Source organism: Struthio camelus, chromosome 1 (assembly GCF_040807025.1).
Source record: "Struthio camelus isolate bStrCam1 chromosome 1, bStrCam1.hap1, whole genome shotgun sequence".
Lineage (NCBI taxonomy): Eukaryota > Metazoa > Chordata > Aves > Struthioniformes > Struthionidae > Struthio > Struthio camelus.
Window position 1 is genome coordinate 200,682,614 of NC_090942.1, and position 129,969 is coordinate 200,812,582.

The following is a 129,969-nucleotide window of genomic DNA, read 5'->3' on the forward strand; positions in this document are numbered from 1 at the left end:
AAGGCAGGAGCATCATGAAATGCTGCCTAGTTTATCTCTCTGACTTAGGGCAGGACCTATGAATCCTAATGACCAGATTTTGCCCTGAGGTGAATTCACACTGATCTCGGAAAGTCTCATATGCCACCTAGAGAAAGAATTTTCTCATCCCATCTGGATGTGATCCTGGGCAACATGCTGTAGAGGACCCTGCTTGAGCAGGGAGGTTGGACCAGATGATCTCCAGAGGTCCCTTCCAACCTAAACGATTCTGTGATTCTGTGACTGTGATTCTGTGATTAAAGAAATGATGTCTGCCTTTTGTATTCCGGTGACCTCTGTGCTCTTCCGAAAGATCCACTTCACCTTTTCATCTCTCCCTCCTCCTGTCACAAACCTGCAAGCCCATTAGGCTAGGCATCATTTAAAAAAGCAGCATCACCATGGTGTCATGTTTGACTTTACAGTCAAATCTTCATATGTTTCCCGACTTCCACTACAAGGAATTATTATTTTTTTCTTTTTTTGTCAGTACTATTGCAGGTAAAAAACACTATGGGGTTGGCATTCTTTTATGGTATCCATTGTCTACACAGAGTGAAACCAGCCCTATTGCAATACAAGCTTCACCTACAATAAATCATCGTACAATACAATAATGTAACATTCGGATGCTAAGTTGAGTGCCATTACAGTATTGCCAAAGTCTTATAATGACACTGGTACAATACTATGAATAGTCTTCAGAAAGTAAAAACATTAAGGATTGAACTTTGTTGAACTTTAAGGATAAAAGAAACTACAAAACAGCTTCACTTCTAATTTTCACCAGAATGAATTTGCAATAACTCTGATGCACAGATGCTGATGCACAGATGCAAGCAGGAAATTCTTCCAAAGTGCCACACTTTTGAAATAACTATTATTTTTTAATAGTCAGTCAAATAGAGTGGTGCATGAAAGTCCACTGTTGTAGAAGACTTTATTTTCATGCCGTGTCACACCATGCTTACATATGTTAATTGAAAAAGAATTTCACAATTTTTTTCTATATGGGTGTTAATTTGTAAGTTGTACAGGCCCAAGAGATTCAATTTTTTTCTGAAAGGAGCTGTTTTTTATCACAGTCACGCCTACAAACATGGTTCAGGTTTGTTGAGGCTGTCCTCTTTCCAGTGAACACGTGGTGATTCACTGGCCAGAAACAGGTGCTGAGCCCAGGCCTTGCCCTTCATACAGTCAATGAATTCGGGTGGTAGGAGCATACAGTTGCCTTCAGAAACAAGTTATAAATATTACAATCCAGAGAGTGGTGACCTTTGAAATAGTGATGCAATATGTCATATATATATATATATATATATATATATCCCCAAATCTACTACGGAGGAATATACTCTCCCTCCAGAAAAGTTCTAGATATCTAGAAAAAATATCTTTAAATTGTGCACAGAGTGCTGAATCCTCTTCTAAGGAGGATGCTGAAGCAGATCAGGTCTTGCCCTCAAGGTGCGTATGGCTAAAGCAGCAGGGGAATTTCCAGTCTTTTTCACAGTAGTGGTCCTATGAAGATTAACAGTGACTCCTAAAATATACAGACGTTACAGGGAAAATCCACTCTGTTAACCTCACAATTCATGAGACAAAACAGCAGTCTAAGCTGCTTCTGCCACTTTATCTTTTACAGACAGAAGGCTGCAAAGGGACTGAACCTCAATAAAGGCTTCACTGCATTGTTACATTGCCAGGTACTTTACGTGATATAAGCACAACGAAAGCAAAATAAAACATGTAGCCAACTCATCCTCGACAAGGGACACTATGCACAGCTTCATTGCCCCTGCTTAAGCAAGCCGCTCAGACAAGACAGCTAAAAGCATAAGAGAGAGGAGAAAATTGCTTGTGCTACCCATGGCATTTCTCTAGCTGTCTCTGGCCCAGGAAGGGTTAAATGCTTTGTGGTGAGGTGGGACAAACTTCACTTAAACTCAATTCTGTGGTGTGAGCGTGATTGTTTTGACACCTGCACTATGTGAGGGATGGCATGGTCTCCTTTGTTGCTTATAATGGCACATCTTCATTATTGTTCTAATACTCTTAAAAAAAAAAAAATCCCTAATCTTTCTGTGGTGCCAATGACTGTAACAATGCTGGGACGTTTTATTTTTCCCCTTGCTCTCTCTTTCCCTTAACCCTCTATTGTTGCCATAGCCACGATGGTGCAGTACTGCTGGTTCAGGGTAGTTTCTGTACTGTACCGCCCTGAGCTTATTGTTTAAATCTTTATTATTCAACTGTTCTGAAGATTTACATTTTTAATGGCTCATTTATGTAATCCCATAAATAAAGTAGCAGAAAAGCATCCCACACAAATGAGTGAATTGGGGTTTGAAAAAAGCTGCTGAAGCAGGTCACTCAGGGTCTCAGCTGCGGGGCCTTGATTGGTATCAGCGATATAGCCACTGTGGCAATGGACTTAAGACCACCCAGTCAGCCCCAAAATGGTGCATTACCAAGGAATAGTGGAATGGTGCTATAGTTCAATCTCCCCTATTTATCAGGGAGCAGAGTTCTGCTGCAAAAACCATTTCAGTCTCAGACTCATTTACCTTATTGCTTTGACAGCTGCACCTCTCCCGCAGTAAAGTTTAGATGATTAGCTTTTCCCTACTAGCAGCTGATGTTGATAGTTTTTTTTCTTAACCAGCATATTCCTGGGGCTGATAAATTCCCTCTAAAGAGGCGGTGAATTCAAGCACCTGCCTGAAGAATTTGTTTTATAAACCGAACACTGAGATGGAGATATGTTCTAACAATTCGCTTTTAAGCTTCTCACCAGTATTCCCCTCGCCTGCTCCCTCCCCACGTACAAATCCTCCGCAAACTGTAAATCCTTTGAGAAGGGTGAAAGCATTTGTGGTAAGAGTCCTGCTAATGAAGCACAGAGAAGATATTTTGTTTCCAGTAAGTCCTCGCCTTTCAAAGTAGATTTTTAGTTAACATCTCCAAGAGCAGAGGCACAGGCACTGTGTGTCCTGAGGAGTCTTTGTCTTAGGGCATTTATTTCCCCTCCAGAAGCATGCTGCTGTAGGAGACGGGTATCAGCAGAGGGCTGAATGCTCCACACCTTCGACACTTAGAGTAGTCGATGGAGAAGTCCATTGGGAGATTCCTAATGACAGAAACCTACCGAGCTCGATCTCATCTGCTCAGCACCATCTTCAGCTGAGGCCGCAGCCCTCCTCACCAGTAAGGTTAGAATAATTAAATAAATAAACACTACCCCACTGGTGTTTGTATTACTTGTCTTAGAAAAGCATTTATGGAGGTCAGCCAAGACTGGACCCATGTTATTTTGAGTGCAGAAATAAAGAGATTGCTTCTGGTCCTGAAGAACTTGTGCTGCGCCCAGTCCAGACCACCCAACAACAGCACAACTACACTGTTGCTTTTGCAGTCCTTTCCCCAAGAAGGACAGAAGCACAGGCAGGCAAAGAACCTCCCTTCAGATCACCCTGGCCCTGTCTGCGTTAGTCAGCCAAATGGGGCCGGGGCCTGGGTGCTCTCACTGTTGAATTTTTAGCACAGCCCCTGGCACAGTTTTGGCCTCAGCCAGGTAATACCCTCCCAGTCGGTGCCCAGGCCCAGCATACCCCAGGGACCGCTCCCGCTTGGCCCCTTGGATGTGGCTGCTCTGCTTGCGGACAGCTGAGGGATTCGGGTTCAGGCACGCAGACGTGAGCCGCAGCATATCAGGCAGCCCTGGGCTGGGGAACCGGTCCTGCCCCATTTTATTTATTAGCGCAGACATAACTGCAATGCTGGCTCTCAGCATGAATCCACATTGCCTGGGCAGCTGAGGGGCTCCATGTGCGCAGGCAGGTCATGGCAAGCTGGGATAAGTGAGGACACAGCAAGATAAGCTGGCGCTGCAGGGTAGGCAGGGATGGCTACCATGGGGTACCCCACAGCTGTTTTGCAGCAGGAGGGCTTTGCCCTTCTCCTCCCAGGGAGCTCATCTGGGGGCTCCAATTGGTGCGGGGCACTGGGGGAGCCGTTTGCTGTCCTCCAAACTGGGAGGCGGATGCCTCCACAGGCTGCACGCTGGCAGGTGAGCGGACAGCAACGTCCCTCCATGGAGCTCACGGACCTACCAAATGCCTAGGGCCCAGCCTCGTCTTTGACAGCGCCTGTTTCCCAAACAATGCTTCCTGAGAGTAATGAGCACCAGCCTGCCCTTGACACAGGAGGGATGGATCAGGTCCTCACACTGCTTATTCCAACGCATCTGCATCTGCTCTGGTGGCCTCCTGAAGCACAAGCATCCACCGGTGGCAGCACTACCCATCCACCCCCCAGCTCTTGCAAGACTGCCAGTAAGTGCCAGCCAAGGCAGCAGTTATTGCATAGAAAACAACCAATCATTAGGGGCTGAACTGATGCAACCAGCACATGGCACACAAGTTGTTATCTAGCCACCACATGGTCTGCCATTACTGAGACATGTTACTGCTGCCTAATCCACACACACGGAAAAAAAGATATTTTAATTGCAAAGAAACAACATTAAAAAGAAAACTAGCTCTTTACAGAGGCACGACCACAAGAAGCTCAATGAGGCAGTTAAAATCGCGGCGGTCTGCATGCAAAGAACAGGGGAACAACGGCCATTCCTCAGTTTACCTGCTGGATCTCGTTCTGCCTGGCTGCGCAGGGCCGAGTCAAAGGAAGCGGCATGGAGGAAGCAAACAGGAAACGAGACAAAGGCGGCGAGAATGCCGGCCCTCCCAAAGGAACAGTGGGGAGGCTATTAATTGGGCCATGTGCTGTTTGGCTTTAGCCAGGCTAGCAGGTTTATTTTTCCCAGGCTGGAGCCTTCATCTGAAAGAGACACAAAATTATTAAAGACCTGAAAGTGTAAAAAGGAGGGTAAGTTGGCAGCAGCGGCTGGAGGTGAATCTCCAGTAATGAGAGCACTGTGGGGGCTGTCTGTCTTGTCTGTCCTGAGAGCGGAGGTGTCAGAGAAATTATTTGTGCCAGGCAAAGAGAAATGAAATTTAGGTAAGATTCATCCCTGTTGACTTTTATTTAAGTTTAGCTCATTTCTCAGATTGTGGGGTTGCTACTGTATAGGAAGCAATGCCTGTTTTGGAAAGGTTGAGCTACACCTCTCTGGTTCTTTTCTTGTTGCAAGGAGAAGATTCTTGCACAAATCCAAATCCAGCCAGGCCCAGAGCCATCCTCGGGAAAGGATTCCCCACGGGGTGGGGGGTGAGGCTCAGGCCTTTCTCCAGGCAGATATCGCAAGGAGTTGCATGTCAGCATATTTTATGCAGGCCTACATTGCCTTTTGCGGGAAGGCTAGAGCGAGCTCTGTATGAGCTCTGGGCAGGCCAAAAGGTGTGTTGGAGCAAACCAAGCCTGAGCTTGGTACAAACCAAGCCTGAGCTGGTTTACCCTGCTCTGGCTTAACATCATGCTACCCCAGTCAAACAGCTTCTCGTTAGGCCAGCGAAGGGCTGAGCTTCCTTGGACATATTTGCAAAACACTATATAAACCTTTCAAGACCTCTCTAAACCAACCACCTCAAATACAAGCTTAGTGACATGGTGGGAAAATACAAGCTCTAACTGATCAAACTAGCTTGCAGGAGGGCACATCTGCAGTTCCTTCCCTTCTGGTTCAGGGAGTATCATCTGCCTTGAATATCTCTACTGAGGTATGATGAAACAAGGGAGCGTTTAAGGTTCCCAGGACTCAAATAGTTAAAAGCTTTCTATTATCATTCCCCCTCAAGTTGTTGTAAGCCAATGCAGAAAGGTGCTCAGCCACCAGGTGGGAAAGTGAATGGACACCTACCGCCAGCTCCTGCCTGCCTCATTTTACGATTCCTTGAACATTGGTGCCTCCTCTCTCACAGTGAGGGTAGTAGGGGTGAAGCGAGATCATCATCTGCAAGGAAAGGTGATGCACATCCCATCAGGCAAAATCCCATTGCTGGAGGGGCAGTTGAGAGAGCTGGGGGAAGCATATATGCAAATTGTGGTCCTGAGGGAAAAAATGGGAGAGGAAGGGGCTGCCAGTAGTTACAGGTGACAGATTCCCAGGCAGCTCTTTTGGCTTCTGACCCTCTGATCCACTCCTCAGCAGTGAGATGGCTACAGAAGTAGGTTCTCCACTGGTGCAAATCCAAACATCATTTATACCAGATGAGGCGTTAGATATGGTACCACCCATTTCTCCCAGGCCTTCTTAACAGTCCCATCAATTTACTTAACCAGAATGATCTAAGGTGTTTGACCTGACAGGGGTCCTTCTGGTAGCCAGGCTCCCACACAATGCTCTCACAAAATCCTCAGGAAAGGAGCAAGGCCAGAACAGGAGGAACTCCACTTGCCTGTCCTGGAGGCATCCTCAGGCTTAGTAAGCCGGTATCAGGAGAGAAAGAAGAAAATAACATTCAGAAACAACTGTTTTTCTAGACAAAGGACTCCAAGGACTTTGCAAGATCTTTCTTGTGTATGAAGGGATTCAGATAGGCACTAAGCAGCCAAACACTACCTGGAGGAGTGTTTGAAACTGAACCAGTAAAGCCATGAAATCCCAGAAACACAACTTCTCTGATGTTTTGGCAACATGCTTGCTTAGGATGAAGACGGACAACTTAATTCAGGGGTCTACCATGTACAGAGTAGTTACATTTTAGGCATCCAGACTGACCATTCCAACTGTTGTCCTTATCTTTTGTTTGGCCTTTGCTATTACTACATGTCTGTTAAAATGGTAGGGGAAGAAAACTGAATTTGAATGTTATATTCAGAATTATGACAAAGCAATAGCTACTACAGAGCCTTATTTTTCTTCACGTCTTATACTCCTTTCTTAGTATTCTTATTATGGCACGTTAACAATAGTTCCTTACTATGAACTGTCCTTTGTTGCTGTTCCTTACGAATTAGCTGCTTGCTGGCATTTTTCTCTTCCTGAGGCTTTTTGAATGACAAGTGTTGGGCAAATTTTCATCCCTTTGGGAAATGTTTTGACAGACACAGGCAGTTCCCCTCCAGAAAAAAGCTGGAGAATTAAGTAGATACAGAATACTGAGCAGAATGGCAACCCACATTACCCAAAACAGATTTTCACTGTGTTTATACAACTAATGTTAAGCTGCACGTAGCATCTCTGCTGCAGTACTTTCCGTAGCCGTTCACTATGTCCTTCCACGTGCCCCGGGAAAGCACAGAGGGCCTGGCTGGGCCTTTCAGGCAACAACACCCGAAACATGCATGGCTGGAGGTGCATGGGTGGGCTCCTAACATGGAGGAGAGAGAAGTGAGACCAGCCTGAGACTACCCTGGCTGCCAATCACCCAAGCAAACAGGCCACATCCCTGCATTGTCCCTTTCATACTGTGGTCTTCTCTTTCAAATGCTCCATGACAAAATTTAACTCTTACAAGCTGGAGTCCTGCTGTGGGCTGACTTGCCTGAGCTGCGACTACACAGGCACAAACCAAGGAAGGATCTCCAGAAAGTGAACTTTACTGAAACTGGCTAAACATGTAATTTAAAAGTAACAATGACTGAATAACTGCTGTATATATTAGCTTTTCTTATTCTAATTACCATCCGCTGGTGACAAGCATCAGAGTCAACTCTGAGGAGTTCCAGGGCTTGTGCCTTTAGCCTTAAGACTTACAAACATGAAGATCTTTTGTCATCTCAGCAAAAAGTCTACCTGAGGAGCTGCACTGTCCACAGAAGTGCAGATACTCACCTCAAATGCATGTATAGCTTGGAGATCTGAGACTAATCAGGATTGATCAGAAACGGGGGAAAACCATTTCCCCTGCCACTGTGTTGAACCTGGCACCCAAGACAACATGGCCTGGGTGGGATGTAGTAACCAAGGATCCTCCCATATAAAGCTGAATTGGCATGGGTAGGTGGGAAGGAGGGAGGCAGCAACAGGATCACCTTCCTGCTCTCTAGCAAGTCTGTGTGCCCTTTGGGTTTGTACTTTCAGCCTTAGAGTCCCACTAAATCCTCAGTTACATGTTACACCAGTTTTCTACTGTAGTCTGGATAGTCTTTTCCTCATTCCTCATTCTTTTCCTCATTCCTACCATTAAAGATATTATTACCATCACTTTCTGACACAGCTTTGATTTTAATGATTTGTGCCTTTGTCACTGATGTGTTATGTCAGTGTAACATGCTCTTTCTGTATTTATGTCCCAGCCCATGATAACACTGAAATGGCAGCGCACAAGAGTCTGTTGCCATACTCCAGCCTGCAGGAACACCTCTGCAATGGTGCTTCCTGAGTGACGCAGAATGCCTGATGGTTTTGAAAAGAAGTTTAGGGTTAGTGATCTTCTCAAAGCATCCTTAAGTATCGATCTTGCATAGTCATACAGCCACATGCTCACATCCCTACTCAGTGAGGAGGCCCCCGTGCTACTCTCTGCCAAACCCCCAGTGGCCCGGGCGCGCCCACATCCATAGTCAGACTCACAGCCAAGATGCGCCATGGGTCTGCAGAACACAGGGCTGCACAAGCCTCTAATATCATCACACACCAAACATTGTCATATCGGTGATCTGATGGCTACCTGCAAAGCAGCCAGGAGGACAAAAGGTGGATGAGAAACAGTATACAGAGCTTACGGCACTGCTGAACCTATTCCTGAGGTACACATCCAGAGAAACAAAAAAAATCTACCTAAGATCATACAAGCTGTAGATGAGAGAACTGAACTTATATCTCCAGAGGTCTATGCCAACATTACAGGGGACTGTATTCTCCTTTCCACAGCACTATGACACTTCCCACACCACGGTTTTGCAGTTAGCTCTATGCACTGGTTCTGCAGCTATCTTAATACAAAGCAGAGGGTGCTCTCAGGAGACGTACAAAGAACTCGCACTGTTCCTTAGTCAAAAGTACTTGGCTTGCCATTCTAGTCATAATGCAAGACTCATCTTTTGGGGCAGGAGCAACTATGGCATGAACAGTAATTTTCTGCAAAGAATAGCATGTTCTTCATGCTTTCCTTTATTAAAGAAAGAGTGAGTTTAGTTGCATCTAGGAGAAGCTTCTAGATGCAGTCTTCCAGGAACATTTTATAAGGTGCAGATTTAGCGCCTGAGAGTTACTAAATACATTTTTGATAAATGTAGAGTCTAAGCAATACGGAATTGGTATATGAACAAATAAGAAAGATACATCAGTAGTGTTCATTTGAAAGACAGAGAGGCTGGTAAATATTCTGGCATAAAAGTAGTTGAATTATTTTTCTCTCTTCTGTTGTATCTGTAAGTCTAAAAATGAGTGTGTGTGTATATTTTTTGCAACATTTTTAAGGCAATTTTTTTTTGATTGGAGCTCTGCCCTCTTTGACTGTCAATAGGAAATAGTCAATAGTAAATACAAGAAAGACTGTGCATATTAATGCAGAAAAGATAGTTTCATTCATAGGATGTGAGCTACAACAGGATTATTTGCAAGTGCAAAGATCACTCACATGAATAAAGATTTGGTGGATCAGTCACTCTACCGATAAAATGAATAAAATCCTCCAAATGCAATCCAAATGTTTTCTTGCTACTTACTCAAAGTAAGTCTGCTTTTGTGTTGTTCCAGTTTAATTATCTAAAAACATATAACTATTAATGAGAGCTCTGATAGGGCAGAAGAAACATGCTTCTCAGTGACCAACTTGCAGACAAAACACAAAAACCAGTTCTGTTTGTGGAGAAAAAGCCACCCCCTCCTGCTACATTATTCCATTGATCTAAAAACATTTACATCTCCTTTGTTAAGTAGTTTTCAGTAGATATTTCATAATCACTAAGGAACGCTATTACAACTGCACCTCAAAAAACTTCTGTGAAATAAACTTGGATCAATCTAAAAAACAGGGTGTTTTTTTGCCTTTAAGTCTTGTTACACACCAAATCTGTTAGGCTTTTCTTGGAGGCTCATGGCTTTTATGATTCATTGTAAATAACTCAAATTGGATTTACAAAAGAGAAGAGGCTATACAATGAATGTAAGAACTGCACATTATAATATCCCTGAATTGGATTGTAAATTCTTCCTCGAACAAGTATGTAGTCAAAACTAACAAAAATATTGTGCAAAATCTAATTATAAATTACTTTCTCCTCCTTTTTTACATTGTTTTGTGATCTACATTCAATATTAGCTTGATGAAAACAGACATTCGTAGGATTTCTGTCCTAAATAACAACAGAAAAAACTAATGAAAAAGTTCTTGCAGCTGCAGCAAGAGCAATATCAACTTTAAAAAGCTCACAGTTCAACAAGAAACACCTTTGAAGTATTACTGAAGTAATATTAACATAAGGTGCATTCCCCTCCCATCTGAGGAGGCTGAAATGCACTACTACAGGAAGCTGAGACCAAGAATACATAATTTCTTTTTAAAGGACTGGGCATTTCTATGAATATCAAGCACTTAGAGTTACAGAAGTTCATAATGTATTCTGAAAGACACGCTCAAAATCCAAGTTTCAGGGATTAAACCCTTCCTATCTTTAAGATACTTTATAATTGTGATGCTAGTGCTGTGCAACAGCATCAGTCGACAGTTTTTAATACAAACCTGGCTTTATGCAGCATTTTTGATCATTAAAAATGGGTAGAGATTTGCCTTGATTTAAGAATAGTTACTGAACAGCATAGCTAATTTTCATTACATGCACTTATGAAAGACCTTAGGAAATATGGTATCAACTAGCAAAAGTCTAATAATACAGATATGTTCTCCAAGTCAGGAAAAAAAAAAAAAAAGAAAGAAAGAGGAATTATATCTGAAGCTACCACTGCGGATAGACTTTCTCCAGTTATCCATTTTTGGTTATTCCAGGTTCTCCAGTTCAGCATTGCTAGTATGGAAGCACATCCATCAATGAACCAGACTAATTCTGAAAGCATACTCTAGTCACTTTTCCTGTCTGAAAGCCTGCCTTAAATTAAGGAAGAATAAATGGCAGCAGCTATCCTAAAGGTGTGCCCTCAGAAAACCATATTACCACTACAGGTCGCACTGGTAAGAATTCGTGAGCACCTGGCCTATGGAACATCTCCAGCCTCAATTCTGAGCAACAGCGAGGGGAATTCTCTGCTGCAAAGCCACATATCCAGCATTGCCACTGTAGTAGAGGCTGGCTGGTACAGCATCATAGATGGTGTCCTTCAAAGCGAACTATTAAGGAGGAAACAAGCAGTGTCCAGCAAAATAAGGACCGGAAACAAAGTCTGATCCTGTGAAACCAAAGACAGATGTCTGGATGTGTATCTGAAAATCTCACTAGCCCTAGATTCTCCATAGATACTACTTTTCCTTTGCTCCCACTTACACCAATGGAAGTTTTCTGAAAGGCTGGGATGACTTCTACTATAGTGTTATGGTCCCTGCAGGTAAACAGAGAAACTAGCTACAAATCCTCTGTGGAAATTTAAAAGTATCCCACTTTGATGGGTACAACAACCCTAGCAGTCACTGGTGGCCTCTACACCAGTTTAACTGCCTTGGCAGTATTGAGGAGAGCAATTCCTGCTACTAGATCAAAACTCCGTCACAGCAGATCTCCGCTTTGGCCTCCCCTTCACCTAGTTAACGTGATCTTTCCAAGACAGACAAGCAGAAGAACAAGACAAGGTGTAGATTAACCTATAGGTGGCACTCTTTGCTCTAACACAACACTGAAGGACCTTGAAACACTGACCCTCTTGTCAGATGACATAGGCCCATTTCAGTTTAATAAGAAATTCATTAAAAGTACAAATTCCACAAAGCATTTTAACACATCAGATTTTATTGTCAACACACAAACTCAAAAACTGAAATCTACGTTCAAAACAATTATTTTTGAGGATACTGAAATACAAAATATTTCACATAGAAGTCACTGTAACACAAACAGAAAAAAGAAAAAGAATATGCTGATGCATAATTATACTTTCTCAAAGTCACAAGTTGAAGAACTGCACCCCTACAAAATTGTCACATAGGCTTGGAAAGTGAGCATTTGACAACTGTTTTTAAATATCTTCTCTGTACATTCTAGTACTACATATCTACTTGAAAACTTCATAGCTGTGGAGAGAGATACGATAATTTTGTCTTCAAGGTTTGTTTTGAAAGCACCATGACAATAAACTGTTCAAACCACTTCCTTACAGCGGGAAGTCTAAAGAGAGACAATTATTGCAGTTATGGCTTTTTAGGGGTAATGTTTGTCATTAGCCATGACAGGTTTGTGACTAACACAATAACAAGTAGAATCAGCTTTTCCTGGGAATTCCTCCAGGGAGCTAAAGCCAGTGTTGCCCATTTTAAATCTGTTCTTTTTACACTGTGTAAAGAAATCAAATTCCTATATACTATACAAAATGTATGTGCGTGGCCAGGTATTGACCAATTCTCCCTTCTTTTAGATTCCGTAAAACTCAACTAACCCAAACAAGCAAAACTTTTCTATTGATTTAGCAGCAAAGTTCTGCCAGCTTTATACAATAAATAGGCTTCTGCTTAATTTAAATTTATTTCTCAAAGGGTGAAGTGACTAAAGAACCTGTCTCAGTGTCACATGGAACAAGCCCCATTACCAAGGCCCTATCCTTAATCAGAAGGGAAGGGAGGAAAGGAGTGAAAGGAAGGGAATGTCTGTTCTAAAACATTGAAAGATTTATGCTGCATTTTACTTTTCTCTTAAAGGTCCTGAAGAAAAGTCTTATAAAACTACCTCAAGGTTACTTCTCACAGAAGCAACTCTCTGTTCAAACATCAATTTTGAACAGCATCTCTGCCTGAAAAACTGAAACATCACTGCAGTCCAACATTTAATGACATTCTTGGCTTGCAACAACACGTACTCATCACTTTCCTCATCGTTTGCTTGATCGCTTTTCATACTTATCCTTTGTGTGCTGGTTCCTGTTTCGGTGCCTAGGAGGAGAGTAGCTGACTCTCCTTCTAGACTGAAAGCTGGGTGTGTATGGATGAATTCTGCATTTCTTTGGTTTTTCTTCCTTCCTGCTTTTGTTTGGCTCAGGCTCCTTACTGACTTCCTTAGGCTCACGTTCTTGGTCTTGCTCTTTTTGAGAGGGTAACGTGTTTTTGATGGTATTAATAAGAAATCTTTTATTTGCACCAGCAAGAGGACATTTCAACCTGTAAAGACATTTAAAAGTAATGAGAAGATAGGATGAAAATATCTGAAGCAAGTCTGAAAGTTTAACTTTAATAATTTTAAGACAAGTTTGTGCTTTTGGCTTTCCTTGCATGCCACCTAGTGTAAACTCTCAGTACAGAAAGATATGCTCAAGGTTGTCCCCATTCTCCTATTAATTTTTTATCATACCGAGTAAGATATTTTCCTTTAATAGAGTGAAAATCCACAAGATTTTTACAAGGCAGTGTGTGCAGGGGAAAGCACATGAGGCAAAGCTAACGTTTAATGTACCCTTGTGAGATGACAAACACATTTTAAGTTTGTCAATGCTTAACTTAGCTATTCAGGAATCAGACATTTAATAACATGTTTTAAGTCAGGTAGGAATGGTTTACAAGATCATAATCTACTGTCGTCGGCATTGTTTAATGAACTGAGATGTTTAGAAAATAAAAGATACTCTCGCACAAAGAACCTAAGTAGTTATAGTAATAAAACAGATATACGAGGCATATCAAATTTAACTTACATTTGGCAACTGTCTACCAAGGAAAACGTTTAGTTTCATTTTCTTAAGTAGACAGGATACTTGTTCAGCCCCTTCCCTCATTCAGCTTCTCTTCCATTGTTTCCGATTTCTCCTCTGTCCGCTTAACACTTTTGCATATAATTTATCAGCTAGTTTTAGTAAACAAGTATTTTTATATTTCATTTATCTTGTTAGTAACTGTACACTCCTTATTCCCAATTTGTTCTCTCTTAAAGAATGCAGTGAACAAAACCAAGTTGGCTCTTTTTCCTTCAGTAAGTAAAAAACATTCTGAAAACTTTGTTTATGGTGGGTAGTACTGTGGCGTTTGTATTCACAAATAATTTTAGTTTGCATGCTAGTGGAGACCTTAAGGGATTACTCTAAAAAAGCAGAAATGTTGGAGATCACAGCGCCACTTACTGAATCAGTTGTGGAGTCAATGAATTCTAACACTGCAATGTTAGGATTATCTATGCTACCACAAAATTTCATATAAATGTAGAAACTACATTGTGATGATTTAAAAGCCTTTGTTACCTCTGAATAATCAGAGGTATCAAACTGTAGAACAACAGAAAAATTGGAACTAAGATCATGTCTAATTATTTAGCATAATTCACAACTTTCAAGTGGACACGGTGCTTACTTCCACTGTCATTGTTAAGCATTGTCAATAATTTCTTTGAGGATTTATTACAAGAACAACTACGCGAGTTATTTCAGAAGAATACATTGAACAGTCATGCTGTTTTATTTCCGCTACGTATTTCTTGACAGGTTTTCACAGGATATCTAGCTTTAGAGTTTTGTAAACTTTTATTTTATACCTTTCTGCATGCGAATTTACACTGTTATGCTCAAGTCTCAGCTTAAAAAAAAAAAACACAAAAAACCTAGATCTCTATATATACACAAGTATAGCTGTTCTGTAAACTAGCATAACAATATTTATGCATTAATCTTATTACTGATGAAAATATGTGGTTACCAGGTATTCAGTAGAATAAGGTTTCCATTTCCAGACTCATCAGCTATGAACACGGTGATAAACATGCCATGGCACAGGTAACTTTCAAAAGCATAACACAGAAGAGCCCTGTGTCTTAGGCCCACATTAAACTGTTGTATCTCACACATCCTACCAATATGAGGGCAGTTTTTTCTTGATGGCATCCAGATGAGAACTTCAATTGTTTCATATTTGTCTGTTTCTTGCTTCTTTTTAAGCTAATGTATCAATTAAGCACTAATAAATATATCACCAGAATGAGACAATCTGCCCAAAATAAATCCATCTTGCTGAAAAATTTATTTCTTTTTGGCACTATGAATGCTGTCTGAGCAACACTGAGAAGGGAAAAAATTGATGAGGAACGCAGGGCTTCAGAGTCAGCTAAAAGATGCCATCAATTCACTATCATTCAGTGGTAAAACGAGCCACTGTGTTTTCATGGAGCAGTTACGGCACTGAAGAGAAGCATCAGTCCTTAGTTTTACTGACCTCAGATTTCAATGAAGCAACTTGTGCCTTTAAATCTTGAAGCAATATGACTATATATATATGCTACAATGTGTACAAGTACATAATGTTTACATTATATACATGGTATACATATCTAACTGTGAAGATTAAAAGTGAACTGTATTAACTCATTGATACCTCTGCCAGCATTTCCACTGGTGAGAAAACTGTAGGATACTTCTGCAGTTCATCTCCCCTAAGGCAAGTCTGTGGCTTGCTGTAGCTCTGATCCTGCAGGGCTCAACTCACCGCCAGCTTTGCCTTCAGAATAAGATCTGAAGGACTGGGAGGCAAGTTCAGCCTCTGCAAGGTGGAATACAACTGCTGACTAGCAAACGGTTCCACAAAATAGATAAACAAAAAAGAAAGAACTTTATTAAAGAACTGTAAAGCTTCAAACTCAAGTGCGCTTGAAGCAGAGACTGCAGAGTTGACCAAAGAACGTGTGCAACCCTGCAATTCTAGAGCAGTCTAGTTTACAAAACTGACTCCAGTTTTGTAGCAATGTATTCCACCAAGGGCACACTTGGTTTTTTTATTTGCGTGTTCCGATAAGCTAAGACAAGGTGTTTTTACACATAAAACATCACATACCCTCAAAACAAGCCAACCTGGCCCCCTAAAAGGGGAAGTGACAACTTCAAGTTATGAGCAAGAAAAAAAAAAATCTTGTAAGCATAAATCAAATCTTAATCCCACTTCTGACATTTCCATCTTACTTTCCAGCCAATACCTGGCAACAAGTGCAAAAGCATAGCACTGCAGTTCAGCACAGAAGCGTATCATGCAATTGCGTATCAGTAAAACAGACAGACACTGATTAAGATGCTAGAGTACAGGCCCACGAACCACAGTCTTCCCTGTGCTGTGTAGCAGTACATACCAAACATCCTTGGCACCATCAGCCTTGGCATATAGAGTAAATCAGCTGTTTCCAGCAAATAATAGGTTTTGTTATGCATGAACTTACAAGTACATTTCTGACGCTCCTAAATTGCCATGGAAAAAGGGTATTTTACAGGAAGCAAGAGCAACTGAAAAGAAAATACAGCAGCTGGAGGTTGTTTTGCCAGAGCTTGTTTTGCCACAGCAGCTAATCTAGGTTACAGTCCTTTCATAAGGGATCTCACAAAAGAGGATGCCTGGAAGGACCCTGCAAGCTCCTACATATTGTCTTGGGAGCTACATACAGCTGGCAGGACTTTGCACGGGCATCTATGCTCTGATCGTAAGATTTTAACTTATCTGTTTTGCAACCTCTGTCTGTACCCTGCTCCTCCTCCTCCTCTCTACGTTCAAGTGAAAAGATTTAGTGGAATCACATTCGAGTGTTTCTGCATAGTCATGCAACATCAATTTAATCACAGACAAGATGCAATGAAGTGAAGGAGTTCCAGTGCTCAGTGCTCTCAAAGCTTTTAGTGTCTCACAGCCTTTTTTGCCTATATTTAGTATTCTGCAATACGTCTGATTAACAGATTTGGTATTGAACAGAATCTATTTATAGACATGAAAGCAATTCTAGCAGTGCTTTATAAGAAATAGGATTAAAAATAATTTGTTTCCAATGTTCATCATCTTTCTGCAACTTCATCTACTCTTACAATGCAAAGCTGAACAAATCATCCAAAAATATCCCGTTTTCCGTATCTTATTTTAGGTAAGCTTTCAGAGCAAGTGAAAAAGATTAAGTTCAGCCTTAGCTCACTTGCTAGCAGGATCCTCAAAGACTAAACCTATACACTGGAGAAAAAAATTATAGCCTCTAGAACTTGCCTATGTAGTAGCTTTGAGGGCATTTTAACTGCCTTTCTCAATCAAAGCAGAACAACCCCTTAAAATGACATAGCTCTACTGCTGCAAGGAAGCCTGTGAATTACACCCACAGGACTGACAAAACCACTGTAGGAAATCTCAGCTTGTAGCTTGATTCTACCTAAAGGCACACGGTACAAGTCCCCACATATCCTGTAACTTTTTACTCCATCTGCGTTGAACGCTCCCTGCTGAATCAAGGACAAATTTATATAACAGTTTCACATGCTCTAACTCTTTTTGCCACAACTTCTCATCTTGGATACAGCTGTACAGTCCTTCAAGTGGTAACTTCTAGGCAGCTGCTCCAGAATCACAATAGCATAGATCAAACTTACATTACAGACAAATTCTGTTCTCTTTTCCTCAATGTTTCAGGGATTAAGACAGCTTCAAAGATGATCCTTCCTTTTCCTTCTCTTACACATTTTCTTACTCATGATTAACTCCATGAATCAGAAAATCTTGAATCAGATACCACAGAGGACGGATCTACACCATGTGGCATCATAAGGAGGTAGGAATCCCCAGACAAGAAACACCGAGGTCATACAGTGTGTAAGGATGGATCACTACAGGAACTAGAAATACTGCAGTGCTGAGAACAAGGATCGTGAGAACAGCCAAGGAACAAATCAACACACAAGAGCCAGTAATGCGAGGTCTGAAAATACCAATATTCAGTATTTCTTGGATTAATTTGCCATAGACCTAGATACCACCAATTTAAGTAGTCCTGAGAGCATGGAGGCCAGTGAACCACGACTCTTAACCAGGCAAGAACTCACGTGGCCCACTGGCAACATTGAGAGATGCTCAGTGTCCAGAGAAACCCAGGCAACCTCCCTTCCTGCATAAGCTCTTGCTTGATATCACCACCAATCTCCCCGCTCAAAATAAGCCTTTCTTCTACTGCCATCTGATCTCTAGAGGTTGCAGCACCTATTCATGCCAATCACAGCAAGCTTGTAAGACAAGGTAACATTGGCAAAGTATTTCCAGACTGGAAGAGATACTAGCAACAGTGTCCCGTATTTCAAGGCTGAGTCTTTGCATCAGAAACTGTGGGTTGAAAGATGACTATTTGGTACATTTTTTTCCATGACAAAATTGGCTACGCCAGCTTTGATGCTTGCAACTCAAGTTCAGACAGCAGTTTACTACCCATCTCCTATGAGAAGGCAGAAAAAGGTTAGGAAGGGGCACTTGGGGAACTTCTTCAGCTAGTGCACTCGAGCTGTGCAGAAAATCACTGTGGACAGTGGAGCAGTGGCATGAACCATAAGGTAGTCCCAGAACAGCGTGCAGAAGCTTGCTACGGTGTTGCTGCCATCAGTGTTCACCAGGAACCTCCAAGCTTGGAGGTTTGCATCCTTTGTAACGGCATGCAAAAACACTTCCCTGGGAATGTCTCCTCCCTACACATCTCCCTTTAACTCATTCCTGTAAAACCCCACTAACTCCAGAAGTGAATTTCCCAGTATGTGACGGCTGCTGGAGGGCAACTTAAACTGGAATCAGTAAAACAGGAGTGGTAGCAGTCTCTGCTTCTTCTTACCCAAAATGAGACAGCAGAATAATCTTTTCTTCGTAAGCTGAGTCGCTTCAACTATACAGCACCAATGCAGGATTGATAGCCTTGCACTGGATGTCTCCAGGGTTTGTGCATCTCTTCTCCAGGATCGTATGTGCCCTATGACAAAGGGCTGAGGGAACCCCAAGAGAGCTTATGAAACACACCTGTAAACATTTTGAGTTTGGCAAGGAAGGCAGGCTTTGCTCTGCACCTGTTAAGATTGTGCTTTGGTCACATTGGTGATGTCCTTGCCTGTTTGCTTCTACCCACTTATGATTTCCCGGATTTGGTCTCCTAGCATACGTTTTGATAAACAAACTTTTCTGCGTATTTCATTTGGTATCCATGAAGTTCAAAACAACTGCTACCTTTCTCTCAGCAATTTACAGTTGCAAGGTTACATGTCACCCCTGAATCCAACCTCTGAAGCCCTTCAGGATTTACTGTAACACTACTTACATCTGATGTTATTTTGCTGGAGGCTGATACTCCATGGAGCACAGTAAGTTCTCTTCCAACCACTTTACTGGGTATTTCATCTTCCATATATATACGCAACATTTAATTGCTAGGCCAGTTCAGAGGGATCAGAACACCACCATCAGGCACCAAATATATGTAATACATGTCTGTAAATGGTTGAAAGCAGTGGCAGCTTCCTACTGGTGATCTGTCTCTGAGCTTGGGGAACTAGACACTAAAGACTTACTGGGAAACTGCCTGTGGTAGGCTTTATACCTTCCCTACAGCCACACACACCAGCTGCATACTAGCCTCTGCCAAACTCTACAGCAGATTTGTGACAGATGGGATTACAACTATTAATCTCTCTATGGACAAACTCAGAGAAGAAAAATCCCCGGAAGGACATCAAATGCAAAAATATCATCTCTGGTGCCGCATATCCTGAGGTTCAGACTGTCAGAAGCTTGGATATTATCTTGAAGAAGTACTGCTGCGTACTTTTACCGTTCTAACTCCATTTCTTAAGCATTGGCTATTTGCCACTGATAAAGACAGACAGGGCACTGCAGGGGTGGATCTTTCATTTGACTCTGTACAGCTATTCTCACGTTCCTCCACAGTTAAAAGGATGCTTACTTCCTTACTTCTCAGGATATCTCCATGCCAATCCCCACGTCAATAGCCTTCCTCAGCTTGAAGTCTTCCTGACAGTCCTCTTCTCCTCCTACATCTTTAACACAGCCTCAGGCCTAACAAGCCACTATGTCACTGTAACAGAATCTGAAGCTGTTCTAAAAATAAGTCATCCTTTGCTATCTCCTCTTCTGGCAGGTCATGGGCACCAGGTGACAGCAAATAGCATGTTATCCTGAGCTGGCAATCACAATCACTTAAGTGTGACCACTACACTCACACAGACAAGGAATAAGAAACAGCCGGGGACAGAAGCCTGTATACACTACTACAAATACGGGTAGGTATTCCAGATTGCACAAGTGGAAGCAACGTTGCACAGGATAGCGGGGTGCTTTGCTGGGATTAACGTGCAAATTCACAGTAACTGGATGCATACTGCACCTCATGGTGCTAATTGATCTGTATTGGCTTACCTCACCATTTGATAAGGCTCACAGGGTAAAAGCATGCTATGTCAGTATAGCTGTAAACGCATTAGGGGATTAAACTAATTCAACTATTTTAGCATAAATGGTATAAACCACATGCCTAGCAGAAATACCGGGTAAAAAACACAAAAACACCAAATATGTTCAGAAAACAAAGGATTAACCTTCTGGAGTAAGATACTATTTTAATCTCTTTGGAGCTACTTTAAAACAAATATAGCTGAGAAATCAGTTGAGAACTTCATTAACAGTACAGGCTTACCTTTTAATAGTATCAGCGGAGGAAGCCAAACCTTATCTACAAATGGGTTTAATGCAGTCAACTGGCGTGCTATGCTTGTGTGAACATCCCTAGATCAGATAGCTTCTTATCAGTCATCTACATCAGATTAAGGCACATGAATCCTCTCAGCCTGTTGCTTTTTCTCTAGTTACAATAATATGCATTATATTCTATGATAATCTAGCTGTAAAATCTGAAATATTGCATTAAAATTAACACTATATTTCACATAAAATCTTAATATTAACTTTTTTCTCCACTTGCTAAACAAGTTAGCCCCTTGTTTATAGGCAGTTTTTTGTCTTATAAAATACCTTCTTCCAAAATTAGATTATACTTTCAGTTCATTTTTTGGCTGCAGTTTACACATGAATACACTGCTAAAGGAAATTTGTTATTATTATATTATTGTTTTACAGGATTTCTTTGGTGTTATGCTATCAATTTTTTTAATCTAAACAGAATCAAAGCCAGTAATATGTGGCCAGCATGTAAGTAAGTATATGCATATTGAAGCTACCTAATATTGCTAAAGTTTTGTAAAGCTGTAGTCTAAAGTTTGCTATTCCACCTACTATAAGGAAATACTGTAACAAAAGTTACTCCCAGTTCGCCAATTGCTTTGCTCTTCTATATATATAGTCAAGCAATTTTATGCAGGCAAAATTTTCTTCAACTTCTTTCTTATATATCTAGAATCACATTTTTGCCCAAATATCTGGATGAAGAAAAGTTATATAAATATGATGTAAATTAAAAGGCAGAGACTTTTGTCTTACATTACATGTAACATTTATTTCTGTGTGGGTCTTAGTATTCATTTCCTCTTGACACTCATATTAAGAAAATATAGCAAGTTCTGTGTTCATGTACATGTTGACTTACCATCCCATAGCTCCCATTGTTTCAGCTCGGGTTCGGCCACGTTTTGCCTCTTTAAGCAACTCTTCTACAGCTTTCCTACATATAAGGAGAGGAAAAAAAGAAAACGAGAACTTGTCACTTTACGCAGTTATGTAAACAAAATGGGAAATTTATTGCTTAATTCTTTTCAGGGAAGAAAGAGGCTACCAAAATCAACTTGACTTTCATATTAACATAATTCATACTCTTACATACCAAGATTATAAAAAATGTTCATATAAAAAGCAATGAAAGATGTTGCAAATAAACAATCATAATACTAATTTCAACTGAAGAGTAGAGAGAGTGTGCAAAACTACTACACTGCACTGGAAAGCACAGTCCTTGTCACTTCATCTTGGGATTGCTCTTCCCTGGTATTACTTCACTTACGTTCTTCTATTTTGAGCCCAATTAAACACCACTAGTAAAATAGCAAGCATATATTTGACAATATAATTTCTATTACTACAACTACCAATGTTAAACTGCACTAGTTTTGGTGTAATAGTGGAAGAAAAGAGCTCACCTCTGTGACTATGATCCACTGTCACCCAGCAGGACTTTGTGACTTTTAATTTAATACTATCTTCTAAAACAAACTGTCTAGGCTGATACTAAAGCAATTAAATAACTATGCTCACATAAAGAGTCATCCGAGAGCGTAAATTTTGCAAATTATAGATAATCCCTGCATTGTCAGTCTTTCAGTTCTTTTTACTAATTAATTTCAATCACCAGTAAAACTTGAGTAACTGTTTTTTCAGTACATGCTTGAAGTTAATAGGAAGATCAATAAATGCATAATGCAAGTCATTTATTATATAAATTGAATGCATAAGCAGCCAATTTGGTTAGTGAACTGTTAACAAGTATATATACCAGCCAGTGAGAACTACAAGACGGAAAAGGAAAGCTACGCACTTGACTGTAAGACGCAGCATATGAAGCTAACCATTAAGAACAGTGACACGGATAACAGGCAGGCTTGACTAATTGAAGGTAGGAGCCAATAAAAGAGGAAAGGTATTGCTGAGCTCTCCTAGCTATGATACGGCAGAATGACAATCAGCGTGCAGAGTACACAGCAAGACAATCATCGTCTTGACAGTACAGTGTGTTTGTAGGCTGTGCAAAAAAGGCAATGGCCAAAAGATTTCAACTCAAGCTGTGAGGAAGCCATGTCCCATCGCATTGCTGTGGGATTATTAGCATACTAGGACTTTGCTGCTTTGCTGTAACAGATTTTTTTAAAAAAAAAGCTGGAATACTAATTCTGGTGTCAAGCCAAGTTTGAGACTAGAGAAACCAAGAGTCATTATCTAGTAACAGAAGCAGGTCTGAGAAGAAAAAACAGCAGTTTAACTTGCTAGATCTTCACAAAAAACTGCCATGCTGGGCTCTAAACATCCAACACAGCAGTTTATTACCATTTAGATTACTAAAGTCTGCAAGCAAAACACAAGGAATTTTCGCTTTAAATGCATACACTGCTCGTGCATAATAGGCAACAAAGATAAGCAGCTCAGACATTCTTTCAGTAGCTAATGAGAGAACTTTATGCAGTTATACAGCAGCTTATATCTGTCAGTTAAGACCTTCTTGAGTTTGTTATGGTTTTAACATAAACCTTTACTGGCTCCCTTAACGCTAGTGATCAAGGATACTTCCATTTGTTAGGATCAGCTGGTGACAGAGTTTTTCCTCTGTCTGCACGACCTTTGGGCACTTCTTGGTTTTCCTTGGTAATGGAAAACAAATTGGTGCTAAATGGGTCCAACTGTAATACACAACAAGATATAGCTACTCTTTTTACAGTTACTTTTCAGTTTTGCATGAACACAGTTTTCAAATTTTATACTGACAGACATGTATCATGGAACTACCTCATCACTTTATAATTATTTCCAGCAAGCAACGTTTTAGTGGAAGAATCACAGAATGGTTGAGGTTGGAAGGGACCCCTCGAGATCATCCAGTCCAAACCCTGCTCAAGCAGAGTCACCTAGGGCTCATTGTCCAGGATTGTGTCCAGCCGGCTTTTGAATATCTCCAGGGAAGGAGACTCCACTAGCTCTCTGGGCAACCTGCTCCAGCACTCAGTTACTCTCACAGTAAAGAAGTTTTTCCTCATGTTCAGATAGTTCAGTTTGTGCCTGTTGCCTCTCGTCCTGTTATTGGGCACCATGGACAAGGGTCTGGCCCCATCCTCTCGACACCCTCCCTTCAGATACTTCTGCACACTGATCAGATCCTCTCTTCTCCAGCTCCCTCAGCCTTTCCTCATATGAGGGATGCTCTAGTCCCTTCATCATCTTAGTAGCCCTCCGCTGGACTCGCTCCAGTAGCTCCATGTCTGTCTTGTATTGGGGAGCCCAGAACTGGACACAGGACTCCAGGTGCGGCCTCAGCAGGGCTGAGAAGAGGGGAAAGATCACCTCCCTCCACCTGCTGGCAACATTCTTCCTAATGCACCCCAGGAGACCATTGGCCTTCTTGGCCCCAAGGGCACATTGCTGGCTCAAGGTCAACTTGTCCACCAGTACTCCCAGGTCCTTCTCTGCAGAGCTACTTTCCAACAGGTCATCTCCCCAGCCTGTCCTGGTGCACGGAGTCAGGCCTCCCCAGGTGCAGGACCCTGCACTTGCTTCTGCTGAACTTTATGAGGTTCCTCTCTGCCCAACTCTCCAGCCTGTCCAGGTCCCTCTGAATGGCAGCACAGCCCTCTGGTGCATCAGCCACTCCTCCCAGTTTTATATCATCGGCAAACTTGCTGAGTAGGCACTCTGTCCCTTCCTCCAGGTCACTGACGAATAACTTGCACAAGACTGGACCCAGTACTGACCCCTGGGGGACACTGCTAGCTACAGGCCTCCAACTAGACTGTGCCACCGATCACAACCCTCAGAGCTCTGCCACACAGCCAGTTTTCCTTCTAGAAAAAGTTGAGATCTGTGCCAGAGAGGTATGCAAATATTCTCAAATTATAACTTCTCTGGTTGATAGTGTGCATTTGAAGGGCTTTGCAGAAGGTGTTTATAACTTCCACACTAGAGGCCAACACTAGAGGAAAGCACTAAAGAAAAATTATAGTATCACTTTTCTATTCACTAATTTTTAATGGTAGTTTGGTTAAAAGTTTCGTCACAAAGAGTCTCTCTCTTACGTGAGGTTATCAGTATGATCTTAGCAACAGCTGGGCTCTAGATATTGGGAATTTTTTTTTTTTAAGTCTATATACAATCACCAGGACATTTTGCATAACCAGTACAGCCATTCATGAAAACTGAACCGCCGTTATTTTTTTTTTTAAATTAAAGCCCAAAGCATTCAAGCTACAAAGCACTTCTAATATATATATTTTAAAGAGCTGCAGTACAGTTTCAGTGGAGCATCACAATATGTTAATATGGTGACACAAATTCTATTAACTTATACAAAAATTATAAGCCATAAAATATGAGAGACGTACTTATTTTGGATTGATTATATCACAGATCAGACTGACTTGGCACCCATCGTTACAGCCTTACGAGTTGAGATCTTCCCTTTTTATCCAACGTTAATTTTCCTAACATTTATCTTTTAACATTATTTTTAGTTACTTCATCTTCTATAAAGCCCTTCTGACTTGCACAGAAAGTCAACTGAGCAGCATAAAGATGAGAGAAGAATTCTCAAGATCATCTTTGAAGTAATGAATGTCCACTCGCCGAACTTATATTCTCTATACAAGTAAGTCAAAAGCTTTACAGCTTTTCAAACCAGGTTTTTACATTCGCTTTTAAAGGACTCTTAGGACTCAGCATTCCTAGCTGTCTTCATTTTTACAGCGTGGTTACTACACAAACATTCCCGTAGCTGCCAGATTCAACACCCATAGCAGCAATATAAGCAAAGGGAACACAGCACACAATTTTCACATGAGACACTATACACAGAGGGATCTGCAGGTAACATCAATTGCAGTAATTAATTGACTACTTCCCAAGGGGGCCTGAGGGGGAAGGAAGGGATGTATTTCTGAACACTGTCATCACTCCAGCATCATTTATGACAAGAACAGCAAGTAGCACTCAAAAACTTGCTGTGGCAATACTCTTTGAACAATCAAACTTCCCTAAAGAACTACAATAATATTAAGGTATAAATACGGGTGTTTTTATCTTTACAAGAAAGTATGGTCCAAAGTCTATTCATATTCCTTAGGGATCAGACTTCTGTTCTATATTCTAAGGTTATGAGCAAAACACCCCTTGCATAAACTCTAACAACTGGTACCACAAATGCACGTGCCTGAACAATGGGAGAATGTTAAAGGCCGCAAAGTCAAGTAAAATCATTCATGTTTTCTCTCGGTCGTTCAGAAAAAGGGTTAACCTTTTTGCTGAAAAAGATCAAAAATATAGATTAAAAAATGAACACAATTAATAACAGATACAGATAAACAGATACACATAAAATTACAGGCAATGAGAACAGGATATGACTACAGAGAAGACTGGATGCTTTTAATTATAGACAGCACTGCCATACCTACCCATGCCATCATCTCATCAACGATCCCCAAGAGAACTGTACCGGCAACGTATTTACTGGAATTACTTCACAGCACACAATCAATTACTGATATGCACAGATCTGGGAGCAGGAGGGCAATAATCAGATACAATTTTGTACAACATCTCCCAGAGTAAGAGAACATTTTATCAAATAGATCTTCTCCAAAGACCTTTGTAGCATTAATAATCAACTGCAGTCTATACCAGTAACGTTCAACTTGAAAAGCTAGGTTATTGAGCTATGGTGATCTCTGAAATCACTGAATGCTTAAATCTACTTTCTGAAGTACTCTAGGTCCTGAGAGCTAGCTACAGGCCCAGAATGAACAGCCAGTTTCTACATCAATTTTATCAAAGTACTTCTACGCTGACTATGTACGCTATTTTTGAGTGCGTGCAGGATCCAAAGTAAAGGGGCCATTGGTACTCAGATTATCTCTGAAAAATTAGATATCAAGACTTTCCATGAAGCCAAGGACTGAAGCTATTGCCTGCTACAGTAGAAGAATGACACGAAAGGCCAATGTTTGTATAATTGACTCCTACGAGTTAATTTGTCCTATTTGACCACATTTATTACAAACACTGACAAAAAGGGATATCAAAAAGAAAGCCTAAGCCACAACTAAGAACAAGAATAAAAAAAGGCACTAATATGCCACAGACTTTCTACCGTGTGTTCAAAGGCAAAGATATTCCACATCAGGCATGCTCATGCTCTAACTCTCCCCAGGCCAGGATTATTTCTTACCTAGCTAAGTCTATTTTCAGCACATTTCCGTGCTGATACTCTCAACGGCTTTGAGGAGTGAGGATACCACAAAATTTCAAACAACGACTTTAGCTTGCAAATCACCTTTTTGGCCACAAATATGGGAAAGAATTACATACTGAACTAAGTAACATGACAGTTAGATTTTTAACTTAAAAATAACAGAAAGAATAGTGAGAACTGTCGAATAATTTCTCCAAGGCACAAAACTTACTTGCTGGAAACTATAATCGGGACAGCAAAAGTACTAGACTACTGATTGTCCACAATGCAGCTCTTGTGTACAGAACGTTATCTCCTTAAGAGATGCTTATTTCCAAGTACATGATACTCCAAGCAAGCTTGACAGGCAATTCTAAGAGGCTATGATACTAAAGGTTGTGAAATATCCAGAGCTGTTGAGAGACGAAATTGATTATGGAAGAATCTGGACACACAGCACAGCAAAGCCACTTCCTTTATATTGCCAGATTAACCACGTATTTTCTGTGCTTTGAACACACAGACCCATGAAGACAGCTGGTGGGAATTGTTTGGATAAGGAAGAAAATAGTGACCTCTATCATACCCCAAAGGACATTTAGTAGGAATTAAGTAGGAAAAGTAAGTACACCTGCTTATAGGGAAAATATAAGATAAACAATTCTCAGTAGCTGATTTGTAACCTTTTTTCCTACTTCCTCTAGGATCATATACATTTTACTCTGAATTATATATTAATAGAACGTGGCTTAACATTTTACACACTTGAAGTATTTACAGCTTTTAGGGTTTTAAATCCCAGGGTACGCAACAGTCACATGGTAACACAACTTAGCATCAGCTTTGGTAGTGACTACCACTTTCTATCAAAGCGAGAAAAACATCAAACACAAGATCAAGCGAGAGCCAGACACTGTAAAATGGAAAAATAGAAGCAACACCGAACAAGCAGAACAGAGAGACTTCTCTTTAGATGGTCACAAAAAACTGGGACAACTGACTCCTCTCAATAAATCGCTGTTTGGAAACCTGACAAAATGCACTTTAGGCCTGAAAGAACCTGCATTAAAGTAGTTACAAACTTTTTTTTATGCTACATTAACTAAAACCACACATACAAAAAGTCTTACACTGTTATTGAAGACTCGTGCACTGAGATAAGACTAAACTGAGATAAATACGATGAAAAATATTCCAAATAAAAACGTTTTTGAAACATCAAAAATCTACCTAAAATATTTATGCTGTGGCTGCAGAAGAAAAATGCCATTATTCGTAGGCCAAAGCAATATTTTAAAGGGCCAAAAATTACGAAAGCTAACTGCCATAGCTGTACATCTGACATAACGTGAGTATGATCACCAGGTAGCTGGATATGAGACTAACGAGTCATGTCTGTAAGCCAAAGGATAAAGAGAGGTCAACACTAGACTCTTGGGGACTGTATGGAGAAGTGTGATGGGAAATGCTCAAATACGACATTTAAATGCACACAGTGTGAACTGAATTAAGGGTGCTACTAACAAAAAGAGCTTTTTTGAATACTGAGAGCATGAAAAAGTAATTAGCTAATGAAGAAGTGTAAGACAGATCCAAGATAGAAAACAGTAACCAATAAGTTCACTATACTGTATATATAATATGCAAGGAGCTGATTAAACATGTAGCATGGATTCAAGGTGCAGGACAGTTAAACCCTTCTGTGCCTCCTCTGGCAAATAATACACAGTTTCCTCCTCACTATCTACCTTACTGCCATGAAACAGGAATAGTATATTCAGCATCAGCTTGAAATAAGAGGCAAATTTGGCTGGTGGAAAGGAGAGCGTCAGAAAGAGACTCTGGAGCAATCTCTCGCAGCTACGCCCCAAACTGCCTGGAGAACCACAAGTCCCCGGCACGTCAGCAGCGGCCAGAAGAGAGACAGAACGTGGAAGGAGCTGTGACAAAGTTTAGATTTGATATGATTAAAAAGGGGGGCATAAATTTGGAACAGCAGTCATAAAAATAACATTCCTGCATATTTAGAAAGAAACTTGAATTTCTGTACTGATGATGTGAAAGGGGAGGTAGCGTACAAGAATTAAAGGCCTCTTAAAAAGCTTTGTGCTCTCTATGCCTTCCACCACGCCAACACTATTACATTTGTCCTATTTAAAATACTTGCTAAATATAAACAGCGAGAGAAACAAGTTATTTTCTACCGACTCTTAAAGTCAAGGAGAAGAATCACGAGAAGAACGGTTCAGAAAGCCTCTAGTCATCGCTGTCCCCTAAGTTTTCTGCCTGTTAGAAAAGTGGAGCGAAGCTCAAGGAACCATGTCAAAAACCCACCACGTTAATCATTTCTTCTAGACAAACCTGCAAGAAATAGCATGATTATCAAAAGAAAAGATCTACCTGTGCTGTAAATACTTAGAGTAAAGCAGGAGTAAGGCACGCCTGCGAGGACTGAATATTCGGAGAGAGAAACGTGCGTTTCAGTCCGCAATGTTTGCTTGGGAACACCACAGCTCAACCACAGCTCAGCACGCGCAGCAAAACACATCGGCTCATCCACGCCAAACCGCAAGGCACGGAGCACGTTCCTTTTTTGACAAAACGACCGCAAACATTTTGCCATAATACAAGAAACGGGTCATTTTAACAGCTGGTCAGCTGGCAAATCTCTAACGCTGAGAACCAAAACCGACTAGAGTACAAGTTTAACTGTGTGTTTTTTTTATTTTTTTTTGATTTTAGCAAGTGAGGCTAATTGCTGACTTCCAATTAATGAGAGACGAGCCAGCTAATGCTTTTAAATCTTCTTCCTGAACAGTACCAGCAGCATTGCGAGGAGATTTGACTTTTTTCTTTTCAAGCAATGATACACGTATATATTTTCACATTACGCCGGAAAAAAATTCATTTAAAATTCATTTATTTCGCACAGCAGCGCCCGAGGGGAGGGTTCAAAGCTCCGTCCCGAAGAGGCCGAGGGAGGAAGCCGGCCGCCGCGCACCGCCCACCCCGCGCGGCCTCCCCGGCCCCCCGCGGCTCACAGGCCGCCGGGTCGCGGCCGGCACCACCTCCTCCTCCTCCTCCTCCTCCTCCTCCTCCTCCTCCTCCCGCCGCCGCCGCCGCGGCCCAGCGAGGCCCGGTGGCGCAGCCCGCCGCCCCCCGCTCACCTCTCCAGCTCCGGGTCCTCCTCCATGGCGCGGCCCGCGGCCGCCGCTCAGGCGCAGGCCGCCGCCATGTCCCGCTGGCGGCCGGCGGGGGCGGGGCGGGGCGGCCGAGGACCCCGCGGGGGAGGAGCCGGGGCGGTGCCGGCCGGCGGCCGCCTCCCCCCTCCCCCCTCCGCACCTGCCGCCCGCCCGCCCGCCGCGCCCCGGCCCGGCCCCGGCCCCGGCGCCGCTGCCCCTCCCCGCCGGCTGCCGCGGGCGCCTGCCCCCGCCCGAGAGGGGCCGTTTCCTTCAGCGCCCCCCGCCCAGTTGCTGCGGGCGGGCGGGCTCGGGAAGCAACTCTGGCGCCAGTCCTGGCGGGACGGGGCGACCGGGGCTGTCCGCGCTCGCTTTCCGCTAAGGCGAGCGGGGGCCGGGGACGGGCTAAGAGCGGGCTTGGGGGCTCCTCGCCCAGCGCCGGCAGCGGCGGCTGGGGCAGCGGCGGCGGGGGTGCGCCGGGGCACGACACCGCCCCCCGCGCCGCGGCGCTGCTGCCCGCGGGGGCCCCTCACCCTCCGCCCGCGCCGCCGCCGCCGATCAGGCGAGCGGCGGGGCCACCCCGGGGCTGCGGCGCGGCCCGCCCCGCCCGCTCCCATAGGCTGCGGCGCCCCCGCGCCCGGGGCTGCCGCCGGCGAGGCGCGGCGCGGCGCGGCGGGGCGGGGGCACCGGCACCGGCGCGGCGGGGACGCGGCTGGGCCAGGCGGGGCGGGGCGGGCTGGGCCGGCCCCGGCCCCGAGGGCTCTGCGCGCCCGGCATGGAGGCGAGCGCGGCGCCGCTCTGAGGGGCGGCGGCGGCGGCGGGAGCCGGCGGCGGTGAGTAACTTCCCTGCCCGGCTGGGCGGCCGCTGAGGGGCGGTGGCCGGAGGCGGCAGCGGGGCCGGGCCTGCTCGGGCCGGGCCTGCCTCGTGGCGCAACAAGTCTGGGGCGGGCGGGCCGGGGCCGGTGTTCGTTCAGGTCGCGTCTGTCGCGTTGAAAAAACCGTCGCGGCTGGCGAAGCAGGTGGCAGCGCTGAGGCGGCGGCGAGGTGGGGGAGCGGCGGCGGCGGGACGGGGACGGGGACGGGGACGGCAGCCCCCTGCGGCTCCGCCTGCCGCGTTTCTGATGCACAGCCCGTCTGGTTGTGCACTGCGCCAGAAATCCGCGGTTAAGTACTGCTGGGCCCCATCTAATTCCTTTTTTAATTACACGATGTTGTGGGTTTTCTTTCGCGCTCGCGTACAAAGTAGGAGTTTCTGTTACGCGCTGGCTTTGGGGTGTCGTTGATCCCCCTCTGGAAATAAATCATAGAAGCGTTTGAGCTTCTTTGTTCAAAAGAGAAGCTGCTCTGAGCTAGGCTCTTATTAAATAAACAGCTGGACCGACCGATTTCTACTCCGCTACCCAATTCCTTGTGGCCTCGTGATGTTTTATTCTAAGCTGCGATCCAGCAGCAGATCAAGGAGGCTTAGGAAGAAACATCAGATGGTTTCAGTTAGTGTCCCTGCCCGCTCGGAAAATAACCACCTTAGTACTGCCATATGCCGCCGTGACTTTTATTAAAACAGATTTCCTCAGGGTGGAAACAAGGTATTTAAGCATACTGTCTGGGACCGTAAGGCTTAATAGGGCCCTTCTAGCATTTACTTTTTGAAGCTCACTGAGTGAGGAGTCTTCTCTTCCTTAAACGCAGCGCTGCAGAACGATAAACCCCGAGTTCGGGAAACTGCAAAGAACGCCCTTTTGTCCAGTGGGAATCTTTTTACATAAAAGTTTATGACATTTCTGATTTTTAAGCTTCTGTGTTATTAAAATTCTAAAATCTCAGTAAACACAAAAAAACCTCCTACACATTGATTTTTAGATCCGAGTTTTCTATAACAAATTCCTACCCTACTGACTTCAGCGACAGATAGCCCAGGGCCTTGGACTCGGGTCTGAGGCTTGCACAAACAACATGATTTCCTAACCCAGGTCTTTAACCTTTTTTTAAAATTTGTTCAAACATGAAGCTGCAATTTAGGAATGAAACTTTGCAAGAGGAGTGCAAGCTGGTGACTAGGTGGAAAAGTTTTGTTCTCTTGAACAGTTAGGTTAATTTAAAAAATAAGCCTACTGAAGCCTATCATATATAATTAGAAAAATATTGGCTTTGACATTGCAAGCTTTTGCGTGTGTGTGGAGCCGACTCACATAAAAGCCTTGATGACCTTAGTGAAACTTTGTTTTGTCATAAGGCTTTGCCTGAACTGAACAGCCTGTGAGTCTCACTATACGTTTCTGGACCAGCATCACTAAAAAACAGCAGAAGTTTGTTAGCTTCCAGTTAAAACTGTCTACTTGAAAATACTTCAGAATATTCCCCTGCTAGACTTTTTTTTCAATCCTATCCTTCTCTTAATAAATGCTTTAAATACAGCCACTTAAAGCCACCGTGAAGCAGAAGTGAGGCTTACAATATCACTCTAAAAAAGAAATGTGTAAGGATATGATGTAGTTTAGACACTGGAATAGTATACATTAATTTCATAAATCAGCAAGATGCTGCTTGTTTAAAAAGCTATTAGATATTAAGAGCTGTAATAAGAAAACAACCTTTATTCAGAATGAAAATGCTTCCTGGTGTATGGAGGCACCAGAGGACACTGGAAATCTGTTTGGTCTAGTCAGTGGTTTGTCTTTGATATTTGAAAATTCTTTGTTGATTTAGTTTGGAAAAGCAATTTAATGTGACACCGTTGAATTGCATGCTTCTAAATTGCTTTATTAGGTCAATGGAGTTTTTTTGTTTAGAAATCATAGTGCCTTTTAAGGATGAAAACCCTTTTACGTGTCATTATTTAATTATGTAATTGTTAGGTCACGGTGTCTAGAGAGCAATAAAAGACAATAACATTGTAGTCTCTGCTTTTTATGGCCTCAATTCTGTAGGCATTCATGCGTATGTTTAATTCTGAAAGTTCAAGTTTTTCTTGTGGAATATGGTGGGTCTATTCTTGGGCTTGATGTTCAGCCTGTGCGTGAATGTCTTGAGGATTTATGTTTGCAAAGTTTGGGGGATAAACCTGTCCCATTTTCGTCCTGACTGTTTTCATCTTTTGCATGACTTCGTATAGGTAGATGACTTCTGGCTTGGCAGTGAGGGCTGGCTAACCAATGGACATGTAACGAGAAACTCCCAACCGTGCCATGGGTCTCCTTCCCTTACAGATGGTAGGAGTACTGTAGAGGAGCTGACTTCATACTTGTGCATTGTAGTGGTACAGACATCTCTCTCATTTTTGGAAGTGTTTTTGATCATCTGAATTTGATTAGGTGACAACCCTTTGCATTCTCTTAGATGTTTATTTGAATGAATGTTAGTTTCACAAATAGCTTAGGACAGTTTCTGTTTTGGAATTTGGGCTGGGAAGAGAGGGGAGGTTTCTAATCTGAGCCTCTCTGATAGTGAGCTAGTGCATTATATGGTAAAAACAAAAGGCTGTGTAAGGATGCAGTTGTTTGCTGTAAAATCGGGTAACTTTTGAAGTTTTAAGATTTTAGGCAAGATTTTAAGTTCCGTTTTATGATTCTGAAATTTTTCCATCTAATCAGTAGAAAGTATTTTAATTAAAAAAAAAATTGCGCTAAGATACTGCAAGATACAATGTTTTCAGCCTCGTTTTTAAGTAAGCAAATTGTATTGTTGCTCTGTATTTGTGGTAGTTTAAGACTGTCTAGAATTTTCTTGCTGTTATCCCAGCAAAACAGACCAAATCAGGTAATAACGGAATTGTGAGGTTATGAATGTGCTAGATTAATATTATTTATAAGTTAATTTTCACCTGACAGTCTGCAGGAAGGTAGAGTTGATTTGCTTTGGGCCATAGAGAAGAATGTGTTATTACATCTCATTGCAGAGAACTGCTAATGCTTAAGTATTAGTTAATGGAGTATACATAATTTATACGTAGAACCTTTGGCTGTAGAGCAAAATTCAGTTTCACTGAGGAATATATCCAATATATGAACAGATACTGTTTTAAAATATTGTAAAAGGTAGTTATAAACAGTTCCATAGCATTGAAGGAAGAGGTAATATGAATTATTTGCCTTGTTCCTACCAAAATGCTTCTAGGAGTGAATCATGAGTGTAAGTGGTGTGCGTTAAAGGAGGACAAAGCTGTAGTTGGGAAAGAGGAGAAAAACAGTAGTTGTGTAAAGGCAAAGCAGGGCTTTTGGAGTAGGTTTCCTGGGACAGTGTGGCGGTGTCAAAAACTCTTCAGCACGCTGGGGAAAAAATGAGTCGCGAGCTACCTACTTTTGCACTGATAAATTCTTTACAGTAGGAGTAATTTTCAAGTGTATTATAGGCTTTTCCTTCGCGAGATAACCTCACAATTTCGTGTTCTCACAGTTGTCGCCTGAGAGCTTGCACAAGCCCAGTGGAATCTGTCAGCACATCACTGTTATGGTTAGAAAATAATCAGGATAAGCACAGTTGCTTATTACTGACTGCAGTAACGTTCAGGTCAATATTCTTATCCATGGGAACCTTTACGAACTCTTTTAGTTGTACTCCGGTCACATAGATTTCTTTTTCTTTGCATACAATTTTTGTTTGAATCCGGGTTACTCACCTCCACAGACAGCCCTCTCTTAATGCGATATTATTTTCAAAATTTTGGCTCTGAAAGGCCAAAAAATATTAGTGTCAGAGGATTCTAAACTCTTATCTTTTTATGGGTTTCTTTGCTTTTCAGACTAGGTGTTCATCCTAGCTCTGAGTTGACATATAGGAGAAAGAATGATGGGGCAGCAGGGTTTTTTTTTGCTCGGAGAAACATAGGCAACTTCCAGCAAAGCCAGCAGATCCAGGTAACATAGCTAACTTGTAGAGTGAAATCAGTTCATGGAAATAGTTTCCAGTGGATGTTGTATTGTACTTGGATAAGCTATCATGTTCCGCCACAGGAATTCTGTGTTTGCTTTGAAAGGACTAGTGCATGGTGGGTTTTTCTTTTTTTTCCCTGATATATAAGTGACGTTTCATAATCTAGACGTTTTGTGGGGTTTTTTTCTTTTCTTTTCTTTTTTCTGGCAATCCAGTTTTGGTTGGCATCCCTGAACAAGGTCTTAATCTAAAAAAAGGTTGGCCGGTATCAGTAAACCTGCTTTTTTGATGCATTTTGTTTTAACGTAACGTGAGTGGGCTTTTGTCTCTGTACATGGTATTAGTCCGCAAATGAAATAAGCTTTACCAGCAAATCTTCTCTTATGGCAGTATAATAGAACCTCTGCTGGGCTTTTCTGGTGGTAAAGCAACGTCATCCAAATCATTCTCCTAATTGACATTGCTACGTGCTACACCAGCAAAAAGAAAAAAAAATACCTGCAACCCTCCACGGTCCTCTTAAGAGAACCATGCTTTCGTTTCAAGACTGTTTGTTCTTCCATCACCTTCAATAACGATCTTTGTGCAGAACAATACATTCAGAATCCATCCTATGCCTGCTTTTCCCCACTGTATGAGGCACAATGACTTTGCTATCCAGAGAACAGATTCTGAAGAGTCACTGTGCGGTTGTGATGCATGAGTCAGCCTACACCTACCCAAGTAGAGTAAGTGACATTTCAAGGAGGACATTGGAGATGTTAATGTCCATACACGCCTCATGGGTGGTGCGCTGAATGTCTGCCGCAAATTAGATACTTATCTAGGTATCGTAATGGGCTGCTTCTGCAAAACTGGGGATTAAAAATTAGAGAAGAAATCAAAGTAAAAGCCTTTGCCACTTCATGCAGAGGGATGTCTTATCATTACTTGCATGGTAATGGATTATGTCTTTTTTATAGATCTGCTCCCCCCAACCCATACCAATGATTTTTCTCCAGTTGAAATTTCTTTTCATGAAGTTGTTTAAAATGTAGTCAGACTGAAATAACTGTAAGGAAAAGTTGATTGATATGTCGTAAAACCACATAGACAGATACTAAGGTGATGTGTAAACTTTTTGGTCATGTTTAAAGAGTTTGGTATAAACCATAGTCCATTGTGATCCTGTAGCTTTAACTATGCCTTTAATACAGCATGTGTACACAGAAGCTGTTACCCAAGCTCCCTCCGCTCCTTGAGCTGCCTGCATTGTTGCTTAAATTAACTTTTTAAAGCTAACAAGTCAAGCTGCTTCTCGAGCAGTTTGATTAAGATTTCCTTCTGTCCAGCCTTTTTCCTGTCTTTTTTTTTTTTTTTTTTTAATTACTTGGCTCTAGGTGGGTTTTCTCAGCCCTTTACTGTTACAGACGGAACCTAATGAGGCCCACCAAGTCTGGATATCTTGATGAGCTAGGAAAATAGTTCTGTATCCCTGTGCTAGATCTTGCCTTTTTCTTGACTTCATGCTAATCAAAAATTAGCATAAATCAGTTCCAGGACCGTTTCTACAAGTAGTCCATAACTAAGCTGTCATTGCTGCTTCTAATTAAGGTTGAAGCTTTAAAAAATCTCAGGGTTTCCTGCCATATATTAAGGCCGTATAAAATTATATATGTTTGATATTGAAAGCTTTCAGAATTTAGATTTGCTTCTTAATTATTTTAATGCCTTTTAAGTGCTGAAAGTAAGGTAATCTCATCTAGGTTATAGTAAGCTAAAAAGTACAGATAGTCTTATGTACTTGTGAGTCTGTACGTTTTATCTGAATGTCTCATGAAGTTGTGTATGTTAGCTCTGTTTGTACGTCAAAGCTTCATAAAAATCGAGTGACAAACAACCAAATGTGTTTCATTTTAGAATCACCGGTTAAAAAAAAAAAAAAAAAAGATATCATTTTACTTAATCTGGCAAAATAACCACTGTTCAGTAGCTGTTATCTGCTGAATGGCTCAGCATGTCTGCTCAATGCTGTTATTTTAATATCCCGTAGCTTCAAATATGTGTCTATCTATAGATGCAAGTGACATGAGCTGAATTAGTCTTCACTGTGTGTACAGCAGCAAGCTGCCTTGGTATATTTTTACAGTGTGGGCATGATCCTGCATAAATAATACTGGCATTTTTGGTTGTGGGGAGTTTTTTTCTGCTCTGAAATGTATTCTGACTGATAGCTGCTGACTTATCTATTGACTGTGGCTCTCGTGCGTTCTATAGGGAAAATAACTTTCCAGTGAAGCAAACGCGAAGGTGATTCAGTAGCTGTGAAAAGGAGAATCAGCAGCACAGCTTGTCTGTGCGTTTGACCTGAGCTGTCTTGTCTTGTAAGTAGAAAAAGAGAATCTATGGGAAAATTAGCACTAAAGTGAGTAGTAATGCACAACTCTGGATTACTGGAGTGTGAAATGAAACTGTTACAGTTCTTTATTCTTTGTTAAGAGATGTATGCCGTGCTAGTGGAGAAATGCCGTAAAAGGGTAACAACGCGTTCCTAAATAATATTTTGAAAAGTTTGAAATGTTCGTAACTAAATGTTGTGCCGTTATGAAGTGGATGATATTTGGCGAGGAACTTTTGGATGCAACTTCCTAAAAATGTTGCTTGCCAAAAATTAGTGGGACAGTGCAGATTTCACACCGAGTATCATGCATCTTTAAATAACAGCCCCAAGTTTACTGAAGGTAGGCTATTTCACAGAACTCCATTAGTGTTAGGACGCACTAATATCAACATTAGTCTGCGATTGTGTTTTGTTTTGTTTTATTTTTTTGCCTCAAAGGGTCAAAGAGGAAAGATTTCTGTTTCAGCTGTGACATTGGCTTTGGCAAGGCTAAAAAGAGGTGGTGTGTTTTAAAGCCTTGTTTGTAGGTGAGGCAATGTATACTTTAAAACTTGCTATTCAGGTAAAGTTGAAACGCAGGCGCTAATGCGTATGAGAAATAGCTGCTGTTCTATATATGCTCTTTTTAGATGATGTATCACATGTTGAATCCTGCTTAGTCATCCCTACAGCTTGATTATATGATGTAATCTGTACCTGTGACTTTATAGGGTTCTGTGTAGGCATGAGAGCCCTTCTGCCTCACTCTGCTTACAGGAGCATAACCAAATTCAGTACAGTTATCATATGATTATAGCAAAGCACCAATTATGGGATTTCTTTGCTAGAGCTGACTTGCTTCTGGTTAAAGTCTTGTTAGCATTCTGCTTGTCTTGTAGCTTGCTTTATATATTTTTATATATATATATATATATAAATAAACCATAAATGTGTTTTATATATGTATAAATAGCGTATGTAATATGTACTCTGGCTGTGTTTGTACATATACATAGATATATAAAAAAACAATATTAGTTTAAAAAGGAAAAAAGCAAACCCTGTGCTTATTCTTTTCTTTCACTAGTTTTTCACTCTTTCTTTTCAGTGATCTGACATGTGATTCATCATGGCTTAGAAGTTCTTCCAAGCTTATTTCTAATATTAAGAGTTTTTATGGACGAGTGGAGTTGAGATATGTATGTAAATATGTATGTAGTATGTAAATACGAGTATGTAACGACAGGTTGTAGACATCTGATCCAAAATGTTTTTTTCCGTCTTAACTGCTATTCATTCTGTAGCTTTTGATTTTACTTGTTAATTGTAGAGTAACTTTATTCTTATGGTGCTCTTAACAGTTGTGGTAGTGAGGAGTTTGAGTAATGTGTTGTTTAAATTGAAGTTCTGTGTAAATATTCATTGACTATCGTCACTGATTATAGAAAATGTCAAGAAAAATTTGTCGGTTTTGTTGGGGATGGTTATAAACCACTGCAAGAAAAATGTGGAAAACAGTAAATGGGTGATGGAGAATTAATAACCATTGTAAGATAATGCATGAGTAATTCTCTTAACTTTCCAGCTGATGAATAGATGCATCTAAAAAGATGGACATCAGAGTACTTTTGTTAAAATCATGTGGTGCGTTGTTTGGTAATTCAGAGGTTAAGTTGTGCTTTTTTAGTTTTCTGACTTGGTTAGCCTGCTTCAAAATTGCAATAAAATGGAAGCAACCAAAAAAAGTGGAATAACAAATTATTTAATCAGCTATTAAAACTATATTTTAGGTCTGTTTAAATATTTAAAATTATATTTAAATATATTGATAAAACTCTCGAATGGAAAAAATGCTCTGCTTTAATACGAATTGAAGAGGGTTAGTATTTAATATACATGAATTACGGTTTCTGTTTGAAGGAAAAATATTTTTCCCCAAGGTTTTGACTTTAAAACTATCATCTTTCTTCCCAGACGTTTTAGAATAGGTGATGTATTGTTTTAAAACAACTATAATCTTTAATATGATTATCTGTATGTACTTTTCTTTCCGGAGGGATCATCACGTCTTTTTATATGCAAATCTTACCTTTCTTGGTGCATGCTTTCAGTCTCCACGGCGTTCTCTGGGCAGTGCCACAAATGAAGCTGGCTAACATAAGTTAACGAGGATTATTTTTCATGGGAAAGCTATTAAGTATTGTCTTCACATTGGGAAGTGAACTCAAGTGTGCTGTCTCAATCAAGGGTCCGCTTCCAGCATACTGCAGTGAAAGCAGGTACACACTAAGCATCTGAGTTGATTTGCAGTTTGAACAAAGGACACATTATGTACGGCTCTATGGAATTCAGAACAGAAAATATTTGGAGCTGAAGTTGTCATTTGCTTTTTATGAGTTTGGTTGGTAGGTTTTTTCAAACCTGGGCACCAAAATGAGAGGAACTAATTTCTAAGGCTCATGCTCACCGTGGCACTTCTGTAACATGGTGCTCCATTTTACTGGGGCTTTGGTTAGTGCTTAACAAGGCGGAAGAGTCCTTCTTTGCGCCATCCCAGGTAGAGGTGATCTGATCTGATTTGCTGTGACTCCATCAAACTTCAGAAGCTAAACTTATACTCCGTGTATCTCATGCACCAATAACTTTCCTTCAATGGATTTTTTTTTTAAGGTGTGAAATCAAGCACCTACAATTGGAAATACCTTGCTTCAGTATCTTGTGCAACCTTCATGCTGCTCCCTATTGTTTCTGTCCTTTGTGTGGTATTGGACTGCTAGAGAAAATAGTTTCTGAATAGCTGGTGAACAGTGGTATTTTGACACAGGTTCAAAAGGGTGGGCAATCAGTGGGTAGTCTGAAAAATGACTATTTTTTTTTTTTAAGTAGCTTGCGATGTGAATCATGTTTTTTCAGCATTTGAGATGGGTTTTTAAGCACTGTTTTGACATCTTCTTAAATGTCTGTTACAAGAGTTGCAACAGCTACATCCTTGTTAAACCTTCTTGGTTATTAATTGCAAAAAGAGCAATATTGCTTGAGCTACAAGATGACTTAGAAGCAGGAGAAAACTTTATCTATCCTATAAAGGAAAAATAGCCTACTTTTTTCCAAAGGACAGGGTGAGTGGTGAAGAGTTGCCCCAAAGAGATTTTTTTCCATTACTGGTTCTTTCCGAGATTGCCAACCTCTCGTGGATCCGCTGCGCTGGCAGCTGCATGGGTTTAAGTGTAAAACGTTCATTCTTGGTTATTGTTTTGGCAAGCTGTCTTGAAGCTTTTTGAAGTGCCACAGACAAAAGACTGGAAATTTAATTTTTCAAAGCTTTGTACAGAATTTCTTGGGACGGTGCAAGCTGTGCAGGCACATGAGGGTTTTTTATAGTTGAAGTTGTTAGACACTGTGATAGGGAATGACGTCAGCCGTGCCCTCGCTGGGGAGGGGAGCACAGGGGCAGGTGACGAGAAAGCTCCTCTCCCCCCTGCCCCAAGCCCTTTTCCCTGCCTTCCCGTTCAGGTGATGGATCAGGAAGGGCCCTGGCAAGAAGAGGGCAGGGATGGAAAGAAGTGGTCAAGTCTCTATTGGAGATACACTGTCAAATGATGCAGGACAGGTCTAGCTCTGAACACTGAGAGACAGTGATATTCTTAATTTTCCCGGCGGTTGCTATCGCATTGTCAGCTGTCCCTAGACGTCCTCACCATTTTACGTTTCCTCTCTAATGGCACGAGCCAGGATGTCATAATATCCAAAATCAAATGTACCAGAAAATATAATAAATTAGAGTCGGGCTAGTAGAGTAATTGAAAAATAAACTGAATTTTAAACAACACAAGATTGTGATACGAACTGATTTGCTATGCATGAAGTGCGCCAGAGGAGAGTGCCTTCGTGTAGATTTACTGGTGATGGCAGCAATTTTTAGATTGCTACTGGTAATAAAGAAATGAAAATGGTTCAAACTTCTGAGTTAGCACCACAATGTAATATTACAGCAAAGGAGAACTACCATTCTAGTTACACTGCAAAGTAATTCTGGAAGAAAAATTTTCTGGGTACTTTATTTATTTAAGAGGTTTACCTGTGTGCAACAATTTTGAAGTGTACAAAGCCACAAAGTGAATGCAGGCTTTGCCCTGGAAAGACTTAAATATGTCTTCCACTCCTATTGTAATTCTTCTATAGGAATGAATTATTTTATAATTCTTTTTAAGTTATGAAATGTACTACTACAGTGGATTCTTCTCGGTTGATAAGAATGAGCTTAAGGATGTTTGATGTGATTTTTAAGGTCACGTGCCAGGTCAGTTGCAGAGAGTCTGCATATTTTATGTGAATAACTTTCTTATTTTTATTTCATTATAAAAAAACAGATAACGTGCATGCATAGGACATTTTAAAAATAGCCCTCTAGCCATGATGTAGGTGAGGAGTGCCTGGAGAAAGTTGCAGTTTAAGTGGTATAACAAGTTCCAGTGTTGTGGGCTAGAAGTTACTTCAGTGGAGACCTCGTGACTGACCTGTATGTTGTCTTGGTCTGAAATGTGAAATGAGATGTTATTTTAAGCCACCCTGAAGTTTGTTCCTATAGCTGGAAGTTAACAGGAGAGCCTGTGAAATGCAAATAGTCAGTAGGAGGTATTTGCTAAAAGATAACTAATGTTGTTTGAATTGCTGGGTTGACTGGACCGTGTGCAACTTGATTCAACGCGGAGGAATTGGATTTGAGTTACTGAACCTGCTGATGTGCGGGGAAAGCTTGAAAAACATTACTTCACGCTTCATTTTTGAGTCACCCTACTTTTTGAATATGTAAAGCAAATTTTATAGGGACAAGATTTTTGCCAGCAATAGTTCAACCCCAAGTCAAGACTCTTCCACTTCAAAAATGATGTTCTGCAGTGAAGTACAGTTAGTGGAGGAGCTATTCAGTGGCAGAAATCAAACATAAGCCTTCTTTGGTGACAGGGAGGGAGGGAAGGAGAAAAGGCAATGTTATTGCACCGAAAGAATATCATTTTGTTGTGAGAAACAGTGTGGTTTGGATTTAAGTGAAAACTTAAGTTTGAAGGTTTAAGTTTTGTCTAAAAATTGTATTGTATTGTTCATTATCATTACTCCTGTAAAATTTAAATAAGGTTCTCTGCCAGGAATGGTAGTAAAATACATTTGGTTTTTAAACTGATTTTACTAGTGAAAAATGGTAGCTCTTGTGAGTTAAACACTTCAATATAGAGGAAGCTTAACTTTATTAAACTCATTTAAAGTGTTGTAAATCCCTTGATTTAAAGCACTTCATTGTGCCGTGATCTAATGGAAGCAGAAATTAGTCTGGAAGATACAATTAGCAAACTACTCATTTCCCCTGTGTAAAATGTAAAATGAATTATTTTTCCTGTATGTGTTTTGATAACTTTATAACTTATCTTTTTCCATCCATCCTCTGCTCCCATGGAAGTGGGTTCAGAGATCAGGAGAGGGCAAAAGTGAGGACTGTCATTTGCTGACCTCCCATCCACACTGTCTGTTGAGATAGTTGGTGGCAGTTTCATGAACAAGCATCAGATCATAACAGCTCTGGGTCTTGCGTTGTACGCAAATACTTGAGAGAATGTTGTTATAAAGGAGTACTAAATATGCCTGTTGGCGGGGGAAAAATAGGCAGCATTTAACCTGTTTAAAAATAAACAAGCTTCAGCAGTACAAGAATTCTTAGCGGCAGATTTTAAGGAAAGTCAACTTCAGGATCAGTAATTATATTTCTGGTCTCTTCACTGGCAAATTTTGATATTCTGAGAAAAATTCAGAGCGCTCATGCTATTGAGGACTCTCTTTTCCTGTCCCCTGTGCTACGTCGCCCGTGAATTTTGATGGAAGTTACATACAGAAATTGCATTTCTCTTTGGAAATCTTCCCAAGTTGAATGTGGCTGATATAACAAATATTTGTATGATTAAGACTTTCTCTAGCTGTGGATAGTGTTTCTGTCTAAGGCTGTTACCTAGTTAGCCTAGCATAGTGCAATCTGCCTGCTATGCACATGCTGTTAGTACAGGTACTTATTTAGTTTAAGAGATCACTCAGAAAACTCAAAATGTAGTTGTTAGTGAGGAATAGAATGGGTACATGAGTTTTTGGAGTTCTTTTATTGTCTTTCGAAATATATTAATGGCATGCAAAAAAGCAAGCATTTCCGATAAAGCTTATTGCAGAGCTAAATGTTGGAGATGGGTCAGGGATATCAAACAATCCAGATCATTTTGTAAGCAGGAGGCAGTTAAATGATGTATTACAATTTAAGCAATGTATTCTATCTTAACATGTGAAAGCAGAAAACCAAAACCTTTTTTACAGGGTGAGAACATCCTGAAAACATGCAGCAGTCATTGTAAGTAACCACTGGAAAACAGCTCCTCGCTCAGTTCTGCAGCAAGGTGCCTAACAGAGTCCTTTGAGGAATCATAGGGAAGGGAGTATTAAAAAGGGACATAAAGGTGCTGTCGCTGCTTGGGTGTAGAGCATAGATGCTACTTGTGAGATTCAGTGTCTTTCTCAAGCAAGCGTTGTAGTTCAGCCTCTATTTTTTGAGCTTAGCAGCACTCATGCAGGTAGTAGGGAAAAATCATTTCCTTCAGTAGAGTAATTAGGTAAAATTCTGTGAACTGTTGCACAGGTCGCTGTAAATACTGACCTTGCGAAGTCCTGAGATCCAAGACTCTGTGCAGGCTTTGCTCTGTTTTCTTGATAACATTGTGAGAATTAGTAAATAAGCTGTAGTGCGTGTAAGTAATGGGAGGTTTCATAATTTTAGAAAGATGTTTACATATCTGGTTGCACTAGGAAGTTGGTGATATGCAGCTAGTACAGTTGGGTAGGCCTCGTTGCTGCTTGCTATGGAGTGAGTTTATATAAAATGCAAGTATCGTTAAGACAGAGGAATAGGTAACCCTCAAGAACAGAAAATATGAATAGCTAATACCAGCAAGTAAAGAAATTTCTGCAATTCTGTACATAAAAATGAAATTTCTTTATAACGTATACAAGCAAACAAATTGCTTCAACCGGACGTATCGTAGAACGATACTACTGGGATCAGCATTTACTGGTATTTACATTAGGGAATGCTTTTCCTATAATGGGCAGAGAGCCAGTGCTGTGCTATCCTGCTGACAGAGGAGGGCAGGTGGGACCCGGGGTCTCGAGACGCCGATTCGCAAGGCAGCTGCCCACCTCCTGGCGTGCCAGTGCTGCTGCAGCATCAAATCACCAAGGTTCATTTTATGGCTGTGTTGTCGTGTCCTGTAAGCAAAGTCTTTTAGCCTAGTGAACAACTTTTCATTGCAGACTGCTGTGCTTGAAGAATCTGTTCAGTCTGTTTTTTAAAATTATTTATGTCCCAAAGCGGGTATAAATGAATGCTTTGCGCACATCCATTAGACGGGGAGATGGACAGCTTATAAATTTAGGTGTTTCATGCTCAGCCAAATAGACTTTGATGGCTGTAATGTAGCAGCACAAAGTCATTTTGAGTTTTGTAGCTGCAAGAAGGAACACTAATTCAGTTTGGTTTGATCCCTGAAATGTCCAGAGATGAAAAATGAGGTAAAGCCTTTCACATACTTTGTTATATTATTTTCCTAGCTTGATAAAAGCTGTTTCTCTTCAGTTTTAATAAAGAATGCAGTAGCTGAGAGGAAGCTTTTCCTACATGAAGGAAAAGGCTGAGAAATTGCAAAATGAGTTTACAGTATCTTGAACTGAAATATTTCATGGGGCTTACTGAGGATCACGTTGTATCAAAGTGGGTAGAACTATATATATAAAGTAAATCCCCTACACTAGGCAATATTTTGTTTGAAGTGGCATACCAATTAAATTGGTTTTTTTTCTCTCTGCCTTTTTGATGTTCTCGAGGAGAGCATGGGCTAATGGTTTTAGACCAGGGATGGTTCTGTTCTGGCATCTACTACTCTCCAGGGTAAGACACGTAACATGAGCCGAGTGACTTTGGGCAAGGTCTTTACTTCCATATGTAAACTAAGGAAAAATAGCTTGACAAAAGAGTGCAGACATGTTAAGGCCTTAATAGTTGTCAGTGGCTTTGAGGTTCTTGGGCAAAAGGCATTAAATAAGTATAAATTATTGCAAGCATATCGTGCTCGTTGCAATCTTCTGTCACACCTTACAAAGTTGAAAATGCAGTGAATTTAAAACACTTTTCCTCATATTTATGCACAAAATGGACCAGCGCAATTGCTCAGCTAAATAAACAGGACCTTTTCAATTATAAGATGCCGTTATCTTTATGTGTTCATGTCATTTGTGAAATCAGCGGGTGGTTAGTTAAATTGTTCCTTTGGACTCTTCTGAATCTTCTAATACTCTCTATATTAATTATTTTAGTGATGGTGTGCACATTTCTCAACTTTTTAATGAGGGTAAAAGTTGTTTACCTCTTTCTTAGGAAATACTTTTTTTTTCTTGAGGTTAGTATAACGCGGTTTTTTGTAGTCATGATGGGCTTTTTTCTTTTTAATAAAATCTCATCAGACAACTACTCGTTTGGGATACTAAACTCTGTGGTCATGTGGCATGGTGGCTTGAAATCAAATCTTAAAGTCTTAATTTTCCAGACTGCACAGCATTACTGAAACTGTAGTTTCATTAAACTCTGTGATGATGAAAGGAATAGGTCCATCAATCAGAGCGATAGCGTATTCTTTAAATCATTTGGCTCTTTTGAAGATATGGCTCCTGAGAGCAGTTTTGGGGCTCAAAAGCAGAATTTCAATTTAGTCTGATGGCATCTGTGCGTTATAAACTTTTGGATGAAGTCGTGCATTAGTTTGTCTCATCCCACGTTTTACCAAAGAGAAATTAACTGTGGCAACTCACTCATGAGACAGGTCCACTTTGTTAGTAGGCCTCAAAAATGATGTGAAAAAACCAGGTGTGTAGACTGGATGAAGGAAGCCTCCTAATCAGCTCTTGCCTTCTCTGTATTACTGTGCACTGTTCAGGGATGAGGTCTCTTTTATTTTTGAGTGATTGGCTTAAAAAGGGGCTAAGTATCCTATGGAAGTTTACTACAATACAAATCTAGTAGATTATAAATTTGCCTCCATAACTCTCCTCATTTAAGAGAAGGCAAATCCTGGCTCTCTTCCTCCACCTTTGCCTGTAGTTAAAGGAGCTTCCCTATTTAAGTTGGGAATTTTGAGGAACCTTAGCACAATCCTGGGCAGACCGAGGGAGCAGCTATATGTGCAATACAGGGAGGGCTCTGATTTTGCCCATGTTGTTTGCTGTAAAAACAAAGTTCTCTGCACCCTTTTACACTACAGATAAGATCCCCTGCTCTCCGTGCTAAAAGATCTTGGTATCTTAGCAAATGCCGGTTATAAGCAATTTTTTTTTTAAATGATGCTTTTATATTAAGGTAAGCCCCATGCAGGTATACTTTGGGCGGACATAGGAATGCTTTTGCCAGGATTAGTTTATTGATTCCTCAGATGAAATACTGTGTTAGTGGCAAATATTTAAAAACAAAAAAAGACATTAATATTTCTAGAGCTCTGTCTAGGTCTCTGAAATACCTTTGCAAGTTTTACCTGACCGGAGTGAATTGGGCCATGCTTTCAATCTGACGATTTATTTTACCACTTACTGGAGGCTTACCTAGGCCATGGAGCTCTTTTCTGTCAACCAAAAAGACATCAGTCCTCACTGTTAGGCTTTTCGTCTGCTCTCATTTGTTTAAAGCCATGTCAAGCCAAACGGAGCCAAGAAAAAAGATTCGGGTACTTCTTCAGATGCAGAACTTACTTTGCAGTCATGTTTTCTCAAAGGGTTGCCGTAAAGACCGTCCTGAAGTCTTCTGAAGCGTCCTTTGAGACACCAGATTGAACGTTTCTCAACTGGAAAGTGTTTTCCTACTACTGTTTTATGTATTCTTCTTCATGGGGTTTGGGGTTTTTTTCACTAGATGGAATTAAATAAGTGAAGGGAGAGGAGAGTTTCCTGAGGGCTATGGCAATTATCCTGTTTAGTAGACTGTGCTGCGTGTCATTTGTATTTAGTATTATTTGTATCATACATACATAAGTATTCAGTTTGAAAATGGGGTTATTGAAATCCAAGAGACTGGATATTATAAAAGTGGTGGCTAATACAGTGCAACATAGTGGTTTGTAGTTTGTGGCTCTGGTAATATTTAGTATATTTAGTATTAGAAAAGATAAAAAGTGATCTGCTTTGCAAGAAAAAAGAATACTTTGATAAAAGAATAATTTCAAGATGTAAAACTAACTTATGCACCGAATTCCCCTCTAGAATTGAGATATTATTGAGGAGTTTATAAAACTGTATAGAAATTATTTGAGAGGGTTTTTTTTTTTTTTTGAGAAAGTATGCAGAATTTCGAGGACAATTCTAAACATTTTTTAAAAATACTTTTTTTAAAAAATAGCAGCAGAATTTTCTTAAATAGAGGAGGGGAAGGAAAATAAAATAATGATATATACTCCAACTCTTTGTTTTCTATGCAGTCATTCTGTTGCTGGTCTAGGCTTTACATAATATTCTTAGCACATAGGCTTGGAAATGTCCTGTATGTGTTGTAAAGCTAGTATATCCATGGTGTTACTGTAACTATTCTTGCTGTGTGTGATGAGCACATGTGCTCTCTGAGTGCACTTAAAAAGTGTAACGCGCTAGATATAGTAGCACTATTTCATTATGCATTCATGAGAAATTGTTGGCGATGTTTTAGCCTGCAGTTAATTTGAATGCTAGATTTAGTACTTGAAAAGGACATAGTATACGAGAACGCCTGCAGATCTTTTATACTGGCTTCTGTGATGGTTAGTGTTTACTGAGCTGTAGTCATTGAGGCTTGACTGGGATTCATATGAGGGGAGGTGATCAGATGAATTTATTGCTTTAAGTAAATCAAATCCTGAGAGGTGCTCCAGTGATTGTAGAAGGGGTTGATCCTATTTTAGTTACCCAGTGGGGAATTCATTGTACGAACCAGCGTGCCGACAACCTTATTCCTTGAAGTTCTCTGGTGTCATGTGATCTCCTCCTCCTCCATGGGAACGACAGGATATTCTTCTTTTCCTTTCTACTGTGCAGGTATGTGGTACTCCTTCCTCTCCTCCTGCAAATTCTGGGATGAAACGGTAAGAAATATTTCACTAAAAAAGGAGATTAAGGGAAGGGGCTGTCATGTTCTACGTGGCGGGTTTTGTAATCGCTCCAAGTGCTGCCTGCCTGCCTGCCTGCCTGCCTGCCTGCTGAGGGTTTGTGAGCAGTGCTACCTGGATGTGTCCAGGGGTCTGTTCTGCATTTTTAAAGAAGCTAGTCTTCAGAGGCTGGACTCGGGGTATTTAATTGCAGGTTAGAACCTGTGACAAGAATTGCAAACAAGAAACAAAGGAAATATTTTAAATTGAGCTTGTTTCAAGGGTGCAGACCGTTTTAAGCCCAAGTGGAAAGTGAGTCTCTCTCATATTAACTGTTTTATGCCTTTTGTTTCCTTTTTTTGCATTTATCATTCTGAAGGTATTTCCTAAATTCTGTGGTTCTCTATTATGCTATATTTAACATGCTGATGTTTTGCGAAATGTTGTGGTCAGGAGTCTAAATTTCACATGTACGAGCACAAGGGCTCTTTTGGGTGATTTGCATGTATGAATGTGATTTATCTTTTAAAGATAAAAATGAACAAAGCTAAAATTTTTATAAAATTAAAGTTTTAAAACACATTTCATGAATTATGAGCGATTTCTAACGTCTTTTTAGTCAGAAGACGAGAAGGAAGTTGAAGTGAAATAATGAAATGTTTCTACTGGTCAATAGGCAAAGGTCAGTATAAATTCTGGCTGAAATTAAAACAGCTTTCTCCTTTCTCGAGGCTACTTGTTTTATTTATAAATTCATGAGACTTGTATTGAGAGCATAGCTGGAAAATAAGCCCTTAACTGTGAAAGCTCTTTCGTCTCCTAGGATACATACGTAGTGATAGTTGTGCAGTTATCCATAAGGTTTTCCAAGGCGTAGAAGCACGGTTAAACTTCCACGTAGCCAATAGAGCTACCTTACAAAGAGGGCATCTTTGTATAGTGCCTGCAAACTTTGATTAACAGGACTCCTCTGGTTAAGACTTCCTTAAAACAGAAAGTTATGATATCCTTTTGAAAAAATAAAATGAAATAAAAGATCATTCATGCTTTTGTCCTTTCTTTTTACTAATTCTGTTTGCTTTTAGGACTTTTTGGCAGAAAAATAAAAATAAGAGCTACTGCGTGTACTTATTTTGAAGTAACTGTACTTAATGTTTTCAAGTAGAAATGTTTGTCCCAGAAGAGTAATTAGTATCTCACAGTTTTTCCAAGGTTTGGGGAGAGGGAGGAGGGAAAGAGAAATGAGAGAGCAAATGAACTGTCAAGTTTGGCTGCTTAGGAGGCTTTTTAGTTGAAGATCCGAGACGGTTGGTGAGGTTCAGAGATTTTGTTTGCATATTTTTTTAAATTAAGCATGCCGTATAGCAGTAATAATTTGGCACGAGGATTTATAGTTTGTTTATTGCACCCATTGCATGCTTTGACCCCCAGTTTGAAGCTAAATAAAAATCTCCTTGGGGCAAAGCGCTCATGCTCTCCTCAGCTCCGTTCAGATGTCTAAACGGAGTCAGCAGGGCAGTGAAGAACATGGGTACCCAGCTAGTCGGAGTTCCAGCAATTGCACCGTTTTCCAAATTCAGCATAGTAAAAATAATCCTTCTCCTATTTCATATGAGAACGTTGCAGTGATTTATCTTCATTTATTTAGTGAAAAATACAAGATTCTTTGTAAACGCTTAAGTTTAAATTTACTTCCATTTATCGTTAGCAGTAGGGATTGACTGAAACTAAAGCAACAGAGCATCCTCTGAAAGCGAAGTACCAATTCAGAAGTTAAACTTACTTGAGATTTGTGTAGTCAGTTAAACTGGTCTGTTTGGACAAGCATATTTTCAATTCTGAGATTCATAAAGGAAAATATATGCAAAATACTCCTTTTAGCCAAAGTATGCTATACTGTGCAGTAGCTTTCTGGAGTTACTTCTAGGAGTTTTACTTTTTTCATCTAAAAAAATGCTCAACTAGCATGGCTTTTTCAGGACTTGCATCTTTTTTCTATATGTTTTCTTTATAGCAGCATTCATTCAGTATATGGAGGCAGGGTAGTTGCCAGGGATTTTATTTATTGTTTCTCTCTCCTCATCCCATATGATCAACAGCGTGAGACAGTGTTGTTAGTAGTTGAGTTTACTGCTTTTAAAGTAGGATTTCTCCTTTGAGTGAAAATCACGTCATGTTCTTGACTGTGCTTCGCCAGGTTTTTAGATTGCACACAAAAAGGACAGAATGAAAGCTTATGATTACTCCTATTTGCCCACCTTTTTCTTTGTTATTTTTAAGTTGGAACGATTAGCTTTTAACTCTCGAGGCCAGTGAAAATCAAGGCTATTTTTATTGTAATATTGAACAATTGTTTACAGAAATGTGAAATGTCATTCTTCTGACCCATTAGTACAGGTCTCTTTGGAAACTAATAGCTATAGACCAGACTAATTGTTTGTGTGGATTCCCTCGTACTTCCCTGTGTTGCAAACTTGATCCAGAAGGGACCTTTCTTGGGATAAAGTATTCACTCACTTTCTAGCTATTCCTTAGCTTCTTGGCAACTCTGCCACTTGAAGATGAGTTGTGGTGTGGTCTGTTTGGTCCACTGGACTCTCTTCATATGAGCCACTGGAAAGCTCTTGATAGCAGGTTTGAGTCATTTCTGACTAGATCTGGATTTTATGAACCAGTGCTTTGCAGGTGACCTAGTTCCTTGAATTTATAATCCCCTGTTGTTCATAGGAGCATAGAACCTGCAAAGTATGTTATTTCCAAGCATTGCCACTACATGCTTATGCTATTGTGTTAAGTTAACCTAGCATTATTAACACAGCCACTACTGCTGTGTTTTCCTCTAGAAGTGCGGGTTATTGTTCATACAGCATCCACTGTTGCAGCATTTCTGTGATCTCCTTGTCTTGATGCACAATACTGCAAAAATTGTGCTCCCTTTTTATGAAGAGTTAGATACCTCCCATTCAGAGGTTAGTCTTTATCTCAGGGAGACTGTTACCCTTTGGGTATGTTTGTACAGCTCCTAGTGCAGTGGGAGCTTTGTCTGTTATGGTTTCTGGATCTTGGGCAATTTAGCAATTCAAACGGGATTTATAAAGTTTAAAAATGTTTTGTCTAAGTATCTGGCTTAAAACATGTAAAGACATTTAGCGTGGCTTGGGAGTAAAGGGAAAGAAAAGTATGGAAATAAATATAAGTTTGAATGTTATTTTGGTGAACCTAATCTAACTTGTTGAGAAATGCATGGTTTGGAAAATGAGCATTGTGGTTAGGGAATGCAAAGAAGATAGGTAATTCCTGAGGCTGAATTGTCTCGTCTCTTGAAAGACCTTTTTCCAAATGCAAGGCTAATGAAGTAATATCTTTCAAAGTACGACTGGTGTTTTAAGGGCTGGTTCTTCAGGGCTGAATACATAGCATAGATGAGGAAGTGAAAACTGAGCCATCCCCTGTGGAATCTCAGATGTGAAATTTAAACATGCTGGGAAGAGACTGAGCACAGTGAGGAGGAGGAGGAGGAGACAGTTGGCTCCTTCCCAGTATAAGGTGCTTCTGTCGGCCTCTGTTGCTGGAGCCATTTTGACCACGGATATAGAAAACTGCTGCCTGAAGGTAGGCTTCTACATGTCTTACCTGTTGGGGTTTTTTAGCTCCTCGCTCCTTTCCCACTCTCTTCCCAAAATGTGGTGAACCGGAATTTCCTATTAAAGTGAGTAAGTGTCTTCTGTGTGTCCTGCAAATTAATGATTAAGTATCTAAGCACTTAAACGTATTTTTATCTTCCATAATTCTAGGCCTTTTTTTTAACAGCTTAGCTTTTCTTTGCTAGACTACTGTTGCAGTTAAAACACTGATACCTCCTCGCCTCGCCAAACTTCTCTGCACTCTTCCCCTTGTTTACTTGCAGGATAAGTAGCCTTCACTGAGCACTTAGCCCTCTCTTGCTTTTATCAGACACTCTTTATGCTAGTTTATTTCTTTGCTTACACGTGTGCTATTTTTTAAACTACTTTTCATCCCTCCCCCTCCCCCAACTTTTATATAAATATATAATCTCTGTGTTTAGCTGCCAGTTCGGGGATTTGGCTCTTACATGGTTTTCAGCAGCATTTCAGTGTCTTCCTTTACATTTTAGATTGTACTGCTCAGCTACAAGATAGTGGTTTTTCATTTGTCCGCCTTTATTTGTTAAGATTTTCTTTTTTTTAAACAAAGAGAATGAACCTACCAAGGAAAGTGAACAGAAATGCTGTAACAGCAGTTCGGAGCTCACTCCCTCGCATTATTCATTCTATATGGGGAGGCAGACGATGGTTACTTAATAGTTAGCCCCTGGCACTCTTTCGAGCTAGAGCAACACTAGAGTAGATGTGAGAAGCTGTTCTGTTGGGTGACTGTGTTGTGTTAATACTATACACCTTTGCTCACGTTTTCACTGGAACCTTAGAGGACTGTGTTTCAACAGTTCTTCAGCTGAAATAGTTTATTTGCAAGAAGGCTTTTTGCAGGATTCGAGGGACGTATTGTAGCAGCCAAAGTTTGCACGCCAGGGACATGCAGATAAACGCACTTACGTGGAAGCCTCCCTATTTGAGGGTATTTCAGTACCTATCGAAAGCCTATTTGATAGGTAATGAAATTCTATGATACTTTTATTTATTTAAAATGCAGTCAGCCAAAATAATGGAGATCATAACTGAAATTAAAAAAACTTGCACACATAGTTAAAGAATAGAGAATTGTTTTAGGAAAAATGTTTTTTCTTTCAGCAGACGCTTTCTCTGCTTCTTACTTGTTTCATGGTCATGGAATTACAAGGATTGAAGTAGGGAGTACAGGATTCCTAGCTTTTGACTAAAACAAATGCAGTTGTGTTTGTGTCCATATTCTGTCTCTGTCAAATTTATTTATATAACCGGACACGACTTTACATAATCAGCTGAATGTCTACTTCCCTCTCCGATTCCTGTCTGAAGGCTATTTGTAAAACTCTGGATGGAGTACTAGTATGTTATGTATATAAAGAGCTGTTTATATACAGAATATTTACATATTTTTATTTAAGATAATATTTAAATATTTAAGACTCCAACTTCTAAATGTAACGTGTTGTTCTTGTTATATAAATTCTGATTATGCATGGAGCCTTTTATTTGCAGTATCCATGTATAGAGTATGTGTGTCTAAGAGGTTTAATTCCTTTACATGTAAAGAACTTAAGCAGGAGATCTTGATGTAAAATTCCAGATTTCTGCTACACGCTGCTTTAAACAATACAGAGGTGTTGTGGATAAATCACCAAGAGCATGTGGCTAAGTTACGCTCTACCTATAATACAGGCTCCAAAGCCGGGTCAATCAGCTGGTGCTGAAAATAACTCTGCTCGGATCAGAGAGGTTTCTCTGGATAAATGCAAACTGAGTTAGGTACAACGTTCAAGTGAAACGTCTTTAGTAGAGTTAAACAGAGAGAGAGGCGCAATCTGCACCCTAAAGAGTTTATAATCAAAGAATCCAAGAACGGAGTTAAGTCAAGTTGCAGCTAGTTGATGGTATCCTGAACTTCGTTCCCATACACACGCACACACAGAGGCTCCTTCACTTGAGCGTGGTAATGCTTTTAGCACGAGTTACCTGCTCGCCAAGGAGCTGCTGTGGCTGGAGTAAGCACAGCTTGTGAGCTGCTGCCTGTTGCTCTGTGCTGCAGACTGCGTGGAAGAGGTGATGAGCTGGTCCAGTCACTCCACATGTAGCGCGGGTGTTAATTAGTAATATCTCATGGCTAATTTTGCCTGCATGTGGAAAGCTTGAGTTAAATACTGTTTTGACTGCTGAATAAGGAAGGGGTTTTTTTTGTTTGTTTGTTTGTTTTTAGGAGCTTCCTCCATCCTGATGTGGTGATATTTGTTTTCTTTTGTTAGGGAGCAAGTAAGTAGTCTCTAGTCTGGGTAGACTGGTTTAGATGATTGACTTAATTTTTTCAAGTGATGCTTCTGAACTGCCAGGATAGTTTTTGGCAGGTTGAGGCTGGAGACTGAAGCCTCAAGCCTTCTGTCCAGACCATCCTGTGCGCTCTTTCTCATATTCTTTGAGATGTCTTCCTCTAAGCCTAGGTTGTCCTAAGTGTTTCTGTGGCTCCTTTAAGGCCATATGGCACTCCTCACCTCAAAGTATTCGCTTGTATGCAGAGCAAAGAAAATATATGGCTTATCATTTAATGAGACGTTTGAGTGCCCTCCTTGCTTTCTGTCTCAGAGGTTCCTCCTGCGGGCCAGGAGCATTGCAGATGGGCAGAAACTCTTGGCTTCCTCGTATAGATCTTAGAAATTTTGAGGTAAATTGTTCTATTTCATTAGATCAGTAGGAGGTAACCTCATTTTATTATAACTTTGCTGTGTTAAAGAACTACTCAGTCACAGTGTGGTTTACCTTTCAGAATAGCTTTCAGTTATCGCTTAGGTTGTGTTTGAGGGGAGAAAACTAGATCTAACGTGTTAGGCAAGATGGCCTACGCCTGCAGGAAGACATGGGGTTGGTGTTTCTCCCTGAAAGTACTTACTCCTGAAATTTAAGTACGTGGAAAGTTCTTTTATTCTTCTTTCCTCCCCTCCACCCAGCTTTTCTCTGTCATGAAGCCATCTTGAGAATAACCTAAGCTTGTCATCTGCTTGGATTTTCTCCATTCACACCCATAGAGATTGGAGATTACTGTACAGGTGAGCAGAAAAGCTAAAAAGGGAGCACAGCTCGTTTCCTCCTTTATTTTCTTTGAGTTACTTCAGATTCCTTAAAACCTGTAACAATCAAATCAAATTGTGTCTGTGCATATCCAGGAACCAGCTATGTTTAATCTAGTTAAGTGTTTTCTGCTCATCCATGAAATGTCCTCATTTCAGGGCAAAGTGCATGGGGGTGGGCTTTACCGAAGGTTTAGCATCTTGATCGACAGCTTTCTGGTGCCTTCATCGCTCCAAACAGAAGGGATGGTGCATATGTCAAGGGCTGTGGGACAGATTGCACTGCAGGAAATCACCGTGATGGATAAGCAGATGTTTTATTTTTTCTTGCCTTTTTCCTGTGCTCTGCCACAGAAATTGTGACACTCACTAATTGTCTCCTTTCAGTTAAATTTTTGATTGTTGGGGTACTTTGTTCACTCTTACTGGACAGGAAAGCCTACCTCTTATGAAAATGGTAATGAAATGTTGTTTTGGTTATTCTCTTTGCACTAGGAAGGGAGTTTGTTTTTTAGCTCTACCGGAGTTATTGCAGGTAAGTGTGGGCTATTTTTACTTTCATTTTATTTATTTTTCACCACTGCAAAATCCCCAGAAGGATTTAGGAGCTTCAGGGAGAGCGTGTTTAAGCACTTGGGCCTAAACATTGCGAACCTGGATCTCCCACCCAGTTGTGGCGTGACCCTGGGAGCATCTGAACTGCCAGGGTTAGAGCCAGCACGCGAAGGTTTTGTTGTACCACTGAGCCCCTGTCGGGACACAGCTGGGCAGCTCGGCGTCCTGGCACCTGGCTCGATTAGCACCCAGAAGCAAGGCGCTCTCTCGCCTCGGAAAAGCTGCCTGATTCCAGTTACCAGAAAACTGAATGTACCTGCAGAGAACGGGAGCTTCTCGCAAATCGTAATGGCACCCGCTGCCTCTCTGCTGCACCGGGAGGGTAGGGACGGCGGAGAGAGAAAAATGTTGTATTGTTGCCTGCATTACTGAAAATCTCAACAGATCTCAAGGGACCAAAGTCCAAGATCTTCCTCTTTCTGTGGAGTTTTAAACCCATGTTTCCTGCAGGTTGAGAAAGTGGCCTCTATCAGAATATAGGTGATTTGTCTGTACAGGCTGATTTGTATGTTTTTTGATTTGTATGTTTTTTGTTATATTTTCAGTGCTCCTCTTGTTCAGTATAAATATTCCAAGTTTAATCTGTTTTAATTTTTCTGATGTGTAGATATTGCTTCATTAAACATTCATCTTCTTGTCTCTCTCTCTTCTATTCTGAGACGATTTGTCTGATGTAGCTCTGTATTTGTTATAACGAATGGACATTTCATTGCGGAGCCCTTTGTGTGGTTACAGTCCGTATCTTTGCTGTCTCGTTCAAGCCTGATTTGTCTAAACTAAAGCTATTTTAATCTCCTGCTCCCAAAATAGAAGCCATTCCATTTTGTGCTCTAGAAAATGGCTGCTTGACGATCCTCACATGCTTTGAGCAAAAGCTTCCGGCTGCTGGTTTAATCTTTTGGTGTCGTTTCCTTCTGCTTCTTCCCCTGGTCCTTTCGTGCCGCGCATCCCTGTTCCGCTGGTGGCGTCGTTTTGGGAGACGGGAGTCGCCCATGGCCTGTCCTGAAGACGGACGGTCTCGCGTTGCCAGATCTGTGCCTGGTTTCTCCTTTCTTTACGTCTTTTCATTCACTGATGAGCTCTTTGCTTGGATCCTCTAAACCTTCACAGGCGGCTATGGGTCAGAGGGTCTGACATAGGGATTTCTTGTTTTAATTTTTCCCAGTCTTGCGGCATTTTTCATAAGGAAATGTACAGCAGGTATTCCTAAAAGAGACTCCCGTCCTTAAAGTAGCTGCTGTAATTCAAGCCCGTAGCCCCCGTCGCCATGGAAACGTAGCACACCACAAACATGGAGCATGAGTTACACTCATATTAGTTTTCCCAGGCAGTCCTCACTCACCAGATTTAAGCAAGGTTTCGTTTCTCAACCTGCAAAGTTGCCTTCAGAAATACTGGAAAGTGGATTGTGTGTGCCTGGCTTATTTTTAGGAAGTTATGTATTTAATAAACCCTAAGCCTGAATTTCTGAGGTGCGAAAACACAGGCGTTGTCCGTAACCCATCGCTTTTGCAAGGCCGGTGTCCTGTCGGCACCTGGCGCACCACTAACGTTTTTGCTCTGTGGGCATTGCTGTGATGGAAAAAGAAGATGAGCACAGAGAGGGGAAAAACATTGTGAAGAGATGGTTTTGCCGTTAAGCCCAGCATTGCTGAACTGTGGTTCAGTTTTGAACAAGGAACAAATTCAGTGTTTTTGCAACATTTTTTTTAGCTTGAATGTAAAATTCCATCATTCTGCTGAATGACTTAAAAAATATAGAAAACAGAGTTGACTGTCAGCAAAAAAATAGGTATATTGGATATCAGGATTCAGTGAAAGCATTGCTGTTACGTTAACAGAAATCTGTCAGAGTACAGTTGATGTGCTCTTCCTATCTCTGTTATATTTTTCTGGCTTTGAGCTACCAGATGTCGTCTTTTGACATCATAGCACTTCGGCTTGTTTGTGTTTTCAAAAGAAAAAGACTCTAACTGGATTACTTCTGTGCTAACTTGCACTAGAGGCAGAATTGGATTTTTTGCATTTGAAGGCAGTATCTGAATAATTAACATGGATATTATAAAGTCAATACAAGTTGCTAGTTCTGCTTCACTTGTTTGCTGTGTAGTTTTAATATTAAAACAGAGATTGTAGCTAGTAAGCTAGGTCACGCTTAATGGAAGATGTGAAATAACACTCTTCCCCTCTAGTACTGTATGCTAGCTATTTATATTCATCATGTTTTTATTACAGAAAGTTTCTGCTGTCTTTTAATAGTCCACTCAAACTCTTGTCTGCTTCTAGAGCAGTTATGAATCATCAGCTGATACTGTAATTCCTGTGGAGGGTACTGGCCTGGGAACTAAGGATTAATTTTTGATCTGGTTTTGATGTAGTTTTAAGTAATGACTGTAACCACACCTAGTCATCTTCTCTTACACCTTGTGTTAACCCACCCCACCTGGCTGCTAAAAGATTATCTTTGCAACTTTAGCATTTAAACGCAGCAGGGGAATTTCGAGAGCACAAGGTTCATCCTTCCGAGCTTGGGTGCTCGGGTACCATGGAAATGAGGAGGTAGTGCAAGGCTGAGAACAGACCTCAGGACTCCTGTCCTGTTTGAGTAAGCATCATCCAGGGGGGTGACCATACTATTGTTCAGAGTTATTGATAGATTTATAAGAGCAATTATATATCACCTTGCAAGTACAAATCTGACTGACTGATCAGGAAAGGATTGTGTTTAGGGCCATGTGAAGCCTTCACAGTACTGTTTAGTTGTTATAACTTCTTAGATGGTTGTTATGACTCCCCCCTCTCCCTCTCCCTCTCCCTCTCCCTCTCCCTCTCCCTCTCCCTCTCCCTCTCCCTCTCCCTCTCCCTCTCCCTCTCCCTCTCCCTCTCCCTCTCCCTCTCCCTCTCCCTCTCCCTCTCCCTCTCCCTCTCCCTCTCCCTCTCCCTCTCCCTCTCCCTCTCCCTCTCCCTCTCCCTCTCCCTCTCCCTCTCCCTCTCCCTCTCCCTCTCCCTCTCCCTCTCCCTCTCCCTCTCCCTCTCCCTCTCCCTCTCCCTCTATGCTGTTGTCAGACCACAAAATTTAGAGCCTTCTGAGATGAGAAGAACCAGCTAGCATATGGTGGCCTTGAACTGAGAGGAAATAAAGGTAGATATTTTTGCATCTTCACTTTATTTAAATCACATAGTTTAAATTGGACGTTGATTCATTGGTTAGATAACATTTCACTGAGAAAATGACCATTCTGGCATAAATAATTGTTAGCTACAGAATTGAGACCTGCGTCCCATCTGTTTTCAAGGCACACTGGTTGCAGGGGCACTGGAGTACAGCAAAGGAGCAGTGGTGTCATTCATTAAAGGGTGTTCTTTTACTCTTTACTTTTGGTTGAGGAAAATGCATAGCGTAGTAAACAAAATGGGAAACTATGGTGTATATTAAAGGTAGTTTTAATAGGGTTTTGTTGATAAGTGGTATTTTCCTTAATTGGTTGGTTTTAGGGTACTGTTAGATTTGTTGTAGAGTTTTTAACAGTCAGTCAATGGGATCTAAATCACCAATATTTTGATGAGGAAATTCAGAAATCTCTCATAACATTAATTGCAAAATACATTTTTCCATTACCTTCCATCTGAAGTTAGTTAATGCGAGGGTTTAGTTATTGCTGCAGTTCTGGTTTGGATGTGTGCTTTATAGTACCTATCCGTAGGGAAGGAATAAAAATCATGAAAACTATTTTTAGATATAAAGTCTAACATCTTATGCCTGCATAAAAATTTGTCAAGATTCTGCAAATATTATTAGTTGAATCAATAAATCAGAACTACAGAAGGCTTATGAATAAGATGATCTTTTTCAAACTAAAATTGCTTGCATGCATGCTTTATTTAAAATAAATAAATAAATGCACAGTTGGCTGTCCAGTCATGCCCAGTTCCCAAATGGATTGTGATTTAAAACTGAAAGCAGCGCACCACCTGCCCTGCTCTGTTTTTATAATGAAGTCCTGGGTAGGGAATTACATGCCTTGAAAAACAGAATCCTGGCTGGCTCTTTCACTCTGTTTATTTTTTATTCTTCAGACTGTTCTACCTTTTTTGCAGCTTTCCTGAGCTGATAGGTCCTGTGGAGATGCTGATCTGCAGTCATACCAGATACAGCAAATAATATAAGGCATACATAAGGAAGGATAACATACCATATTATAAATTGCAGTGCCCTGGTACTGTTTCAGGGATATAGTGCCTGTAAATTAGTGAAATTTAGACTCTGCCTGCAATCCCAGTTGTCACTCAGACTATAAATATTGTGTTTGTGGGCTGTGTAAATCAGATATTTTTCATTGGGAACAGTCTGTAAAAAGTCTTGGAATTAATAATTAGACAGCTGTGCTATATAATCTATACAAATACTAGCGAATAATTCTTCTATTCCTGAATAGGCTTGCCCTAAATGCAACACAGGAGTCAAGGAAGCTTTTTTTTTTTTGAATCTTCATGTTGTAATTGATTATCTGTTTCTTGCAGTGAGCACTTTTATAATGTTTGAACTATTTGAGGAGGAAAAAAAAGGGGAACTTGCTGTGAAATCAAGAGACAGCTAGCAGTTCCCAAGAGCGGAGGGTCAGCAGAGTAGGTGTCTCACTCCTTTAGAAGAGGCTCCTCTAGCAGAGAAGCAGCAGTCTGCTTCCAACAGGGCACGCTTAGGCCATGGGCAAACGTTCATTTTGCCGATACTTTTCTCAGTCACGGATACTGCCGTCGGTTTATTGCTCCCTTGTACGGGGTGTTACCACTCCCACCGCTCTGCTGACAGAGAGATTGTGAAAGTGCTGTCAGGTCCAAAAAAAGCAGTCAGATCTTTAGATCTTTATGGGTTGTGTAAGCTAACAGGGCACCAACGGCTCTGCCAAGCAGCTGGAGGCAATATCAGCAACCAGCAGATATGGATCTGATGGTGCCTGTCTGCCCATGGCCTGAACTCCCACCCTTCCCAATCAGGCGTGCACACCCTGTCTGCCAGCAGGGCTGGGAGACCGGCTCTCGTGTCGAACGAGGTTCCTAGGCTCTTACAACAGCTTTGTCACTGCGAGAACCCTATTAAGATATTCACGTGGTGGCAGTCTTATGAATAGGTCTGTCTGCTCACATTAGTGAGTCACCACCACTAGAGAGTAACTGCTTGAGTGTCAGTGAGGATATATCTTTGTGATTTCAGTAAACAGAGCTTGTTTCTGGATTTACCATTCTTTAACTTCCTAACAAAGTTTCTCATGGTAATTTTAAACATCCCACTGAAGGCCTGGTCTCTCAAGAACTTTTCTTATTTTACTTTTTGTTCAAATTTTATGATTTCTATTTTAGAAGTTTTAATGTATAAAAATTATTTTATGCACATCTTTCCAAAAGACTGATGCTGCTATCTTTGACCATAGCAAGCATCTCACAGATCTATTTGCTGTATGACATCGCATTGTGCTCTGTAGAAGACTGCAGTGTGAGTAACATAGACTTCGAAGGATATAAATGAGGGAAGCCTATTGTGTTTTCTAAAGGAGGATTCAAGATGCTCGCCATCAAGGCTCCATAACTGGGTCTGAAGTACACGTCGTGGTCCTGGGGTGTTTCTGTAGCCTTGCTGAAGTAGCTCTTCCTCCTTTCTTGTGATCTGGGTGAGAAGGAGAAAGAGTCCTACTCTTGGCTAATTGTAGGAGCTGGTCTAGCATTTGGACGACACCCTCTTAAAATGGCTTCCTCAGCTCATTCTGCACGCCTTGGTCCACAGCTAATGTCTGTTAATCTTCCAGGTGCATCTAAGTAAAATACAATACATGCCACAGGTTCCAGTGTTTGTGTTGGTTTCCCTAGAGCCGTGAGTGGCAAAATGATTTGCTAAGGTCACAGATCAACACAGTGTTTTTCTAGAACAGTTACCCAGTGATTTATTTTGTGTTACATAAAGAACCGCCTTTAAACCAGTCTCGTTCCTTCTGTGTTAGTCAAGGAGCGGGCACGTCTAGTTAGAGAGCTGCTGTTTGTGCACGTGAGGGTCTGTGTGCTAGTCTCCTTATCTGCTTTCCAATCTTCATATCCTTACATAATATGTTTAAGACTGTTTTTAAGTAATCTCTTTTGAGGTCTCATTCTTAGTCTCCTGTAACAAAGAACTGAAATGCTATTCCCTCGTAAAATCCTTTCCAGAAGGTACATGTTATCTACTACAAGAGAGGGCAATGAAGAGCATCAATTTCCAAAGCAGGATAGAATCCTGGATTACAAATTACTATTTAATCCTTTTTGCGTCAAGGGATATAATAATCCTTGCAAAATGTGCTCTAAGTCTTGTGCTTGGCTGCGCGAGGCTAAGGGGTAAAAACCAAAACAGCACTTCTCTTAAAAAATAAGGCATTGTGATATCCATGTGTTTCATGTGAATTTTATGACTATATTTCAGCAGATAAAAATAAAGATGATAGGTTAGTACAAAGACTAGCAGTTTTCATTTCTCTATATGCTTGCTATTGCTTTATTAGAATATAAGTGAGCCTCATGATTGTTGCTTTATGATGATGATTTTAAGTGAGCCTCATGATTTTAATAAAGAATTTGGGCACAAAATAAGCATGACTTAAATTTGATTTCTTTTTTTTCTTTAAACTTTAACTTGCCAAAATTAATGGATTAACAGGTTTCTTAAACGTGGGAGAGCTTGTTTTAATTAGAAAATCATGTTGCTTCAGTCTCACAACAGAATGATTTAGAAAGGGAGAGAAGGACAGATAAAGTCGGTAAGGGTAGGGACTTAGTGTTTGAAATGATAGGCTGATGGTTGCACAGTTTCTTGACCATGCAGCTATTTTAAGACAGGCAAACTTTAATAACTGTTGAAGTTTAAAATGATTCCCATAGTGACAGACATGCATTCCTTTGTCTGACACGGTTATCAACGCATTGAGCATGCTGCAATTTTGATTGTGTTAGGTGTAAAGCAAAAGAGGGTGGTTGTTTAGAACCAATGCTTCATATGATTACTTTATTCCATACTCTTATTTCTGGACTATGTACTAAATCAAATGTGTTTGTACTGCATAGAACTAGTTCCTCGCAATGTGTAGCAATCCACAGAGAAAACCTGAATGTAAGTTGTGGCATATAACAATGATTAATAACGGAAAGAACAGAGTAAGCAGTCATTTCTTTTTTTTTTTTTTTAAAGTATTTAGACTTTTAATTTGCGATGTTCTTTATTAATAGCCAAATTCCAAAAAGAAGAGTAGGACCAGATTACTGAATAAAATCATAATCATGTATTAAAGGACATAATTAATTACTTGGTCATATAACCATTATTCCGCAATGGAATAATCTTGAACTAGACACTAATTGTTTGCTTCTCGTGTGAGATAGCATAATGTAATGCCCTTGCTCTTAATATGCTGGTCATCTTGCAGGTGAAAACTATGCAGTGGAGCAGCTGTTATAAGGCAGTAAAATGTTTCTGTTGTAAAACAAATTGTATTTATGGATTTTTTTTTTTTTTATCACTCTCTTCTATGGCAAATTTCCAGGAAAAAAAAAAACCTGTTAACTAACTGTTGTTTCTTGATAAGGTTCATATTTCATGCTAAATTAATAATTTTTGTTCTGTTGTTTGTTGCAGAAAATGACACTTGATTAAAGAACAGCTGCTTCTTCTCTGAGATTTATGGGAACAAATCTGTCCTATGAGGAAGAGGCTTCTTCAACAGTCTTAGCTGTGCAATGGGGACTACAAATGATGACATGGCTTTGGTGGAGCAGAATGCCTCCTTGAACCCTTTGTGCTTTGAGTGTGGCCAGCAGCACTGGACAAGGGAGAATCACTTGTACAACTACCAGAATGAAGTGGATGACGACTTGGTCTGCCATATTTGCCTTCAGCCCTTGTTGCAGCCATTGGACACTCCCTGTGGACACACTTTCTGCTACAAGTGCCTAAGGAACTTCCTACAGGAGAAGGATTTCTGCCCGCTGGATCGAAAAAGACTCCATTTTAAACTCTGCAAAAAATCCAGCATTCTCGTTCATAAACTGTTAGACAAGTTGTTTGTTTTATGCCCCTTTTCTTCAGTATGTCAGGAGGTAATGCAGCGATGTGACCTGGCAGCACATCTCAAAAACAGGTGAGCCGTGCAGATGATTGCAGTGTATGTCTCTTGCACGCTTGGTAGACTGGTTTCTGTAGCAATCTAAGTTGTGGGGGAGAGTTGGGGTTTGCTGGGGATTTTTAAATTCATGGTCAAACACTGTAGGAAATGATCAATTTGTGAGTTGGAGTACTGCTTCCAGATCTGGACCTCACTCTCCAAGAAGATTGGGGAAGACTTGTAGAGAGTCACAGGGAGAACAACACGATTGATTGTCTGTAAAACGTGCTTTAGGAGAAAAGGTTAAAGAAAATGAGGTTATTCAGAGCGGGGGGGAAAAAAAGGCTGAGGGTGGAGAAAAATGAGAGATGAGTCCTTGAACATGCAAAGCATATCTGCAAAGAGGAAGGAAATAGTGCAGTAGAAGCAAAGGAGGTGTAGTTCAGATTTTAGGAAAAAATTCATAATGATCAGGCATTGGCAAAGATTGCTTGTGGGGTAGGAGGGGTGGCTGCGCGTTCCTCACTTTAGAAGTATTTAAGAAATTTAAACCAACTTCTCCTAGAAATAGTTAAGGCAGAATTGATTCTGCTTTTTGAGATAGGCAGATGGAATGGGTATCTCTCGAGATTCCTGCAAGACCTATTTTTCTTTTTATTTAAAAGAATCTGTTCACTGAACAGGTTGACTATATGTTATGTGAGCATGCTTTAGTTTGTTTCTGGGATATTTTTCTGATTGCTTATGCAACACTTTCAACACCCTGTTAAGCTGGGAGAATTAAGAAACTCATCACTTCAGATGAGTGAAAGGTGTAAATTTAGCTCGAGTAAGTGGTTTTGTGTCAGAGATGCGTTCCAGTATCTTCTGCATCCTTGTTCCTTGTTGCATTTAGGATCTGAAAGCAACTGAATTTGTGTGCGTTTTACTGTATATTGTTACGAGGACTGCAGTTGCTTTTGTAATGTGAAAGTTATAGGGTTGTGAGAAACTGCAGGAGAGCAGATGACAAGGATCACTTGGGGAAACGTTTAAACAGAAAATACGTGAAGACTTGGGAAGTCCACCTGCCTGATTCAGGCAGGTCTTTGTTCTAAAGCTTGGTGCAGTGGCAGCCTTTAAGATATTTGTCAGGGTATCATAAAGTATTAGCTACACCTAAATGTTTAGAATCTTATTTTAAGCTGCTAATAATTTTATAATTTTTCTGTTTTAGGCCTTCTTACTACAGATATTTAAATATTGATATAAGGAGGGAAATAACAGACAATCGAATTCAGATAGAACATTTCATATTGTGTAGACTAGTGCATTTTTTTCTTACGAAAAAGAAATTTCCTGTGGGATGTACAGTACTGTGCAGTGTGAAGATATGTTTCATTCCTCTGTGTGGAGCAATGTCATTTTTGTCATGGAAAAATGTTAAGTTAGATTTGAGGAGTGTATTTGACTGCTTTTGTTTTCTCAGTAGTTGAGAGAGTATTTTCAGTAAATAGTTTTTTAAATTGTTAGCTATTTCATTACATGAATCATGAGCAAAAACAAGATATCCTTTTATGTTAAAGCTAAAATATGATGGAATGCATGAGTCAGAGCTGAAAAACATTATGCACGTTTAGGCCAAGTAACTTTTTTTAAAAAAAAAAAAAAACCATTATGCACGTCTAGGCCAAGTAACACATTTTTTAACTTTTTGGAGATGTAAGAAGTTATAAGAGGAGTATAATTAAGAGTTATGTACAGAAGGTAATTATATATTCCAGGGAAATGCATCTTACTTCAAAGGATCCAGTTCAAATAAGTTGCATCTGATATCAGAAAATATTTTCTATGTACAACTTAACATGATTCACTCATTTTTTTTCCTTGTAATTCAGATAGTGTATTGTGTTTAACTTTGAAAGCCTATGTTCTTTTTGCAGAGAGAGGTCTCAGAAAAGCATGTACGTGTCCCTGCAAAAAGCATTCATAATAGAAGAATAAGCACTGTGCTCATCCACTGCACATGGAAAAACCTCACTAAATAAACAAAATTCAACAAAACTCAATATGCACTAGGGCATATTTATGTCAGCATGCACGTTCTCTGTGACTCCTGGTAAAAATGAGCGGTCCAAGTCCAAATTGTCTGTTTTCCTTAGTCACCTGGCTGAGGTGAGATCTTTTCATTTCCATTACCTATGAGCTTCATCATGGGCTTTGTTCTTACCTGCTTTTTCTTTCAAATTGGCACTTTTTTTTTTTTTTTAATCAGCCCGGATGAGCTTCAGCAGTTGGCCATTTTGTGAGGCATATTTCGTTGTTTCATCTGCACGGGGATTCAAGTCACAGGCCTAGAAAGAGGGGGACAGTGCTGGCTGCAGCACGGTGTTGAGGAAGTTTTCCTCTCTCCCTCTCCCCTAGATGAGGATAGTATTAACTATATACCTCATTTTTCTGCCCTCAGTCCAGTCCAGCTTATTCCACCTCTCGAGGCATAACGAGCTGTTAGGAACAATAAAAACAGTGGTGATACCTGCACCAACCCTCCTCACAGACTTCCTCTACATCTCAGTCTTCAGTGCTAAGGAAACTTTAGGGAGATACTCATGTCCATCTGCAGCTGTCTCCTTCACTTAGCTCCTGGTTTATCATTAATTGGTAAAGAGACTCTTTGGTTTTCACCTGACAGTCTGTACTATCCAGCAAGGAGGTACTAAACACTGGGTAATGCTTTGCAGTCTGCACTGTTTCTACACTCCTGTCTCTCATTCCAACCTTCTCATTCCCTTCCCCCTCAGAGCCTCCTAATAGGTAAGGAGAAGGTTTTACTGCCCTTGCAAGCTATATAGTCTTTTCCAGTTCATCTTGCAGGAAAGGGTGTTGTCGCTTTGAGTTAAGCAAGCAAAAACTGAATTGCAGAGTAGGAGTTAAATGCAGGTGGTGAAGCCTGGCACTGGTATACCACTGCTTCAGCAAAGGACTGCTGCCTGTCTCTTTCCCCCATGTGTATTCCCACGCCTCAGCCAGATCTCCTCATGGAGAAGTAGCTTCATCATTTCACGGAGGGTTAAGACAAGGTTCTGGTGTTTAGCCAAGGGTTTGCTGTGATGAGTACCTTCACCAAAGTCATGTGCCAGCAGTCACTTTGAGCTGCCCCAGCAGTCAGTATCAAACTGTCAGTCAGTCACGTGACAAGGACTACCTTTGTTGCTCTGCGCGCTAGAGTTGAAGTGATAGTGGTGACCACAGAGACAGAGAGGTTGTACCATAAGATGCTTGCAGCTACCTTAAGAACTTCCTTGAGTCTCAGTCTTCATTCCACTGGAGACTCTGGAGACCTTCTTCGGGTAAATGATGTTGCAAAGGAGACTTCTTGGAGTTGTGCATGTTGTGGATGTGCATACGGACAAGTGCTCCTCAGAGAAAGGGAGGAGCAGTGGCTGCATTCCTCTGAAACAGTTTGTTCGTACCTGTTTCCAGCATACCGCCTTCTTGCTGAGAGTCCTGAACGTTTCTAGGAGTCCTGAGGTCGAGCGAAACTTGGAAGCGCGGGATCTGCAGCATCCCTACAGGATGGGATTGTGTGGAGTTGTGTGGGCTGTATGGGTTATCTGTTTTTCAGCGCTTGGGCATAGGTGTACTCCCAGCCTGAATGTACACATGTGAAGTTTCCATGTCAGAGGACTACAGCTGCTAAAGAGTAGCCTTTTTGTCTCCCCCACCCCCCTATCGTTTCCACACTAACTTAGGCTCTTGCTTGTTTCCTCAAGGCAAGTTGTTTCTAATCTCTGTGATAAATGGGGGCAGTGGGAAAGAAAGCCTAATTTTTTGCAAGATTTATAATCCTAACATTAAACTGATTTAAGAAAAGACACAATGTTAGTGAGACTCCTAGTACACATTTGGTTCGTCTTCTGGTTTCTCACTGTTTCCCTCACCTTTTCCATCCATTTTCCTTGACTGGTATCTCGCTCAGTGGTATTAGGACTGTTTACAACAGGGACGTGTAATCGATTTGTACATGGAACACTGTGTGTATTCACTTTAGGTATATATGAAATATTAATTTGCTTAATGCACAACATAAGTTATGAAACCTGAGTGAGCTGAGTCACTAGCTATTCCTGTCTGTCAATTTGAAAAAAGCTTTTAGTTGCAGAGCCCTGCTCATCTTGCCTTCCTTCTGTTGTCTTAGGATGCTGATATGCATTTTGAGTATGTGGTGATTTCCAGTTCTCAATTAAGTTTATTTGCAAACATCTGAACACCTGTAAATTATCATTGCTGACATAAAAGATGACAGTAACTGTGTAGTTGGAATTTGATTTCATATAGATTAGTGAACCCAATAAATTTATTCTACAGATTATTAAATATTGGAAAGAGATATAAAATTCAGTATTATCATAATTTTCAGAATAGCCTACTATAAGCCAATCTTGGTAAACACATGAACTAGCTTGCATTTCTAAGAAATGGAATGTGGTTGGTTTAAAAAGCATTCACATAGTTTCCAGCGTTACTAGAATCGACTCCATTGGAGTGTAAAAGCTGGAAGAAATGTCATAATATCCACCAAGCAACTCCGAGTGTATAGTTACTGCAAGCTACTCTAGCAAGGAGATTAGAGGCAAGAGACACAAATTTGATTACTGTATGGTCACTTATTGCACACCATGTGCACTGCATTACTTAATGAAAATACCCTTGGTTTGTCAGTCTTTAAGTTTCGTCCGGTTACTTAGGAACTGTGGTTTCCAAAGTTGAATTATAATACACATAATCTGACTTAGAGGAAAAAAAAATGCATGTATAATGTTGGGTCGTACCGGTTTCCGTGACCATTTGATATAGAAAAATTGTTAATTGTATGTGCCAATTCCACTTCTAAATATTTAAAAGTAATCTATCAAATTGAAATCAAAAAAAATTAGTGAATTTTTTTGTGTATGATTTCAATCCAATTCTTGAAATATAAATTCTGTTGTAGACAAATTCCTAACCTAGTAGAGCTTCTTAAACACATGACCTAACCCTCTTCTTATGTACTGCAAATGAGTTGGGCTTCAATTTTTCCCAGCCGTATTCTAGTATGGTAATTTAAGAAAGGTATCATTTGGGATGGGGACATTTTTCCAAATGTTTTCATGTTGACAACATTCACGCCAGTTTTATGGAAGGTTAAATTTGAACTTTACAAAACATTGTATTTTCTGAAATTGAAGAAATTACTGAACTATTTGTTATCTAGCAGTCAGCGTGCTTAATATATAGACTTAGATTAACAAGAAGATTAATTGCATGAATACAAAATTTTGTCACTCCCATGCTGGGAAATCCCAGTTGTTGTGGTGTTTACTTTCAGTGCTTCCAAGTTCTTTTCTTTTCACCTGTTCTCATGTTGGCTGCAAGCACTATCCCCACGCTGCTTTTTAACGCCAAGAAAAGTGAAGAGGATCAAATACGTACTATTGGATTTAACTCTCTTCCGGGATGCCTTCTTTGCCTGCTGTCTAAGTAGTCGATAGGCAGCGTGTTCTGAATTTCTCCATGTGCTCATGAGCTCTTTCCATTGGTGGAAAACTAAGGGATCTTTCTGTGGTTTTTCCCTGTTCCAAAGCCACCTGGCTTCTTGTAGGCACCTTGAAATTGTTAGATATATTTGAAAGTGAGAGGGAATATTTTTTTTTATTTCCTGAGTCCTCTCCATTTCCCAAAATTAGGTAACTTCCAGTGCCTGTAGTGCCTCCTCTTCCGATCAAAAGAAAAAAACAAAAACAAAAACAAAAAACCTCAAGCTCTTAGCTTTCTAAAGTAGCAGCATGTTTTACTCTGACTTGTAGCTGTAAAACTTGCCAGAATTGCTCTTTAAGGTCACTTTGCTGGCAAAGTTTTATGAGCAATAGCAAAGGCATTTCAGCTGCATCTCTGCAGTCTTTGTTTAAATTCAGTTTATACTTGGGAAACGATTTAGTGCAACTATTTTGAAGCTATTTCGTGTGTTTGCTTTTATCGAACCTCTAGACTGTGCAGACGCTCATGGCATAAGTTACAATGAAATCTTTCTTTTCAGTAGTCAGTGAGCAAATGTGTTTTTCAAGCCCCTACTGTTATCCCTTGGAATACACTGTAAACTACATCTTAATTTTGTATGAAAGCTCTTTTTATCTGCAGAGGGAGATTACTGCTAGCCTTCCAAGGAGACAGCTTTTAAATGAGAAACCCAGCAGACTTGACTGGGCAAACTCCCTTGTCCCTCAAAAAAAAAAAGAAAGAAACCTTTTCAAAAACTTTTCTTCTCCATTTCATGTGGATTAAGAGAAGCCAAAGGTAAAAGCTATCTTTTGTCAACATCCAGAATTGCGGAAAAATCAGTCCTGATGCAGAAGAGAGGAGGGAGTCAGTAGATAGAAGTAGAAGCTCATTTTACATCCCAAGAACGATTGCCCTTCAAGTTTCCTGATACACGATATCTTTCGGTTGCTTTAGTTGGTTGTTCCAGTATTTCTGTTCTTTCTGGCATCTAGATCATGAAAGAAATGAAATAATTGCTGGAAATGTTTTTTAAAAATGCTTTTCATTCTTCTGACCCATATCTGAGGAATTCTGGCGTTGTAGGTAGCTATGAAGTACCGTTGCTGTAAAATACACTTCAGCCTCAGGCCCCTCTTTGTACAGTTTTTGCTTGAGGATGGGTTCCTCTACCCTTACAAAAGAATCTTTGATGGTAGGTTGGAGCCTCAGGTGTCCATCTGTGTACACAACTTGTAGCAGGATTCTGTCCGAAGTGGTCTCTATCCCAAATATTTGGCAAAAGCAGTGTTAGTAAAGGTGCGTACCTCTAGAGATTTACTGGCGTTTGTTAACTGTTACAACTGATGTATGTTCTGGTTATGAATAATACATTCCTCCTATCAATAGAAAAATCTTTTTATGTTGCAAGTGGAAATGAAAATTGTTCTTATAAATGTACTTGAGCACCAGTCCTGGCTTTTGCTGCTTGTTTAATGTGTAAAGACCGAAGAATTGGCATCCCATGAAGTACTGTCTCCACCAGACGGGCACTTGCCTGGCAGTGCAGTTCTGTTCTGTCAGGCTGAAAGTCTAAGTCTGTTGTAATGACTGGTTAATTTGGAGTAGAAGGGATTTCTGTCACCAGCATTAGCTTTTTTTCATCGGTTTGTCTTCCTGGGTGTTGCATAAAAAGGCTTCCATTGAGCTGAGTAGGTGTGCCCAGGATGTTGTTTACATTTCTTGATATTAGCCTTTGAAATGATAATTAAATCTCTTTGGTGAAAATAAACCTCCAGTCTATTTATATTTTGTGTGAAGGCTTTAATCAGCTGCCAAAAAATGATGGAGGAAAGTACAAGTTGGGATGGGGGGAGCGACCCGACTGTGGTTTGGAAGGCTTTGACAGAAATAGGACACTTGCAAGTACAGATTTTGTTCAGTCCTGTTTTGATACAGTTGAAAAGGCCCAAGCTTCTCAGGTGTGCTTTGCCGTCTGCACCAGCTGCTTTGTGGTCCACAGACTTTGTGAACAGGTTGGGTAAAAAGCCAGCAGCGCGGTGTTTTGTTAGAAGACTTACAGGGAAGCGTCCAGTTTGTAGAAGTAGTGCCGTAAAGCCAGACGCTGACATGCAAACCACGGGGTTCGACCGTGGTAGTCTGACACTGCCAGTTTAGAGCTATTCATTCACCTCGGGGGTGAAAATCCCCGTTCCTGTGGCAGGGCAGTTCAGGGGCAGCAGAGATGTGCAGCTCGCTGAGCTGTGGCAGCTCCGTGGGGGAAAGCACGTTTGTCAGAGCTCCCGGTAAGAAGATGCTTCCTCCTTCAGGAGCGCTTGCCCTGTGCCGTGGTGCTTGAGCAGTGACGTTGCTGGAGAGTGTCCGTTTTTCTGTTGCCAATGCTAAGACCTGGGAGGAGAGGCAGGCTTGATGTGTCAAGTTAAAATAATGACATTTTAGAAATTGCATCTGGGGGAAGGAGTTGCCTCTTTTCTTTCGCTGGCCTTTTGGGATTCTTGTCTTCCGGTTTGCCTTGGGTAAGGGTCAACAAGAAACAGTTCCCACTGCGTTTCACCTGTAACCATGTGTCTCTCTGGCTGGGCTGCCAAAGTAACGCGAGACTAGTCTGATTTCTAAATTTTTTTTTTTTTTTTTTTGCTTGTTGGGTTTGACTCCGGGCAGCCCCACTAAGCCACTAATTTTATGTAATAAATATTAACTGAGCAAACCAAGAAATATAGTTGTGTTTCTACATTAAACTCCAAGAAAAGTTTTCACGAAGAAACACCTTTCAAGTGATTTTTTTGTTTTCATGCCTACATGTTCTTTGAAGAACAAGATGACCAGCAGATTTAAAACGTGTCATCTTGGAGAAAGCTCCGAGAAATGTTTCTTTAAACATGTCATTATAATGTGAACCATCTCTGATTTATATATTCATGTATGTTTTACAGCATATTTGGGTTTCCTTATGCCATTCTTTTAAACATACATTAAATGAGATATATATAGTGAGATGTACATGTATGTTTAACACTGCTGGAGTCACAATGGCTACGTAGGTGTTTTTAGCAAAATTCTTTAGAGAAAATTGTATTAAAATGTCATCCAAATCCTTCATGTCAAAACAGTCTGACCATATAACTATCATATGCTCTTACGGAATACCAAAGCAGCATTGCGATTTTTTTCTCAAAACGTTCCAGTTCAAGAACTTAGGACGTTGTTAGACTTTTGAAGCCTTTTATTCTGTTAACAGATTTCTTCTGCTGTTGTGAAAATGAATCATTCCTACTGTTGTTATACCAATCTGTCAAGTTCCCAAAAAGGGAGCCCTTTCAAGAACACAGTTCCTTTTTTCTGACACTGCTACAATACTAACATCTTTTATGTTGTCAGCAGCTCCAAAAGCAGGAGCTTTAAGGCAGGCATCAAATACTGCAAGGCTTGCAATATCAGAAGTTGGCAAAACTGCATCACACAGGCAGTTGCAAGATTGATATCTGTATCCAATTATCTACAAGTAAATGTAAAACCGTTGGATAAATGAAGCCTTTCTGTGAATTTGCAGCCCTTCTTTGCAGTATGCTATTGTAGGATTTTAAGCATAAGCAAAAAATCATTGTGTTAAGAATAATGGAATCTCATGAAAATGAGTTTACAGTGCAAAGTGCAAGGTGGTGATGGGACACTTACTTAAGGGAGAGCAAAAAATTGCACCTGCCGTGTTAAGTCAGGAAGCAAATTATGGAGCGAGGAGATTGAAAACCCTCTGTTGCTTAAAAAGGACATCATGGGCAGAGCTGTTACTTAGGTTCTCCTTTTCATACAGACTCCTAGACAAGTGTAATCTTTTCCAATATTTTAATACTTAGATCACAACGTAGGTAAAATTTTCATCTCTCCTTCCTTCCTGTCAAGGGAGGTTGCTTCGGGGGTCTCCAAATGCATCTTTGAACAGGGTACCTCTTCTGTGGAACTTTATGCCAACCCTATTCAATCTGTATGTTTGTTCCAAAAACTGGAATATATATAAGGAAATAAGCCCACATGCAGAATGTGTTAGAGCACGTCCACTTCATGGCCAGAAAGCAACATAGTAGAGCTGTTGTGCAGAAGGCAGTATTGTTTTTGGGTTCTGTCCACTGAAACGTATTTTGGCCTTAAAAACCATTTGGTTCTAAAATATGTTATGACTAGTTTAAAGTCATGTCTTTGAAGAAAACTGATTTTGATTCATGGAAGGCTCTTGACTTTTTGTGCTGCATGTGTTCCTGCATACTTGAAGCACGGTATAAATGTTTTCTTCGCAGGTGTCCCGGGGCTTCTCATCGGAGGGTTGCTCTGGAGAGAAGGAAAACTAGCAAGCTGCAGCCAGAAACTGAGAGCGAGGCTGGTCCCGGTGGGACGGAGCAGCCCAGCCGTTTATCTCCAGATGTGGATCAGGGAACAGTGCCTGCGGAGCAGAGCTTCACGTCGCCTGCCCTTCCTGCGTGGGCAGATGAGCCCAGCATTGACAATCCCACTTTTGAGGAGAACACAGTAGCAGACAGTATGTCATCGTTTGTCTTCTAAAACCTTCTTCCAGTTGCCTTTTGTCAAGCATAGAAACATTTATGGTGTTGCAGCTTGTCAAACCATTAAAGAACACACATCTTTAATTTTTGCTCTTCCTGTTTAAATTCCTGGGGAAATATTGTGGATCTTTGTTATGTGCAAGTACAGAACTGGGCTAAAATTACAGTTAGGAGGAAACTGTCTGGATATGTGTACCCCATAGGTATCACGGTACTGGATCCTAACACATGCTAGTATAATAGTTTGTGTTAATCTGCTGGAAGCAGTGGCCTAGAGGCTAGACTGAAGCAGTTTGTTTTCTATAAAATTACAAAACTTGTTTTCTAAGATAAGATTTGTTTTCCCCTCTTCCCCTTCCATTCCCCCCCCACCCCCCCGGAGGAGCAGGCTTCCCACACATGGAATATTGTCCTGTTCGAACAAAAAGGCAGCTGAGTAACTCCTGCATCCGCCTGTATCGAACTAACAGTAACGTCTCTAGCATCTGGGATTTTAGAGAGGAAGCACTGAGCCTTACCACAGAGGAAGGTGGTCTTTTCCCCTTCCTTTTCCTGTGTGTTTGCCGTCCATTAGCACCCCGCTTTTTCCTCTTTGGTTGTCTCCATGTTTGCTTCAGAAATGGGCTCGTTCCTTCCCTCGACTTGTTAACTCAATGGCAACTGTTAATGTAGTTGTGTGACCAGCTAAGGAATAGGCATGACGAATTCATGCGCTATGGGGTAAACCCCGAAATGAATTTTTACTGTCACTATTTTCATGTATAATTAAATCTGAATACCCAAGTGATTGGATTGGAAATGAAGTGTATGAAATTTGTTATTAAGGGCAGGATCCAGAGGGTTCAGAATATCCTTTTCAAATGCAAAAAATCTCATTTCGGGAAGTATGGATACTACTAAGTTGTCATAATGCTATTTCTAATCAACTAAGTGTTTCAGCGAACAGTGGAACTAATCCAAATGCATTTGTTTAGTTTGTTGTTAAACCATTGTCATGTGGTGTGCCTATATTGTCCTTTGGTGATTTGCTTTGTTGAAAATGAATGAGGTATGAAGGATGATTAATCATCTTTTTTAAAAAATAATTGGCAGCAAATCAACAGCCAGCTACCTTGCCTGAAGGAGAGATCACTACTATTGAAATTCATCGGTCCAATCCTTATATTGAATTAGGAATTAGCATAGTGGGTGGCAATGAAACGCCTTTGATCAACATTGTTATTCAAGAGGTTTATCGAGATGGGATCATTGCCAGAGATGGAAGACTGCTTGCTGGAGACCAAATACTTCAAGTATGGAATCTAATTACATATTCTCTCTGCTTATATTGCATTTGGTTGTCGCAGAACTGCCAGTTAAATGAAATGGGAGATTTCCTTGTCAGAGTATGTTGTGTAAATGGTAGCTTTGCAATTACCAGTTGGAAGGCAAATTAATATTCAGAGTAGAGTCTGCGACTGTAATTCTTTTGCCTGTGACGCTTTATGTTGTTCATGGGATCAGCCTCCTAGAATTACTTTTCTGCCTTAGCATCTATTAACCATTTTAAAAACCTGAGTTTATTTTCCTGTTTTTAAGTGTTGTGGGGCATGGTCTTTGTTTCAACTTTGTGGATGCTTTCTAAAGAAAACAAAGTTTACTTTTGCTTACCAAATTGGCGTAATTTGTCCCATGTAAAAAGCACTTGCAGGCCGTAAGATTGACTTTATCTCGATTGTTATTTTAATCTGGCTTCAATGTTGCCTTCCAATAGGCTATGTAGTTGATCTGCACCTTTTAGCATTTGTAAGAGAGAGAGTCTGTGATATTCTTCACTGGCATAATTTGAAGCAGGCTGCTCTAATTATTTTTTTTCCCAAATTTAAATAAACAAAATGTAAGTTGATTATGATAGAGTCTGTATTTTTGTTACAATTTTAAGTAACAAGCCAAAGATAATGTTAGAAACTGTAGTTCTGTTAATTTCAGAAGTTTTTACTTTTGGTTTGGGAGGAGGAGTTATTTACAGTGTTCCTAAGAAAGTACCTGAATTCTACGTATGACAAGACAATCCTCTCCACCTTTTTTCTATTTTTGGATCATTCCAGCTGCAACAAATACATTATCATCATTTCAAAACAGCTTCAATACGAATGTTTGCTTTTGATCTGTTAGCGTAAGATCAGTCCAACAGTAGTAGCAGTCTTTTTCTATTTCACTGTTTTTTATATCCAGCAGATGGAAGTAGCTTAAATATTTTAATTACCCTTGGAATAAAACTAGTTTGCACTCCAGAAAAATAGTCTCTTTTGAGAAACATTTTGCTGTCTTTGAGTGTTATGAGAGCAACTGGAAAGAGAGAAACCCAAGAATTTTCCAAAATGTTGTCTTCTTACAAGCAATTGCAGGCACTGATTGAATGCTACCTAATTTATTTCAGTACTCGAGGACTCTCATTACTTGCCAGAATAGGGAGCTTGTCACTGAAACTTTGTAAATTATTGCTGTTTGGGCAGGTGTCAATTATAGTTTCCAAAGCCATAAGTGACTATAAAGTGACTATAAATAGGATTTATAAGCTGCAGATAGTGTTTCCCTGTCCAGGAGCTAAGACTGAGGCGGTGAGATTCCAGGAGAGTGTTCCTTAGAGTCCTTTTGTCATGAGGAGGAAGAGGTGCGGGAGGCAAAACCCAACTTTTGGGAAGTTGCAGCATCTTTATTGCTTTGCATTTCCCTGGGCAGACGCTGAGCTCTTGCATTAACATTACCAGGCTTGGTCTCTGCAGACGGTAATTGAGTACGGAGTTAAACGTAGTTAGGTGTTCACACTTTGCTCGTGTCTTCAAAGGCTTTTATGAGCAGTAAAGGACTAAAAGAAAGCCAGAGAGAACAGAGAGGTGGAACTTAGCCTTTTTTTGCCCAGTCACACAAGAAGTGTTATTCCTTCAAGATCTAAGGGAACAGCATTTAATAACTGTTACATAAAAGTGCATGTTGTAACGGGGTGTCAAGTACAAACACATAGATAGGTGCCCAACATTTTTAAAGTGCTCTAACGAATTATGCCTTTTTTTTTTTTGTACTGGACTGTGACTGTAGTTCGTGTAAAATGTGTTCTAATGAGAACGTGTTTTTACAAGGGATGTCCAGGTTGTTATATTCGGAAAATAAGTACTGTATTGTGGAATGAAAAATTAAGTTTCAGTGCATATATTCTTTTACGCCCTTTGAATGCGTCCATGTTTTATGCATTTACTTTAGCTAGTGATAGCTAAAAATAAAACTAAATTTAATTTGACGGCTCTGACAGATGAACCGTAGCGGGTTTCCGTGGTGGCGCTTCTCAGCGCTGTTCCTTCCAGCTGAGCATCCTTTCTCTCAGCTCAAGGTTGCTGCTTGGCTAGGAGCAGTAGGAGAAAAGGACCTATCTGCGCCTTTGCTGCCTCAGTTTGCTGTATGAGCTTCTGGGCTGCCGCAGGCAGCGCGTTTGCACTAAGTATCAGGCTGCAAAATGGAGGTGGCTGAGCAGAGAAGTACCTCCCGTGTTACTGCTGGAGGGGAAGCCCCTCGCAGGGGTAGGGCACAGGCAGGTACAGCTACACCTTTGTGGTGCCAGAACCACCGCAGCTAAATCGTTCGAAGTTCGCCCCTCAGAGCTCCTCAGCTCGGGTGCGTGATGTAAATGTGACTGCTGTTATACGTACATTTCTGGGTCTTTTCTGTTCCCAGGATTTTTTTCTTTTAATAGTAATGTTGCTATTATATTGTGGGAAGTTGCAAATTTATATTTTTACTTAGATTGCAAATGGGGGAGCATTAAAAGGCTTAAATAAATCAGTCAGTATAGTCTGTTTTGTATTAGTTTTCCTCTACTGAAAATTATGGGCACGGCGAGGCTCTTTTCTATCAAGTCACGATGGTGTATGTAAGGATGAAGTTTCAAGATTAGTTTTGAACCTTTTACTTTTTGCAAAACAAGCAAATATTGCTTTTGTGAATTGTTTTTCTGTGGTATTCCCATTTTCTCCCAAATCTCATAACTCTGTCAATTTTTATGGCAAATCTATAGTGCAAGAAATGACTGAAGATAATTGATCTCTGTGTCAGTGGGCCACGTAGCAAACAGAATTCTTGTTTATAGCACAGGAGGGCCTTGATCTGTTTTTCATTTACAATTTAATTATGAGGGATGCATGCTGTGAATCTGAAACCCTGACCTTAACCAAGTCAGTGGAAGAACTGTTAAGTTCACACTGAGATTTCAGAGCTAGTAAAACCATTTCTTCTGTCTTAACAAATTGAATTGTTTTGGATTTCAACTTATTTTTAATTTTCCCATCGTGGAAGTACTGCATTTTGTTAGATGTTAGCTTTCCTCAGAGATTTGGATGTCTTCTTTTTACAGCTGTTATTTTATAATTTGAAGCGATAACGTGCTTGACACTGAAAGCGCACAGAAGAAGTTCTTGCCCTAAAGATCACCCAGTGTAAAGCTCTAAGCACAAATGTTGGAGGCTGGGAGAGCAAAAGGCATGATGGAATGCAATGATGGAGGGTGTTGACTGTTAGAGAGGAGTTATCACCTTTGTTGGAAATAGGCTCGTAGCTTGAGCAGCAGAGTGAGTTTGCAGCAAAGGCTGGAAGGAAGAGAGAGGGGGCCCAGCACAATCAGATAGGTAGGTTGCTCCGAAGTAGGGTTTTTTGAGATTTGCAGTGAGATTTTGCAGTGAGTTTAGTTTGGGAGGGTTTATTTCCATAGCCAGGACCAATTAAACACAAATGGATGTTATTCTGATTTTTTATTTTGGTTTGTTTTGCAGGTCAATAGCTTTGACATCAGCAATGTATCACACAACCATGCTCGAGCTGTTCTTTCCCAGCCCTGCACAGTGCTGCATCTCACTGTACTCAGAGAGAGGCGATTTGGGAGTCGCACACACAATCATGCGGAGAACACCAGCTCCTTGCGGGAGGACAGCTTTCAAGTGACGCTGCACAAGCGTGACTCCAGTGAGCAGCTTGGCATTAAACTCGTACGCAGGACAGATGAGCCTGGAGTTTTTATTCTTGACCTTTTGGAAGGGGGATTGGCTGCTCAAGATGGCAGGCTCTGCAGCAATGACCGAGTACTTGCCATCAATGGACACGACTTGAAGCACGGGACACCCGAACTTGCTGCTCAGGTTATACAGGTAATTTGTATTCCCTACCTGAGTTCTTTGCTCAACTTTATTCGTTGGGGGAGAGACACTTGGTAGCGCCTACCCCAGACAGAATACCTTGCATATTATACCTAAAAGCCTGCAGCAGTGCTATTCATTATGATTTATGTTCTGGAAATGGTATAGCAAAACAGGGGTCTGCTTTGGCACCTAACAGACAAATTTCACCTTACTAGAGGTGAGGAGGGCAGTAGTCTTTCTGAACATACTGTCGGGAGGTTAAGAGGCTGCTCACCTGAGCTAGAAAAGTGCAATATAGTCAACTGCGTAGCAGAAAAAAGAAAAGAAGATTATTGTAGTACTTTTGTACGTACTGCAGTTTTCATCTCTAGCTCTCTGTAAGCTCTGTTGGAAGTGGGTATTGTTTTGTATTGATTTGCCTGTGCAAAGATTTGGGATTTAAAATAGCAAAGTGATTTGCCAGAGTTCATAGAGGCAACAGGTAGGAGCTAGGAACAAAAAAACAGATCTTCCATTAGACTTATCCAATGGAACTCATTTCCTGAGTTTGAGGAGAGGCTATTCCAAATGACTGGCTCTGCTCCGAACTCGGGTGAATATTGGCCAGCGCTTCATGCAGTCTAACACATTACCTCTCCGTGTTCCTGCAGGAAAACCTATGCTACTTACCTTTTTCCTAGTCTATAAGGAAACAGCTGCAGCACGTTGCCGCTTTCTGTTGACTGGACGTTGGTAAAAATTACTCTGGTTTTAGTGAAGTCAGAATAGCCCAATAGTAGGTTCTTGCAGTATAGTGCAGTAGAAAGACTACCGTTCCAGCGCCGCATAGAAGAACTGTGATTCTGATGGGTAGTAAATACTTGTTTCAGATTTCATTTTAGGAGTTTCTATTGCAGATAAAGGAAAATCTGCAGAACCTGGAGCTGTCAAGTGCTCATTTCTTTCTCTTACTGTCACATGATTGTGTTGCAGAAGTTCCTGCAAATGGAATTTTAGGGATTCCTTCTGTTTGGAGCTTCATAACGCAAAGTGAGAAATGATCCTTTTTACAAAGCGTTTCCAGCTGATATAGATACAACATCAGGGGAAAAGGAGGAATGTTAAAATCCTCTCCATTCTATGGACAGGGAATTGCAGAAAGAAGCAAGGGACTGTGCAGAGCAAGAACTTTGTGGTACCCCATGGAACTGGAAAACAAGTTTTGCCGTCTCCTTTTTTCATATTTGATCATTTGATTCCCTCCCCTTGGCTAATAATCAATATCATAGCGACTTCATTATTTTATTTTATATATTCCACAGGCTAGTGGAGAGAGAGTGAATTTAGTCATCTCTAGACCCGTGAAGTCACAGATGGTCAGTATTATCCGAGACACAGGGACTCATAACAGCAACCCACACCAGCATCAGACCCAGCAGCTGTTTCACAGCAGACCCAACTCACACAAGGTTGGTATTTCCCTTTCTGAGAGAGATGTAAATGCAGGTGTGGCCATGTGATGGTCTAAGTGTGTAAGAAGACCAGATTAGCAGAAAGGGTTATATCTTTTATTTTCAACTTAGAAGATTTCAAGTACCCAAGTCCTGCCTCATGTCAGGAGTGGGAACGAAAGATACGCAGCAGCATTTCAGTATTTTTTGGAATTTCTGAATGCAGTGACAAAAGCAAGTTTTCTGAACTCATGCAGCTGTAACTGTAAGGCCTTGTATGAGATAGCAGTCAATGTGTTACTGCCACGTGGGAGGCCTCTCATTCAAGAGTGTTCTTTTTTCTGCCACTGTGCCAGCTGCAACCAGCAGGGACAGGAGATATGGCATACACCGTCCAGTGTATAAAGATCACATAGGAGGATTGTGTGGATCTTCTCCATGCGCTAGCAGAGCTGGCTGCAAGGCTACGGAGTTCTGCAGAGTCCAGCTGGGAAAGAAAGGCAGAATGAAGAGGCTTCCACAAACCTATTGTCAAATTATCGAGAAGACCTGCAGAAATAAAACCTGTGCTTCAGCTGTTCTTATAGTTAGAAAAATACAGCTTCTCACTGTTCAGGCTTTGTGAAATAATTGTCATGTTGATCTGTGTTGACCAAGCCACCTTTTCCTCCTATCCACTCTCTTTGTATCACTGTTTAATATCATAGTTTTATTGGGAGCGTTTACATGTGTTGATAGTATTTTCCTTTAAGTGTTTGGATAATGTCAGAAAAGAACAAGAGAGGCTCCAGTGAGAAAGTCGGGAAGCTTGTTTTGCTCCTGAGGGCCAAAGATGAGGCTCCTTGAACACCTTGATTGGTCACGTGCCGTTAGTACGTGCCATGGCGTTAGGACATACCAACACAAAACTAATTATGGTTCATCTATATCAGGGTAACGCAGGGCCTGAGCCCACTTTCCATCTGCCAGTATATGTTGTATTCAGATCACGCTTCCAAAGTTGATTCATTGGCTGAGGAGTTTTCTGTAGCATATCAATATCTTCTGTGGGCTCTTTCTAAGTAGTAAGTCTCATGTAACCACCAGTGATATCTGTGCTAGCCTATTCCTTTGTTTCGTATAATTTATCTTAGATTACATTAGAGTAACCTACAGTTGCTTTAGAAGTCTGTTGACTTACAAAATATGTATGTAATTGCATGGCATTAGCCAGTTAGTGCTAAGGCCTGAAGAATTAAAAAGGAAGTGTATTTGTAAGCTATGAGATGTATGTACAGCTATGTATGTGATCGACATGTATATGCAGGGAGCAGACTAAATCAGAAGTAGCCTGTGGTGCTGGAGATGGAATAAAGCAGTTTCCATTTTCCAAGAAATGGTAGGGTATTATATAGAAGTATTTGTAGTTGGAAGAATCCTCTGAGTTCTTTCTTTCTTCTGTTATTTTGAATTCCTTCCAAGTCTTCTGTTGATTTAAGATGTTACTACAGGTGAACGTTCAGTGGTTTGAATGCATCACTAAATATCCCGAAGAGGAGAGACTTGAGGTGAATAAATATCTTGTGATTCAGGTTTAAATCCTTTTGATGATGCAGAACAAAATAGGGGCTGAACTTTACAATTTAGGTGTTAGAAAATGAAATACAGTATTCTCTTCTTGCTGCAGGTTTGAGTCATCATTAAAATCGTTAGGGAGCCTGGACATCCATTAACAGCCTATAGCATTGAGTGCCCTTAGCCGCTTTGTGCTCTGAGGGATTCTACATATCAGCTAGAAAAGAAAACAAAAAAAAAAAAAAAGCATATGAGGGCTTTAAACATTTCTTTGTGATCATGAAAGCACACATGTTTTCATTCCTTTTGGATCTTCTTTGTAGTTTTGGGTCATATTCAACTTACAAACGAGGTAGTGCTGACGTTCACCAAACTTCAAAAGATGTATTTCTGTTTTTTATCTAGTCTTTTGAGCATACGGATTTATGTAAAACTAATTATAAAATTTAGTGTATTCCAATGGAGGAACTAAGAGAAACTAAGAAGAACTAAGAGTGAGATTTTCAGGATGGGCCTTCATAAACTTCCTGCTATTTTTAAGTATCTACGTGAGTGGCTTTTTTTCTTTTTCCTGAACTGGAGGAAATCCAGTTGAAGTCAATTTGCTGTATGGACTTAATCCTTTTAAACCAATCTGTTAAAGTGCCAAAATACAGCTTTAGGGTGTATTTAGTTGTGTTTTGGTTTTGTTTTGTTTTGTTAAGTTTTAACAACGTGATTTATCCCTGTCAAACAGGATCTCTCCCAGTGTGTTACATGCCAAGAAAAGCACATTACTGTGAAAAAAGAGCCCCACGAATCTCTTGGAATGACAGTGGCAGGAGGCAGAGGCAGCAAAAGTGGTGAACTGCCCATCTTCGTTACAAGTGTGCAACCTCATGGGTGTTTGGCAAGAGATGGCAGGATTAAACGAGGTAGGGCTCCGGTTTCTTGGTGGCCGGGTGGCTTCCGATTGCTTTTTGATGAATTTATTCTCTGAAAGCGAGTGGTGTCATAAAGTCCTTTAACAGAGGTAGCAAAGCAGTCATAGATGTTTCTCTTCGTGTTTCAATAATGGAAATACGGTATGTAGTATCCCACTTCCCCTTGCCTAGGAAAGGGATGTTTAGAGAATGATAAGGGAAGCGGATGAGACCAGGAAACGTCTGCCTAAATTCTTTAAAGCTGACTGTAATCCGCCTGAGCGACGGGTCTGGTGTGAGGCTTTGCGCTGCAGCACGCACGTCCTGTTTTCATGCTTGATTTGGTGGGCTGGGCCCCAGCTGTGTCTGAGGAACCTCTGCTCCCCAGTGTATGGGCTGCACAGCCGAGCTGTTCCTGCCCGAATAGCAGCTCACCTGAGCAGTCACACCCAGAGCTTCTGCAGTAAATCACCTAGTTCCTGAAAGCTTTCTCGTCCTTTGCCTGGCACAGCTTGGGCTTGCTGGTCTTCGTATGTGCTGCAGCACCCGTCTGTGTTCCTGGGCTTTCGGGAGGGGCACAGGGGGGCTAGGTGGGAGAGATTAGACTCGGTGTGGATAAAGACAGTCCTGACTGATCATTGGTAAAGCACACAAAGACAAAAACATATTGTGCTGTGTGTGAAACAAAGATGTGTGGTGCAACTGCATGTGGGATCTCTGTGATTCAGAGTTCACAGAATTTCAGGCTATCTTAAGAAAGAATTTTAGGAAAAAAAGGTCACAAAGTGCAAATTTAAAAGGAACAGTAGGGGATCCTCCTTACATGCTTCTGAGATAGGGACTTTTACAACCACACATCAGTGTTTATCCTTTCTTTTTCTGAACTTCTTTGAAAAATACACTTGATGGAAGTACTGCAATTGCTGTTTCATACGGCAATGACATTAAAGTACGTGTGTGACATTAAAGTAGCCATAGCAAAAACAAAAGCGATTTCAAGTTAAGCTGCTGCCTCAACTGCAGCTTTCCTTGGGAGTCGGAAGCTTTTAAAAGATTGAAAGACAGTCTCTTTCCAAACATGAACTGAATGTTCTCACTTTTGCTTTGCGTTTGGTGGCTTTTGTCGGTATGTGAGACACCGTGTGAAGGAGAAGACTGTTACCGCTTGGACAACAAACAACATTCTTGTTTTTACACTTTTTAAAAATATTCTGAAATAAAATAAAATTTACGGTAATTTTTTTAGTGTCTTGGACTCTTTCCAGATTATTATCTTTGTGTAGATGTTCTTTCTTCCTTATAGCGGATTTTTTTTTTTTTTTAGTAACCCTTCCAGTAGCCCTTGATTTTCTTTTTGTGCTCTCGAATAACAGGTTCAAAAAAGCAGGAGACCTGAAACACTCTGTGAAGCCTCAGTTATCTACCAGATTTAGTTACTTTGTGGTGCCTATATTGTTCTTTTCATCATTCTTCCTTCCCTTTTAAAGATAGAGCGGACCTAAGATATACCATTGGGAAGAATTCTGTAATGGCACCTGCAGTAGCAAGAGATGTGTGATGTGCTTAGGTAATTTCTGTATCAAATTTTCAGGGCGACATTACCATAGAAGTCACAGTGTTTGATGTGTTTTGCTGAAATAAACAAGAGATCTAGTTTAATATGTTAATATTTTAAACTGACCATATAAGGCTTCAGGGTTAACCTGTTGCTATTCATATGCCAAAGTTCAGATGGTCTCAGCTCCAAAAAACACTTTATTAAATGAAACCCTGGTGAGAGAGGAGCCGTATGCAGAATGATTCTGACAGGCTAACGTGTTCTTACTTGTGCCTTTAAACAGGTGATGTGTTGCTGAATATCAACGGCATTGATTTGACTAACTTAAGTCACAGTGAGGCGGTAGCCATGCTGAAAGCCAGTGCGGCTTCATCAGTAGTTGCCCTGAAAGCACTGGAAGTCCAGGTTGTAGAAGAGCAACCCCAATCTAATGAAGAACAGTTGAATACTATCAGTGAAAATGAATATGATGCCAGTTGGTCACCATCCTGGGTCATGTGGCTGGGACTTCCAAGGTACCGAATACCTGTTTTAAGCTAAGTCTGAGAGAGATAGAAAAGAAAGGGCAGTGTTATTTGCAGCATGTCTACCCTTATTTCTGTCTGACCATCCATGTCGGCTACATTCAGTCTGCAGTGTGCTTACAAAGAGGATTGTGAACAGGAGCAGTATATTCTTAGCGAACTAGAAGATGGATAGATTTTTGTTTATCCATTCATAGACTGTATTAACTACTCAAGTGGATTCTTCTCATTGAACACAAGTTATCTGTTCTGTCCCTTAACCATATCATACCTTCCAGTAGAATATTTTAAAACCAGACAGAGGTTGTTTAAAAATATATATATATATTTACCCAAGTTTCTCTGTGTTGATCCACTACTTAAATTTACAAGGCCAAATAAATAACTTTAGAATGTTGTATCAGACATTCCAGTCTAGGTTTTTACACGGCTCTTTTGCAGACATACAAGCCTGAAGTTACAAATCCTTGTGTATTTTTTCCAAGAACACACTACCATCTCTGCCAAACACAAAAACCCTTTTCAGATTTGCAGCAAGCTCTCTCCGTTTTCCTAATTTGCGGTCTGCTTGACATCACCATGTTTCATTTTTACTGTTCTGTTTTTCATTCTCTTATGTCTCTAACTCATTCTGGGAATGCTTACTATCAAGAAGAGCTTCTACTACAGTGAATAATGTTAACTTCAGTCAGACTGCACAGGTTAATTCCTCTGCCTTTGACAGCATTGCCACGCTCAGGCCTGTAGTTTAAGCATCAAACAACAGGAACCAAGCGTATTGGTAGGAGAGTACAGTCTGAAGATAACAGAACGATGTGTTGACCCTCCACAGATTTCACTCTTTTTCATCTATTTTCTGAATTTTTCTGTCAAAATATTTGTATGATATAGTCTTCCATTCAAATATTAATTAGATACATAATCTCAATAAATAGCCCTCAGCTTTGGTAAATGAATCTGCTTTCCATGCCTTGGCAGCAGTTTATTGCTTATTATACTTGTATGACGATGTGTTGCTCCTTTAGGTGTATCTTATGCACTGTGCTGCTATCCTTTAAAGAGTATTGTGGATCAGTAAAGAACTTGGCATCTTTTTTTTTTTCCCCCAGAAGTTAATTTCCAAGTTCATTTTTTTAAATTACTGTCTCTACTTCATTGGCAAGAATTAATTTTTGCTGAGGAAGACAACACATATGCCGGTACTGTTCATGGAACATTATCTGGATTCTTTACATTCTACATCACAAAATGGTTAATCACAGAATCACAGAATGGTTTAGGTTGGAAGGGACCTCTGGAGATCATCTAGTCCAACCTCCCTGCTCAAGCAGGGTCACCTAGAGCATATTGCCCAGGATCACATCCAGACGGGTTTTGAATATCTCCAGGGAAGGAGACTCCATTTATTATTATTATTAATCATTTATTATATTATATATTATTATAATTATTATCAATTAATAATTGATATATGTTACACATTAAAATATATGATATATTATGATATATTATAATTATCAATTATTATAATTATTATTAATCATTTATAATATTTTTATTACAAGTGATGCAGTTCAGAGACAAGACAACACCTGCGTTTTTGAGATCTTCACTTAAAGCGGAAAGAGCCTAAACTGGCTAGGAGTGGCCAAAAAAACACACACTGCATTTTTGACTTGCATACTAAACACATGGATATCCTTTTCCCACCCACAGTTTTGCCACCTGTAAAATCACTACAATACGATTTTATTACTATCAGTTTACAGAGTTAACTGTATTTAAATAATTGCCTAGCATTGCATTATTTCTTTTAAAATAGGTTTCTGTCTCAAGAGTCTGGGTTTTTTTTCGTAATGAGTTTGAATATTGCAAAATTGCGCTATCCGGGAATGGAATACTAATCACCATCCCTCCCCTCCTCTTCCATGTTTATCACAGTGGTAATGATGAGGTGTTCTGCCTAATTAAAAAAAAAAAAAATCTGTATGCGGTGTACATAGCTTTTTCTCTTTCCATCCTCTGCTTCCATTCCACAGCTGCCTACATAGCTGCCACGATGTAGTGCTGCGGCGGAGCAATTTAGGAAGCTGGGGTTTCAGCATTGTCGGTGGCTATGAGGAGAACCACACAAACCAGCCGTTCTTCATTAAAACGATTGTTCTTGGAACACCAGCATACTTTGATGGAAGATTAAAGTAAGCTAAACTAACAATAATAATACTCTTTTCAATAGGTATGTGCTGGTGCAACTAATTGCTTAATGATAAACGCTGTAGCACCTGGTTGCATCTAGGCGCTAAGGTGCACATGCAACTCACTAGTGCTTTGCCTCTCTATTGAGTGTGATGCAGGGAAGCAAGGGGGGTTTCTGCTGGCGAAAAGTGTTTGTCAGAGAGTTGGTTCTTGCGCTAGCACGTTTGCCATCTCCTATCCTCTTCCCCAAATGCAGTGCTGATGTCACCTGCTGTTTCCATCTCTTTTGGTTCTTTAACTCTTCTTGGAGTTAAAGAGTTCTGCCATAAGACATTGCAAAAATGTGTACGTCCAGGACTGGCTAGTTCTGAAATATTTTTGTCTTCCTAGAGAATAGCTAAAAATATAGAAAGAACTTCTTTATGTAAAATGGGGATAACTGCTAGCATTCTTTCATGAAGCCTTCTGAAACCCCTGCTGAGAACTCCGGTATTAAAGATGGGTGCTGCAGCATTAATAGAAAGGTGCACAAATAGGTGGAAAAGTCAGTACCTCTGAAAAGATTGCTAAGGAAAAGCCATCCCCACCCCGAGAGTTATTAGTAGGTGGGAAGGACATCGATAAATGGGTGAATTCAGAGACTGTTGAGTTGGTCGGGGCTGGGACGCTTGCCCTGTGAGGAGAGGCTGGGAGAACTAGGCTTGTCCAGCCTGGAGCAGAGATGGCTTGAAGCACTTGACAGCAGCCCCCATGTACCAGCAGGGAGGATATTGAGATGGCAGAGCCAGGCTCTCCCCAGCAGTGCATGGTGCGGGAATAAGGGACAACAGGAACAGGTCAAATGAGAGGTTCGGAGTGAGTATGAGGAGAAACTTTTTCCCTGTGAGGTCACCCAGGGGTTAGCACAGGTTGCCCAAGGAGCTTGTGCAGTCTTTGTGAGGTTTTCAAGACCCAACTGGATCAAGCCCTGAGCAACCTGCTCAGATCTCATTGCTGACCTTCCTGTGAGCAGGAGGTTGAACTAGAGACCTCCTGAGGTTCCTTCCAACCTGAATGGTTTTACTACTCTGCTTGTCTATTATATGTGATGCGATCTCTAGGTCTAGTATGCGTATACTCATCTTAGACTTATTTAGGATCACTTCAGAATTAGGACTTAGAATTCCTATTAAAGTTTCTCTTGTTCATAAACTGTTTTTTGTGAAGGTGGGAGTAAAGAATATGGCCTGAGTTTAGGAATATTATATGAGTTGAAGTTTTATGGTGTGATTTTTACATGTAGATCTACTTGAAAAGTAACTTAAGAAAAAGCTATGCTTATGCCTTAAGCCTTGCCAGTAATTGATTTTCCAGTTCAATGACTAAATAAATAAATGAAAAAATGGTTTGGCTGGACAAAAAATTGCTTTTTTTTTTTGGCTAAGTATGAAATAGTTTGAATTAAATGAAAGATTTTAGTTCAACCTAAAGCAAATAATTTCAGCCTGGAGATTTAATAACGGGAGGTCTTAACGCAAGTGGAAATTTTAGTATCCTTCTTAAGAAGAAGGAAAGAGTGGCTGTAGTCATACTTACCCCCTTGTGACACACAGCCAAGATACTATTCTGTGATTATAATGCCCTCTATTCAAATCTACTGTGTCCCATTGAGAATATGGACTTAAAAACGGGTTTCTCCCATCTACAAGGGAGGGTTCCTTAGCTCCTGCTCCATGAGTTCTTGCATGAGTTCTTGTGGGGCAGGACTTTTTGAAGCTGTTCCAATGCCGTTTAAATTATTTAAGTATTTTGTTGGACTAGAGAGAAAGGGAGAAAATAATCTCACAGTCTAAGAGTTAGATGTTTTTCTACCTGCAGTATCTTTCTGATAGGGTTTTATAGAAGGTGAAATGACTTCAGCAGAAAGGTTGAGTGAGTGAGACCCCGCTCCATGAACTGTAGCATTGTGGTTTGAGTCCTTTCTTGGGTGATGAGATGCCTTCGTTCAGGCAGAGAAGGGCTTTTGAATGCATGTTTGGTTGATTCCAGGTGATTATACTAACAGTTAGACTGGATTTCAAGGACAGCCGCTTTTGCTAACTTGCTGCCTCTGTGTGTGTATTCTAAAAATCAAAATGTTGAAATGCCAAAATCACTCCCCTCTGTGTGGCGTAATATTGATTTCAGAGCATTAAGATGTGTTATTTTACTGTGCTGAGACTGTCTGTTTCTGAAGCGGATTTGAAACATTTCTGTTATACTCGTTGCCAAAGCCACTTCCATTCTGTTGGTATTTCTGGGGTTGTGACACTGGTTTCTAAACTTCTGGTCTAAATAGATCTTTCTAACTTTGTATTACTAATACCATGAGAAAGAACAAGTTACATTCACACCATCTAACTTTAGGGACCAAACTAGCCAGTTACTTACTGCAGGCTTCTGCTGGCTCTGATAGAAAGAGAATTTCTCTGAGTTATTTCCTGAGGGAGTTTAAGTTAGGCTGCTCTGAGCCTCTCCACTCTCCGCGCTCTGTGTAAAAAGCCTAGGGAGACTAGCTGGCTTCAGTGAGTACAGAATTGCGATGGTTGTGCATGCCCGTACCTACAGCAAAGTTGCTTTAGACAGATACACTGTTTGCTGCATGCTTTTGCCAAGCCTAATTTACAGCTCCGTGTTTCTTATTCCTAATAATGGGATGTACTTAATTTGACAGTGTGCTGATGCTCCAGGTCTTAGAGGAATGCATGTGTCAGAACTCTAGCTCTTAAGTGTATATGGATGTAAATGAGTTACTACTCTTACTAGCTTTAGGTTTATTTTAGGAAATATCTACCAGAAGATCATTCGACTTCAAAAAGTCAAGCTTTTCTGAATCAAGACACCTATTTTCTCCGTCTTTACAGTTCCTCAGCACTCTGAGTGTTGGTCACACTGCTTTCTCTTCCGCTGCTCTGTCCTAGTGGTGCGTGTTGAGAGCTCAGGAGAACATCTTTTTGCCCTTCGTTTTAGTGTCCCCAGTAGCTGAAAGAGTTGTTTTCAGGGAAAGTCATATTTAGTCTCCAGAGCTGCATTTTAGTGCTCTAGGGGATGCTAAACACAGTCAAGTCACAGCGAGGAGATGTCTGAGACGAAAAATTACTTAACACAGAAAGAATGTAGGTACTTTTTTTTTTTTTTTTAAATCTCCCCTGAGCTTATAAAAACTGAAATTTAATCCCTTGAGGCAAATTTTCTCAAAGCCAGGAAACAGCAGCCTCACAAATTCCTATTCCCCGATTCAAAGTGTGGAGACACTACAGCTTCTCAGTTGAACCATCTACTGTGGGAGATTTCCAGCCAAATAGTTATATTTGACCAAATCCTAAGCTGCTGAAAACAAGATTCTGTATTGGAATCTAGCTGGTAACCATAAACATCATTTGCTTGCACCTCCTACAGTAGAGGCGTGATTAGTGTAAACGTGTTATAATTCACACAAACATAAACATAAATGCTTCTGTCATACACGTGCTATGTCATTATCTTGTTTTTACTACATTAGATCTTTCCAGCTATCCCTTCTCTCATTTTCCTAAGCCTGCTCTTAATGCAGAACTATTTTTATATTAGGATTGAAATCCAGTGATTCAAGAATTCCAAGCCTTAATAGGAAGACAGGCTAAAAATTGAACCCTTTTTGGTGGGTTTTGGGTGTTTTTTTTTTTTTTTTGTTAGCTCCGCTTCAAACCTGATGGAAACTTATTACCCCAGAGATAGTCGTGGGTCGTCTTCATTTGGTTTTCTTCTTGTGTTTTTTAGGTGTGGTGATATGATTGTTGCTGTAAATGGACTGTCAACAGTTGGAATGAGCCATTCTGCACTCGTTCCAATGCTGAAGGAGCAGAGGAACAAAGTAACTTTAACCGTGATTTGCTGGCCTGGAAGCCTCATTTAGATTTGTGAAATCACTTTGGTTCAAGCAGCTTCTTTTTCTAGATAGCTGGCACAAAAATCTCGTTTATCTTTTTTTTTCTCCTGTTGATATACAGCTGGTTATAAGCAGGGCCAAAACTGCTGCATTGACTTTTTTCTTTGTTTTCCTTATTTTCTTATGAGCCTCTCAGACTCACTGTATGTATCTTTCCATCCTAAAATAGCCATTTCTACCAAGTATGCTATGTTCATTGCTGGTACAAATGCAAATACACGCATGCTCACACATAAAAACTCCCATTCCTTTACGGCTGTCGTTGAGCTTTCTCAGTCAGATAATATTCTTTGTAGAGCCAGGAGAAGAGCTTAGTGATGCTTCTGATTTTTCTGAGCAGTCCAAAATTACACGTATTATATAAATATAATAGCCATGTGCCCATTCCTCACTGAGAAGAGAATGTGTCAGTGACGCAGTGACGCATCTATCTGCTGCTATGACTCGAAATCAGTTTCCAAAGGTAGGCCTTTTCATTTTTTTAAGCCAATCCAGTTTTGAATCAGTATTTTAGACTCATTCAACAAACCCATGTTTACTCGTAAGAAATCATTTGATCCCCATGATTTTTCTTGCCAAGGCATCAGTGTTCATAGAAAAGTAGGACAAAAGCCTGATATTACTGGAATTTTTATAACATGCAATAATTGGACTCTTTGTTAGGAAACTTTAATATATTACGGAGTTTGTGTCCTATAGTGAAAAGAAATGTGGAAGTAATTACTGTTGCAACGCTGGCAGGAATACGCGTGCCCGAGGTCACCTTTGAGTGAATGGCTTGCAGTATTAGACTTGACTTTACAAATGAATGTTTTGCTATGTCAGACAATTTTGATGGACGTTTTTACTAAAATCATTTTTACAGTTTATATTGTAGTTGTCAACTGTCTTTATTCATGTGCGGAAACAATGCTTTGACTTGTACTTTGTAAATGAAAGAATTATTTACAGAAAAAAAGCAAGGTATTAAGAAAGCATGCATTACGGTTTACAGGTGGGCAGGCTAGGAGAAAGGCTCTTTTCACTTGAGTCCAACTGCAAAGTAAGCTGCAAAGTTCATTCTTATTCTGTCTCCTCCTGGCAAATGTGCAAATGCCTTGATATAAAATGCTGAAACTGTCTGTTTTGCATTTCAGGATTTTTTTTTTCCTTTAGAGAGTACCTGCTATTAAGCTGTCAGTAAGAATAATGCTATTTATCTTTGATTGTATTTAGTATTTTTAAAATAAAACCTGTAACTTTTAGACTTTGCCTTTCCATGATATTTTCAGGCTAATTACCCATTTGGTAAAAAAATAAATAAAAAAGGGGGGGAGAAGGGGGAAGATGGCACACGAACTGATTCGTTGACCTGGAGCAAAATCTGTGTGTTGTTAGTGTTCAGCATATTTGAAAAAGAGCTTCATTTATAAACCAGGTTCACAACCTGAACTGATTTTATGAATGACCCTATATTGTATTATTAATTACCAGATAATGTATTTAAGAATCACAACGTATTTCAATTGTGAAGCATGAACTTTATTTTCAAACTTAGCAGTTATAATATTGGGGCATATTATCGCATGTCATTAATTCCAGTAGGGGTTTTTTTGTAAAAGAAATAAAGTTATTCTTTTTCAAAAAAGTATGCAAATCTCATATGAACGAAGTGGTTTTATTTCTCTCTGTAATGTATGATATCAATTTAATTTCATAATATTAAAATACAAAAGAATGTCCTGTACAGTATATTACTGTATTGAAAATCTTTGTTTTTGAAGCAAACGCCAAAATTATTTGATACATTAATTGATTTGAGTCGTTTCCTTCCATCTAAAAATGCCGTTTAACTGTATTCTTTGCTTTTAATGCGAATTTTTTGTAAAGTACGTCTTAGTATAGTCTTTAGGGAAGATTTTGACATATGTATTGGACTTAACATTTTTTATTTTAAAAGTAACATTTAATTCAAAACCCTACAAAAATCAGATTTTTCTAATTTTTCTTTTATATGTATGTGTATGTAACGAAAGCATGGGTTAGCTTGAACTGTGCTATTTTGTTTCGGTGTGCTGTGGCTTTTGGTCAGAATGTCCAGAGATAAAAGCTTGTTCTGAATGAATTCCCTTCCTGAGCCATTTTCCCCCATTGTCTTGTCGCCACATAGTTTGGTTTGGTTTTCTGTGCCTTCTATTTTAAATTATTCCAAGATTTTTTTTTTCCAGATATTGCTATCTAAATGTGTGGTATTAATGAAGGATGAATGAAAATAAAAATTCATTCTACTCATTGTAATAACTTAAAGTATTGTCTCACTCTGTACAAAAGATCTGTGTAGGTAAACGCAGACCGAGTTTAAAGATTTTTTTTTCCTGTGATTTATCACAAATTACAGTTAGTGAATTTACTAAAAGAGTCTGAGAGCATTTTCATAAGGCCAGAGTAACATATCAACTGTTTAACTAGTAATTCCATCAGTGAGAAATAACATGCTTCTAAAGAGGAGGTAAAAGCTATGCCTTATGGTACTTTACCGCAAGGAATGTTTCCTCTTTTCCCTTCAATGCCAGCTGGTACTGATCAAATTGAGGATGCTTTCACAGCATAGATTTGATGCAAGGACACAGTCTTTCTGGAAAAGTCAGTTTTATAAGAACACAGAACTGAAATTTGAGCCTCCTGGTAAGCAGCTACCATCTCCATCTCCTGCAGGCAACCAAGTCTTACAAATTTATGCTCAAATTTATCTTTAGATGTCTGCTAGCTAGAGTGAATCTGAAAGTAATTTCTTAATGATCTTACTACTCATGTTGCCCAGAGCCTAGATTCTTATTTTTACAGCAGTTAGTGGGTTAAGAATAGGCGAGTTCCTTTAAAGCAATACATGCTTACATATAAAAACGCACAAAAAACCTGCAGTGCTTGCCAGTAGGTTATTAGCTCTTGTGCTTCCTGTAACGTAAGAGCCAAACTGTGAGCATTTTGATTTACTGACAGATTAATGATTCTGTTGCTGCAGCTGGATGTGCACAGATCTGTCTTGTGAGGTGGTGTGGACCTAATCGTCTGTATGCTGTATCTTCATGGGAGGAACGGCTTCCCCAAACAACCACGTGGATCCTCAGTGAAGAATATAAAACAGTTTATTCTGCTTCACGGCATGACAATGAAGCAAAATCTGGAGACTTGTTATTTCATTGGCTGCTCTAAACTTCCTATTTAGAGACAGGAGCAACGGAAGGGAGGAAAATTCGCTACTACAAAAGAACTTGAGATTCTCATTGCAAATCCCCTAATTCTTTGGGGGCAGTTAAAATGAAAATCTAAACCTGATTCTCAGATGCCTTGTGACAAAAATAATACTGGGAGCGAGGCAAGTTTCATTCGGTTAAGAAACTTGACCGTTTACTTCTGAGGCAATTTTAGGTGATCTTGAAGATTTGTTAGGGATGTAACGTGCAAGATCATGAAGAGTTAAAAGAACAGATATGCCAGGCCGAGCAGCAGTGATAGCAACCATGGAGTTAAGGCCACGTGACTACTGCATTGCAATGTTTAATGACACAGACGTTGCATAGCCTGAGATGATGATGTAATTGAGGTCAGTGAGTATCTTCATCCCAGTTTTCACACATAGACAGGAAGGTTTGCCTGAAAGCTAAAAGAATGGACCTCCACTGACACAAAGGTAAAGGGTGTTTGTGAGAGAGAGACAGGAAATGATCTGCAATGGCCTTGTTACACCTGATGTGATTTATGTCCAGCTAGTAAAGGAACAATTCTTAGATTTCTCTGACGTTTGTTACTCTGTTCCCAGGAGTATGGGGAAGGCTTTAGACCAACTTCATGCTTCTATGGCAATCCCAAAAAGTGTATGTGGGCAAGAAAGCTTAATTTTAGCTAAATGCTGATGCTGCCCTTCTCTTTGTTGTCATATTGCATGCATGGGTCCCCGAAATATTAGCAGCACCATACAGGTACTGCACACATGCTAATGTTGCATTGTGTGTGATGCGACCGATTAACTCAGTTCTGTAGACTGACTCGGAAAACTTCAGATAACTCACAAATCAAAAAGGTCTGAGAGTCTTAGCAAAGCTGGCGCAGCATGCTGGGCAACAGCCATGGAGTTTATTGTGCCAAAAGCATGTTTTAGGAAGGGAAAGAATGAGTTTGCGTTTGGGGGGGTTGCTTTTGTTTTTAAATTGTGCTAGCAACAGCTGTCTGGAGGAGTCTGAGTTGCAAGTTTGGGCAAGCAGAACCAGCAAGCTCCTCAGCAGGGGAAGCAAAGTTGATTTTGCCCAAGTAGGTGTGAGAGCCAGCCACTCCCATCACAGGAGGGACAAGGAATTGGGCAAGAGAGGTAAGAGGAGAGCCTGTTCTGTGCCTCAATAGCTGGGGGCAGATGTTGCATCTGGAAACGGCTGCCCCCCTTCACCCTCCTTCCCGAGCAGTAGCAGCTATGCTGAACTCCTCGAGCTCTGCTCCCTGCCCCTGCCTTGGCAGCAGCAGCAGCAGCAGCCAGCCGCGGCTTTCCAAGGCTCTGGGTTAGGCAGAACAGGCAGTGGAAGCAAGGTCCCTTTGATTTTGCCCCTTTAGTCTGCTGCAAGGGCAAAAACCCACTTTGTGTACGCTCAAGTCAGCAGTCATGGCCGTATAGATAATTCAGTCTTGGCTATCTTTAGAGAGGCAGTCTGCAAAGCAGCTATTGTTGCCTTTTAAGACATAGGCGTGAGGTTTCATGTAAACAAATCAGAAGCTTAAGTATTTGTTTACACTCTAAATCTGATCTTAGATTTGCCTAACACTACGGATGTGCAAAATGTAGCCCACAGAAAAACCTCTGCTGTTTAGGGGGTTCATCCAGCAGTTCTGGTTTGCCGCAAAAGTGTGGTGTAAAAGCATCACTATTTCAGCAGGTATATTTGGCTATACACAGCTTTTCTGCCATGCTAGCGTTGGAAATCTTAAGAGGAGCAGTTGTCTACAGGGCATTAGTTTTAGTAAAGCAGACCTCTTCATGCTTTTTCCTGTACATGGGCTAATCACGTTCTCTGACTGCAGTACGTTTTATGTACTGTGCCTTCAGATTCATAATAAATTATGTGGATATGAGCACCAAATGACAACAGAAATTAGAGTTGGATGTGCTCTGTTGCATTAACTAGTTTACCACTAGACTAGAGTAGATACTTCACATAAGGGAGGTGGTATCATAAGCAGTGGAAAAAATTTAATTACGATGATGAATTTAATGCTATGATGGGTTTTAGATACGGCAGCGACATTAGCTGCTTGTAGTTACTTCATTGCCTAGCAACCTCAGCACTAGGCAGCAAGATCCAAAATGCCTTTCTACTTCTGCTGAAGGAGGCATGTGTCGAAACTCTGTAACAGCCTTGCAGCGAGCACTGGCCATTGGCTTCCTGTCAGAGACCAACTCCACAAATCTTCTCGGAGAGTAGTTTTACGAAAGCTAAATAGACTTAGGTTTGCAGTTTGGACCAATCTTTGTAGGTTAAGTAATGAAATACACACGTAAGGAACTTGCTATTTCTTTTGATCTGGGACAAACCAAACTGCTGGTGGCTTTGCTCCCAGGTTTTGCTATAAAGCGATTGCAGAAAGCTACTGAAGAGAAGCATTTTAATCAGATTAGAATAGATAAAGAGTATAACCCTCAGTTATACAGTTGAGCTTTATAATCATATTAAACTTTAATACTGGCATCAATGCCATATTGGAACAACAATCACAAAAAGCTACAAGCATAAAATATTACAGATCCTTAAACATATTATGAAATGTCATCCACTAATGTTAAAAATGTTATCGTGTTCGGGGAAATGTGCCAGCTAAAAAAAAACCCTGGAGCCTGGATTCCTCTGTACGTGTGCAGATTAAATGCAGCACAGCAGAGGAAAGGCTTGACCTTTTTGTTTCTTTCTTTTTTTTTTTTTTTTTAAATTAAATTGCTTCCCAGACAGATACTTCTGCTGCTCCAATTATCCACCTTAGTCTGCTGAGTCCTCATCTACCAAGGTACTAAACATGCTTAGCTCTTTTTGAAATCAATTAAAGATGAAAGTTAGAGTCCTTCAGCACCCAGAACAGTATCCTCGTTTTGCAACGCTGCACTGTGTTTCTATTCTTTTTAATTTTGAAACTGCTGGAAAGAAGTATGCTTCAGCTCTGTCATGCCTACACCTCTGCAGGCGCAGACTTGGCATCCATCAGTACTTTCTAGTCAAAGTAGAAGACCGTAGCCATGACTGTAAGGAAGGGGATGCTGAAGAAGCTGTTAATCCGTGTTCGACACCTGATTTAAGTGAGTTGGTCTTCTGGCATCTACATTTTCCACTGATCTGAGTTTCCCCAGGAGCCCACTGTGGTTCAGGTTTAAGAGTTTAGTACAAAAGACTCCACTTGAAAACTGTGGCCTTGCACTGAAATGGGTCTAGCGAATGCTCAGGTGTAAGTCCTGCTGTTGTGTGTCCAGCATCTTGCCTACAGCCACCAGGAGATCCTTCCCAAGCCTGCGTTGCTTGAATCAATAACGCACGACACCAGCTACTCACGGTGAGCCGTTTCTGTAATACGGACGTGCGAGCCCTGGTCTTGGCTGTGCCTCTACGCTGTCGTTTCCTTCCTTTCTCTGATGGGGTGTAACTGTATTCTACTGAATCTTCTGCACCTCACAGGGTCTTTCTCATCCTTAAACAAAATGGCATTTTTTCTCAGATTTTTCCTGCCAGGATTTCTGTAGGTTTTTTCTGACCTTTTTGTATATGTTTGCCTTTCTCAGCCCCAGTTCCCTCTGCAGTGGTTGCCTGGCTGCTCCCCTATGATCCTTTGAAGGGCTGGTTTTTCCAAGGCACCTGCCCAGCCTGCTAATGCCTTTCCCAGCCTCTGGGCTCTCCCTGCATCGTATTCAAACAGGCGACGTGCGCTCCGCACTCCTGAGCCACTGCCTTCAGGTTCAGGTGCCGAATGAGCTGCATCCCAGCCATGCCAGCCCTGAGTCGCTACTGACTTTCTGAAGACAGTGAGATAGACCAAACAGTTCCCCTCCATGCTTTGCCTCAGCGGAAAATGGATTTTTCAGATGAATGCTTCTTTTCAAACCAAAAGTGAAGTGTTGTCCGGTTCTGCTGTATGTGTTCACACGCACACACATGGGTTGCTCTCCCCCCTTTCCGGTGGCATGCGTGTTGCGTGTGCGCGCCTGGTCCTTGGAGATGTTTCAGCCCCGTTGGGGCCGGGACGTCAGTGCAGTGGGGCCAGGGTGCTGGCATTCGTTGCCCACCTCTGTGGAAGCATCTCTCCTATCCTCTTGTCTCCTCTCCTCCCTGGCAGCTGCAGCTGGAAGAGAAGATTTTACCCCCACCGAGCTACCGGGCAGGAGGGAGGCAGCAAGGGTATCTCCAGGCTCCCTTCTTGCCCGCTTTCCTTCACCACCAGCACTGGTGGTCTGGCTTCAGGGCAGCTTATGATTTTCTGCCCCCTGTCATGGGGGAAGCGCCACTATTAGGTCCTGGAAAAGCGTTCAGGTTGCTCTTTATTCCCAAGAAACCTTGGGGCTTGACCAGGAATTAAGGTAAAATGGCCATCGCAGTAAGAGAGGAGCTGGTGGAAATCCAAAGGGGAGGCTTGGAGGACGGCAGGGGTGGTCCTGCACTGGCATCAGCCGTCAGCACGGTGGCCGTGGGGTGGCAGGGGAGAGGGCCGCAGCAGCAGCACCAGGCCATCCTCGGGTAGGGACCAGCACAGCCCACTGCCCCCCAGCGCTCTCTGTGGCGCCCCCCCGGCCCCAAGAGGGAGCCGTTTTGTGACGGCGTGGGAAGTTTAGCTCTTTTTATGTCTGTGATTGAAGCCCTCATAATTATGCACCTTATGAAGATATGCGATGTAATTCTGATCATCCTCATCTGAAAATGCCTCGGATTAAAAGCTTTTGCTGGGTCTTTAGGTGATGGGCCTGCAATTACAGAAAATGAACTGCATTTTAGCTTTCCATTGAAATTAATAACAGTGGTTCGCCAGTTGACTCCGCGAGTAGGTAATGGAACAAACTGGATGCTTCGCTACAATGTGGGTTTTAAAGCTATTTGAGAGAGATTCTGTGTTTCAAATAGGAAAATAATTCATACAATGCAAAACCATTTTGTTCACATCTTTGTGGAATAATGGCTTCATGTAGCTCCAAGACGGAACTGTTTATCAATAATGGTTTCGATGTGCTCTTCCATTCCCAGCCGCTGTTTGGGGAGTGACCTGCAGAGAACTTTGAAAAGAGAAAAATAAGCCGGAGAATTAATGACGCAGAAAAGAGCTACAGCCTGCCCTGAGCTGCACAAATGAGTTTTACCCTAAAACTTCAAAAATATATTTGTGGGAATTGTTGCAAGAGCAAAATAGCAAATATTGCAAGTCTTGTTGAATTTCAGTTTCCCTATCTCCAACTCAGCTCAGTTATACATAGACCGTGATAAGCAGCAGTTTCTCCAGCGATGTTGGCATATTGCGACCGATCTCAGAAGTGCGCCAGTCAGTAACCACGCAGCGCCAAGGAGGCCACAGACATCTGCTTTGTTAAATTTCGGGTTAGCTTGTATTGTACAGCATAAGCCCCTACACCTCACAGCAACAGGTGACAAATAGCTCCCATATCTGCAAAAACATTGCTCACTGCCTCTTCCATCCATATGCAAAAATAGCAATTCACAGGCAACATTAATAAGACATTGTGAGTACCTTGGCTAATCTAATAATTACTCCAGCTAGTAATGATCAGGTCATTTCTAAGGTGTCCTGCACAAGGTCTCTTCCAGCATATTCTCACCATTGCCAGCGGGTATTAAATCTGTGGTATTGCTGCTAATTATGCTATAGCTGTCATGTACAAAGGTAGCTGCTTATCTGAAAGCTCTCCAGAACAAAAAGCATCTCTTCCTCTCTTGGTGGGCTGCCTTGCCTCCGCCTTTGCTGACCATTTGGGTTACGACTTCCCAACAATATAAAGCTACTTCTGTGACTTCCTTGCTCTTGTTTGCCATTATAGATGCATGCAATATTTTTCAGGGCAGCAGAAAGTGCCAAACTCTCATGCACTGGGTGTTTTTGCTGCATCCACCTCCCTGCATACCTCTTTACTCACTGACCGGGGCCGGTCCTAGCAGGGCAGGCACCCTTGCCTTCCCTCTGGCTGAATGCAAAATGTAAGCCAGGAACAATCCCTCTTTCCCTGGTGCCATGCTGTACATTAACTGTGCTTAAAATAGACCAGACTCTAGCTCAACAGTCCGGCTCTTCCAGTAACACTTCCCACAGTGAAACCAGCCTGTGTCATGGGGATAAGAGAGAGCCAGAGCAGGTTCATAGAAATGGGAATAACCATTAGGAGAAAAATGTGAGGCTTTTTCCCCGTGAAGTGTGTGTAAATCAACGCTAAACTCTCTTTCTGTGCCATCAGCACTGCCTTGTTTTTGACACACGCAAAAAGCCCTGCATCGCCTGCCTTCATTATCACAGCTCATTTTTTAAAAGTTTAAACATCTTCAGTCTGCAGTCAGCATAAACAGGTCCAATCCCACAACAGCCATGAGTACCCACTAACCATTTTCAGGCAGTATTAGTTTCCCATAAATGCTCATGTGAAACTTTTTGTATCACTGGCTTTTGCATGGATGGATGCTGAATTGCTGATTAGCATTAGCTAATATTGTAGCCGTAGGTTTCCAGGGCTGGACACACTGTTTTCAGAAACCTGTGTGAATATCCCTTTAGTCATCCATGGATGATCATTTCTGTGGTCATAGTATAGTATCTCACAACGCTTCTTCAGTTCCTCACCTGCGTTAGCATTTTTATCTTACACCCACCTTTATATGGCGAAACTTTCAGGTTGCTGATCTGGGCAGCTAGATTAGACCCAGGTGTCCTATCAGACACATTACTGCCAGCAGCCTTTGCATCCCCTCCCAGCCTGGCTGAACGAAGCCTTCGCTCGCAGGGTGCTGCCTACCACAGTGGGCAGCAGGGCTGGGGGAGCCGTGGTGGGGCTGGCCGCCCGCCGGGGGAGCCAACCTGCAGGATGCGCCCACAGCCTGGGACATTTGCTGGCCCTTGGAGGACAACTGGCACCAAAAGATCACCACACTTGGCCCTGGAGCTCCTCTGCGCCTTTAAGAGATAATTGCTATTTTTTATTGTGCATGTTTTTCAGTTGGAGGAGCTGAAGTGAAGTGAAAAGGCACACTGCAGTAAATAACAGTTATGTCTTAGGGTCACAAAGTGTCTGGAATAGTGTAAGGACTGTGTTGCAGCCCACATCAGTGTTTTTTTGTTGAGGTTGTTTTTATGGCGTAAAACTGAAGGTGGTGTGAGTGCGAGTCCCGAAGGGTGCAGAGCCTGACAGAGCAAAAGTGGTGGGGCACAATGGGAGACAACCCCAGCACAGGAACAGACACGCTGCCTTTGGGGAATAGCCCCTGGCCTCCGCTCTCTCCCAAATGATATCCCAAATTTGATAAGCTGTTTGGCCCAGCGTGCTGTGGGCCAAGGCTTAAAGCACACCGGGGAGCGGCAATATTTGTGATCAGTAAGTTAGCACCTGGGCTTGCTTTCCTAGCCCTGTTTTATTTAGCAATGCAGGTGTAGCCCTGAGCCTGTCTTCCTCTTTGCCTAACAAACCCTCTCCTCAGTTACACCTACATGCATGGTAAGTTCCCACTCAGGCATGCTGTGTCCTGCCATGGGGATTTTCATGTTTTTGTCTAGTATCTCCAGTTGTTCTCTCTACTTTCTTTTCTACTGTCTTTTCCTTGGAAGACAGCGTCCTCCATGCAAATTTTAGTACCTTCTCTGACATCAAAACTGGTTTTATTTTCAGAGCAAAAATGTCAGATGTCCAGAGCAATCTGAACTGCAGTCTATAGAACCTATATTTCCCAAGCAGCTTGTCAAATGAAGAGCTTGCTCTCATTTTTCTGTCTGAAGGCATCTGCCAGAAATCTACTGATTCATCAAGTAGAGAAAAATGCTTCTCATCAGCCATGTCACCTGGGGTCTCCCCCCACACCCTTAAAGAAAAATGTTGCCTCAGTCACTGGCCTTATACATGAAGCTGTACTTTGGTAGCCCTCTCAGGTATCCTCTGTGAGGTTGGTTGGCATTAATTTCTAATGAAATGCTCCAAAAATGCTGGCCTGGAACCAGAAACACTTGCAATACCAGTGCTTGCAAAATGACTAGTTTTGCTAGCATCCTATTTCCCAATATGTAGGCAATATTTAATGTGTTCAGGAAGACAGGTGACTAAACAATCAAAACCACAAGACAGGGAAATTATAGGTAACTTCCTATTATGGATAATGAATATGTTTTATTACCTATATGTTATATATTACCTATATATAATAATTACCTATATGATTATCTAGATATTGTAGGCAATAAATTATAGGTAATTCCCAAAAAGGTAGAAGCCTTTTGGGTGGCCCAGGGTTGGATAAGATTGAATTTCACTCATTTGCTCTCCTTTCAGACTCTGAGCTCCTCGGGGCATGGATCTGTCTCCCTAGAGAGCTGTAAATCATTCTTATCTGGGTAGAAAAACACACACAATTTTCTTTGCTTCCTTCTCTGTTAATTCATCTTCCTCTCACCTTCAAGACATGCTAAACCTTTCCCAAATGTCAAAACATGCAAAGGAGTTCCCTCAAAGCTGCTAAGAGGGGTACGTTTTGGAGGCCCTCCTAAATCTTTTTCAGTCTTGGGGTGCAGCAGCAGGCTTGGGAAGCCCTGCAGCCGGAGGGAGAAGGCACTTGGACCCCTGGCTACCTGCACCCAGGGCCGTACACTCTCACTTGGAATCGGGCGATTTCTACCAGCTCAGCTTGAACCTCGATGCCAACAGATGAGCTCTAGGTTTTATTTCTTTGCATATGTCTGCTGACTTTTGCTCTATCAAACACTGTAGTAACCATCATGCCCCCAGGTGACGTGCCAGAGACACTTGGAGCACCTCTGCGGTACTCAGAGCAGCTCCTAGAGCACTGCAGTGATCAAAGCAGGCCAAATGCCATCATTTTGAGCACTATGAGCCCTCCTAAGCCGAGTATCTGAAGGGCATTCCCAGTGCTCCTGAGAGCCACATGCTTCAGGGAATGTCTCCCAGACAAGGGTGGCAGCAGCAGAGGAAGCTGGAGCAGTGCTGGCGCTGCAAGGAGCCTGTGGGGGGGACCAGCAGATGAAGCAAATGGCCTTTTATTACATGTCACCCAAAGATACGGAAAAGCTGCTGTGAGCTACAACCAGGACAGGTGGTTCAAACCCATCTCAGAGCGGCTTTGAGGGCACCTGTCAGTCATGCATCTGTCTACATTCATTTCATTTTATTTTCCTGTGTAATTATTTTTGTTGGCAGGCAGGGAAGCTGGAGGAAAATATTTGTTTGTTTACTTGCTTTAAATCAGGAGTGGAATCAATTTGTATGCAAACTGGAGCTGCTACAGAAACTTCTGAAGGCAAATGTCTGCTCCAGCACGCCAGTCTTCCATGAGACAGAGGAAAGTGTCCCCAAATCTGCTGAAGTCTATTGCATTTGTCTGCTTTTAGAAATTCCTTCATTTATTTCTAGAACTGGTTAATTCTATTAACCAATCAACCAATCGGTTGATTGGCCAATCAACGACGACGTCAAAGTGTTTCTGCGTACTCCTTTCTCACAACTACACGATATGTGGATTACTGACAAGAGCTTTCTGTAATGGCTTGACCATGTGTCAATATGTGCCTTGTTAGCACAAGAAACCACAGGTCTTCAGCGATTGTTATTCATTATGGCTGAAGAATTTGTTTCTGAAACAAAATTAAAACAAGAACTTGCTCCTTAAACAAACTCCTCTGTGCCAAGCCCCAAATTGAATCAATCTTCTATACATGTGTTTTTAAAGCGCCTGAAACAGGAGATTTTAATGGAAATGCTGACAGTCCTTTGCTTAGAGCCACTTTCACAGATGACCCAGTCATTATCCCATTGCCTAATGCCATTTGTCTTTCGTGAGCCATTATCTGCTGCGGACCTGCGCTGTGTTCCCAAGCACAGACCACAACTTAGGCTAATGGACTCTAGGTAAAGTCAACAGAATTGAATAAGATATGTAGCTTGTGGCTCATTCTTCAGTTATTATTCTATAAATGAAAAGTCAGATGGACGTACTCTTTTCAGGGTAAATATTTTATGAACCATGTCCTTCACGCACTGTATCACTCCTCCATTGCCTCCCATTCTCAAAGAAGGATAAGAAATGCTCACTTGGGCTTGTAAGTGGATTTTACTTACTGTATTGCTTGTGATGCTTTAATGAAAAACTAACTTTACCAGGAGGAAGGAAGGCTGAGTACAAAAATATGTCTTTGCAATGCAAATTTCCCCTTTATTTAGTGTGATCTCTCAATGTCAAAGAGATAAAAGATAACCAGGAAGCCAAGAGTAAACCTGGCATGTTGTGACAGATGCTTTCAAACAACAGATATAATATTCCTTTTCCAGCTTCATTCAGGTGTGCTTATTGTCACTTAGTGAGTCTTTGGGAGCTTTGAATATCAGATAATTTAATTCTAAATGTTCAGCCAAGTCAATATATTTCTCAGCACAGGAGCAGTGACAGGAAAAAAGCATCTTCTGAAAATTCAGAGTGCATATCTACAATCTCAGAGTTATAGAAATAAGACAAGCAGGTCTTTAAAAAAGATATAAAACTTATATATGCAATAGGAACAGCAAAATGGACCTTTGGGAAAACTGCAGCTAAGTGTAAGCTCAAACTTTGAAAGAAACATAAGCTTCGGAAGTCTGGTAAGAGCCATAATTACATCACACTTTCATACCTTGAATTGAATTGAATTGAAGACACATCTGCAACTGTGCCCATACCATCTTTAAGCTAACCAGAAGCTTCAGGATAAAGGAGACTTTTACCTATAAAAAGACAAAAATAGAGAGGAAAGGAGAGAGGGGAGGGAGAAAATGGGTTTGTTTGCTTTGTTATCTGTGAAATCTTAGTTTTTCACCCGTCACTTAATAAATTCCCATAAATCCCCTTAACTAAGCTAAGATGTAAAAGGCCATCTTAACTATCCTAATTTGCCTGTGTCAGGCATGGGCATCTCTCCCTCAGACAGTTTGATTCTAAGCATTAAGGACAGAAACGATCTGCCTAGTCACAGATACCTGTCCTGTGGATATCTAATGCTTATTCTGGGGAGTTTGGGGTCTCTAGCTAATGAAGAGAAATTGGCACTTTTCGGTGCTGTTCATCCCATCCTAATGTAAAAAAAAAAAAATCAGATGACTCATGCTGTAGTTGTAGCTATTTCTTTCCACGTCTTTAAAGGGAACCTGGGATGTCTAGCTGAAGTATAGACTTTTGCACAACAGCATCTGAAGTAGGGTGAGATGAATCCTAACATAGCACTTTGCAGGATATTCCAAATAAGTCATATGTAAAGTCTATAAGAGAGGCTGGTTTTGAGAGCCAGCAGCTGTCAATCAAGAAAATTTTAAGTTTCTAATTCAGTAAACTAGCTTGGTCAAATCACTTTGTGTTTGGGTAAACCACCTCCTTTGGCCAAAGACTGCACAAAAATCAGGAAGAGAAAACGATGAGGGTTGAGATCTCCACGTTGTCAGTGTGTGGCTCCTTTCTGGGTCTGGCCCTTGAACCCTTCTCCCCTGGCACCCAGGACCGGGGCTCACACAGTAGAGAAGAGAGAGAAGAGCTGTTCAGAAAGGGGTGGGTTGTGAGACTGGGGGACAGAGGAAAGCACCCACGTCCTGGTGCAGAGCGGCATTGTGGGCTGGAGAATAGCACCATTCCCACATCCTCCCAGGAGGAGGTCAAACATATTTTGGCTATGTTGCACAATAAGAAAGAGCCAGAAAGGACTCTGCAGCCTGGAGTTGAGCATGTGTTGGGTGACAACAAGCACAGCTTCTTACTGCTCCCACAGACACGTGTGAGAGCAACTACCTGCTTTCTACTTGCATCCAGACCCCATGCGCGTTCCCAGGAGAGGGCAATCCCCCAGCAGCAGCCAGCGTCTGTGGCCCCTCCGTAGTAAAACCCTCCCACATGGCTCTGGCGATAGTCTGTTCCCACGGGGGAGGAATTGCTCCAGACTGATGCTAATGATCAAACAGTGGATCTCAGCAGTTTACTCAGCACCTTATGCCTGAATTTTCCAAATGCCACGGATTGATAGTTTTCTTGCAGGCTTCTTTCTCTTCTCGCCAGAAGCAAAGCTTTTAAAAATCTGTTTCTGATGGACAAAAGAAATAGGTGTTTTGTAGATGAGGATGGCTTACCATTGCATTATGCTTTGGTGCAGATACCAGTAGAAAAGGATAGCAATTAAGAAGAGGGAGGCAATGTCAGAAAACATTAACCACGGAGATTCCTGTGCCCGGGGCTTCTGGCAGATCAGTTCCAGTTACAGCCCCAGGTGACTCATCTGTGCATAAGTGTCCAACATGAGGTGCCCTGAGGGAGTGCCAAGGATTGAGGGACTCAGGAAGGTCCATGCTGGTGGAAAGAGTCACCTTACACCATCTCCTTTAAAGTGTCCCAGGGCTGGAAAAGACTTATCTGTGAGAAAAATAAGCTCAAACACTGTGTTCTGGGGGCTGTTGGGGAAATGTGATCTCTTTAGGGGTATATTTGCATCATGTAACTCTGGACTGAACTGCACTTTGCGAACATCTGCTTCCCCACTGACTGCTGGGAGTATCAAGGCTCCTGCGTATGGATGGGTACAGAGAGCTTGATGGGCTGCGACGGGTATAGTGTTCAGGCTTCTGAAAACAGGTCCTGATTAAGAGCCAGCTCCATGTCACGTCCTGGAGCTCAGGAAAGAGGGCCGAGCAGAGGGTCCTCCTTCCCGCAGCGCATGGGCCAGCACAGGCGACCCTCGGCCTCAGCAGGGGACCCGCTTTGTGGGTTGTGCCACCTGGGACAGCCACACTGTGCCACAGGGTAGGTCCTGTGGGGGAAAGTTCTGCTGGATAGATGATACTGCTGGGAAGGGAGACTGTGGGGAGGATTCGTCTCAGTTCACTTCACCCATCTGGAAGTTAAGCATCTAATCTTGTCTCTGTAATCAGCAGGGTGATGAGGAAGGTGATCTCTCCCCTTGCCTTAAGTGTTCCTCTGGAAAGGGCTGGACCATCTCTGGCAGCTTTGTGCCCCTCAACTGGCAAAGGGGCTGGCTGGCAGCACCCCTGCATGGCTGAGCCCGGAGAGAAGGGTCCCGTCTTCACACCGTCACGACCAAGCAGCAATGCTGGGAGGTAAACTGAAAGGTAGGGCATTTCCATTAGTGATAAGTAGCAGTTGGTTTTAAAGATAAGTTTAAAATAATACATTGTTTTGGCTGTTACGTTAATTCATGGGCTCTCAGAAGTACATGTTGCCTTATACACCTAAACTGAAGAAAGCCAAAAATAATATAGAAATAACACAAAAAAGAAGAATATTCTCAGTGAAGCTTTTTCTGAAAGGCAGCTCTGAGATTTTATGAAATTACAGTTTTCAGAAATACTTCCATCATTTAGGCATGTTTTCTCTTCAAAGTCTCATCAAAAATATATGGAAATATTTACCCTGGCCTGCCAAGATTCGAAGCTAATGAAGTGCGTTGCAACAGAAAGTGGATGTCACCTCTCCGTACTGCCACGTCCCCCTGGCCATGCCCCTTCTCCCGCACCGGTCTGGAGGCTCCAGGCTGGCAGGGGCACTCAAGAGCCTTGGGGAAACTTCAGTGAGCGCCTGCAGCACTTTGCATCTCTGCAGTGTTCCCCTTTCCGGTGAGAGGCAGACGCTGTCCTGGCTAAACTGTGGTTTAAAATTCCCATTTGCAAGTGAAGAAAAATGATTGCCCTTTCGAGGAAGGAGTGAAAATGTGACGGCTTCCAAAGAAAGGAAGGACACAGTGGCTCGTAGGTGGCACAGGTGGAAGGGATGTGGCAAAGTACGTGAGGTCCTCTGCAGCAGTGGAGGAGGTGGTGGCCGAGGGCAGGGGACGGCGGGGATGTGGCTGCAGTGGTGTGGCGGGGGTGTGGCTGCAGCCCACCATAATCATCCCAACCGCAGCCAGCCTTGTGCCTGGCTACTTCTGCTCGTGTTCCCAGATGTCCTGCTTATGTGTTAGCAAGATATGGACAGGGCCAAAGCAAAAACTCATCTCCTTTCTTCCTTTCTCTTGCTCTATATCTGCAGGGAAGGAGAACTCAAATGTGGCTCAGACGCAAAAGTACAAAGAAAGAAAAGGAGAAGAAGCCAAAATAATTCTTCACTCATAAAAAGCCTTCCTGTTTGTTCAGATCATTATCATATCCGCAAACCCACATGAAATTACTGTTAATTTTAATACTTTCCCAAGACTAATTAGGTTTAAACTGAGTAGAAAATATTGTGCAAATAAAAAGCCTTGCATAAAAATCCTCTGAAGTTTAAATAGGAGTGGCGGAAAATGGGGAAAATAGTTTTTATTAATGCATTTACACCTTCTTAGAATTTCCCTGAATTGTGTTTTACCTTTGCTATAAAAATGAAAACATTTAAATTTCTTTAAAATTACATTTGACTTAATTACAGCCAATCCCTAATACCAGCAAACAACCCATTTTGCCTACTTTCCAGCATAAATAGCCACCAGCCTCATCATTTCATAAAGAGTTGTTTTTCTACATGATGTTCTCTATGTGCAGAATGTTAATAGCTACTATAGCTGAATATGAATAGGCTTTGTAGCTCCACTTGAAATATAGAAAAATGGCCCAGACATTAAAAAAGATAAAAGGGAAAAGGGCAGTAATGAATTTAGAGGAAAATGAACATTAATGGTACTAGCATTACCTCATGTTCCACATAACAAATTATTGGAAATCTGTCAAGCACACCAAATTATCTACTCATCTGCTGTTGTGGGGCCCTTTGGAGCCATCCAAAACCAGCAAAAGCAAGACAATTTAAGCTAATTTTACTATTTATAACAATAGAACAGACCATTAAGATAAATTAATGTCATTATCAAGTTTCTATGAAAATGACAAATACCGCTATTTCAAGCAGCTTTAGAAGCTGTTGACTATAATGAAATCCGCTGTACAGGTACTAAAAAGAAACACTCCAAGTAATTATTTTCTAGTAGCTTGTTTGTTTCCTTCACATTCATTTACTTTCACCACAATTAGTTCTGTACACAATATATGGTAACTAAACAGTCAACACTACGCAGCATTAGGACTAATTGGGCAATTATGATGCAGTTTTCAGCCTTTTAGGTCCTAAAGAGAGCTAGGAGTAAACATTGGAGAGGCAACAATACCAGCACTACAGGGATTTGTATTGTCTGAGTTTAAAGGAATACAAAGCAATACAATAAATAAAGCAAACTAAAATGTCTTACATAAAGCAGCATGAAATGAGATGGTTTATTAAATGATCTAATGGATGATCATATGAATGTCACACTGGACACAGTCAACAAAAGCGAGCTCGGGTTGAGATTTTGGAATAAGCAGTCTCTTGGGTCAAGGAGGATCGCAACAGCTGTGCTGTTAATGCACAGAGACCGATTTGAGACCCGTGCTGCAAGATTCAGCCTTCTTTCTTGGACGGTGGTCAGCATTAGATACTCCCATCTGAAAACCAGCAAAGATGAGAATAGACGGAGGGTGAAAAATTTGAGCTCTAGAAAAATTTATTTATGTTCCTTCAAAACTTTCTCACTCTCCGTTATAACTGCAGGTGTTTTACACGTAAGTGTCCCACCCACTGTGGGTCCTTCCTGACCTCTCTTTTACTCTCTGGCAATGGCTTCCACAGCTTTCTTAGGCAACAAATTATGCAAAAAGTCTTTCTTTTTTGTCAGATTTGATTCTCTGCCTTCTTTTTGCCTTGCAGGGTAGAGAAAACAGAAGTTTGTGGTCCTGCCTTCAGGATGTAAGCCGCTCACATTTTAATAGAGGAAGCCCAGATCACACACACACACTCAAACACGGCTTGTGCCAAGGCAGGCTGGGACTTGGTATGTTGATAAATTCCAGCAAAAACATTGATGTTCAGCTGCATCAACCAAATATTATATGGGTAGCTACAAAAAGCTAGGCAGAGACGTGACGCTTCCTCAGCCAAAGCTGGTGGTTTTCCCTCCTCTGGCCAGCTCATGGGGAGGGCAGGGAGAGAAAGAGGAAGCATAGCCTTGTATACCCTTTTCAACTCCTTTTTGCTCTCCCTAGTGGCATCGAACATTTCCGTAGCTGCCAAGCTTTTATCCACTCTGTATGTGACATTTCATGCCAGCTACATAATGAAATAATTTGCATATTCACACATAATTTGCATACAACCATCTCCAACTTTTAAAAAATTGTATGGCTTTTGTGTGGGTGAAAGACCTCTAACAGATAATCCTAGGGGAAAAAGTTCACTAATACTACGTTGGGATGTCAGCAACACAGAGCTTTCCACACACCTGTGTCCTGCCTGTGTGCCCCGGCTCAGGCCTGGGGGACACCCCATCAGCCCTTGCCTCAGCACGGGGCCACCATGTGGTGCAAAGTGTGCAGAGCCTGCGGTCAGGAGGACTTGAGAACCGGCAGTGACAATGCATCGCGCGTCCCCTCTTCTGATCACAGCTATGTCTTGGTGTTACAGCAAGAGACTACAGTTTCTGCCTTGCAGTTGCAGGGTCAGGCAGAGACATAAGCTGGGAAATACTGAGCTTGGGCTTACCCAAACAGCCTTATTCTAGTGTATTGTTTCCGTAACAACATGCTGTTTTCTCCTGTGTTGGACGACTAGCAGGATTTGAAGCCGAGACGTTCAGCTCTGCAGAGCTGAGCTCCATCAGGGAGTTTCATAGGAGTTTCAGTCAAGTCAGGAACGTTGTCCTTACCTTGGACGCACCCAGAGAGCTGAGTTTTGGGCTCCCAAGGGTAACAAAGGAGCTGCAGTGGAAACATCATGGTCAACCAGTATGCTTGGACTCAGCACCCTGTGATAAAGGCACAGCTCAGTAGCTGGAAGACAGCCCTTGCATGGGCATGATCAGTGAACTCCCAAAGGACTGGGCACAGGTACAGATCCCACCAGTCATTGCTCTTCCAGGGAAGGTACCTGTCCCTGGTCATGCCTTCCCAAAAGTAAGACTTAGAGCAGCATAGTTGCAAACCGAAACAGGGCAATCAGTGCACCTGGAAGAAGATGGAAGAGAAAATAATAGCTTCTAGATGTCATCCACATTGTTTAGTGCCCTGGTGGGCCTTTATTATTCTTCGATGGCAAAATTGGCTTAAAACATCTGGCTTCTCCTTTCCCTTGGTCTGCTGTTGTCCTATGCCAGAGCTCCTGGCCTACTCAGGGAACCAGTTGCTGCCTCAGGTGCTTGAGGGGCTGCCCAGGATTTTGGATAATATCCTGCTTCCTGCCTGGCCCCACCGGAAGGAGCACCGGTGTGTCTGAGGAGCAGCATATTGGGCACGAGAGCAGGTGGAGACCAGAGGACTTTCAGGTGGCATTGCTGCTCTCTGTGTAACTACACCTAGAAACATAAATCCTAACAGACTGTAGAGGAATGAGCATCACCTACAGTCTCTGAGGTCAAGGCACATCCTCTTGGGCTAAAGAGTATTTAAATTGGGCTTCTCTCTCCCAGATGTGCAAGGTGATCTGTAGCCCACAGACAGGTAGAGCAAGTGCCAAACCTGACATTTGATTCAAATGTCCCCCCTTCCTCCGCTTCCATATGGCCATTTCCTGCCCTGTATCCAGCAAAGTCATCACAGCATAGCAGTATCTTAGTCTCTGTGCTGATCAGTTCTGTGCTAATGATAATGAAAGGCAATTAGTCTCTAAAAGCATTATCACAACATTCATTGCATTTATGGCATTTTATTAAGTACTATCAGTCGGAGATTTTATGAAGCAGAGGTTTGCTTTTTCCTTAATTGGACATTTATGAGAAAATATCAAATCTGACAATCCATTTAGTAATTTGTTACCAAATAAAGATACTCTAGCTGAAATTCAACTTTCATTTGTAAGCATATTTTTGCACCAGATTTAATAGGAGCTGCATCTATTTGCACCAGTGTGAATTTGGCTCGATGTCTTTACAACGGACTGTACATGTTCATTGATGGAGGGAATGCTGAGTCTTTCAGCTTGCTAACAGCTACTTCTGAATGCTAAAACAAGTTCAGTCAATGTGGGAATTCACAAACAAGAACAAAGTTCCAGTGAGCTCTTACACCGAGGTAATTTTTATCGTGTTTCTACAGTAAACTCAGTGGGTGCTTAGGCACTTAGAGAAAGGGCCTGATTTATGAACTGTTGAGCAGCTATTGTGGGACCTTTTGCAAATCAGGCCAGTTATTCAGGCACCTAAGACAGATGTAAAACGGACATACAGCCAGGTGACAAAGACTGGCCAAGTCACACCACCTCATCTGCACTGCAGCAGTTTTCTGACTCTGCGCTCTCATCACAGTCTAGTGTCTAGTGAAGGCTAGACAGCGTGGTTCAGCCTGGGCTCCTTCCTGGCTGAGTAGGTGGAGGTGCCTTGCCACCGGCCAAAGATTTGCCCAACAACAGCTACAGCACAGCAACCGGCAGATAGTGGTGGCTTCTTCAGCTCAGTAACTTAGGTATGTGTCCAAGTCCTTGGGAGCTTAATTTAGGTTTCTGTCTCATGATCATCTTTGGTTCTTGTGCTTTTCCCTGCATTTTCCTTTATACAGCCAGATTCTTGCATTGCTCCATCTCTAAAAGATACTAAGAGGCAGTTCTCAGAAATGATTTAAAAAATAGCCCTCTACAGTGGAGCACACCTGAAATGGGTGGAGAGTTGGCTATTGACCTCTCAGAAAGCAGCTGTCAGGAGCAGTAAAATAATCGAGTGTGTGCAGGAAGGGGTGGCTTGGCAGGACTCAGAAGCAATTGGTTGGGAGTCAGCAGTGTCCGACGGTCTCTTCCATGACCGAGAGAGCAACATGTTGCCAGGTGACCCCGAGATCAGTGGAAGAGACAGGAGAGCCACATGCGGTCATCTGGGTTTCTTGGTCTGCCGAGCTGTTCAAAGAAAACGATTTTGAAACCCAGAGCCAAATGTGGAGTCGTAGATGGAGGGAGCAGGAATGCAGGGCCCTGGCAGCAGAAGGGGCTGTGTCCAAGGAGGATCCGCGCGGAGGAATCTGAGAAGGGGGAAAGTGTCTCTCTTGAATTCCTAGGCTGTGAAGATCCTTCAGTGCTTGTGGTCTCTGCATGCACAAACAGGGGCTAAAGGGGCTATTTTAGCCATGCATATCGATGACACTAAACTGTATCCAGTTCCGCAATCTTAGAAGGTGTTAAAAATTTCAGAAGTTGCAGAAAAATATTCAAGGTGTGGAGAAAATGCTTCCATGAAAAATTTGAAAGGCTTATAAACAATATTTAGAGCTGACCTTATTACAGTTTATAAGAGTTTGTTCAGAGAGAAAATAGGGGTTGCAAAGGGACTGTATAATCTAGAGGAGAAAATCATAGCAAGAACTAAGGAATGAAGCTGTGGCCAGAGAAATTCAGCTTGGGAATGAAGCACAAAGCTTTACCAGCTGTGGTACTTAACCGTTAACACTCAATGCCAAAGGAAATATATATCTCCAATTCAAGACAGGATGATTTTATTCCCACACAAGTAATTGGGCTCCAGACAGGGGTAACCAAATGAAATGTAATCGCCTGTGATAGTCGGGCAGTCTGCCCAGATAATTTGAGCCTCCCTTCTGGCCTTAAATATTTATTATAATGATCTGCAGGCTGAAGAGTTAAGTCAGCTGGGAGCTAACCTGAGCACACACCTAACAGACATGTCAAAAAGGACTGTGATAGGGAAAATGCTTAGATACCACAACTTTGTATCTCATTTTCTGATTTTTCTAGACTTTACAGTGCAGTCTGCTCTGTAAATAAAATGCCCCCTATGAAATTTCTGAGAAACCTTCTTTTTTGGTGAAGAACTCTATGTGTACAAGAGTGTGGGAGGAGGGAGGAAGGGAGAGATTTGTCATGGGAGCCAGCTACTCTTTAAATACCAACTCTTCTCATTCCATAATAAGCAGATAAAAATCCACAAATATCCACCCTCATCTTTTTCTTTGATAAAGATAACATCAGGCTAGCTCCAGCTTTGGAAATCATACAAATAGCAGACTGTCCTTGATTCAGAACAACAGACCCGGTCATGGGTCAGTCACTCACCATGCAACTGGACTAGCGTCTAGCGCTTCATCTGTTCTGCTGCAGGCTTTCCTTCTTTCTTCAATGGATCGTCTTTAGTATTTATTTTATGTAATATTAATAACAATTAATTTTTGCTAGAAGAGACTAAAGTAAAGCAAAAATCGTGCCTTTTAGATCCTCCATCCTCATCCCGCTTCTTGCCAAAACTGCTTTTATATGTGTATGTTCAGGAAAGAGATAGATAGGTAGATGGTAGAGAAGTCTGCAGAGCACAGGCACATTGCTGAGGGTACAAACCGAAACAGGACTGAGCTTTTTCACAATTCTTCACCCTTTGGCAGGAGACCCAGGGCAGTAACATCACCGTGGCTGGCTCGTCCCTCCTGCCAGCTGTCTTCACCTGTGAAGCCACCAAAAAGCCCCAATTCATTTGTCAGATCCCTCTGACATGATATAAAGCAAAGCTCTAATGACCAAATTTCTTGTTAATGAAGCTGATGTTCTGCAGCAGATCCCAATAAACCATGTGGTCAGTATTTTAGGATGTTCTGGACTTTCAGAGTTCCAGTTTAAGTTTTCCCTCTATACCCCAGCAGCGATGTTTGTGTTCAGCATCCCTGGTAGTGATTAAGAAACGCCCTCTGCTTTACCTCCATGAGTCTTTTGCCTTCCCCCTGCATAGAGAAAGAGCTTTAAGCCCTGATGTGAGCACATTAAGATCAATCATCCTAAGTCTGCAAGCAGCCTGAAACAAGCTACCCTGAGGTGTGGGCTGCCACACATCTCTTAAGAAGTAGCGAACAAAAATCTAAAACAATCAATCTGCAGCTTACTGAAAATGAAGTTTGTGAGCAGAGAGAGAACGATGTTAGTATACTGGCAAAATAGATAACGCAGAACCGATCATATTACATAATTATTGAAAGATAAATTCCATCAAATCTCTCCATTTTAAGAAACAGCTGGGATTTCGAGGACTTTTGCACCAAAGTGGTGCCGAATCCAGGACCCTGGTGCAGAACACACAGCCATCTCACTGCAGAGCACAGCGCCCTGCAGGCTTGATGCTAATAACTACTTATTACGTCTTCATCCAGGCTGGATGCAGAGACATAGCCGCTTTCCCAGCGAAATGATCCACAGCACATGGTGTGACAGGTCATACTAATGGAGAAGCCCTCCTTAATTCCCTCTAGCATCTCTCCTTCCCCCAAGATAGAAGCACCACAATTTCCTTTGGCAGATGGAAAAGAACCCTGCGTTCCCTCCCCTTCCACAGCAGCAACTAAAAATAACAACGAGTGAGCACAATTCACACATGGACCGGAGATGTGACCAGATGAATGGATTACTCCGTTTCTTATCTGCCAGTAATTACAGTCCTTGAACTGATGGAGCTTTTTAATCACAGGGAAGCTTCCTGGGCTGTGGACAATCTTGCCCAGAGTAGTTTTTTGGGCTGCAGAGGTGGGCCCAGGGGCTGAAACCCGTGTTTGCCCCTGAGAACGCGTGTCCTTGGAACAGCTTTGCCACACAGCTTCTTTCATGCCCGATGAATGACAGTGGGCTAGCCTTTTTACTTTAACATTGTGTGAGCCATAGGAGCTCCATCTGTGCTGGCACAGTTGTGTAACCTACCACTTCACATGGTAGCATTTGGTTTGATTTGGCTCAGGAGAAGGGGAGCTGCAGTGTGGGGGAGACATGGAGAGACTGCGGAGCAGCACAGCTCAGCAGAGATCTAGGGAGCATTTCTCCGGCTGTAGACAAAGCACACGGCTGAGAGTCAGAGCGACTGGCCTCCTCCCTCACCCTCCTACGATGGGAGAAGTCTGTAGATACAGCACATGGCTGAATAGCTGTAGGCATAAACAGAGTCTGTGCCAATACTGGTAAACATATGAAAGCAGAGGCTGATGATGCTCAGCCACAAAATCAAGTGGCACCAACAGGCTTGTGTCTACACTGCCTTGGAGATGCTCCGGGTACCACAGACTTGTGTGGGAGAGAGCTGGATAGACTAGCCTATGTGCCCAGGCCACAGTGGGCTGTCTGGGCATCCCTGGGGCCCTTTTACCCCATGGTGGGTATGTGCCCTCCACAGCCTAGCCAGACCTAGGGTGTCCATCATGGGCCATGCCCCAGCACTTCACCCACCTGAGACCGAAACTGAGCCCTGGAAAGGCTCGAGGCCACAGAGGCTCTCTGAAGGGTTGCCCTGTGCCCATCTGAGCAGGGGTGGCCTGAGATCCGGAGGAGGACATTCACAGCGTGGATGAACTGCAGTAAGCTCTTAACAAACCACTTTAGAGGGAAGAATTATTTGGAAATGATGATATGGAAATGGTGATATGGAAACTTGCTGGGCAAAATTAACTTTGCCCTGTGTCTTGCATCTTAGAAGTGGCCATTAGCTGAAGACCAGAGAAAAAGGTGTTAATATGAATGCATTAATACACCATTGTGATGTTTGAAATATCCATTTTAATACACACAACAGCAGTGAAGTCTATGCAAGGGACACAATTACATCTACATGAAGATCCTTAGATGTAGGCTGCAGTCACTAACTCTTCTGCCAGTGTGCGAGTTCTTCCTTGGGCCTCAGGGTAGTGATGGGAACAACACTGACACCATAGCAGTATCACGAGTCTCACTGTTCACGGTACCAAAAAATTAGGCTTTTGGGCTATGGCAGTTTCTGTGACGCTAATTCAGGACATATATGTTCCTCCCAATTGGGAGACTGGAGAATTTAGGGGATATTACAGCTCTCTGCCCCCACCCGCAACCACCTGAAACACTTCTCCAAATGCCATAGTGACACTACGTGGTACTGAGACATGTTGCTTGGTATTCTTGTTGGAGTTTGAAGTGGTATCACTTATCGCACCACTGCAAAGTCAATGCCACCACTGAGGGTGTTACCACTGGCCAGTTGACTGTGGGTAGGGCATTACCTGAGTGATAGCAGGGCAATGCTGGGTGAGGAACCCCAAAAAGACTGTGGGGAAGATGGAGTTTGGTTCTTGGGTTTTATAAATTTCAAATACATTTGTATCATGTATATTTCTACATTGCCAGTAACTAGATATTCAATCCATATTTCCTCCCAACTCCATTCTTAGCACTTGCTTCTACTCCACACTGCCCCCACATTGTGCCAGCACAGTCAGTTGTGCAAGATATGGTGAACAAGACCACAATACTTTTTTAGCTGACAAAATCCACAGTTTTGCAAAGTCATTTTTCAGCTGGATCAGTTCTCTGGCTCAGCACACACTCACAAAACTGCTTCTGCCAGCACACTCCAGCTGGTAGCATGGCGGGTGGGAATGAAAGGGCGGGGAAAGGAGATGAGCAGTGACTGATGGAGAACCCTCTCCAAACAAGGCGGGGGTTTTCAGGGGAGCAACAATGCATCTCTGCTACCTTCCTCCTGCAGCACAATTCTTTGCATACCTAGCAGTGTGTCACCACCTCCTTGCTTCTGGAGTAACTGGTTTACAGCCACATTGTGCTGTACTGGCTTAAGGTACCTGGCCTCACCTCTGAAATACCCTTCAAAATGTTTATTTTTAAACCAGCTCAGTTTCTTGATCATGATGCACAGCATGGATAGTAGCTCCTGCACAATTCAGCTCCTGACTGGCTTGACATATCACGGGCTGGAACATGAGAATTGCAATTTACAGGAGCTACTGACAATGCTTTGTACTGCAAGACCACTGAGCGGTGTGAGTCAGGGCCAAAGCAGGATGTCCACAGAAGACTTCTGTCCACAGAAGTCCACAGAATAACTACGACATTTTCAACCCCCTTTAAGCTTAACTATTACAATTTATGTTTAACTGCTAATGATCTGATATGTCTTCCTAAAGGATGTGGGGTTCTTTAAAGATCAGTATGATAAAGATGGAGGAAGTATGCAATGTATATTGTCACACTCTCCTCTGTGATGAAGACTGAAGAGATGAATGTGGAGTACAAACTGTTTTGTGATATTGTGGTCCGTGACCTTTATCTACAAAAAAAATTAAGCTTGATAAATAAATAATAAAACAAACATAATCAGTGAAATTCTAATTATGATCATTTCAGTTATTTGAAGAACATAAAGAATACAGGTGTATTTTTATCCCCTGAGACTACGGGACTTTGAAGTCCAAGCAAAGCTTTGAGTTCAGAGCCAAGTGGTGGGCCCCCAGGGAAGAGTAAGATGGCTCTGAATATAGCAAACGGCTGTCTCTGTGCATCTTGGGGTCTTGCACTGAGCAAAGAGGTGTTAGTGCCAAGACAGGTGTGCAGAGAGCAGGGAGAGACTCAGTCAAAGAGCTGAAGCTCTGTCCTTGGTAGCTCTGTCTGCTCACATTGCTATGCCCTTTCAGGTGAGAAATAAATCACTTTCCCCACTACCAAGTGTACCAGGGTGATGAACTGTACCTCTGAGCCACAGTTTCACCTAGGAAGCTAGTGGCACTCACAGTTCATACATCACCTTTCCCACTGACCTGAAAAACACAGGGAAGTCATGACTAAATCATGAAACGGAAGCTTGAATTAAACTCTGATTCACTTATTTACAACCCATTAATAGCAAACCATCTCTAATTACAATAATTTTTGGTCATAAATGACATTTAATGTCAGGTTTGTTTAGATAATTTGCTATCTAAAATGAAGAACATGAAATGATTTTCTGCTCAGGTGTTGCTTAGAGACATGATTTGGTTTGGACGTGGGAACCCTCACAGAAGGTTAGATCAACACTGCCTTTGGCCAGGGCAATTATAGGAGAACTTGACAAATTAAATATCCAGAGTGGTAAAGACTATGGATGGAGGTCTAGGACTTTGCACTGACTACGGGAAAGCATGATTTAAAGTTCAAAATTTTTTCACCAGGATAGAAAGGGAGCTGTCTGGAATAGATACGGAAATCTTGCTGCAAACAGAACATGCAACAGAGTTACATTTCAGCCATTTTCCACCTTGCCATATTTTTTCATTAAACACAGGCAAAAATTTCACTTACTTACTTACTAAAAATCAAACCTGGAGTCCATTCATAAATCAAAAGTTATTTTTAAAATTTGATAAGTCTAGAAAGCTCTCTACTCACATATGCATACAACCCTCATGGGCTTACAAACATACGATGATAAAAAAAATTAAGTTGGATGGCACCTCTGGAGGTCCCCATAATACCCCAAACTCCTGCTCAAATTAGGATCAACTTCAAAGTTGCATCAGGTTTCCTAGGGCCTTCTCCAGCCAGTTTGAAACTCCCCAAAGACCGAGCTTCCACAACCTCTTTGGCAGCCTAGGAGAACACCCTCGGTCTGTTAAGCATCTTTTAATCCGAAGAGTTGCCTCAGATGTTTAATTTCACATTTGCTTGAGTCTCACCTTCAGGTTTTGGGCTGCTCATGACAAGACTAGTAGGAGCTGTATTTCATGCAACCTCATAAGAGCTTTTTTGCTGTGTACAAGGAGCTTTGTGCTGTTAACTTCCTTTTTTGGTTTTCCAAAAAGCTCTCACTAAGGTCCTTCATGAAGGCTCTTACAGAAAAGAAGCTGTCATGAATAACTCCCCTGTGAGGATTAATAACTAATCTGAAGTGGTTAAAAGCTATGAAAGAAAGGGTAGAAAAGATAAGACAGCTTTTCACAATGAAGGAGATGATAACAACTGGGGGGCTGTGTGTGCCAGCACTTTTGTAAGTGATTTGGACAAGGGGTGAGTAGCGAGATGACCAAGTTTGCTGATATTGCAAAATTGTCAAGGACACTATCAACAATGACAATTGGCTGTGAAGAGTTACAGAAGGATTTTATGCTCTGGAGTGACTTTGAGGATAAAATGGAAGACGAAATCCAACACTGATAAATGCTAAGTAATGTGCATGGGGGGAAACAATCCTAACTATGTATACTCAGTGATGGGCTCTAAATTAGCCGTTATCACCAGGGAAGGGATCTTTGTGAATAGCTCTCTGAAAATATCAGCTCATTACTGAGGTGGTCAAGAAGGTAAATAGGATGTCAGGAGTTATTAGGGAAGGTAGAGAGAACAAAATAGAAAACACCATTATGCCATAGTGTAGATGTTCTCAAACCTTGAATACTGCATGCCGTTCTGGTCTTATCATCTCAAAAGCATGTGCTAGAACTGAGAGAGGAAAAGAAGGCTACTAAAGGTGTGCAATGACTTATTTGGGGAGTGCCTGCATATATTAGGACACTGAAGTTTATAACAGGGATGAATGTGGGGGGATAAGATAGTGATTTCTTAAATTATTAATGACATGGGGAAAGTGAAAGAGAATGGTTATTTGCTGTTCTTACAATAGGATAATTAGGTCACATAAGTTTTAAAAGAAACAGGAAAGTACTTTCCTACGTAAGACAAACTGTGGAATTCATTGTCAAAGAGACATAAAGGCACAGATGAGTTCAAAAATGGATTAGAGACAAATAGCATAAGAAAAAAACATCAAAGAAACAAAGATAGAAATGCAACTTTCAGCTGAAGAAAATGGAAATATGCATTTAAACATGAATATATAAACAAGTATGGACATCTAAACACATGCATGGACATGCACAAACACAACTGTTCTAAGCCAAGAGAGTACACCAAGAAAGTACACCAAGAAAGCATCCCTATGCTTGCCTCGTTCGTACATCCTTCTCTAAACATCCTTCACCGCTCACTGTCAGGGGTCGGTTTATCTCTGTCCCAGAACCCATTCATATGTTCCTCACATCATTTTTGGATCACTGTTGCAAATGTCAAGTATTATTCTCGGCTTTCAGGTCGCTGACTGGAGTTAATACTTCTTCGCACACAATTGGTACCTGGCACTTGGACACCGGGAGTTGGCTTGAGCTTTCTGGAAGAGAAAGTGTGTTTGCATGTGACCATTTCTGTTCAAGGAATAGCATCTAGGTGTAAATGAAAGAGGCGTGGCAAAAAAAATTCCACAGTTTATATCAGTGATTTCTCTGTCAGATGTAAGCTAAATTGCAAAACCCTGAAAGCTACTGGAATCTGGTGGACAAGAACAAATATATTTTTGTGACCTCACATTAAGATGGGAAACGTTGCATGACAAAGATGAGTTAATAAATACCACGTTTACACAGGAACTTGGACCCTCCTGCTCTCTTGGCTAGATCTTATGCATACTATATGGCATCCTGGTTTTGAGTGTTCAGCCACCATATTCCGATGTGTAACTTCACGAGAATAACAAAGGATTCGCCCCCTTTCTTTCCCAGGACTGCTGGACCCCGACTGCCTCTAGCGTCAGTGAACAAAGGGGCCACCGCACGTCCTTTCTCACACCCAGCCGCGCTGCTTGGAAGAGCTACGTCGATCATACATGCAAGAGCAGGGATTGGTGCTTGCAATCCCAGTCTTTTAGTGTATGGCTCAACACTTAGCTGGCTTTATAGCTGAAGTGAGGCTCCTGTTGCTATCCTCACTTCCATAATATCAAATAAACCTTGTGACTCAAGGAAAGAGCAGGCTTGCAGGAAAAACACAGGAGTGAACCTGCTCTGAACAGATGACAGTGCACGTTCATTCCTTTCTCATGATTCACTGAGCAGGTCTGGAAACGGAGGACATATAAAAGGATGCCATATTCTCAGACTGTTGAGAAATGAATAATGCATTGGGAAGAAAACATAAGCATTATTTCTCTTCTAATCAGTATCATGAAGCATTTTAGAAATTAACCACTTTCCCCAGACACTTACTGTATTAAGTAGCTTGAGGCTGAGCCCCCATCAGGGTGGACTGTGCCATCTTCATTTAGAAAATTGCCCATACATTTATTAAAGTGAAATTCACCCGTTAATTAATCCTGTCAGCATTCTCCCTGGAAACTCTCATTAGCACATTGAGCTAATTACTGCAACTAGCAGCACTAGGGTGTGAGTGCATGTGCAGACTGGGGAGGAGGGACCGTTATTTTAACATAATAATAGAAAGGATACCTCATTCTTACATTTGCATTAAAATCAAATGAACAAAGTCAGAATAACTTTGGAATGGGATAAACCCGTCATTTCATTTTCCTTTCTTATTGGAATCTTTGTTTGCTGCAGGATGCAAAATACATTCAAAATATGATAGACATCTTTTGAAACTTATAAGCCGGAAGGAATGTAATATTCTTCTAGTTATCCATTCCTACAGAGTTCTGTGCTATTACATGTGTTTTGACTGAGGAAAGGGAAAATGTTTTTGTGTAACAATACTTATCAGTTCCTTTACTACAGCTTCTCCTTGCTCAGGATGTTTTCTTATTTGCTTGTATGACAGCAGCAGCCAGAGTCCCTGACGGCACAGGAGGGCCAAGACACACAACTAAGGTATCTTAATGTGCCAAGTTTCTTCAGACTGGGAGAGCCAAGGTGAATCTGGCAAGATTCTGGTGTACCAAAAATGATAAACTGTGTTACCATGAACCATTTTTATTGGATTCTACATTAAAACTTTTCTGTCCCGCATCCCACAGGTTAGGAGTAGATAAGCAGTCTCCGACTATGGCTCAGCTGATGGGCAGTCCTTTTTTATGCCACTGTAACCTTATCCCCGTGATGATCATCACTGTATGAACACGAAGTGAAGAGCAAAGATAACTCCTCACGGAGCTTGCTGATCAAACTGACAAAATAACAGGTCAGAGGGAAAATGGAAGCACAGAGAAATGAAATGACTTTTAGAGGTCTGAGAGCAGAAGGAAGCAAATGCTAAATCCAGGAATCCTGACTCCTCCTCAGGTCACCTTGCCTGCAGACACAGTGGCCTTCATTGACCACCTTGCAAAATTTTCCCCAAACTGCATAGATATAAGGAATAATTTTTTATTTTAACAGCTCTCCTCCTTCACCACATGCTTGTAGCTCACAGGAAAATATATCCATTACTGCCAATACTTCCCACACAAGCTGCTGCACCTTCCCACATGGGCAGTCCTCCACCTGCAAAGTGGGAGCAGTTAGAGGTGAATGGGAACAGTCAGATCGTGAACAGCAAAATACACCTGATTGATTGATAGACATACACATTAACCAACTGGCAATGCCAGGGCATGAACGGTATGAATACCACAGCAACACCCACACATGTGCCTTTGCAGATTCACCTTGTAAACAGGGGGGATTTGAGGGTGGGCAGCAGAGGTGAATACTGGGAATGTCTTAAAGATTCCAGTGTCACCGTTGATAAGTTAAACTTTCTAACAGCATTAAAACTAGGTAAAGCTCCACAGAACTTCATCCTCAAGGGAGAGGAATCAGCTCCTGGTCACTGTACGGGTACATTTATTACTTGGCCCTCAAAATTGAAGGTCATCTTTTCTTCAGATGCTACAGAGCGCACGACAGATTTTGTAAGCAAGAGACTGTACATAAAGTCGTTGTTAAAAAAACATTACTCCCCCAATTAAACATGATTCACGGTTGCTAATTTTAGTGTAATACAATTCTTGTAACTATAATTATCTAAAGCTCTAAAAGCAAAGATATTCACAGGTACTTCGCAATGATCACATCGGCAGTCCCAATTCTTAAGCGTCCTACTGCCATACATAACTTTTCTCAAGCCTTTTATCCCTTCAGTATCAGCAGGACTATTCCCATGTGTAAAGCAGCTCTTGCACACACATGCCTTCAGAAGCAGGCCCTAAGTGACGCTTTGTAAACTGTGGGAGTGCTTATTGTGTAGAGCTACTTCCAAAACTTTCCACTGAAACGGTTTTCATGAAAACCTCAATTTTCAACTGAACAACATTTATTCTTTTTGAGGCATATTCTGACCCTTTTGTCCCAATACGAGACTTTCCATATTTAATAAAGAATAGCGAAAAGTGTTTCTTCTTCAAAAAGACAAAAATACTTTTAATGAAATTAGGACCCTGATTATTTCAGCTTTCTAAGGTTCACATTGAGCCTTTTTGTCATATTCTTCCTCACCTTTTAATACTTATTGAGAGATTTTAGCTGTATTCCTCTAACAACAGATTGTTAGAGGATAGACAGCCATTGTCCTGTGGCTAAAATAACTGCATAAATAGTGATGCTAATGTAGTTCCTTTAGCTGATTAGTATCAAGTTGTGGAGATAGTGAGTTCAGCTTGTGCTTATATTATAATTTCCACTAATTTCTTCCCCCAACTGGTACACAAAGATACTCTAGCAGAGAAGTAACATGAACTAAGCACAGGATGTAAAATAGTTCTGATGTTAAAAAATGAAAAAAAAGAAAAATTGAAAAGAGAACTTCATCTGTGTCATTCATGCCAGATGGTTGCTTATTTAAATAATCAAGTTAAACAAGATGCATTTAGGACTATCTTGTTTAATTTGATTATTTAAACGAATAAATTGCCTCTAAGGCAGGGTTTCTGCAGATATAATCAGGTCGTATTCAACTCTGGTGCATATTTGCTGACTTTGATATGGTTATATCAAGACTGAATTAGCTTATCATTTCTTTACGTGGCTGAACTGTTTTGCCTACATGAAGAATGTTTTGGATCAGATGAGAATTGCCCTGATGAACGGATATTATGTTAATGAGTAGCAGAAGAATGCTCTGGCAAATTTGCATATAGAGAACAGGGACCCGTAACCCTCTGTTGAAGTGCGCATCCCTCAGTGCCTGCCCCAGATAATAGCCCTTTCCATATCGACAGGGAACCGAGGAGGGACGAGAAGCAGAGTCTGCAATTTCTCTTTCATGCATTCAACACTGCCTTTGTAACTGCAGAGGTATCAAGTAGTTACTAATACAGGAGTGATTAGTGACTGAACTCACGCCTGCACTGACACTCTGTGCTTGCCCAGTGTAAAGTAGATGCTTCCAGCCCATACAGACTTCAACCAAGATACATAAATGCTTATATAGTAAATAAACAATGTTGTTCTGCCCTTTCCCCTGGCAAACTTTGGGAATGCTTATTACGTAGAGCTAGTCTGAAAATTTTCCGCGGAAATGTTTTTTATGACAACTTCAATTTTCAGCTGAACAACTTCCCATTTCTTCTTTTTGTGGCACGTTCTGACCCTTTTGTCCCAACACGGTATGTTCCAAAGAAAGCGCATTTCAATTTGGATGGGCCGTTCTGAGCAGCCAGAAAGCCTGAAATTTGGAGTCCTTTTCTGGGCTCAGCTTAACTGCTGAGACACAGTTCACTAATATAAGTAATCAGTGCACCTTTGCGAAATGTAGTCTGGCTAGAAAGCCCAGAGTGGAGAGGGCAATGAGGGTCTGAAGCACCTCGGAGCATTTCCAGATGAAAGCATTCTGGTTTATAATTTGACAAAAGCTTCAAAAAAATAAGGAAAATATCAGTAGATTTTTTCTAATAATATTTCTAATGTATTCTAATGACTTCCATGGGCTATTGGAAGTTGACCTAGCTGGGAACAGTTTGTTGTGGATGCTCTCTGAGAGAGACCTGTATAATAAAGACAAAACACAGCTTTCTAATGAACTAAATGTTTACTGTGCAACAATATCTCAGTGCCAACCAAAATCCAGTAACTATTTCATGAAAATTTTCCAAATTTGGAAACTTTGCATGTTTTTCTGCCTGTCTTGCAGGCAGTTAGCTTATTGCAGTTAGTTTATTAGTGGTTGAGAAGGACTGCTCGGGAATGTGGAAAACTAGGTTCATATAGCTAGCCTGGAGTAATGTGAGATGAAAAACGTTGACATGAAGTTGATGTAGTGAAAACCTAAACCTGCCTTTCCCCACTCTTCAGCCAGAATCCCAGAGCAAAGGCTTTGGCTTTGATGAAAAGCTACATTTTTTCCAAATTTTCATTTTAATGAAAATATTCCAAAGGGTCTATTAAAAATGCTTTTGAAAGTAACAAAAGCAAACGGTGGGGTAGTCTCTATATATTTACTCAGACATTTGTTACAGTTGCTCTGTATATATCCCTCTGCATGACTCGTGACTATTTTTTAGACGTACTTAGAAGAAATCATTTACCTTTTGGAGCATTATTTAATTATATTTCAAGCTTACAAAGTACCGTTGTTTTTCACTACTCATGTGTGTAACTCTAAAACCAAAGCAAATGTTTCTGTTATAACACGGCATTCCCCTCCAAAGTTTACAAAAGCAGTATGAGATAATGGAAAAAGAAACACTGAATAAGGCACCAGCTGGCCTCATTTCTAGGCCTACTTTCCACTTCTTCCCTTTTTTGACTATTTAAGAAAACATATTGCAATTTTTCCTACTTCTTTTCCACCCAGCCATGAAATAATAATAACTCTTATCTTCTTCGGTGGCATATTGTTTAGAGGCATATTGGTTCAGAGAAAAAAATACTAGATTTGAATGTTAAAAAGATTTAATTCCAGATCTGTTGCTCTATTTCCTTCTAAACAAGTAGATAAAAAATATATATATATAAGTTCCTCTAGGTATAAAGAGGGATAATGCTAATTCTCTTGCTGGTCAGAATCAGTCACCAATCTTATACTACTTTGTGAACGCAGAAAAATACTGTAAAGGTTTAGATTACTAAATTAAGATTTTTGAGACATTTTAAGATACTGTTATGATAAATAATACTTTTAGAGGTGCTTATTAGTACATTTTACAGAAGGCTTTTCCTTTGACAAACTTTAACAGAATGAATGCATCTGAACCCTTACAGTATGAATAAATTCCTGCTAGCGTCTTTCCAATACAAGCTGTGCTTGTGAGTTACTTGGTCTTAGCTGCATACGGGAACGATTCAGTTCATTTCTGAGCAGAATCCCATGTGTTAATGCAGAGCTGGTTTCTGAACTTCTTATATCTAAACAATTACCTCCCTCTGCTCTTTATAGGAAAAAATATTTCTCATTTCTTGTGGCTCCACCATCCGTGTTTAATTTATGTAACTAACTTAAGGTCTGATACCGTGTAGGCATCACTGGTATATGGATCAAACTAAATACATAATATGCTTAGAATTTAAAGACTCCTCAGTACAATTAAAGTGCTTTAAAATTATTAACAAATAAATTATCAAACTCCTACTCAAATACAAAATAACTAACTTTATAAGGATGGAGATTGTAGGAATGTAACTGCTTCTGAAAAAATATACACTTAAGGGCCCTCACTAGAACTGAAAAGGGTAGAACCTGATAATCACTTAGAGTCCTGGTGATTTCTGGAGTGATCCACAGATAAATAGGGCTTTTTTTATCCTTCAAAGTTGAGAACATAATCCAAAATTCTGGATATTTCATTGGAGCAGATGACCCCCTGAGGTCCCTTCTGACCTGAATTATTCTATTATTTTACAATTCTAGCACAAAGCAGCAAATTCTCTTCGAGACAAAAAACTTGTTCAAGAACAAACAAAAAGAAGTTATGCTCATAGAATTGGTTTCCTCTAACCTTAGCGTTAGAGAAGGGAATTGTAGCTGACTTGTAACATAAGTCTAACTCTTGTTTAGCATAAGTGCCTAAAGTAGGTGAAGCCTGCAGGGTTGAACTGTAACCCCAAGAACACCGCTGAAGACGCGACTGCAAAATCAGCTAGAACCAGCCCTCAAGGATACACAACAGAGTGACCAGAATGAACAGAGGTAACGGCTGACCTTCGGATAACGCAAGGTGCTGTGGAGCAGGAACACAGCAGCCTTCTACCGACGGACCATCCATCCCAGGATGTAGACGTGAAACAATCAGAGGGAAAGAGACCACTGACTCCGTAAAGCAGATTGGAAGAGACCGTCACTGGCAGGCAGGGAAATAAGACTGTAAAAAGCAGAACGACTTAAGAACTCTTTTGTTCTGGGTCCCTCCCCAGAGGCACCCAGCTCGAGCTGTTACTCTGTCGTACCGTCATTGAATTAAATAATGAATTGTTGCTGTTGTATGCGCGTGAGACTCTGCTCCTCAGAAACCCAGCGTCGAACTGTTTCCACAACAGTTATAGCATGTGGAGGGGAGAGAGAAGGGAAGGGGAAGAGAGACTATTGGAATTAAACTACAAGAAGTTGATAGCAAACCGTAGGGTTTGGAAAAAGTCACCAATGTACAAAATCCAGGAACAGATGACTTCCATGGGTCAACTGAAAGTTGACCTAGCTGGGAACAGCTTGCTGTGGATGCTCTCTGAGAGAGAACTTTATAAAAGACAAAACACAGAGAACGTAGGAACGGCTGAAACACAAAATTCTTGAACACACGTTCTCCATATACGTGTCCCAAGAGAATCCAGCCTGAACTCCAGGTGGAACAGCTGGAGCTGCGAGGGCAGGTATAGGTTGGTGTGAGTGCTTTGGTCTTTAAGGATGGAGATTTTTCTTTCTAGGGTATAGTACTTTTTTTAGATTTGGACCTTTTAGATCTGGCAGAAAAGCAACTACAAGGGAGGTTGTCCTTCGAGAATATCTACAATTTTGCTGAGATCACAGAGCAGAGCCAATAATTCTGACAGTGGGTCCCTACACATTCTCTGGTAATTAATACCAGAGAAGGCTTTGTCCTAATCTCAAGCGTGTGAACTGCACTTACACAAAAGAGCAGAACTAAGAAAAAAAATCAAGATAAATGAGACATGCAGTGGCATATTGTTTTATAACTCAGTTTGACAAAAATCTTGTATAGTAAAGTACTGAAGCTACCACTGAGATTTCAGGAAGAAAAAACACATTACCAATAACTCAGAAAGCACAATACATTATAAATCATTATTTTCTGACAACCCAGATACCATAATTGATGCTTGTTCATATTGTAGATACTACAAAAAAAGCAAGCAATTGAGCAGTAGGCAGGAATACTCAGTCTTTTGAAAGATTTTTTATTTTATTAAGGCTGTCAGCAAAGCCCTGAGATAACAGGGGCGTCCTGGTGCAGCTCAGCGCAGTATTTCTTCATTGTTCATTTAGATTATAGTAGCGCCTAACCTGAGAGCACAGCTCCATTGTGCTAGGCACGGTCCAGACATATAATTAGGAAAAGACCCTACAACAAAGAGATTCAGTCTAAACAGGCAAAAAGATGAGAGGAAAGCAGGGAGATGAAATGAGTTATTCAAGATCATAGGGTAAGTCAGCGGCAGAATTGCAAGCAGAACTCACGTCTCCTCACTTGCACGCCACGAATCGCCCAGTCAACAGAGACACAAAGCATAGGTGCACCTTGGGCCACATGAATCAGGGCTCTTTGGTCTGCTCTACCCCTTCTGCCCTGATACTCCAGCGTTAAAAAACAGCCACAGGCAGTGACTGGCAGCGAACAGACAACCCTGCTGCAGCACTTCTGCAGCCGTCACCCACGCAACTCACTTTGCAGTTCTCCTCCCCAAGCTTGCACTCGGCCTGAGCTGTTTGTTGCCTGCTGCCTTTGTGAAGCTTTTGAAATTAATGCTTTAAAGCCTCTAAAAGCAGCTCACAAGGAAAAAAAATGGCAGTTTTACATTTCTAAAAAGATGTTCCCATTCCACTCACAGCTGAGTTTTGACTGCAGCCTGTGAGCAGAATAGTAAATGGGAGCTTTTGTTGTATTTTCCCAGGCCAGTTTGTCCAGGTAGTTG

General features: G+C 41.3%; 2 protein-coding genes across 9 annotated transcripts; one reads left to right on the forward strand and one right to left on the reverse strand.

Moving 5' to 3' along the window:
* Positions 1 to 11,806: 11,806 nt before the first annotated feature.
* Positions 11,807 to 30,011, reverse strand: LOC104151589 (uncharacterized). Its single transcript, XM_068930173.1, has 3 exons — positions 29,889 to 30,011; positions 21,388 to 21,462; positions 11,807 to 13,184 (listed from the first exon to the last, which is right to left on the reverse strand). Exons 1-3 carry the CDS (start codon positions 29,912 to 29,914, stop codon positions 12,899 to 12,901), a joined length of 387 nt encoding a protein of 128 aa, XP_068786274.1. The 5' UTR covers positions 29,915 to 30,011; the 3' UTR covers positions 11,807 to 12,898.
* A 590-nt stretch (positions 30,012 to 30,601) lies between these two features.
* LNX2 (ligand of numb-protein X 2) lies at positions 30,602 to 93,228 on the forward strand. Of its 8 annotated transcripts, none has more exons than XM_068930175.1 (11): positions 30,645 to 30,733; positions 33,013 to 33,109; positions 63,317 to 63,818; positions 73,589 to 73,827; positions 74,945 to 75,144; positions 78,652 to 79,023; positions 80,316 to 80,462; positions 82,735 to 82,912; positions 84,742 to 84,973; positions 87,022 to 87,180; positions 90,956 to 93,228. In XM_068930175.1, exons 3-11 carry the CDS (start codon positions 63,418 to 63,420, stop codon positions 91,089 to 91,091), a joined length of 2,064 nt encoding a protein of 687 aa, XP_068786276.1. In that variant the 5' UTR covers positions 30,645 to 30,733; positions 33,013 to 33,109; positions 63,317 to 63,417; the 3' UTR covers positions 91,092 to 93,228. The 8 variants fall into 8 exon arrangements, with proteins under 8 accessions (XP_068786275.1, XP_068786276.1, XP_068786279.1 ...); XM_068930178.1 differs by lacking the exon at positions 33,013 to 33,109 and adding an exon at positions 54,928 to 55,026 and having other exon boundaries at positions 30,670 to 30,733; XM_068930177.1 differs by lacking the exons at positions 30,645 to 30,733; positions 33,013 to 33,109 and adding exons at positions 30,810 to 30,919; positions 48,137 to 48,261.
* The last annotated feature ends 36,741 nt before the right edge of the window (positions 93,229 to 129,969 follow it).

Bases quoted from the DNA above. Each gene is read 5' to 3' on its own strand.
- LNX2 (XM_068930174.1), top strand. From the start codon at position 63,418: ATGGGGACTACAAATGATGACATGGCTTTGGTGGAGCAGAATGCCTCC. The intron at 75,145-78,651 runs GTATGGAATCTA...TTTGTTTTGCAG, and splicing joins CTGGAGACCAAATACTTCAA to GTCAATAGCTTTGACATCAG. The intron at 80,463-82,734 runs GTTGGTATTTCC...CCTGTCAAACAG, and splicing joins GCAGACCCAACTCACACAAG to GATCTCTCCCAGTGTGTTAC.
- LOC104151589 (XM_068930173.1), bottom strand. From the start codon at position 29,914: ATGGAGGAGGACCCGGAGCTGGAGAG. The intron at 21,463-29,888 runs GTGAGCGGGGGG...CCTTATATGTAG, and splicing joins GAGGACCCGGAGCTGGAGAG to GAAAGCTGTAGAAGAGTTGC. The intron at 13,185-21,387 runs GTAAGTCAACAT...ATGTCTTTACAG, and splicing joins ACAATGGGAGCTATGGGATG to GTTGAAATGTCCTCTTGCTG.